This window comes from Caretta caretta, chromosome 15, assembly GCF_965140235.1.
Source record: "Caretta caretta isolate rCarCar2 chromosome 15, rCarCar1.hap1, whole genome shotgun sequence".
Taxonomy (NCBI): domain Eukaryota; kingdom Metazoa; phylum Chordata; order Testudines; family Cheloniidae; genus Caretta; species Caretta caretta.
The window spans coordinates 16,568,325-16,697,724 of NC_134220.1; the positions used below are offsets into that span (position 1 = coordinate 16,568,325).

Below are 129,400 nucleotides of genomic sequence, written 5' to 3' on the forward strand. Positions count from 1 at the left end.
CGGAGGCACCTGCGGGCGCGAGTCGGTTCCTGTTGCAGCCTGGGCCATCCCAGGAGCTGCACGTACCCGATCTTCCTCCCGCTGAAACCAAAGGGCGTTTTATCATCGATGTCCGTGGGAACAGGGATCAGGGCCTTACTCAGCGGCAAGCTTTTGTGACAGACTATCCCGACCGCCTGCTTGTGAGCTTGGCCCCTTTATGTCGACCCCCCCCCCAGCTGGGTGCGCAGGGAACTAACGCAACATTTCAGCCAGTCCGCCTTCGGCCCCGGGCCCGATCCTGACCACGTGGGCGGTGCTGCAGAGTTGCCAACGGGACTTGGGAGCAAGAGGCGTTGAGCTGAATCCTTCACAGCGCACAGAAAAGCCCCCAGTGGATGTAAGCGGCCCACAGGACTTGTCCCTGCCGGCTGGTGTAAAATGCTTGTCCCCATCACCGGCACCCTTTCGGGTTGGGAACTCGCTGATCTGTTACCAGGCTCGTTGGGGAGAGGAGCCAGGCCCTGCCAGGCTTCGGCCCTGTGTGTCCGACAGGCAGAGAGACCTGCAGGACGTTCCGCTTCTTTCGCGTTAAATCAATCGGTGTCAATGCAACGGCACAGAGACCCCACCTTCAGTCCAGCGCCCGCCAGTTTCAAGCTATTCGTTAAGAGCCTGAGCCCTCCTGCCCCGGCTCCTGGCTGCATTTTAGGTGATGTCCATTAACCAAGATACCACGAGCTCCTTCTGCCCGGGATCTTATGTTTGTGATGCCCGATCCGTCCCAGTCGCTGGGGCTTTGAACAGACGTGAAACCCTCAAGGCGCTGGAGAGGTCGAAATACCTGGGGCTGGTTTAAACACATGGGCTGAAAATGGGGGAAGAGTGTGACACAGGATCGACGGGCCAGCCTGGAAAGAGAATAGGCCCTTTTCCAGCCGCACGTGTGGCGGAGACATTGGGGTGACAGGCCGGGGCTGCTTCTCCCTGTTGCCTCACACCACTAATACCCCTTGGTCATGCCCAGGGGCAGGCGGGTGTGAAGGGGCCCCAAAGACGCAGGGGCAGCGGGGCGTGTAGCAAACGTCGCAACCTTTGGGGGGGGGGGGTTTCCAGGGGCTTTCTTTGCTAAAGATCAGGAAACTGAGATCCGAGCCAATCGACTTCCCCACAGCAAATGACCTTCCCCCCTATAGTTAATGGCTGCAGCCTGCGCTAGGAAAGTTTCAGACAAACTTTGCCAGCGTAACATCTGCTCCTACCCCAGTTTCCCTTGCAGGTCGAGGCCTTGTCCGGACGCCATTCATCTTCCCCGAGGAATGGGGGAAGGGGGGGGGTGACTCTAAGCACTTTCCACCTCCCCCGCCGACTAGCCCATTCCCACCCCCCTCCTCCTCTGATCTCCTGACAAGTGTCCCGGCCCCGGGCAGTTCACACCATGTCACACACCTTGGCCTGCGCGGGTGATAATCTCGGAGAACCCCCGAGCAGCGTTTACACGAACAAGGGGCCGTTGTGGGCAAAACGGAAAACAGCAAGTGCGGGTCCACAGGCGTTTCACGTGCCCGGCTCCGTTTTCTCCCCCGCCCCCATCAAGCCCTGGATGGAGCCCAGGGCTGGGCAGGACAAGCGCGGAGCGCAGGCGGATCGGAAACCATCAGATGCTCCCGAGCCTTTCACACCAGGCGTCAGCAGTAACTCAAGCCCCGGCGGTGAGCCGCGGCGGGCTGCTAGTGTGAAGCTGACAGCCCGGCCGCCTCACACCTGGCAGCCGGGGGTTGGAAGGCTCCAGCCAGGGGGAGCGGGGCGTTTCCGGCGCTGGCTGGGGTCGATCCCCTTTGGTCCCAGCGGGAACCAGGTGTTTTCCCAGGAGATTCCAGCACCGCCCATCACCGGGCTGCCGCACGCCTGGGTCACACACACACGCCCACACGCCTACACAGCGCCCCCAGTCACACAAGGGCGCCCGGCCCCAGCTCTTAGATTTCCAGCCCGGAGCCGAACCGGGTTAATAGCAGACGCCAGCCGGACCCCTCCAAACCAGCGGCGCCAGCCTCCCCCGCTGCCCTTCTCCGGCGGGGGCAGTGAAGAGACGCACCGAGCTCTGTCCACCAGGAGCAGGGCCCCACAGTCCACGGCCTGCGCCCATTGCAAACCTCCGTGGCGGCAGGTTTGGGCCCAGATCCACTCGGGGATACGGGAGGGGCTTATTTCCCCACCGGCCTGTCCCGTTTGTCCTGCCGCTGCTCCGCCCTGCCTGGAAAGGAGCCAGCTCGGGACATGGAACAGCTGTGGATTGCTGGGGGGGGGGGTGTCCTAATTCCTCTCTGCCCTCGGTGTCTAGGACAGAAGACATATTCAGAGAAGACGAAAATTAATCCACCCACCCACCCCGCATACCCACACACACACACACATCTCACGGCATTGTCACTAGAGCCCGCATTGCCCAGCCGGGAGTGGGGGAAGCAAGTTTGGAGGAGCGCAGGAGGGACACTCTGCAGGTCCCCAGGCTGTGGAGTTGTCCGGGCTGCGGGGGTTTCGTTTCGCATTGGAAGCGAAAGCAAACACACATCAGTGCAGATCTGCCCCCCCTAGAAGCGAAAGCAAACACACATCAGTCCAGATCTGCCCCCCCCTCCACCCCCCGCCTGGAAACCCAGGTAACAAGGGCGGCAGCGAAAGAGGGCAGCCCTTTGAAAAGCCCCTTTTCTCTGAGAAGAGCAGTGGGAAGGGGAAGGGAAGTGGCACCCCCCACGCTCTGCCGCTGCCCCAGGCCACGTCCCCTCGCCCAGCGTCTCGGTTTGCTCTTTTCCTGCCCGCTGGCGCTGTGGAAACGCGAAGCCCCCAGTGATCTGTCGGCGCAGACCACGTAGGGACGTGTAGCGAATAAACACTTTCAGGCAGCTCTGGGTGATTTGGTAACTGCGAAGTGTCTCCCTCTGGCAAAATGAAGAGCAGGACTTGTGGCACCTTAGAGACTAACCGATTTATTTGAGCGTCAGCTTTCCTGAGCGTCCGACGAAGTGAGCTGTCGCTCACGAAAGCTTCTGCTCAAATAAATTGGTTAGTCTCTAAGGTGCCACAAGTCCTCCTTTTCTTTGTGCGAATACAGACTAACACGGCGGCTACTCTGAAACCTGGCGAAATGGTCCTTTCGGCACGATTTTGCCCAGCGTTTAGGGGGAGAATTCCTGGACATCTGTAGGGGGGCAGCCGCATTGTGGGAAACTCCCCCGCGGCCGTTCAGTGGAGGGGAGAAAACGGAGTGTAACTGATAAACCAGGGACAGTGGGCTCAACCCCAGAGCACCGCCCGCATCGGGCAATTCCACATTGCACCGTTTCATTCATTAAATGTAGTTTTCATTTGCACACAAAATATGGAGGCAGCTCTGTTCTTCGGAAATGAAAGTTGTCATGGTGTTAAAGATCGCTTTCTCACACACACACACACACACACAACTGACAAATCGATACGAATGTAAATATGTTACGTGTGTCGCCTACAGCAAGCCCTAGTGACCACGTCTGACGTACACACATATTAATGCGTCCGGTTTAATGTGAAGATAGATCGACTAGACACATAAACTAGACCGTTTGACAAGGAGACTTGACGGGTCCTGCCGTTATGGCGTATGTCCATATTGGAGAGAGGAAAAAGGAAAGTTTAAATCAAGATAGCAGGATTTTCGGGTTTGATTTGATTCAGGAACTTTAGTTGCTAATTAGCACTAATTAGGGAAGGTCTTTAGTGAAAGTTGCAAAAAGAAAAGGAGGACTTGTGGCACCTTAGAGACTAACCAATTGATTTGAGCATAAGCTTTGGTGACCTACAGCTCACTGCATGGGATGCATACGGTGGCAAGTGTAGAAGATCTTTTATACACCGGTCTCTCTGTGTCCCGATAGCGATTGCTACAGAAGTGCCGCAGCTCCAGCAGCTCGATTTCAAGCCCTGGGAAGTTGTACGGCTCGTTTTTTTCCTTCTTCCGGATCTTGTTATTTCCCGGGCACTGGCTGATAGAAAAGCCACTAAAGATAAGGCTCAGGTGTGCAAACAGCGCACGCGAAGCGCCGCAAAGGCGTCCATTGTCTGCCGGCTGACAAAGCAGGTTTGCGCTTCCATTTCCTAACACGAGACCACAGCAGCCTGCGCGGATTTGTCTTTTCTTTTTCAGTTAATATTTTAATGGCTACAATCATCAAAGGAAATATATTTTCCCTTACATAATCAAAACAATCGGGCCGTAGGAGCGCACCAAACGGTGTGAGAAACGAGCGGACTTTGCTTCGTTTCTATGAATAGAGCTCTGGTTCTGGGAGCAGTTATCTTTGTTCCGCCGCTCCGAGCTAGATAATCCTAAAATCGAATTAAATCGGCCTGCCATTCCTGGCGTGGCTTTCCTGGCTGGGAATCAATCAATTCGATTGCATCCTCTTTCTTGTTATGAGATTCCTTCTGATCCTGTTCCTAATTTTCGAATATAGTTTCTAATGCAAACCCCCACCCCCACCCCCAGGTCCTTTCCAACGCGGATTGCTGCGGCTCTCTCTCTACAGAGCTCTTGATCTGTCGCGCTGGAAATCAAGCCCTTCTTTTTACTCTTCCGTGTGTCTCATTTAAATTCGGAAGAAGGCGGCGATCCTTTTGCTGGCCAGTTTCTTCCCAGCCCATTTTCCAGCCGTTTCTGAGGCGGGACCGTGATAAAACGGGACACCGCGGAAAGGAATCATAAGGCACCGGGTTTATACGGAGAGCGTTAAACAGCACCCCAGGACCGAACCGAGCCGATGGAAAGAAACCGGAGGTTCATGCCTGGCTGGATAGTTTCAGATGTATTTTTTTTTTTTTGGAGGGGTGGCGTGGAAGGAGATGCGGGTGTCGGATCTAGTTCGCAATAACTAGGGCGGTAGGGTAGGACCCTGTTTAGTGATGCAAAACGGTTTGGGCTCCAATTAGCTGCCCCGGTGACTCGTCCACTCTAAAGCCTCTTTCTCGGACCCGCTCTCACCTGTCACTTATCAAACTGGGTTTCCTGCCTCTCTACGTCTGGGCTAAAACGCCAGTATTTGCCCAGGCTCGAGTTTAATCCTGGGATCATGCCCTGTCCCCGAACACAGTGCGAGCCGGGCAGCGGGAACTCGGAATGCCGTGCGCCCCGCCGACATGATGATTTATGATGTGCGAACTGATCTCAATTCCCGGTTAATATCCGACCTGCTCTGGTTTAACAGCAACTAACGGATACGTTTGTTCGCACTTGCGGGGGTTCGGGGCTCCCCGCACTCCCATCTACCGCCACAAGCCCGACAGGACCCCATTTTGTTGTGATTATTTAGAGAGCAAGCTGGCTTTTAACACCCCCTGCGGGTTTTGACACCCGTCCCAAGGCAGCAGAATTGTCGCTGTATCAAATGGTGGATTTCTTTCCTCATCCCGCTGCTTTTGGGGACGGAAAGGTCATATCTGCAGGCGGAGGAGAAAGCAGAGGCGTTGATAAAGTCCTGTTAGTTTGATACAATCCCTGAGCTGTTCAACCTTCTATAAACTAGAAAATCAAGGACTATATCGAATTAATAGCAATATTTAAGTCTGTCTGATTTTCACTCTCCATGGAGGTATCTCCAGGTATACACACAAACACACACACTCATTTCTATCTATTTGTTAGAGGTCTGATGATGGTTGAACGTTTTGATCGGAATTGTACGTCCAATGCAGAACAAAATAAGAGCTATTTGCTAGGGAAAGCAATAAGAAAGCTGAAGCTATTAGCTCTTCTTGCTTTCCATATCCTAGTGCGAACGTACCTGGGAGTGTGCTGCGAGGAAAGCAAACGATTTAGAACCAGTTTTTCCTCTCAAAAACGACTTCACTCCAAAACACAATTAATATGAATGTGTATATATGGTCCTATATAATGTCCTAGGTATATAGGACAGTGTAAAGGGGAGTGTGTGGAGAATGGTTCTGCAGTGCTAAAGGATCCGTCTCCCAACTCCCAGGAGGATCAGTTTGCAATGTATTCTCGTTTCTCTTGTCTCCTTCTCTGTCTGGCCACTGAGACAGGCCTTGCGTGTTTCCCTATGAATTGCCTTGTGTTCCATTGGTAAAAACCAGTCAAATGTTACTCCGGCTTCCACAACCCAACCTTGGCTCAGACCAGCTGCTCTAGTCTCCCGCGTGTACGGGAAGGATGCTGCTCCACGGTGTAAACGTATATGCAGAAGCATTCTGGGAGTACAAGGCTGATTCTCTGAATGGGCAGAAGACCCTGACGGGCCAAATGACTGCAGTAGCCTTTAATATATATATATATAATTATATATTATATATAATATAATATATTATATTATATTAAGTGAGCTGTAGCTCACGAAAGCTTCTGCTCAAATAAATTGGTTAGTCTCTAAGGTGCCACAAGTCCTCCTTTTCTTTGTGCGAATACAGACTAACACGGCGGCTACTCTGAAACCTAAACTCTGAAATATATATATATTACGGAATAACACAAGAGTGATGCGACCTAACTTTAAAAAATGCCCACACAAGTGCTTTAAAAGGACAGCCTTGGGCTCCTGGCTTTTTCCTAGTGCAATTCGTATTTTGCACCTAGCCCCTTGGTATGGATTTCTTTCTATTCCCCTAAATCATTTCAAAACCCAACTTTCCAGGGCTTTGCAGAACAGACTTTGCTACCCACCTCCACATTTATTTATTTTGTTTGTTTTCCAAACAGCTTGTGCAAATCCAGCATCTTTGCTTTATCACCTCCCCGGATTCTAAGTTGTCGGCTCACCGCAGGTTTATAGTGACAAGGTAGTGACCAAAAGAAAAATAGATCCCAGCCCTTGCAAAAGCTTCGGCTGTCTCCCCCGGGGCAATAATACACTGCTGTGGGTTCAAACACTTCAGAGCCAAAAAAGAGCTAACTCCGAGCAGGTCAATCTAGCCACCATCTTTAGGTACCTCAATGGCAACTGGCCGTTTTGGAAAATCGGACCACTTACTTAACGGCGAGCTGCTGGGTGCTGTGCTGAGGTTTTGGTTGTTGGTTTTGATTGTTTTTTTTTTCTTACATCAGGGCTTAAAGGGTTAAACCTTGCGGTCCTCACTCTCCGGCAAAACTCCCCAGAAAGCCATTTAGCCATTAGAGTTACATTTCTTCGCGGCGCGTTCGGTTTGAGCCCTGTATGTATCCCACGCTTGAAGTTTCGTGTTTGAAGGGCGGGAGAAGGGATTTGTTAAAAATAAAGTCGGGTATTTACAAACACACACACACACACCCTCCTCCATTGTACAAAACGATCGCACAGAACGCCGGAGTGTCCTAAGAAATACAAACCTCCGGTCTCCTGATAAAAACACGTCAATAAATAAAACCTCCCCGGGGAATTGGATTTGGAAGGGAAAAAGCAATTTCCCTAAAAACACCCCTTCCCCCCACAAGACAGCCGAACAATGGTCATTTATTTTCCAAGGAAGATGATGAAAGACACATAGAATTGCCACAAAGAACCTTCAAGGGTGGGTTTCTCGTTCCCATACTGAACCCATTCTTGGTTTGCTTTTTAAAAGTAGCAGCAAGGATTAAAAGCCCGGACTGCACGGGAGAGGCAGAGATCCGGCCGCTGAAGGGGTGTGGGGTGTGGAAAGATGGACTTGTCCCAAAGCCCGTCTCACTTGTTTCTTTTTCGGTTGGTCTGTGCGTTTGAAGGTGACTTAAATGAGGGCAATACACTCCTGATCTTTTGGGGGAAGAGGGGGTCTGTATCTGTGAGAAGAGCGCAGCTCTCTCTGCAAACCTGGCACTAAAACCGGTCTTGTATATTTCTGAGCACAGAGCCCGATAATATTTCAACACCCAACTTTGAAATGACCGGCTTCTGGTGGAAAGACGAGCAATCGCCTTAACACACTGTGAGCACAAAAGTCGAGCTTTTACCCCACCGTGTTTTTGCTTTTGTCCTTTCGTGTAACGAGACAGAGAGAAGAAATCGGAGTAATCATATGTGCTGGGGAAAATGACAGAAGGGGGAAGCCAGGCTGATAGTTTTACGGCTCAGAATTCCTCGGTGTGTGACCGCTCTGGGTTTGTATCTGTAGAAAATAAGCCTCTTGGCGCGATAAAATAAAACAAAAATCCCCATAGCAAATCAAACAGAGCCGAAACTGACCAAGCAAGTGTCCCTGCGAGGAATAAACACGTTAGAGTTCGACGCTGCCGCAGATTATTGGAACCGCGGGAATGTGCCGGCCACCAAGCGAACAGGCTCCTTGGGACAACGCCTTTATTACAGTCAGATCTTTGCAGTTGGGTGGCAGAAGACCCCAGTCCAGAGAGAGCTGGGGCGTTATCACCTGGAAACAAGGCGCCGTGGTTCATTCTAAGTCGCTAAACCGGCGAGGAAGGGTGCCTAATGAGCTTAAAGCACAGGGCTGGAAGCCACTGGACAGGGCTTCGACGGCTCGGTCTGCCATCGACGGCTCGGTCTGCCATCAGACGTGTGAGGTTGGGCTAGTACCTTCAGCTGCGTGCCTCGGTTTCTCCCCACGTGTAAATAAGGGGGACTCTTTCCCTGCCGCGGAGCCGTGTGCTGCTCCTTTCTTTCCTGTGCTCACGGCGCGCTGTGGCCCTGCCAAGCGGATAATGATTAGTTGTGGTTATTGGTGTGTGTCGTGTCCCCCCCCCCCCCGCCCCCACCACCTCCAGGCTGAGCGCGGGTTTTCACCTCCACCCAGACCTGGGCTTCCCCAGCTCCCGCAGCGGCAGGTGATGAGCGCCGGGCCGTGATAACACGCGCACCCCGCGACTCTTTGCACCCTGGGGGGAGTGCGTGGCTTTTCCCACGAGCGGCGCTCCAGTGGGTCTGATCAGGGCGTGGCTCTTTCCAGGGTTTGTGCGACTGGCATCGAGAGGGTGGACGCAGGGCTGGGCCCCGGGGCGAGGCGCTGGTCCCGCAGCCCGAGCGAAGGAAGGAGGGGATTGCAGGGCAGCGAGCTGCGAGCCCGCTCCGTTGCGGGACGCGCTCGCCGGCCAAACACTCAGGTGTGCTCAGGGAGCTCTCAGGTGAGCGGGCCTGGGGGGTTTCCTTTGCTAGGCTATCACGCGCACCGATCTCTCTGATCCTGTCCAAACTCGGGAAGAAGGGGGCATAAAGGGCTCGCTTAGCTATTCAACGGAGCTGAACCTTCTGCTTCTCACGTTGGTTCCTTTGGAATTTAACCACTTGCTGGGAAGCCCGGCTGGTCCCACCTTCCATCTGCTCTGGCAGGCTCGGCACCGATCGCTTCTGCTCATGGTGCCAGACCCTCCCCCTCTATTCCTTGTTTGTTCTTTTCATGCTAAAGTTATTCTCAATGGCTCACTTTGTGCCAGGTACCCCGTTATCTGCTCTGACTATCAAGGAGCCGCAGGAAACCCAAGCATCAATGAATCATTCTTGAAGGTAGCCACGTGAAAGGCTGGCTGGGTAGTGTTGATTAACACTATTACTACAGCAGAAGGGATAAACAAACACTTACTAAAAAGGGCACATTAACTGTAGCAAATCGCGTGTGGCCCCACACCTGCTCGGCTAGGAAACTCAGCTGAATGAGGCTTTTGATTTGCCCGGTGCCGTTAACAAAGCGGATCAAACTAATGAGGTACATTGACTGTATAGCGAGACAGAATGTGCAGCGTACTGTCCCGAAGGGTGTCATTTAGATTAAAACACCCCTCAGTGGAAACAACCCCCCCCCCATAAAGTGGAATCTGAACGGTGAAAGGCGTGGGACGTATTTGGGGCGATTTAAGAAAATAGACGAAGGCTGATTATTCCAGTTGCAAAGCCTCACCCAGAGAAATAACATTAAAGATCTCCCCGCGCTAATCCCTTGCACTCCCTGGGTTCTTTCGAAGGGATCTGCAGCAGTTCAGGCTCTTGGGGATTTCTCAGGGCCTGTCCTAAATAGAGCTAGAGCAGGGGAAACGATCGTGAGCCGGATAACGAGTGGAAGCCAACGATTGTTTTTTAAAAAAACCCTTACATTACGAGCAAGAAGTGCCCGGGATTTTCAATAACTGGGATGGTTAGAAAGGACTCTTTTTGTTGAAATCGTATGTTTCCAACCTCTCCTGCGCTGGAAAACAACCCGACTAATTAGAGAGCAGGCTTCCCTGTGTCTGCTCCCTGTACACTGTTCAGGACAGCAAGACTGGGTTCGGCAGTCCGAGTGCACTGAGAAATGACAACGAGCACATTACACACGGCAGCTTCTGTTACTTTCCCTGACATTCTTGTGAGTGTCCATGAGAAAGATTCGGCTTCCCACGAATTGTTTCCGCTGTTGATTGTGCAGCGAGTACGCCCAGTCCTCGGCAAAAATGTCAACACGTAGGGAACCGTGATTTGGGGGAAAGTCTTTAAAGGAATCCATGTATTATATTCGATTTTAAAACGATATTCTTGAGCGTACGCTGCGCTTTCCTGGAGTCAGGCAATTTCAAATACAGCTCGGGCGTTAGAGGAAAATCTTTACCATCTTTTGCCCCACGAGCGGTCTGTCGGTGTCAAAGCGACAGGTCAGTGTCCGAAGTCACAGACCGTCCCTTCATTCACTTGTTGAAAATCCCTCCCAGATCGTTAGCAAAGTGACTCACTATCTGAGGGTCAATTGGAATCCGGTCTAGTTTTGAAACCTCTCAGATCCAAACGATGTTCTTCTAAAAAATACTTTCTGCTTGCCACGAATTTCTAAACGCGAACAATGTTTGAGCGCAGCAACACTGAGGTTTACACAAGCAGTTAGCCGGGAAGATGCGATTCCGCTCCCACGAAAATCAGTGGGGGAGTTACGCGACCGACTTAATGAAATCAGGCTAAAGGGTCCCCCCTAACAACACGAGTGGATGTTTGAGTGAGCGGGACCCGGGACTCAGCGGTACCGAAGCAGAGGCTCCAACCCACCCTCTTGAATAGACATGACAAAGAAAGTGTGTTTTATCGCGAGGGGGAATATGTCAATATCCTAAGGACCTGTCACTCAGAAGGGCTTTATGATCAGAAGCCCTGACAGAGAGGCAGCTAGATGTTTATCTACCTTTATAGGAGAGGATTATTTAGTAGACAAAACCTCTTCATTTTCATGTGTCACGGGGATCCACTAGGCATAAAGATACAAAGAAAAATTAAACAGGTCCCTGATTAAATGACTCCCGCAGAGAAAACCACAGAAATCGTCTAGTCAAAGAGCAATTCACCCCAAAGCCCCAGTGCAATTGGTCTTCTATTTGTGTATGCATTTCAAACTGCTTTGAATTGTGGTTTCTGTACTCGCGTCACAAAAGATGGCTGAGCATACAGTCATCTAATAGTATATCGACTCACAGGGCATATACACATCTTCTGCATGTGCGAGGATGGGGGGGGCATGCGCCTTCACATGATAGGAAATCCCCTCCTCGCCCCCTCTTACAATGATGGACAAATAATTCCAAGGCAGCCTTCCCTTTTAGCAGCGCCACCTTACATCTTTTATTGATAGAGAAAATCAAGTCTGGAATAACTGGGCTCACCATGTCTGGCTGATGTTCTTTGTAATAACCCAGGATCAGAACTGCTTAGCATTTCACTGAACCAAAAATACTTGTAGAGATGCGGAGCAAAATTATAGGTTTTAATCGTCTGTCTATGTCATTTAATAGAGCCTTCCAGTATTACTATGGATTTTGCACACCACTCATCTGTGTGTGAATTATTATTAAATTTTATATACTTGTGTTAGGTATAAGAATGTTACATATGGATAAGTATATATGTGCATGTGGTATCTAGAATATAATATATACATATAACACACACTCGCATGCATATATTGTACATGTATATGTAGAAGGAGATTAATATGGATTGTCCCAATTGAAGACAAACTGAGGGAGGCTGGGCGGGCCCTTGCAACGGTCCTGGACGGAAGAGGACTAAGGGGGAGGCCAAAGACTTAGGTACATGGACAGGATGTCCGCGGACCTTCGAGAGACCAGTTTGCACAATAGACAGCCGTCCAGCCATGAGTTTTGGAAGAAGGCTAGAAAAGTCATGGACCCTGAATAGGGAAGTGGCAGGAAAGAAGAAAAAGAGACTTGTGTGCAGTGCACCTATAGAGACAAAGAAACAACTATCGATCTCTAAGCCAATTTTAAAGCACTAACAGGCTCATTGTATTTAGTGAATGTGATTTGACTCTTGCTGCTGGTATGGAGAGTACGGCTAAAACGAATCCATTTCCCCTGGACGTTTTCAAATCTAGCTAAGCCCCTTTTTCTCCTGCTCTCCCAGAGCCGGGGGGTTCCCCAGTCTGACTCTCCCCACCTCTCCCCCTCGCTTCCCACACAGCCAGTACAATTCTAAACAGAAAGACAACCCTGAGCTTGCAAAAGCCTCTCACATGGGTCTGTCTAGATTTCCTGAAATGGGAAAGTGGCATTTCAGCGGGCAGGGGATTGATTTCACGCAGCAACTGTGTGTTGTGCAAATAAAGTGAGGGCCCGGGGACTAATTGTTTAAAGACACAGAGGACACCCCCTGCTCTGCCGGCGGATGGATGTTATGGGACAGTCTCGCCGGTTTTTACAGTCTCCTGCTCTGTTTTTGTTTGTTTGTTTGTTTGTTTTGTTTTGTTTTTTAAGAACGCATAAAACCTCTTGTTATTATTAATCGTTTCTCAGACCGCAGGTTTCTGTGCTTGCTGCAGACATCTGCCCCCGTGTATTTATTTATTCTTCTTTAAAATCCAGCTGCCTCGATCGAACGAGCTGGTTTCCTCTGCCAGTTCTGCACAGCGGCCAGAATATAATTGCGGCTGCAGTTCTGTGTGCCTGAGTCCACATTACAAGGCAGTAGCTCAGTAACTTGTCCTGCAATGTCCGATCGCAGTCTGCCCAGGGTATCTCCCGTCCCCCCGCACCTCAGCTCAGCTGGGTCAGCTCCACAATAGTGATAAATCTTCCTCTTCCTCTCGTCGGGGATGAACCTTTGCATGCCGCCGGCAGCCGAAGAACCTGGGTGATGTGTAGCTAGGAGCGGCCTGAACGGGAAACAAGAAAGAGTTTTAAAGGGCCGAGCACCCAGGGAAACCTGGGGTGGGTTAATGTGTGCGCAGCCCTTTCAACTAAAGGGGTTTGCCTGAAAATGGGATCGGTAGAAGCGCAGTAACACTGGCGGGTTTATGTATTTATGAGTGAGAAGCAGGAGAGGGAAAGAAGTGTGTGTGTGTGGGGGGGGGGGGGAGGTAGAGGCCGAAGGGGGCGGAAAGAGAAGATGGGTCAAAGGAGGGAAGGGAAAAGACACAACTGGATGACAGCAATCGGGAGCTGGCTAAAGAAGTGGTAAACAACAGTGGGATTTGCAAGAACTAGGCACTTTGCTCAGCAACCACCTGATCCCATCAGCAGAGAACAGGTTCGGTTCGACCCTGTCCCCTGCGCTCTCCAGGCGCACCACTGGGCTGGGGAACACCCGCCGCACTCAGCGCTACTTTGGGGATTGACTCCCCGGGAGTTTGCTCCTTCCCTTCCTCAGCCCCAGCTCCCCGTCTCCTCTGTCCGCCTGGCCCCAGGAGCGGGGTGATTCCTGTAGGCCTCGCTCCCCGCCTCCATCCATCCCTTTGCAGAAGTGTAGGGGGAGGGTCTCGGCCAGCTTGGTTCCCAGCTCCCTTCCAGGGGTGCGGGCGGCTGAGCCATCGGGGGTGCCGGGGGGGAAGCGCGCGGGGGCCGGGCTGGCGTGACACAGCTGCCGGGGCAGGCAGCGAGCACCTGGCTGCGGAGCGGAGAGGCGCCAGAGGCGCAGCCAACAGGAAGTGCAGGGGCGGGGGGGGGAGGGAGGAAAGGCCCCCTCCAAGGTTACAATGCACAGGACAGCCAGCCGGGGACCTTCACTGACAGGACTCCGGGCAGGGAAAGCCAGCCCCGTGCCACTCACTACGGCTTCGCTGTCCCTTCTGCGCCCGGGAGAGGCAGGGGGCCCATCACGTCCTAGACCCCCCTCCCCGGAGCAGGGGTAGATAGCCCCACTCCCTTGTGGGACCGTCTGCAGGGCCGGGCGTGTGGCAAGCCCCCAGCCTCAGCCGGCGGGGTTCAGCACCGGCTGCTCTCTGCGGCTTAGGACAATGGGGGCACAAAAGTCCCGCGACTCCCCAGCCCAGGGGGAACCATCCCAATAAAAAGGCCGCCCCCAGGCTCCGGGGCTCAGACCCGAAGCAGCTGCAGCGAATGCTGACCCTCTGTGAGCGGTGTCGTGAGTATCCCTTTCTTTTTACAGACGTCTCCCTCGCTAGGCGGCATTAACCCTTTCCAGGCTGGGGAAGGATCGACGCCTGTCTTTTTAAATGGCTGAGAGTTGGGGAAACATCAAAGGAGTGAGGGGGTGAGGGTGCAAATAAAAAAAATCTGGTATTGCTTTTATCTGGTCTCCCACCTCCCTTTGCAGGCATTTAAGACGTAACCCCTGGAGAGGAAATATCTGTTGCTGTGTTTTTAATCATGCATTTGTTTTTCCTGCATGGAAGTCTTGAGGTTGTACGAAATAAACGTTTCTAGCGCTTTCTGTAAAGGCCGGAGTGGAGAATATGCTTCATTGTGACCGTGTCAATTGTTAGCTGATGTCATCAGAAAGAGGAAGGAAATGGTTAACCGCGAGTGGACGTTCCATGTGCAATTACTTGGTTCAAGAGAGGCAAACAACTGGGGGGGTTATCACATGTAAACCTGTTGAGTCGATACAAACGCCTTTGCTGCTCATTAGATGCAGTGCAATCCTGGGCCAGCTACCGGTTGATATAGAAAGTAACCGGAGGTGCCGTCTGCCTTATGCATTAAGGCAACCCATGTCCCCAATGGCTTCTTTGCAAAGGGGGAAGCTAGCCAATGTATTGCTTAAGAGACTCGGGTTGCTGTTTGCTCCTTTCCTCAGCACCTCGAGCTAGGTAAGGCAGGCGCCGAGCGCTCCCTGCGATCCCCAGTTCGGACACGCCAGCCTTCACCACTTCCAGTTCTGCGGGCCACCTTTTGAAATTATATAAATGAAAATACCTTGTCAGGTACCGGACTCGAACGTGGTGGTGTGGGGATTGCAGGGCGGTCCTCTCACGGCAATAAGGACAGGGAACTGCTCCGACTCCGACCCCTCAGACATTACCTCCGGTGCCCGGCAGTCGCAGCAGAAACCAAACGAAAGTTAAACAGAGAGAAAGGGGAGCAGGTAACTCTGAGCCCCTCATTTAGGAGCCACTAATGCTAAATACGAAACAGCTGCGTTCAGAATGGTTTCTACGCCGATACTGGGAGCGCTGGTTTGCGGAGTTCTTGGCCCTGAAGATTCTCCCTGCTTCAAAAACTCTTTCTAGCCGGGAAGGGCCAAGTTTTCCCCTCGCTTGTTTACGGCATCTCCGTTTGTTGAAAGACCCTCTCCCAGTGTTACCCATCTGCCGTAGCCAGTGTTTGTACAGCGGGTAGTTACCGATGGTCCGGAGCTGGAACGCAATTACGAGAGGAAAGGGAAAACTCCGCGTTCTGGGGGGAAAGCGGAGCTCGGAAATCGCGTGGGGCGAGGGTGATTTTATGTTTCTGTCCTTCGCTCTCAACCTCTCTGCCCTCTTCTGATGGCGCAGTTTGCAGCGGGGTCCGATCCCCCGGCCGTTTCAATTTTCAGTCCCATTTTCGCAGCGCTCAAAAGGCTGATCCGCACAAATCAATAGCGCCGCGGGGAAAACTGCTCGTAACAACTGCCAAAGGGTGAAGCGCGGAAAGCTGCGCGCCTCTAAGCAAGAACCCAGGGGACTAAGCCGAAGCCGAGCCCACAGGGCCGGGAGGAAACCACCGAGCCAAACTGTTGACTTGGTCCTCTTTGGAAGAACCAGTGGCTTTTGCCTCACCCAGATGGCAAGGCCCGAAAGCAAAGTCTCTGCCGAGGAATTCATATTGTGTTCTTTGGAATAAATCTGGCGGGGATCGTTTTATCCGGGAGTGACAATTCTAACCAAAAAAAGCCAACTCTGGCTCATTGCATCTTTCCTTCCGTTTGACTCTTATTGGCAAGGTGTTTTCCCTGCCATCCTCCTCCTCATCCCCCAGGCTGGACTCTTGTCTTTTATGACCTGGATAGTTCATGATTTAGGGGCTTTGTAGCAGCAGGTAGGTGACACACATGAAGCAGGAAGGCATCCCCATGTCACTCTTATCTCAGTTAGGTCTCCAAGCCCTGGGCCTGCACCTCAATGCAGGGCTAGCTCACTCCCAGCTCGTCCAAGGGCCTGCTCGCCCTAAGCCTTACTGAGGCTGAAGAAGGCCAGGGGCCTCTCCAGTCTTTGTGGAAGAGGATTCCCTCCACCCGCCCGGAAAAGCTGGGCTACAGAGTTAAACGAGGAGCAAGGAGTATTTCCCCCTGAGATCTCACACCCTAGCCCTGCAGGCTGGGCTGGGAGGAACTGAATCCCTTTGTTTTGTTAAGGCCTGATTCTCCTCTCTTGCGAATTTACGCCCGTTTCACAGTATTCGGCCTACGGTTCCTTATGTGTCACCAGTCTCACCAGATGTCTCCGCAGGACAGAGCCTCGCTGCTTTCGGCAGCTGCTCAGAGAAGGCCGAGTGAAAAGTTTGGGGGCGCGTGACGATGCCACTGTCCCTTTGTGTCACTGATCTCTGCCCACCAGCGAGGAAAGTGTCCCAGGAGCTCTGCCCTTGGATCCGGGCTTTTCGGGTTTATTTAGGATTTGGGGACCCGGAGAGAGTCAACTCGGGTAAACCCTTGCCACCAGCCCCACGCACCGTGCCCTTGGCAAGCAGCCGGCCGAGTGAAAGTATTCCACTTGTAGCGGGGTTTATGACTTTTAACCTCCAGGGCATCGCTAAACACAGAGGCTTTCTCTTCCATTTCTTGATGGTGTTTTATGACTTCCTAGTGCAGCCCGGATTTCAGGGCAACCCAGTGCAAACGACTGGCAAGTAACGGAGGAAGCTTGCTCCTGTCTCTGGAGGAGGGCACACGGCTGTGTAGCTGCTCATTTCACGCGTGGGTGAGGTTTTCGGCTCATCCGTGTTGGGACATTTTCAGCGGCGTGAAATAGAGAAGTAGCTCTGGGGTGTCATGTCAAGAATATCCTAGACAGTGAGTGGTTACCGGAAATCTCCCCCATCCCTCCAGCCACGGGCTGATTATTTTAAAGCTAAAGGAACTGCTTTGAAACCTGCTTTGGTTCACCTCGGTGTTCAGCGCTGCCCGAGGTTTTGAAGAGGCGGCTTTGCAGACTTAATCTAACGATCGTGATGGACTGGCGGGGGGGGTCTATCCCCCCCTTATGGGCACAACTTCCATTGCCAAACTGTTCGACTAAGCAGGATTGGGCCCAGTCCGCCTAAAACAGAGCGCTCCTAAATGAGACTTCTGCTCACACCAAGTCAGAAAGGAGATTGCCAGAGAACAGGGAGGTGTCAAGACCCTTTCTTTAAAGTGTCGGGAGACGTGTATAATGGAAAAAGGCCAAATCCTAATAAGCAGCCCTTCAGTGAAGTTAGCCAAAAAAGAAAATTACAGGGGAATCGGGGGAGGGAGGTTGATAAGACTGCTCGGGCAGACAAATGAAAGTGAAAAAGAGAGAGATAAAAGGAAACACTAAGGCCCTGTGAAATGTTTCCTTTTTAAAAACAGCTTGGGGCTTTGGATTGGGTGGATTTTCTTGTGTTGTTTTGTTTTTGTTTTTTGCACCTGGGAGATATTTATTTTTTCATCGAGCGATTTTTCGACAGGGTGGTAAAATTGAATGCTTGTAAATTCGGTTTAAACGAAAGTGGGCATTTAAGGGAAATCCGAAGTAGGTTGGAATGCTGAGACGGAATTGTCTTCTAGGTAATGGTCTCCCATCCGCTCCGTGGCACTGAGAGTCTGTTAGAATAAACGGTCTAGTAAGAGATTTGAGATTTTCTTCGTTGTCACACCGACGATTTTACTGGTGCCATTTTTAATCTACTTTCCGTGTACAAAAAATCCGTGGGGCTCATCTCCAAAAGATAGGAGGATTATCAGATATAAAAGCCCCCCCTCCATGGCTCAGTTATTAGACTGGGGAACTGAAAAGCTGCTGACTGAAATAACCATATACAATAATAACGAACATAATATAATGTAATGCCTTATGCCTTTAGCTGAAAACCACAGGTCAAATATGGAACCGGATTCTGTAACTTCTCTCTGTGGACTTGTGGCACCTTAGAGACTAACCAATTTATTTGAGCATGAGCTTTCATGAGCTACAGCTCACTTCATCGGATGCATGCTCTGCAGATGGTTTAAAACGTCCAAAGATAACAATATTCCAAGATGAGAATCGACCCCTCAGGCTACCTACAGAGCGATTAATTTTCTATAAACCCAGTGCACCCCCAGAGCCTCCTTTGCATTGATGGGGTTATGCAATCAGAACTGCGTTCCCTCCTGGTTCACTGCCTCTTCCAGAGACACTGCTGGCTTGTTTTTGAGAAAGGGCTCCGCATTCCCCGAGGCTTCGTGACTTTCGGGAGTGCCCGCATGGGTCTCACGTTGGACACACACCTGGAAGCAACTTGGCAGGACTTCGGTTGCCTTCCTCAGTTTGCAGCCAGAGGTGCAGTTTTGACTCTTTCAGGTCCAATGCCTCACCCTCTCTGTTGCAGAGGAGGAGGGACGGCTAAACAAGTTGTGTTTGCCTTGGGTTATCCTATGGGCTGGTATAGTTGGAGTGAGTATCCCATTGCACATATGCTGGATCTGTTATAGCAATGAAAGGCGATACTGTTTCCCTGCTTGGCCTTACAACGTTGCATTTGATAAAGGTGAAACCCGCTCAAGGATAACTTTGCACGTGACTGCCAATTAAGCAGATTTATATATCTAGCTATCTAGATGAATAATATGAATATAATCTAAGAACAGTATATTATGGAGCACCTGTTTGTAAAGTCCTGTTTTAACGACGACTTTTTCCCCTGATAGGTGGTTTTTGTTGTTTTTTAAATCAAGTTGAATTATACCATGAGACAGGAAGCAGGTTCACACAGCCATTTTTGCAAACTTTCTAAAGAAGTCTCAGTCAAATCTTTAAATCAACAGATTGTATGTTAAAAACAAACCACAGTCACACTTTATTTTTCCGGATTCAGCAGGGAGGAAAATGGCTTTTAATTAAAAAAACAAAACAAAAACAAAAAAACAACCCACGCCAAGAAGGGCGAGGAATCTCTGCTATAATAATCATCATCTGTACCACACACATGCAGCTTGAGAGGACACACAGGGTTTTGGGAGGGGGGGTGTTGTTTGTTTGGTTGGTTTTGCAGCCCAGCCCATGACAATGCTGCTGATCAATAAGAACGGTTGCTTTTCTATTAATTAATTTATTATTAATTATTATTATTTATTATTATTTTACTATTAACGAATGCATTGTGACATGAGCAAAATGCGAACGTCCTGGCAGGAGTTCGCCCGAGGAAGCGCTGGGGGTAATGGTAATCAATACACCGTGTGCAGGATTCTCCATCCGGAGCAGAAATCCTTGAAGCCCTGGCTGGAGTTTTGCCGAAGGAAGGATTCGGAATCGTTGTTGTCTTGCTTCTTCGGAGCCTGGTGGGAGCGGCGTCCAGCAGCCAGCAGAGTGTCAAAGCTCCCCCCGACTGGAGGAGGAGGAGGGCGGCGCGGGCGCCGGGGGGCGGAGGGGGGGGAACCACTGAGTATTTAGCTCCACCGGACATCCGCAGTGACGCTCCGCTTTTCTTCTCCCCCCCCCCCTTCCCCTGCTCCCTGCAGCCTGGGCGCCGTGATTGACAGGGGGCCATTTAAATACAACCTGCCCCTACCCCACCCCCGCAGCGTGCGCGCGGCGGTGTTTCCCTGCCCGTGCCCAGCAGGCGCGGAAACGGCCCGAGCCCTTTGACAGACTCGCAGCGGCGGCGGCGGCAGCTCCCCCCCCCCCCCCCCCCCAGCCACCCGCAGCCGCTCCAGGCAAAGGCACCGGGCTTCCAATGTGACATCACCCACCCCCGGGCCGGGGCCGCGCGCCTCTCAGGGGGCCACTTTCCCCGCTGCGAGCGGGAGGGGGAGGAAGAGAGGCGAGAAACCCATCAATAAATCACCGAGGAGCCGATTTCGCCCGGGAGCCGCGCCTGGCGGGGCCCGATCCGCCTCCTCTGCAGACGCCGAAGGAGCGCAGAAACGGGCGGCTGGGGGGGGGGGGGCGCCCTGAAAACTTCCTCTCCGGCTTCCTCCTTCGAGGCGGTGCAGCGGTCTTGGCGGCGCATGGTGCCTGGCTGGATGGTGTGGTAGCGGGGGGAGCGTTTGGCGAGGCCAGGGGGTGGGGGAGGCTGCTGCATCGGTCTCCCCTATGGACGAGAACAGCCCTCTGTCTCCCAAGGCAAATGCTTTCAGTATCGCCTCTCTGATTTCAGTCGCCGCCGAGCACGCAGGGAAGGAAGCGCTGGAGGAGCCCAGCTGTGGCCTTAGCAAGCCCTTCAGCCCCGGCTCCCACCCGGAGAAGATGCATTTCAGCACCGTCACCAGAGACATGGAAGGTACGTGCAGCCCGGACCTAGGCGCAGGACCTGAGCTTCCTGCGGGCAGCTGTAAATCGGAGCCCGAGAGCTAAGAAGTCAAAGCCCCACTGGAGAGCGAGGAGAAATGCATTAAAAAAATTTAAAAAAAGCGGGGTGGAGCAAATCCTGGGGATGCAGGATTTTCGGGGAATTTTCTCTGAGCAGCTGTGCCGGGGTTTTGTTTTGAATGTAAGTGGGGAAATGTGTGTATGTGTATGTGTGTGGGAGGGGGAGGGTTGCAGCCGATTTCCCTGCCATGGCTGCGTAAAAACGTCAAAACTTTAAAAAAAAATATTCCAGCCGGTAAAGGGGAAAAAACAACTGCTTATAGCAACTCCCGGCTGCTTAAGAGACCTGCCCTCAGCTGTAGCGAGTAAGCAATAACAACAAGGTACGGGAAAAGACAGTGTTTCCGAGACAAAAAGAGGTGGAAATGGCAGAGGCCTAGGAAGGCTTGTCAAAGATCGGTGTTGTTTTTAATGAAGTTTTGACTGAGAAGAGATTTTACCAGCCAGCAAGGCTTGGAACCGAAAGAGCGGCTTGCTAACGCCCCAAACCCGCAATTGAAACGGTACCGTGTTTATGTCAAAGCTCTTTAGAAAGATCTGATCACCCTCTTCTTTTTAATTGACTCTGTTTCCTCCCGCGCTTTATTTTAAACACAAAACTCTCCGACTCTGATCATTCTGTTATCCCGATCAGCGCCCATTCTGTTCGTTTTACCCATATCCGTGGAGAGCAGCGGCTTTCAAGCTGTATCCCGGGGGGTCCGCAGACTTGGTCTAAGACGTCCAAAGGGGTCTGCATCTCCCTTCTAAATTTTGTAGGGATCAGCGAATGGAGGACAAAAAAAGGGGTAAAAATCGCCCATTTGCAGGCTACTGACGCATCCTGTAGGACATTGTCTCGCTTTTTCGAGTGCAGATGCAGAGTTGATTGGGCTTTTTAAAAAAATCCTTCCCAAAGATATGCGGGGTGGAGGGGGTGGAGGGGGAGCGGCTAGGCGAGGATAATCATCTAAGAAACAAACATCCAGAGGGAGACGAGTGTGTCGCCAGGACTGTTTCAGCCCTGCAGCTTGTGCAACGCGGAGAATAGCGTATTCCTAATTGTAGAACGCAAATTCCAGCGCTTCCCGGGGACTAGGCGGTTGTTGCGCCGTCATGGGGGCGGGCAGTTCGCTTTACTCCAGTGCCGGTTTGCCGGGGGATGGAGATCGCTGCCCGGGGCGCGTTTAGATCGTCTATCCGTGGAGGGTCCTGTGGGCGATGCCTGCTTCTTTTAACTTTTTTTTTTTTTTTTTGGCTCGGGAGTGAAAAATGGGTGTCAGGCGGGCTATTAAAAAGGCGCACTCCCCTGTCAATCAACTCGTCAGGGCTCCAGTCCCTAGGCGAGGAAAGGCCCATTACCTGCAGCGCCTTATCTAAATAGAAATAAGAACCGGTTCTGCGGCGAGGGGAGGCCCTCTGCAGAGATAAGCCGGGCTCTGCAGCGCCTGGGCTCCTGGCAGCCGCGCAGCGCGAGCTCAGGCTGCCCGGGGGAGCCGCGCGGCCGGGGCCGAGCAGCTCCCGCGGGGCCGGGGGGGGGGGGGAAGGCGGGGCTGGGGCGGGGGAGGGCACCCCGGGGAGCGCAGTAGAAGACGCGGGCGCGGCGGCGGCGGGCGCGCAGAGCAGGGGGGAGCGGGGAGCCGGAGCCGAGCCCTGACCGCCTGTTTTTGGAATGATTTCAGCCATCTCCAGCCCCTGGCTCACCCAGCTGTCCCATTTTTGCGATGTTGCAGCTTTCACGGCCAACAGCCTGAGCAGCCTGAACGCCTCCGGCGGCTACCACCTCTCCCCTTCCCCGGGGGACCCCTACGGGCAGCCCGAGCCGCCGCACTACGAGCCCTGCTCGGCCCAGCAGCACCCGCACCAACACGGCTACCCGTTCGCGGCCGGCCCGGCCCCGGGCCCCAACCCGCCGCCGCCCGGCCCGGGGCCCCCCGAGAGCGGCGGCGGCGCGGCGGCTTCGGGCTGCCCCGCCGCGCCGGCGGCCAAAGCGCCCGTCAAGAAGAACCCCAAGGTGGCCAATGTCAGCGTGCAGCTGGAGATGAAGGCGCTGTGGGACGAGTTCAACCAGCTGGGCACCGAGATGATCGTCACCAAGGCCGGCAGGTCAGTGGCGCCTCCCCGCTGGCAGGGGCTGGGGCAGGCCCGGGGAGGGGGTTTTCCGCCCGTGGGGCGCCGGGAGCGAAGCGGCTTGAAGACGCGGGTTGGTGCTGGGGGCTGGAAGCCCTTTCAGTGCCCTCCTCGCCCCGCACGCACGCAGCAGCCTGCAACCCCAGAGGGTGGCCCCCGCCAGGGTCCCTCTCCCTGTGCCCCGCGCAGCCCTGCACCCAGAGTTGTCAGCCCAACGGACCCTGCTTCCACCCTTTTCACCTACCCTAGGGCTTCCGCGGCTTTTTTTTTTTTCCTTATGGTCCCTTTTACGAGCGCAGGAAAATACATTTTTACTGCGCGCCTAAAACATCGTAAGGTTTATAGCCCCGCCAGCGGGACCTGTCCCGGTGGGACAAGGAAATTATCGACAGCGCCCCGGGTGCTGCTCCTCGCTGTGCGGGTGTCCTGCTCGGGCCCTTTCTGCCAGGGCTGCGGGGTTAGATCCGGAGCAAATGAGCCGCTGTCGTTTTTCGGAATATGACTCATGCCTCGTATACTTTGGTGCTGGGTTTAAGAGCAATGTGGGGCTCTTGTTAGAGCCTCCCCCTCCTGGGTTCTTGTGAAATGTTAGCGAGCAAAGCCCTCTCCGGGCGGCGGTTACTTATCTGCTTTCTTCAGAAGAAAACAGACTGATTTTAAAAATCCACTCTGTCGGGGTAATCTGTTTGCTAGCCCCCAATACGGTAATTTGAACCCCGCACTTCTTTAAGAGCAGAATCGGCAATTGTCTTGTGGAGCGAAGGGTTGGGCAGTTCTGTGAAAGTCCGCACAGATACCTGAGTTAAAAGCGGTGCATTCAAATGTACACAACCCCCCAGCAAAGCCATCGGATTCGAATCGGAAAGTGGGCGTGGGGGTTTATGTAACGTGTCGGAGACTGATTACTGTATTATGGCAAAGTCAGTACCATTAACACTGCCTCCGACTCTCAAACGCGAGATTTAAAACCAGCTTTATTTGCAGAGGACACTGTTCTTTAGGAGCAAGATTAGCAGGATCCCTTTAACACCCACCTCTGGTCACACGCATTGGCGGGACAGACATGGATCTCCGCTTTGCTGGTTTAGGGCCTTCTTGGAGAGATTACAGATAAGAAACCTCAGGGGCTCTTTTTACACCTCTTAGTACTTGCCACATTTCCTTCTCTGGAATCCACAAATGACCAGCATCCAGAATACTCATTATGAGGCCCCATCCAGCATCCTTTTCTCCGGTAAATCTCCCGGCCGTTTCAGTGGGTAGTTTACCAGTTTGAGGAGAGCCGGATCCAACTCACCAATGTAAACCCAAGAAGGCAGCACGCCCATAAAGCTTCTTCGTCGAAATTAACAAAGGAAGCGAACGTTGTATCGTGTTTAAAAGGGAAGGCTCTCAACTAAGCTAATTAAACGGCTACGGGGGGGGGGGGGCAGGATGATGACCCTGTCTGTTAATTAGACACCATTTAACTGCGAGCTCAAGTGAAATAGCTCAACTGACCCTGAGTTGCGTTGGTATGGAGCTGTTGTGACCTCCTTGGGTGCGTACAGCATTTGCGAGAGAATAAAGAGGGTTCACAGGTCGGCACGTTCACTGCGATGTGTTCCCTTGTAAACCTTCCTAAAACCTCGGCCCGCTGGGGCTGTGTCTGCAAACGTCACTCTTTTTGTGCGGCCTTTGGACGCTCTCTCCGCTGTCCAAGCGGTAACAAACCCCCGGCTGGCTTGACTGTGGCCATCGGAGTTTGTACTTGTGGTGTGTCTTATGTTGACTGACTTCCCCCTCCCCCAGGTCGGTGATAATGTCGCAGATCCTATCGCGCAGTAACACCTTGAGGAGCAGGTTAGCAAAGGGCACCCCTTGTAACTGCATCTTGAAAAGGCTGCGGACTCCGGCAAGTCATTCCCAGGGTCCTTCCCGCTGCTGTGACCAACACAGCGGGGAAAAGATTTCAGAATCTCTACCCCACACCGCAAGCCACGCGGTTGCTTTCAGTCCCAGAGACGGGCCAGATGCCTCTGTTGATTTGAAGGGTTATGGAGGAGAGAGGAGAAAAAACCCGTATTTTCCAAAGCTCGGTGCAGGAGCGTTGTAGAACTCAGGCTCGAGTCACGGCTTTGGTAGGGTTACAGGGCGGGGGTTGGTGGGGACCTAACCCCGGGGGCTTGTTCTCATTTAGACGAGGCATTCCTCAGCCCAGGCCCGTACCTTCAGCGCCAGGCCTCATACGGAGTATAGCGTCTCCTTCTAGTCTTCGCCACTGGGCTCTGGATTAGACTAGTCCTTCCGACAGGAGATTTCTTCGCTCCGTGTTGCAGCCTCTACCTTGTTGCCTAGGCTTGTTCCTTATTTCCCTAAATGCTTTAGTGACACCCGTACCCCCCGTCACTGAATACAAATCGCATCTGAGTCTCTCTCAATTTTTTTTTTTTAACGGAAAAGGGAATTTTAGCTAACAGCTGAGCCTTTCGGGAAAACAATGTTTTTTTTAGCTCTGAAGTGTCCTTTCCATTTTACAGACGGGGGAGGGGGGGAAGGGGGAAGAAATCCGCATTATAAATAACCCGGCAACGATTCTACAAGAGACTTTGACTTTGTGAACTAACTGTGTCAAGTGCAGAGGTGAGATTAAAATAAAGAGTAGGTTTAAATGACGAAAGGGTTAATTGAACGAGCCAGGGTGTAAAACTAGTAAAACAAATAAAACATGCAAACAACCCGGAAAGGCAGATTGCTGATTCCAGGTAGCCCTACTGCGCTCTATTAATGGTTTCATTTATTTTCACGGTTGCCTGTGTTGGCCTTAAGAGTTTTGTTTTTTTTTAAGCCGGGGTTTATCAAGCTAAATTGTTTGTTTAAAACTTCGTTTAAAAAAAAAGAAGAAAGAAACACTGGAGTTAAGGTTAATAAGGGTTTAAATATTTTAAATAGAATGCGGTTTAAATGTCCCTGTTGATTTGCTAAAACAAACCAGTAACGTGTGAAAAGATTATGCTTTCCGTAGGCGCTGGGAGAACTTTAACAACAAAACGCATCGCAATTGGCTTCTAGACTAGCTTGCTACCTCCCGGTGGTTTCTGGAGCGCCCTGTGTTTTCATGGAGGCTTGTGTCGTTTTAGGTTGTTTAGAATAAGCAACAGTAATTGTTATTCCAAAAACTCCGAGAACTTATGGGTTTGGAGCCGGGCTAAAATTTACTGGAGATAAAAAAAAAATTGTAATGGAACTAACTTGCCTTTCTAACGCGTTTCAATGCTTGTTCTATTGAAGCCCAGGGAAGTGGGCTAGGTTTCTTGGTCAGCCTCCTTGCTAAATGTAAATTGTTTTACTTTTTCCCTGGAGCTTCAGTGTGGATACATTTAAAAGCCGGTGGGTTAAAATTCGCTTGCGCGCCCTTGCTTTCTGCAATACCCACACGCTGGTTGCTCGCCTTGCAAAACAAGCAAACCTAAAACAGAAGGAAAAGCAGACCAAAGCTTTGGGGTAAACAGCCCCCAGCATTGGCTCTAAATGGAACAAAGGCAACTGATACATTTGTTACCTACGAGGGTGGGGAGTGGGTTGATCTTTCATTTCACCAGCTCATCTGAGTTCACCTTTAACTCGCAGCCTTTGGAAAATTCTGGCCTCCAAAAGCATTGCTGGGTGGTTTTGTGTGTGCGGGTCAAGGTGCGAAAGCAGAACGAGCCCCTTCCTGGTATAAGTCAAGAGAGGAAAATGCGGAAGAGAGACCCACAAAAGCCCCTCTCCACTTTTCTCGGTCGCCTGGTTGGGAGGGGAGGTGTCCCAGGCTCGCTTGCCTGGCTTGGGGACAGTGCCGCGGAGCGCACGCTTAGCCGGGGATATTTCACCATTCGTTTGCGAAAGCGTAAAGATGCCGAGACCAAATTTGGTCAATCGGCTGCACAATGAACAGAGCGCTGGTGGCCTTGAGCCCCTTCGGCGCTGGGAGGGAGCGCCTGTCCCCCAGTTTGTGCGCGCTGGGTGAGTCCGAGGAGAAAGCACCGTTGTGGGAACCAAGTGACTATCGCCTCAGGAAATGTAGGGAGCTGGGAAGGCTCTGAAACCCCCCCGGACAGACACATAGACACACACACGCTGCCCCATTGGCCTGGTGCCTGTGTTTTCGGTACCGCGGGGATGGAATGTCAGAAATGACACTGGGTAACTCACCTATCCCGCTAGCCTGGTTTAGAAAGTAAATGAGTTCAAAGGGCTTCTGGGCTTATTTCACGTGTCTTCCTTTGCCATTGTTAAGGCTACAGGGCCAGTCAAGCTCGTCCCGGAGAGGAGACAGGGATACAGACTCACTTCACTCCTGCTTTAGCTTCAGGGAGCCGAGCAAAGTGGGTGTGAAAAGGTAGAAATTCCTGGAGGGTTTCAGAGAGAAGCAGCGAAACTGGAGCCTCTCTGAGCCCTACAGTGTGTGCGCAGCTCGGACGCGTGTTCACACCCCACAAACGCAGCGGTTCTTTAGATCGGTGCTAATTTGGCTGGGAATTAATAGGAGAGATGCTCTAGGATCCGTTGGACTGTGTGTGAGAGTGGGGGGGGGGCTGCGGGTCTACTGTCTTGCTATTTACCCCCACAGATTTCATCTGCTTTATTTGGGGAGCGGTGTTGGGTTTTGGTTTGCTTGTGTTGTTCGTTGTGTTGTTTTTTGCTTTGATTTTTTTTTTGGGGGGGGGGAGCAAGCATGAGATGTGGAGCTGGGTCAGAAAGACCCCGAAAGGGAATTTAAAATAATCGCCACTCTAGCATGCTAGTAACATTCTGATTTCTAAGTGATGGTTCACAGGGTTTATAGCTGTATGTAGAATAACTCAGAAATCAAACTTTAACATTCAGCCAACGTTTTTATGTGCGAGTTCACAGACAGATTTCCCCTGGGGGCTCCTTTATAAAGTCCCCCACCCCACCTCAGCCGCGGGGAACTATCGGGCATTTGTGCACAGCCCTGCAAGAGACTCTTGAAACTAACGAGCATTCAGCATTGTGCAAACAGCTTGCGGGGTCGGGGGATGTTGCCAAATGGCAGGGAAAGTAACCCCTCGCTCACCCACTGTTGAAATGGGGCGGGGGGAGGAGGAGAGACACAGACAGCGCCACCAAGAGCTACGGTTTTCTAGAGAGACGCTAGGATTGTCCGCCAGCCTGGCGCATCTCTAAGCCCCCCCGAATAACAGCTCGTTCTTAAAACACAGGAGCCTTGTGTTAGCTTCATCTAGCCGCGCTAACCCATAGAGGTATTCTGGACTTAATCTAACTTCCCAGCTCTTTCATGTCCTTCGGTGACTTCTTATAAGCCTTTAAATAGGAAAGTTTTACCAGTTCTAGAAGGCAATTTGACATCAGTGTAAAAATACTTGGCTAACGTAACTTCATGCATGCCCTAGGGGCTGGTCTTGGTGGGTCTGTTGGGGGGAGGCGATCAGGATCGGGCCCTATGTCTCTCCCATGGCTGGGAGATGGGAGCCCCCTCCTCCAATTACCTGTTGCCTTTTCAGCGTCCCCACCATCTGATTCTAGCCCACAATATTATAAACCTTTGATCTGTAAAGTCTCCCAGCTCTCCCAGGTCCAGGGGTGAATATATTGTTTCTAAATCACCCTCGTTCCTCACCTATTCTGTGCTATGGGCCATCGAGCTACAGCCAGAAAGAAGAAAGGGGTTTGATCTGAAAGAGGGACACTGTCCCCGCGCAGATGGAAGGGGGTGCAATGTCACCAGACGCGAGTCCCCGGTTCCGGCAGGCGAGGAGCTGGTGGTTGTTCTGACACACGCCTTGTGGTTTTTCTCTCCTGCCGCAGGCGCATGTTCCCCACCTTCCAGGTGAAGATATTTGGAATGGACCCCATGGCTGATTACATGTTGTTAATGGATTTTGTACCCGTGGACGACAAAAGATATCGGCAAGTAGAATAAGCTTTTCCTTGAGTCCTTTAGCCGGGACTGCGATGGGGCGCCGAGGGAAAGAGACACATTGGAATGGCATTTCCCTGATTCAGTGCCCAAAGCAGCAGGTCGGAGGCTTTCCACTGACTTCAGTGGGCTTTGGATCAGGCTCATCCCTGCCTTTGAATGGCAAAGGGAGGGAGAACAGAAGCGCTAACACGATTCCCCCTCCTCTCCCAGCCTTATTCTTAAAGCCAGCAGCTCTCCGGTGTGAAACGCACCCCAGTGGCTGTCTACTCTGCGCAAGATGCTGAGGGAGAGAATTTTTTTAATTGCAACGTATTTGAACTGGGGGTTTAAAATTTCTCCTAATATTTCATACAGATCATAAATTAGGCTTGGTTACAGCTACAAGGGTGCTTGGAGATCATGCACAACAGCCTGGGAGTCATTCTCTCACACACACAAGGTTTAATATTTATTTAAAAAAAATAGATTGGATCTAGGTTGGAGTCTGCAATTAAATGTAGATCTCCTTGTCCAGCAATGGATTCAGGCCATTCTCCTGCCCTCCAACTCCCCTTTTGACCTGTCTTTCAAATCTCTGGGTTCTGTGACATCACCTACTAAGCCCCAGGACGAGAATGATGGAAGCGTTCTTCTCTATCGGGGGGCCGTTATTTAGTTTGAATCTGGATGTGCTTTAAATCGGGGCTGAAGTTAAGTCTAGTGGACTAGCTCTGGAATCGAAACGCTTGATTTTTTGTTTTGAATCCGTCGTGGCTTCCTCAGTGCAAGGAAGGATTTCTCCAAATGCCACACGTGGTGCGGGGTTCTGTTTTAAAATACAGTATCTGGGCTGTAATAAAAAAGGGGCCACCCCTTTTTGTAGTTAGCTTTGGGAGCAGCCAGCCTGATTCGGTGTAAATCCCATATCACCCCGGTGAGTTTAGGAGTGATTGCGAATGTACGTCGGTGTAACTGAGAGCAGAATTTGGCCCGAAGTTTTAAAGTAAAATATTCCCTTATCCGAAGAGGATATTCCACAGGTACGCGCACAGTCAAAACACAGACATTACTGGGTTTAAAAAAATCCCTTTAATCCATGATTATGAGACTTTTACTTATGTCTGGCAAAAAAACCCCACCCCAAATTCTCATATTAAAAAAACCATTAAAATTATGTTCATAAACTGCATCTGCAGGGAGAAATTTCGATCTCCTAAATCAGGCTAATTGCTGACTGTAAAATGGCTTTCTCAGCACAATAACTATAGACCCGAGTTTTTAGGAGGAAAAGTGTTTGTAGAATTCGCTATTTATAAATGTTCCTGTAGATTCCACGCGGGAGGGACCTCTTTTTAAGAATCAAATTTCATTTTTCGCCTCATATAAAAGAACCCAACAGGCTTTTGCTTTTGGGGGGTGATTGTGTACAGCAAGGGAATGGATCTTGCTCTGTGTGTGCGTTAACCTCCGAGACTAGTTTTCTTTGTGTTTCACTGAAAAGTGCTTGTATTGTCCTAGCCTGAGGCCACGTTGGAAAATCACCAACAAAGCCAACTGCATATTTCTCCAAATTCTTTCTCTGTTTTCACTGAGAACATAGGAAGGCGACCTAGGAAATCGGCGGCTCACAAATCGATGATGCGGTTTGATTGGTAACACCTTTAATTTGAAGACAGTGAAAGGCTCATTATCCATTTCTCTTCAGATCAGGACGCCTAAAAGCCAGTGTGCATATGAATCTCAGCGTCGAATATATAAATATTTAGACAGATATCAAATTCTGAGGGCGTTACAGAAACGTTTGCTTGTCAGGGGAAATGGGATATATAACATCCAATTGAGAATATCTTTTTTTTTTTTTTTTAAGTAATGTTTCTGCTCAACTCCAATGGTGTATAATTCTCCACACACCCCCCTCCCGCCCCCGTGCATACACTGGCTTTTAAAGTCAACGCGTGCATAGAAGATTCGTCTCACTGTTTTTAATGTTACTGTTGAATATGGACTTTGAAAGACTGTAGCAAGACTGCTAAACTCTGGATCCGCTCTTAAACTGCACGTAAATGTCCACTTTTACCTTAAAGCCAGAACGTTACTGTGTAAAGGGTTTCCTTTCACTTTTTAAATTGTATTTATTCGGTAGCATTCCTGGCTTCCATCCCAAATATGTGCAGGTAGCTATAAATGTCCCCAGTCGAGCAGATTTTGCCTTTTTGCGAATTCCCCCAGAGAGCCAAGGAAAACATTTTGTTTGTCAACAAGTCTGGCGTTTTCCCACTGGCTTTCTAGAAACGAGAGGCTACGTTCATTAGTGGGGAAGCGCTCTCCTTCTGCTCGGCAGGCTAGCTTTACAGCTCGATTGAACTGTGTAAAAACTGCACTTTCCGGTCCCAGAGCAGCCCAGAGGTTTTTATAGGGAACCCACCGACAAAAATAATACTTAACTCAAATACTAGAGTCTAAATTCTGCTATGGTTACTCAGGCTCCGTTGAGCTGAATGGGACTGCTCACTGGGTAAGAGTGTTAGCATCTGGCCTTAGCTAATTAGACCCGATCCTGCACCACTGAAGTCGGTGGAATTTTACCAGTGACTTGGATAAGGGCAGGATCAGCCCTCGTGTGTTCTCATCCCCATGGTGTGGATGGGGAAAGACTTGAGAGAACCCTGCAATTCTACGTAGGGACTTTGGCCCGCGATGGCCTCCTCTCTCGTCCAGAGCAGAACTCAGATTAAACTCTGGATTACCGGGCACGTGTTTAACCAACTGGATCAGGAGCAGCCACTGACTGCACTTTGCCTCTCCTTTGCAGATACGCCTTCCACAGCTCCTCCTGGCTGGTGGCCGGCAAAGCTGACCCTGCTACCCCCGGGAGAGTTCATTATCACCCCGACTCTCCTGCTAAAGGGGCCCAGTGGATGAAACAAATAGTATCCTTCGATAAACTGAAACTGACCAATAATTTATTGGATGACAATGGGCACGTAAGTGTTAGAGAGGGGAACCAACTGGGGGCACTGAAAGGGGAGGAGAATGGCACGTGAAATCTCCAGCACGTGGATTTTTCTTGACGCACACAAAAAGAAACCCCTGGGCACGATTTACCAAGTATAAGGCCTGGGGTCAAAATGCCTAGAAAGACTCTCGCAGTGGTGGATCGGGTCCTTTCAATAGCTGCTCATTGTAATTGGAAACACCCCAAATTTCATATTTGCTGTGAGCGTTGGGCCAGGCCCAATGCTGACTCCAGGGGTTGGATCGGGCCCATAGGGAGAAGGCATAGGACCCTTTACGTTATAACTTTGAACTTTTCCCTCAGGCCCGATTCCCCCATTCCTTGCATCCCCACCCCTTCCACTGGCTTGATGGGAACGGACTGCATTGGGAATAATGAGTGTTTAAGGAAAACATGCTGGAGCCCGGAGTTAACTAAACGCTGTTCTCTTTTGATAGCCATTTGACCCGCCCATTCCTGTTCCATATAATGGGTATGCCCCAAGATTTTTCCGCCTATTTCCATTCAGTTCAGTGCTCCCCGGTAGCTCCGGTACATGCCCCCACCCGCCCTCCTTTTTTTTTATTTAATAGTGGATCCGAAGGGCTTGTAGCCGCTCTCCTCCCTATTCCCTGCGGAACTGTCCGGTCCCCAGTGAGATCACCTCTTTAAAGGGCGCAGGCTCGCTGGGGAATCCTGCTCAGACTGGAGACACACACACACACACACACACACACACACACACCCGTAGTGTGTTTTAGCAGTGCTTGTGCCCAGCGCTTCAAATCGGACCTCAGTCGGCAGCGCAGAGCAACGTGCGGAGCGTTTCACTGCATAGCCTCCTACAAGACTCAATCCTTCATTAACTCTAATTAATACTATGCACCGCCGTAGCCTCAGAGGAGCTGCAATCCTGTTGTTTCTCTGAATCCCCCCCCCCCCCCCAGCCCTTTCCCCCCGAAGGAGCCCATTTCCAAGCTGCCAGCCTGACACTGTGCGGCGGGGGGACGGGGCGGGGGATGCGCGGTGCTCTCCTCTCAACGCTCTGCCTGGTGTAGAATGAATCAATTATGATCTCCTTGCTCGTTTTATCATTCAGATCATTTTGAACTCCATGCACAGATACCAGCCTCGTTTTCATGTGGTCTACGTGGACCCCAGGAAAGACAGCGAGAAGTATGCAGAGGAGAACTTTAAAACGTTTGTCTTCGAGGAGACCCGCTTCACCGCCGTGACCGCCTATCAGAATCACAGGGTGAGGATCTGGAGTTCATTACTGAGACACAAACCCTCCGATACTTCATTTATCAAAACCTTCCCCTTGACGGATGGAGATCCGGGAAGGGGCGGTGGGTGGTGCTGGGGGGGGGGGTGGATATTAATTCAGAGCAGTCAATGCTTAAAAGGTAATACCCGGCCAATGGAAACTTTGTTGGTATACAAATAAATACAATGGGTTTTTAGCTTCTTGGAACGGGGTAAATGCAATCACCTTTCAACACTCTCTTTAATTACACACAAACCGTGTGGCTTTCTAAATAAGGTTTTCAAGCAACTCAATGCAAAAAAAGAAAAAAGTTGTTAAACAAAAATGAATTATGCCAGATCTGCAAAACTCAGATTCAATTTCCAAGCAGAGAGCTGCCAGCCGCTCTCGGTTTAAGCACTTTTTTCATCACCTTGATTAAAACACGCACTTGAAGAGTCATATTGAGTTGTTTGTTTGTTTTGCTTGTTTGTTTTGCTGTCTATCTCGATTAGAATAATTACAGCTTGTTAAAAAGGAACACACACACTCTACGCCCCCCCCCGCCCCAAAAGCAGCATTTCAAATGTGCATTTCGGACTCTGTAAGAAAAAGGTATATTCATTAAGTGTGAAGCAAGAGCCCTTTGGGGTCACAGGCACTGACTGAAACAGGGATTGCTAGAGGGCTACCCCTTGTTATAGTCTCCAGAGAATTGTTGTAGATCTCATATTACCGCCTATAATAAAGCATAAGGAGAGTTTGAGGGAAAATCTTCTTCGTAAATACAATACTATGCTATAGACTTAGTTAAGGGGAAGAGGGGGAAATATGTATGTGTGATCCAGTAGAAATGACTAAGCATTCAGTGGGAAACCAAATCGAACATTAATAACAAAGATGTGATTATAACAAAGAGAACACAGACATCATTCCATTGCTTGAGGTTGATCATTGGATCCAAAACCAATTTAATATTTGAAATGTCAGGCTAAAACACAAGTTAGTCTGGAATGATAATATATAACCTTTTAAATATACAGTTTTATTATTTAAACAGTCATCTGGGTGATTTATAATTGTAGGGAAGCGAAATTGCTGTTTGCATTAGAAACACACTTTCCATCTTAAGCATTAATTTTCTCATGTGTACAACAAGCTATGGTACTAAATTATTTTATAGTCGCCCCAAAGCCTATGAACTAGAGATCTCCTCCTCCTTTCAGAGAAAATCCTAAATTACCTAAGAGAAAAAGGAGACCAAATCATAAACCAAGTCTCTGAACTGCAAACCATTTAGGGCTTGATCCAAAGCCCGCTGTAGTCAATTTCACTGGACTTTGGAACTGGCCTCGGTTAGCTTTTATGGGTAAGCGAGCCACTGTCCATCAGCTTAACAGCGTTTACTGACTCCCCCCCCCCCCCCCCAAACAATCTGCTGTCCTTTTCTGTCGAGCTGAAGATTCCTCGAGGTCTGGGGCATGGGACGGCTGAGCTGAACTGGGGTTTTTAAGTGTCAGTCTCTGAGTCTCCATTCGAGTTGTGGAAGGTGTCTAGGGAGATGTCCTCCTATCCATCTGCTAAAGCCATTCCTTGACTTTTCATGGAATCTGATAGCTCAGGGAGCCCTGCTCCAAAGCTACATTGTTGCACTCCGAGGAAGCTGCGTGAGCTCCAGATTTGCAATTTTAACTCCATAGAAAACTTCCTCAAACCCAGAGGGACATCATTACCTATGTAAACCCGAGACCCGGGCTAGTTGGGAAACTACAGTCTTCACGCTGCGAAATGTCACTCAAAATTTGTTTGGACAAATATGCTATTTTACTTATCTGCCTTTGCCACCCTGGGTCTGTGCGTTAGGAACACACAAATAATAGAACATATTTTGGGTAGCATTAAATCCAGTCGCTTTTAAAAATAACATTAATGTAGTATAAACCGAGGAACAAATCGTCTCTATAATTAGAGTTTCAAATTAAGGACCTTTTCCAATAGTGCAAGGTAAAATATTATTATCCAAGTCGGAGAGCTGAATGAATGCCAGATTCCTTGTTCCCTTTGTAGCTTTGGGGTCTTGTAGGAAGGTTAAAACGCCTATTTTGTTATCTATTATTTGATTATTTGTATATTTTTATTAGCACAGTTAATTGTGCCTATTCCCAGGAAGCAAAAGGTGTAGCTCCCACCCTTTGTAATTGTTTCAAGCTTTTAAAATAAATAAATTTACACGGATAAAAAACATGCCACAATTATTATTTGGACAACATCCAAACCCCACATATTCAAAGACGTCTGGGCTGAGAGCTAGGTGCTGCGCCTTTAAGGGGCTCCCCCATCCCTCCCAAGTTGGCATTTGCCTGATGGCTCAGGACAGCTGCTCTTTCTCTCCTGCTTTCTATCAGTTTGACCTCTAAGGCTGGAACTGTCACTGAGGGGCTTAAAGTTTGTTTTTCAACCCATTCCGGAAACTCACAATCACATACTTTATCCGTGGATTTGCTTAAATATAGAAAATGTCCTGCCTTCTCCCTGGCGAATTAAATAAATACATAAGTATGATTTATCCAGTGATTTGTCTTAGCTGCTCTGGTGGTGACCCATATAATGTGGCATTTTCTTACAAGTGCATTTACACAGCTTTAGCAGCAGTCTCGGGCTGCCTCTCCCTTCGCCTTGAACTCGTATTAGATAGCATACAATTCTGCATTTTCGAGCAGAGGGAAACCACATGTCCCTATTGCAAAGCAAAGAGAGCTCTCAAACCTGCTGGTGCCTATAATTTTCCAAGAGGAACCAGGACTGCTACTACTTGGGCCCCCTCCATCAGACTGGGTGAAACTTGGTTGATTTGTCCCAGAAGCCAGTTTAAAGGAGTAGGGCACTCTCTAATCAGAAATATCTGCAAGTGCCACTCAAAGTCCTTTCCCCCTTCCCCCCCTTTTCAGATCACACAACTCAAGATTGCCAGCAACCCCTTCGCTAAAGGGTTCAGAGACTGTGATCCAGAAGACTGGTAAGTCTGCTGTCCTTTACTAACCATATTAAGGCCCCCATTCTGCAAGGAATTTAAGCATCTGCTTAGCTACAAGCACCTGAGTAGTCCCATTGACTTCAGTGGGGTGGGATCAGGTCCTAGTTGCATACTGGAGTTATTAATAGGGCCATGTTAGTCAGAGCAATAGAATTCCCTAATGTGTCGGCAGTGGCCTTTAGACTGAAACAATTACAGTGCTATGCTACTCTTTTCTTCCTGTTCTAGGCCCAGGAATCACAGACCAGGGGCCCTTCCTCTGATGAGTGCTTTTGCCAGGTCCAGGAATCCAGTGTCTTCCCCTGCACATCAGAATGGGACTGAGAAAGGTGAGCTTCCTGCATCTTCACAGACTTACACACACTGTCAGTTGACATAAAGGACATATAAATATCCTGTATAGTGTCTTATTGGTATTATTAATAATCAAAATCAAGAGGCTGAAAAATTTCATTTACCTTTTGCCATTTATGGTGGGGGGAGGGGTTGGGGGTGTTGCTTGGTTGTTTTTTGTTGTTTTTACTTCCACCAGTAAGGGCTGTAAAACTGCACAAGTTAATTTCATTTTTTTTAAATTTACAGTCAGCTTCAATTTGGGTTTTCATGCACTGACACAAGGCAGAAAAGGGATGCTTAAATCCAAATTATTTTGACATATAAAAAACTTGAAACAGTTCTGTTGATAACTGGGATTATATTTCCCCCCAAAAAATCTTAACTTTTTTCTTTTTAAATAAATCATATATTCTGGGCCTAATCTAATCTTTTAAATTATTTCTAAAACACCCACCACTGTCGTTTCTGAGTGTGCTATCTACACTACTTGACACTGGCCTTTCCCTCCAATTTAAAATTCACCCTCCTTCCTAATATGCTTCTAATTCTGAGTTTCCTTCAGTCAGGCATTTTGACAAAATGTTTAGTTTACAGATGGAGACATACCCACAATCACATATATCCTAAAGATGCTTTGCATGCATTGCCCTTTTGAAAAAGCAAGTTGGTTATGTTTTCAATGTAGATCCCATAATATTCAGGAGCTGAATTTAACCTAGTGCATGGTTTAAGCATACACACTGGGAACTTTTCATTGATTTTTTTTTTCCATTACACAGAGTAAACAACTGCAAAGACAACCAGGGGCCTTTCTCCCAGCACACTCCAGGCCTATTAAAATAAAGAAAAGTCTGTATTTGTTTAGTGTTACACAATTGCAAAAATTTCAAGCGTGTACAAACTTGTCAGTCAATTCAGCTCTATTTATCACAGTCAGAATGTATTGTCCCAGGAGCACAGATTTCTGTTGAACACAATGTTTAAACACTTCATTTAAAAATCATTGCTTTTTATTCCCCTGGATTTTCCCCTCTTCCCCCTCCTTTAGGATTTTTTTTTTAACATAAAGTCTTTGCAGTGAAACGAATTGAAGGCTTTCCTTTTTTAAAGTGGTGGCGTTAAATGGAAAAGTTCACACGGGTAGAGGGAGGTTTTTCTAAGCTCCCCTGTTTGTGATTGTTGGGGCTGGTGCAGACTAAAAGTTCCAGGACAAAAAATACACTCATCAGACCAGATTGTGCTCTCCCCCCCCCCCCCCTCCCCACTGATTTCAATGCAACTACTCACAGACAAATATACTTTAAACATGAGTTAGGGTGACAGCATGTGACCCCTCTCTGGGAAGAAAATGCTATGGAAGTCTTACAATGCTGCACTTCAATCAGTTGTAACTGCTGAGGTCTGGACTGTTGCTGCAGAATAGTTTGGCTCTATATTTTTACGGGAACATGAAATAATAACTTCCCATCCTGTGCCCCCATCTTCAGCATAATCTGTGCATCTGTTGAACTCCCTGAAAGTCTGTGACACTCATGGATTCAGATCTGCTCTGCTTCCCACTCATTCCAAGGGAGACTCTTTTCATTCTGGGATTAATTTTAAAGCAGTTTTAAAAGTTTCTCATGCTTACAACGAGCAGTTTTTGCAATGGGTGTTTCCATGCGGTATGTGCATTCTCCCTAGGATTTGTGGGTGAGAATTTAAGAGCAGCCCTCCACCCTCCCGTTTTTAAGGGTAACTGAATCCGCAACTACCTGTGTGCTTGAAATGTATTGGGTAAAGTTGGGTCCAGTGCATGAGAACACCTCCAGGAGAAGTAGGAGCTGATTGTCTAGGGGACTCTCCCCAAGGCTCAGGGAGGGCGCTGGGGTCTGTGGCTAGGTGTTGTGGTGGTGGTGGGGGGATCAGTGTCTAGGGGACTCTCCTTAAAGCTGAGAGGGCGCTGGGGTCTGTGGCTAGGTGTCGTGACACTGACGCCAGCGGGAGGCGCAGGGAGGGTGCTGGGATCTGTAGCTAGGTAATGGGGTCAATGTCTTTGGGACTCCCTTTCCCCCACCTTCCGGAGGCACTGGCTGGGTGATGGGGGGGAGTGGTCAGTGGCTCTCAGAGAGGGCGGTGGGTGTGTCAGTGGCTGGGGGGGGGCGCATCTCAGGGAGGGCGCTGGGGGGGCTGGCTTGGTGATGGGGGCTCAGTGGCTCTCAGGGAGGGCGGCGAGTCAGTGGCTGGGGCACATCGTAGGGAGGGCGCTGGGGGAAGGGCCCTGGCTCGGAGCTGGAGAGGGCACTCGGGACCCTGGCTCGGTGCTGGGGGGGAGTCAGTGGCTGGGGGGAGCGCTCGGGACCCTGGCTCGGTGCTGGGGGGGGTCAGTGGCTGGTGGGGGGCGCTCGGGGCCCTGGCTCGGTGCTAGGGGGTCAGTGGCTGGGGGGAGCGCTCGGGGCCCTGGCTCGGTGCTGGGGGGGGCGCTCGGGGCCCTGGCTCGGTGCTGGGGGGGTCAGTGGCTGGTGGGGGGCGCTCGGGGCCCTGGCTCGGTGCTAGGGGGTCAGTGGCTGGGGGGAGCGCTCGGGGCCCTGGCTCGGTGCTGGTGGGGTCAGTGGCTGGTGGGAGGCGCTCGGGGCCCTGGCTCGGTGCTGGGGGGGGGGCGCTCGGGGCCCTGGCTCGGTGCCGGGGGGGGGCGCTCGGGGCCCTGGCTCGGTGCTGGGGGGGAGTCAGTGGCTGGGGGGAGCGCTCGGGGCCCTGGCTCGGTGCTGGGGGGGGGCGCTCGGGGCCCTGGCTCGGTGCTGGGGGGGGGGGCGCTCGGGGCCCTGGCTCGGTGCTGGGGGGGTCAGTGGCTGGTGGGAGGCGCTCGGGGCCCTGGCTCGGTGCTGGGGGGAGTCAGTGGCTGGGGGGAGCGCTCGGGACCCTGGCTCGGTGCTGGGGGGGTCAGTAGCTGGGGGGGCGCTCGGGGCCCTAGTTCGGTGCTAGGGGGTCAGTGGCTGGGGGGAGCGCTCGGGGCCCTGGCTCGGTGCTGGGGGGGTCAGTGGCTGGTGGGGGGCGCTCGGGGCCCTGGCTCGGTGCTGGGGGGGAGTCAGTGGCTGGGGGGAGCGCTCGGGGCCCTGGCTCGGTGCTGGGGGGGGCGCTCGGGACCCTGGCTCGGTGCTGGGGGGGAGTCAGTGGCTGGGGGGAGCGCTCGGGACCCTGGCTCGGTGCTGGGGGGGAGTCAGTGGCTGGGGGGAGCGCTCGGGGCCCTGGCTCGGTGCTGGGGGGGGGGGCGCTCGGGGCCCTGGCTCGATGCTGGGGGGGGGGGCGCTCGGGGCCCTGGCTCGATGCTGGCGGGGGGCGCTCGGGGCCCTGGCTCGGTGCTGGCGGGGGGGGGCGCTCGGGGCCCTGGCTCGGTGCTGGCGGGGGGGGGGGCGCTCGGGGCCCTGGCTCGGTGCTGGCGGGGGGGGGGGCGCTCGGGGCCCTGGCTCGGTGCTGGCGGGGGGGGGGGCGCTCGGGGCCCTGGCCAGGCGGTAACCGGCTGCTCTGCCCGTTCCGTGTCCCGGGCTGTGTTGCAGACGCTGCGGAGAGCCGACGGGACTACGAGCGGGAAGCGGCCAGCGGGACCCCTCTCCACGCCGACCCCGCGCACCAGCAGCTCATGTCGCGGGTGCTGAGCCCGGCCCTGCCCGTCCCCGGCGCGGGGGGCCTGGTCCAGCTCAGCAGCACGCCGGGGAGCCGGCCCAGCCCCCCGCACCACGAACTGCGGCTGGAGCCCCCCGCCTCGGAGCCCCTGCACCACCACCCCTACAAGTACCCGGCGGCGGCCTACGACCACTACCTGGGGGCGAAGAGCCGGCCCGCCCCCTACCCCTTACCCAGCCTCCGGGGCCACAGCTACCACCACCACCACCATCACCACCACATGGGCCCGCCGGCGGCCAACGTGTACTCCTCGGCGGCCGCGCCGCCCAGCTACGACTACGGGCCGCGGTAACCCCCGCGCCCCGCCGCCCCCGCATGGTGTGCGCCCCCCCCGCCCGCGCCTGGCCGCCGGAGAGCCCCGGCCGCCGAGAGGAGAACTCCCGCTTCCCGCCCTGCACCGCCCCGGCCCGGCCCGGCCCGGCCGCTGCTCCGCTCTGCCCACCCGCCCCCTGGCTCGCCGGGCAGAGCGGCCGGGCCGCAGGCCGGAGCCAGGCAGGGGCAGGGCCGGGCCCCCGCCCCGCCCGTGCAGCGGGGCAGCGGGCGACGGGCCGCGGCACTGCGCTCGGCTCCAGCCACCAAGCCATAGGGGGCGCTTCCCGCTCCGGCGCTAGCCGCCCCCGCGGCCGCCTGGCGCTGAGGACGGCTCGCGCGCCCGCCCACAGCCCGGGGAAGGGGCAGTGACTCGCCCTCGGCGAGCCTGTGGCGAAGCCAGCCGTAGACTCTCGGCCCTGGCCCTCCTGCGCCAGCCCGGGTGGGCTCGGGGGGGGGGGGCATCGTGTTAACACCGAATGAGGAGGTGTCCTGTGCTGCGCGGCTGGCCCTGGGCCCCTGCAGCCCCTGCCCCTCCTCCTCCTAGGGAGAGCCACCTAAGTGTTGTGACTTACTGAGGGGGAGGACTGGGGCTCCCTTGGCTTTAGACCTCCTCCCCTGTATTTTCCAGGGGACTAGCGGTGGAGGTAGGCCTTAAAGTTAGGACATGTTTTGGTGTTGCCAGGTGACCCCCCAGCTAGGTCCTTCCCAGTGCCCATCTCCTCATGACTGATGAGGTTGTAGGGGGCAACTTTATACACAAGCAACAGTTTGGGGCCCTGTGCTTCTCTAATGGAGCCCAAGGCCGAGAACAGTGCTACAGATTTTTATTTCCCACAACAATCGGGATTAAGCATACAGGAAAAAAAAGACAAAGTTTGGGCCGTATTTTTGTATTCTCAGAGGGGTCGTGATTGCTGGTGATGAGAACACCACCAACGCAGCCCTACAACTCTACCTTGCCTGGTGATTTCCTGGTCTCTTAATACTCTCCACTGCAGCCTTGCCTTTTAGAGGATTTTTCCCCCCAGCATGCTTTTCAGGGGCTGGCCCTTTAAATCTGGCAGAGCTGCAGTTTTACAGTGACCATTTTGCAATGGCTGCTTGCTGTATGCCCCTTCTTACATCTGGAAAGTACCTTTTATGTCTTCCCTCAGGTTGCTTTTCCTGTGGAGATGGTCCACATCCCAAAATTTAGCTTCTGGCATATGTCTCCAGCTACACATTATGAATATCCAGACTATGTTTTTGCTTGGTGTTCCACCAATTGTCAGGCCAGTCCTGTATTTCAGAGAAGGATTTAACAGCTAATTGACCATGTGGGTGCCTCCGTCCTTCTCCCCCCTGTTCCACAGAATTCTGTGGAAAGAGATGGGTTATATTTTATGTCCTCCGATTCATCCATATTTGTGCCTCTGCATTGCAAATTCCACAGTGTTCTCTTGGTATCTTTTTGAAAGGGGATTCCTTACCTTGTGAAGGTGGCAAATGTTAAGATCACATAGTAATGTCTATCCAATCTTCAGCAATAGGCTCTATCAAGAAGAGATACAGGCAGATGTGAATATTTTCTGTAACTTTTTCCATTACAAAAATCTGGATCAATTGTGAAGATCTGTGCAAGAACCATGTGTTTTTATTTGACATTTGCAGTGAATTGTGAAATTTTTAGTGTCCGACTACACAATAATTGTTCTCAAAAAGGCTGATGTGAAATAGACTTGTGCATATTATTAGCCAGCTGGAAACTGCTCTCTGACATGCCCTGTTGCTTTGTCGCTGTTATTTCAGAGTTTTCACTATGATTTGTTACCTGGACATTGATTAGTGCCAAAGCTTTTGTTTAAAATGAAGTTGTTATATTTATTTTTTCTTTCAGAGATTATACAAACGTTTTTGATTTTGTTTTCATAATAGTTGCAGTGTAGGAAAAAGGCAAGACAACCAAAGAGTCATATCTGCAAACAGTGTAGATACTTGTAGATATTTATAGATATGTGTAGATAATCTTATTACAGTTCAATTGAAAAGACATTGGACAGTGACATTTATAAATGGTTTTCCTTCTTTTTTTGTGTGTGTGGGTGTGTTTGATCAGTTTGTGTGTTCTGAAGTCAAAACATCTCTCCCCATACAAAGTGAGGTCACTTTGAAAAAAAAAAAGGCAGTGTTAGGCCTTGATTTTATAAGTTGTTCTGTATAACCAAACAGATCCTTGTGCCTTGTGAGGCTTCACATGGTTGCAGAGAAATACCTGTGTGGAACAATTTGCAGGATTAGGCTTTAATTTGCAAGTAACACTAGAACAATAACTCCTTTGCATGCAGATGGCGCCTTTCTTCCCCAGATGCGTACATACTGGGGGACCAGTGCTGTTCAACATATTCAGACATGATCTGGAAAAAGGGGTAAACAGGGAGGTGGTAAAAGTTTACAGATAATACAAAACTACTCATGATAGTTAAGTCTAAAGCAGATTGCGAAGTTACAGAGGGATCTCACAAGAAAATGGCAGATTAAATTTAATGTTGATAAGTGTAACATAATGCCTATTGGAAACATAATCCCAACTATACATCCAAAATGTTGTGGTCTAAACAAGCTGTTACCACTCAGCAGAGAGATCTTGGAGTCATTGGGGATAGTGCAGCAGCAGTCAAAAAAGATAACAATGTCAGGAACCATTAAGAAAGGGATAGATAATAAGACAGAAAATATCATAATGGCACTATATAAATCCATGGTATGCCCATACTTTGACTACTGTGTGCAGTTCTGGTTGCCCCATCTAAAAAAAATATTAAAATTGGGAAAAGTACAGAGAAGGGCAATAAAAATGATATGGGGTATGGAGTAGCTTTCCTCTGAGGAGAGATTAAAAAGACTGGGATAATTTGGCTTGGAAAAGAGATGACTAAAGGGGGATATGATAGAGGTCTATAAAATCTTGAATGGTGTGGAGAAAGTGAATAGGGAAGTGTTGTTTACCCCTTCACATAATACACAAACTGGGGTCACCCAATGAAATTAATAGGCAGCAGGTTTATAACAAACGTAAAGAAGTACTGCTTCACACAACGTACAGCCAACCTGTGGATCTCAGTGTCAGGGGATGTTGTGAAGGCCAAAAGTATAACTGGGATAAGTTCTTGGAGGTTCAGTCCATCAATGGCTATTAGCCAAGATGGTGAGGGGCACAACACTATGCTGCAGCTGTCCCTAAATCTCTGACTGCTAGAAGCTGGGACTGATGATCATTTGATAAATTGCCCCATTCTGTTCACTCCCTCTGAAGCATCTGGCACTGGCCACTGTTTTTAAGACAGGATATTTGGCTAGATGGACCATTGGTGTCACATAATATGGCCCTTCTTATGTTCTTACTGTAGCAGGGAAACCCAGCCAGTTCTGGGGTAGTGACTGGTAACAAACTTGTCCCTAATGCACGTCATAGCATAGGGGAGGGGATTGAGAGGAAACTGAATAAGGACACTAGGGTTGATCCTACAAAATGTGTTTGGTTTCTATAATGTCCATGCAGAACAAACAGTCCATTCGTTTAACTGCATGGAATTCTATTTATCTCCTCTGGAAGGATGAAGCCCTTGTTAGGGTTTGAACTTTTGACTCTGGGAAGCATATCTGAGCATGAAATTTAGATCATTAAACTACTATCCCCTCAGCGTTTTTAGAACAAGGACCACTAAGGTAATTCTGCATCTGAAAGGGTGACAGAGACAATGCAGATTTAGGAATGGCTGGAATTATAAACCTTAAAGGGTATTTCTACAGCTGTCCCACCCCTGGATTTAGGCCCAGCGTCAGCAAAATCTTTAAGGCCATGCTTTGTTTAATCCAATTTGACTTCACATGTTTAAATGTATTGTTGATAAGGGAAGCTGAGAACTTAAGCCCAGACTTCTCTACATAAAGAGCAAAACAATATTTGAATCAACATTTAATTAGGCTAAGTATGTACACGGATAACCGTGGAATAGAGCTTGCTATGTGCTGTACTGGTCTTACACCCAACCACGAGACATTTCCCAGCAGAGATCCCAACTCCTAAATTTCAAGTGACTAGACTAAGTCACAGTTATCTTTCCCACCATAAAGTAGGCAATGTTTAAACATCTTGCTGAATTAGGGCCTTTATGACTTGTAGTGCCTCATTAATGGCTAATCCCTCTGTCCATCCTATGTCACACAACTGTGCAGATGTGATAAAAGGAACTGGCCATGCCTTTCACAACAGATAAATTAAGAGGGAAAGAGATGTCTTAGGGTACTGCATCCCTAAGTCCACAGGTACTTTTAAAGGCTAGCATATCAGCTGCTGTCCCTCCCTCTACACACACATATAGTGAGCACATTGGCTTATCTGGAGCGGTCATTAGAGACCCCCTGTGCTACACACAGAGAGCATGGAAGCCTTTCTACATGGGAAATGTGGTCTCATAAAATGATTATGTGGCTGCACATCTGGTTGAAATAAACATATGCAAAGAGATAGTTATCAATGTTATCACTGTCAAAATGTGAAGCCCTATCTAATGGCACCACAGGGGTTTTTTCCTGGGTCTGGTACTATTCAATATTTTTCATTAATGATATGGGTAATGAGAGAGAGAGCATGCTTATACAATTTGCAGCTAACCCCACAGCTGGGGGAGGGGCGTTGCAAGCACTTTGAAGGACAGGTTTAGAATTCAAGATCATCTTGTTTTCTGACCAATTCTCCAATGTGTCAAGATTAAGTTTAATAAAGATAAGTACAAAGTACTGGTATTAGGAAGGAGAAATCAAATACATGAATACAAAAGTGAGAACAACTGGGTTGGTGATAGTACTGCTAAAAAGGCTCTGGGAGTTATGGTGGACCACAAACTGAATAGGAGCCAACAGTGTGATGCAGTTGCGAAAACAGCTGATACCATTTTAGTGGGTTGTTAACAGGCCTGTCTTATATAAGATGCTGAATGTAACAGTCCTGCTCTACTGGGCCCTGGTGAGGCCTCAACTGAAGCACTGTGGCCATTTCTAGACACCACACTTTAGGAAAGATGTAGACAAATTAGAGAGAGTCCAGAGGAGAGCAACAAAAATGATAAAAAAAAGTTTAGAAAACTCGACCTGGAAGGAAAAGTTAAAAAAACTGGGCATATTTAGTCTTCTGAAAAGAAGACAGAGGAAGGGCTTCAAACATGTTAAGGGCTGTTATAAAGATGTCCAAGATCAGTTGTTCTCCATGTCCGCTTAAGGTAAGACACTAAATAATCAGTTTAATCTGCAGCAAGGGAGACTGTATTAGGCAAAACTTTCTAACTCTAGGGATGGTTAAGTACTGAACTAGGCTGTCATGGGAGGTTGTGGAATCAGGTCTTTGTAGGTTTTTAAGAACAGGTTTGGCAAACGCCTGTCAGGGATGGGCTAGGTCTACTTGTTCCTCTCTCAGCACTGGGGGAGAGGCGAGACTAGCTGACCGCTCCAGATCCTTTCCAGCCCTATGATTTTATATTATGCATTGCCCTAATAAGCTTTTTAAATGTCATAGCAAAGCTTTAGTATGGAGCACCAGGGAATCATTTAAAGTCATGCTAGCCATGCGATCTTTCTAGCTGTTCACGATCTGGTTTAACCAGGATATACACTACAAAGGCACATGTTGTTTTTTCCAATTATTAAACTGTAATGCAGAGACACACCCAATTGCTGTCAAACTGGCCGTCACTCATGCAGCTGTATGTTGCTGTCAGCGAAGGCAAGGGCAAAACTCTCATGGATTTCAAAAGTCCTAAGAGAGCTCGGGGACCGTTCCAAAAGTGGATGCCTGAGGTACATCCGCATTTAAACGCTGACGGGGAAACATGCCTCTGCACACGCGGCCCAACCACTTCAATCTGCCAGCTGGGGCATGGGAGTGGCCCCCTCTGAGAGCTGACCCGTGGGGAGGTACGAATTGATTTTGGTGCCTGCTCAGCAGCTCGGACAGCCAGGATCTCTAGCTCACTGGCTAAATATGGCGTTCAGGGCTTTAGGCACCCACTTCTGAAAAGTTTTTTACTGGGGGGGGGGGGGGGAGGATGCTGCTGTTTTCCAGCGGGCGAGCCCGGGCGGCTCGCCTGCCCTCACCCTGCGATCACTGGCAGCGAAAGGTGGCTTGAGGCCCTGAGCCGACCCCAGGCGGGGCTCGCCTCCCCCCGCCCCCAGCCAAGCCTCCCTGGCCGGCGGGGCCTGAGCAAGGTGTTCGCGGCTCCGGCCGGGGCGTCCCTCGGGGAGCGGGGCGCAGGGCCGGGCGGCGAGGGGGCGCACGCCACGCCGCAGCCTGGCCCCCTCGCCACCCCGCCTGGCTGGGGGGGGCTGCCCCCAGCGCTGCTGAGCGGAGCGGGGCGGGCCTCCGGCAGGAGCCCGTCGGGGCTCCCGGTTGGGCTCTGCTGGCCACCCTGCCAGCCCCCCGACGGGAGCCCCCCGGCTGGGAGGGCGCTGCCAGAGACCTGAGCGCGGGGGAGAAGGGGCGGCCGGGGGGGGGGGGTGAGCCAGACAGGGTGACCCGGGGGGTAGGAGAGAGACAGACACTGCCTGGGGTGTGGGTGTGAGAGCGAGCGCGCCAGACGGACACACCCGCGGCCTGACAGGTGTGTGGGCCTGCGAGAGAACCAGACAGACCGAGTGTGTGGGGGAGACAGACCGCGTGACGGGGGGGGGGGGGTGAGAGAGCGACAGACTGACGGGAGTGTGTGTGTGACAGACACTCTGCCTGACAGGTGTGAGGGTCTGAGAGAGCGACTGACAGGTGTGTGTGTGTGTGAGAGAGAGAGAGACGGGGGTGGGGTGTGTCTGTGTGTGAGAGATACAGGGTGTGTGTGCGCGAGCGAGCGAGAAAAATGGTACGTGCGTGTGTGAGAGAGAGAGACTGTGTGTGTGTGAGAGGGGTGCAGGGTGTGTGGGTGTGTGTGAGAGAGGTGCAGGGTGCGGGTGTGTGTGAGAGGGGTGCAGGGTGTGTAGGTGTGTGTGAGAGGTGCAGGGTGCGGGTGTGTGTGAGAGGTGCAGGGTGTGTGGGTGTGTGTGAGAGGGGTGCAGGGGGTGCGGGTGTGTGAGAGAGGTGCAGGGTGTGTGTGTGTGTGAGAGAGGTGCAGGGGGTGCGGGTGTGTGTGAGAGGGGTGCAGGGGGTGCGGGTGTGTGTGAGAGGGGTGCAGGGGGTGCGGGTGTGTGAGAGAGGTGCAGGGTGTGTGTGTGTGAGAGAGGTGCAGGGTGTGTGTGTGTGTGAGAGGTGCAGGGGGTGCGGGTGTGTGTGAGAGGTGCAGGGTGCGTGTGTGTGTGAGAGGTGCAGGGGGTGCGGGTGTGTGTGAGAGGTGCAGGGTGCGTGTGTGTGAGAGAGGTGCAGGGGGTGCGGGTGTGTGAGAGAGGTGCAGGGGGTGCGGGTGTGTGAGAGAGAGGTGCAGGGTGCGGGTGTGTGTGAGAGGTGCAGGGTGTGTGTGTGTGTGAGAGAGGTGCAGGGTGTGTGTGCAAGCGAGAGAGAAATAGTGTGTGGGGGTGCGAGAGAGAGATACGGGGTGTGGGGGGGCAGACACAGCTGGCTCAGCGGGGGGGGGCGAGGTGATGCCAATTGCCCGATCCCCCGGTGCGTGGGGCCGCTTTGTGCCCCTCCAGCGGGCCCCGCTGCGCGTGTCTGTGCGTCTGGTGTCTGTGTGAGGGACGCCAGGCTGGGCCGGGGCGCGCGGATCCCGGGGACTGAAACCCGCCAAAGTGCAGCGACTCCTCGGCCTCCAGCGTTTCCTCGAGGGAGCGAAGCGCCACCTGCCCCGCTGCCCTGCGCAGGGGCCCGCTGGGCCGGGCGGGGCTGCGGCTAGGCCCATCGAGCCATGGCCAGACCAGCGCCTTGGCCCAGGCTCAGTGCCCCGGCGGCAGGGGAAGCCGGTGGCCAGCGAGCGCTGTGGGATGGTCCGACCCCCGGGCAGGCTGCTCCAGACGGGGCGGGTCCCTGCTGGTCCGGGAGCGCAGCAAAGACAAAGGCTCAGCTCAGCACCAGCGAGGGGGGCTTTCCCAACACCCGCAGGGGCAATGGGAAAGGTCCCTGTCCGCTTCCATAAGAGGATCAGTCACATCCTACCATGTGGCCCTTTCTCCGCTGGTGAAAGGCGCTAATAGCCTGGAGGGGGCTAGGAAGGCTAGGAAGGCTAATTAATTAATATGTGTAAAGCAGGATTCTAGCCTCTTCCACCCAAGGATCTCGGATTATTTCGTTTTATTCTTCTTCTATCCCCTCTTCAGCCTGAGAAAAGTCAACCTGTGGGTTCCTCCGCATTCTCGCTACTTTTACTTCCTCCCGCTTCGGCTTTAGAAGAAATTAAACTAGAACTTGGCTTGTTTGAGAAGCGGTTGAGGGGCTGCTGTGGCTGACATCACTGTTAGATCTGTAAGTGCTTCTGTGGCTAGATCAGTTTGGAACATCAGGTTATTTTCTACCTAGTCAAACTGCTGTCTTAAAGAAAGCTCCTTCTTTTACACGCCCACCCACACTCACCCATCCACCCTACCGTCGTGCTGTTGGCTGGCTCTGAAATGAATCCCAGCAAGTGAACCATTCTCTCCGAGCTGTGGCTGAAGAGCAAACGCCGACTACAGAGGAAGCTGCGCATTGCATATCGCATGAATTTGCAGATGTACAAACTGATTTGAAAAAAACGTACATTTTAACAAGGTACCATGTGACACACACAAAGATCGGTGGTGTTTCACAGATGCCTAAGTAAGGAAATATCTTTCTATTTGTGTAGGATTCCAGAATAACTGGCCACGCAGCAATATTCAGCTGTGTTTATACATTATTTCATGTTATTAAAAAATCAGAGGGCTGATAATGATTCAAATCAGAACCCAGCCGTTGACAAATTGCGCTATAAAGAAATAACTAGCTTTTTTCCATTTTTAATTACTCTGGTCCAGTTCATCTGTAAATTAGATACATAATTTACCACAGGGGCTGAAATGATCTGGTAAAAGCAAAAACGTCTTTAACCTTTCAATAGTGACCGTTACTATGAATTTAGTGTGTATTTAAATCCATCATTAGTCAATAAAGTGACCTTTGAGGATCTGTGGGCTAGTGTGAATTTACACTTCTAACTTCCATTGATTTCAGTGGTTAAGAGCTTAAAAACCTTGTGTGTGCCAAAAAACACATTTAAAAAACCCCCAGAAATCGTCTATTATGCATTTACTAAAGATACTATAGGTTTGTAAATTGGGCACACATATTTATGTAATATACTTATTATATCTCATTTCCTTGCTTTTCTGTTTTATGAAATTCAAATAGCCTTGTATATGTCACGTTTTGCATATATATGCAAAAGGATTAGCCAAATATGATCTGTGTAAAGTGTGATAAATGTTCTTTCCATATGGGAAATCAAATGTTTCCAGATTTAAAAAAAGAAAAGCTTATGAAAAGCAGTCTTAATAAAATAATTACAACAAACACACTCTTGTACTCATGATAAATCTATACATTTCACATACTAAAGTGACAGAGAACAAAAGCCAGGAAACTCACACTTGAGGACTAATTCTGCAAGGGTTTTGTATGCAGAATTTCCATTAAAGTCAATGAGACGTCTACCTATGAGGCTTTTGCAGGACTGGATGCTATATTATCGTAGCACTTGAACTTATATAGCAACTGCCATCTGAAGATCTCAACGTGATAATGAATTAAGCCTCCCATCACCCCTGTGAGGCTGAAGAAACATGCCATATGACCATACCTCATTTTGGGGCTACCATTCATTTTAGTTCCATGCTCCCTGTCTTCTACCTATGTTTTTGGTGTCCTTTCACTTTCATCGATGAAAATGAATAAGGGCTCAGCACATGCTCGAATATACAAAACGAGGTGGAACTTCCACTTGGCTTAAAGTAAAGCATGGACTTGAGCTCTCTGGTCCCAATGCAAAGACCAGCACTTCATACCTTTCAGGAGTGAGAAATACAGAATAATGAAACTGAGCTCAGGGAAAGTCCTTTCTTTGAATGGCTCCCACCACGTTTTACGTTTCCTGCATATCTTTCTCATTTGGGGTCTTTGTCACACAGCGCATCCCACATTTGGGCCTTGGCAGACTGAGAACTATATGCAAATGCTTCACACAGAAGGTGGCCATAATAAATGAAGGTGGTTTCCCTAAAGTTAGAACAGGTGATTTTAATGGTGGAGTCATGAAGTCCTTGTGCAGCATGCTACCTCTCTGTAAAATGGGCATTAATATTTATCCATCTTTGTAAAGTGCTCTGAGTGCCTTGGTCTATAACTGTATGCCCGTCAGTTACCAAAGTAAGCTAAATCCCTATGAGCAAGGTGTTAAACCGAATGAAGGGCATCTGCATCAGGAGTTTGCAACATCAATTTTTAGATGACTTTAGTTAAACTGGTGCACTGTGTATAGTATAGGCAAGACTTCTACCTTGGTACATGCTTTTCACCCTGCTGCTCCCCACCCAGTCACTCGCTCCTTTCAGTGGCTTTCATTCTCTATTCTGCCCCAATTCTTCAGTGCCTCCCCAAGTTCTTCTTGGGTAGACTGCAAATCTTAATAATAGTAGCTGTCAGGTCACATGCTCAAACCCCATCATGTTTTGATGGGTTCAAAATGAGGCCGAACAAGCCCACTCCTCTCTAGTCCTCGCCCCCTTTAAAGGGGAGAGGCAGCACTGGGAAAATGGAGTGGGGAAGCTCTGTTTTTCCAGCACCACTTTGCACGTTTCAGCAAACATGAAGGGAGTCTTTGAATCAATTCCCTTTCCTGCTTGCTGTTCGCTACTTCAAACCAGAATGGCACACATGCTAACCCTTTAAAGATTCACACTCTCTGGTGAGTTTGGTGCCAAGTCTGCATGCCACCAAGAACCCAAGGCAAAAAGTAAAAGACAATGGTTACAATAGGCATTAAGTTAAAAGCAGTGTAGGTGTGGATCCACTTAAGATTTAATACCAGCAATTATAGGCTTTTTAATTACAACCAAGAAGGATGCCAGTCTGCATTTTCTACCAAGTTCAAATTATCATGTAAAACCAACCATTAATCTTGCCGCCGACATGTATGCCTGGACGTCTCTCCCACAGATATTGTCACACAACTGGGGACTGTATGCATCATGAGAAAAGCCATGGCTAGGGCTGGTAACGGGGCAGAAGTCTTATTTCCTGATTTTTTTTTATTTTTTTTTGGTTGGCTGTGCATTTTGGCACAAACTGCATGTGCCCAGATCTGGCTGCAATCCCACATGTCCACAGGTTACTTCTGCTCCTGGTGGGAGCTGGGAGGGATAGGGCCATGGCTGTCCAGAATGCTGGCATGGGATTAATGCTGCTTTTTTGCAGTTCTAATGTACATACATTCGGGGGAAACTTAATTGAAGCAGAATGTGTCCCATATTCTCTAGCTTTCAGTAAGTGTTGTTAAATTACAACTTCTAAACAAAACATTCTTAATCATAAATGTGAAAGCATTATTTGCCTTTCTCATTCTATTCCATATTGGGCTTTGTAACATGATGTAACAAACTGGCTACCAAACATGTACCTCTCTCTTCTACTGGAAGGTGGCAGAACTGCTCAAGTGTGTGCCCTAAGCGCTATACTCCTAAGACGTAGTGGAGATTCTCCGGTAGTGAAAATGGCTGGGCCTGTGCTGTCTGGAGCAGGAGGTATGAATTCTATTACCAACATTATTGTAACATTTGGATTTTCCACTATTTGCAGTACAGTGGCAATCACGCAGTCCTTCAGGCAGGTCCAGTTTTGGCACAACAATTTGTCAGATGTGTGTGCATGGTTTCTAAAAGACCCTTTTCAGGTTGCAATTTGCATCATTTCCTAATACGTTGCAAACATTATAATAAAAAGAGCAAATGAGTGTGAAGATGGAGTTAGTTTACTGGTACAAAAGGACAGCTAAATTCCAGGACAAATCTCTAGCTAGGCTTCTTCCCCATCCCAATGCTCCTCGTAAGGCTTGTGATCAGAATCTGCTACCTGTGGATACTGTAGAATTAGTTTGCTTTGGGAAACTTTAAGGTTTCCCAGGATCTTTATATCACCTAAGGGACACATTTGTAGCCACAGTACTGAACTATGCATCAGATTCCTTGGGGCAAAGTCAGAATAAAGCAACACACATCATAACGCTGGTAAAACATGCACAGATATATTTCACACCATTAATCACATGGGCAAAACCTTCACAATTCAGGGATTATGTTGCTACACTCCCAGCTATGTGGTTTAATAATACATTAAAGTGCCAACGGCCGCATGATGGATGGGATTGAGAGGGAATAAACCACTAATAGCTAAAAGTTAGAATGAACCTCCTCAGGCATGTGCATTAAATATAGAGGGGTCATTTCTCTGGTAAAAACTGCTCAGTCTAAGATTTTCCTTTCAGTAGGCTGAGTAAATGCAACTGAATCTAAGAAGCACACACACCAACAAAAGGAGGAAACAGCTGCTTCAACCCAAATAATCCTCGTATCCGATAACATTATGTAAACATTTTTAGGGACCAAATGAAAACAAGCACCATAGCGGTGCTGCAGTTGACAACTCTCAAACACAGGCTGCCAGGGCTATTCTGGGATGGGTTGCTCACAATCTCTCCTGTTGAACCTTGTCCACTTTGCATGAAATGCATGAACAGGCATCATCAGCCCAGAAGGTGATATCAAGAATGACTTTATAGCCTTGTGGTGAGGGCACTCTGGGGGAGTCATAGCCTTGCGCCAATGAATATTTAATCCCTCCCCCACCATCTTTTGGGTGGGTGCGGTGTGCTCTTAAATCGGGCTCCGCAGGTCAGACAGGTAAAGAGGCACCTGGTCTGTGAATCCCACTGAGCCTTAGGTATGAGCTTGGTGCCAAGTTGCTCAGCAGTGTCAGGACTTAGGCAGCTGTGCATATGCCCTCTGGCAGAAACGGGTGCCCAGAGATTTGGTGCAGCTGAGCAGTGGTTTTGTGCATGCCAGTGGTGCCTAAATGTTGACTTAGGCACTTAACCGCTCCTTCAGGGGCCTTAGTCACACTTAATGTCTGTGCTGCAGTTTCTGTAATGCTTTCAGTACCTATAATGCTTCAAAAAAGTGCTGGAGTTATAGGCCAACTACGTCCCTGATGCCATTGCAGTGGTTTCAGTGAAGGTACACCAGCAATGCAATTGGCCTAACAGGTGTGACTAATGGAAGGAGTGAGCTGTTTGGGGAGTGTGTCCTCCTCTGTGGCTGTACACAACTATTTAATTGCTCTCAAAGGCCAAATTGATGCTGCCATGTGGCAAAGGAAAGATACATGCTCAGCTGGAAAAATGCCTCCAGCACTGGGCCATAGACGAGAATTTCCAAATTGTGTGTGAATAACAGAAATTCCCTGCATTTCGTAACAGCTCATCTCCATAATTCACGCGGTAGCACACTGCTTAAAGGCTTTGTATATATCACCTCGTCTGAAACACATATTGTCGTGTTAACATATCTTGTCCTATTAATCCAGGCAGGACACAGTGATCCACATTTTTCCACCACAGTGACAGTGCTCGATAAGGAAATACATTGATCTTTGGCTCAGTAATTCTTGCATTTTGCTGAGATAATTAGCCTGGCTGCTGCGCTAGTGAGTCACTTCACCTCTTTATCTCTACTGGGGACACTGAAGAGAAGAAAAAGTTGATGAAGTTGTAGTTTTGTCTGCTAGCATTGGACAAAATTAAGTTTTGTAAGATGCATTTAAAACATACTAGAAACCATCACACAGTATTGACTTTAAAGCTATGCGTCTTTTAAAAGAAGTTGCAATAGTCCCAATAGGGCTCCACGGTGTGTAATTTATGCCACTATTACTAATCACTAATTTCAATTTCAGAGTGCAGGAGGGAAGGTTTTACAATTTTCTCTTTTCACAGGCCCTCTCACTGACTTCTTTCTAGCTCTTTGCTATAACTATGGCCAGCTATCTTCCTCTTCCCTAGCTCATCTCCACTTCAACACCCTGCTCACCACATTCAGAGCAGAGGAAGAGCTTGGAACTAACAGATTCATTTACAGGAAACATCTGAGGGTCAGAGGTCAGCATTCATTCCACTGGTGATAAATATTCCATGTAATTGCTGTACAAATGCTAGTGTTTGGGATTTATTTCAATTAGCTTATAAATGTTGGTTGCTTCCCACCCCCTCCCCCAGAGTGACAGATACACCACTTCTGGGGAGGAAGCCTTTTTGCAACAATTTAGCTGTCATCACCTTCGCTCTTGACTCCTTTAGGCCAAGTACAGGCTAGTCCTCTTCCTCTCTGACAGGTGAGATTCAGGGGCTAACTCCATCAGTTTGTGGTGGTTCTTTACTCAAAACCTTCCTGATAGCAAATGAGTCAGCTGAAATCTTCAGTGAGATAAACATGATCATATTACATTTTAATAAGCTATTTTAATTCTTCTGGGAATATTTTACACTGGTTGCTTAGATGTGATCAGGTAGCTACATTTTATAGTCCTGTATTAACAGAGATGGGCCCAAACCAACCCTTTGATTTGAACACTTCTTTACTTTGGGGAAGTTCAGGTCTGAGACTGAAATTCATGTCTTGATCCTGAAGTAAATAACTTCATACATTTCAGGAAAGTTGTGATCCAGATTGAAATTGTGCAGTCAGTGTGTGTATCTAAGTCAGATAATGTATCAAGCAACTCTCTAGAACCAGTGACTTAGATGGAAACTAAAAAATGCATTTAACGCCCCCCACAATTTATTAGGATGAAAGTAAAATATCATTGCTAATGTAAAGTGCTGATTAACCCTTTCACCTATGAAGTACTTATTACTATGTGCAGCTTGAAGAGGCAAAATGCAAGTCCTGCACATACATGTCCTCCCTCCTCTTAAAGTCAATGACACTCCAGGCCCTGATGTGTGTATCTGTTTGTGGGATTAAAGATGTGTGTTTATCTCCTTATTTTTAATTTGTTCTTGTGCAGGATTTTTTTTAAAACTACTAGTCAAACAAATATAAACATCTTCTAAAGCAAAGGGTAATAATTTGATCATGAAGGAACATAAGAATATTTGCAAAGAACTAGTAAATAGTAAATATCAGGCTACTTTAAGAATCCCTTGAGCATCTCCGCAACTATGATAGACAGTGAACTCTGACTACAAAGGCTGCCTTCAAGGCCAGAGAAAAATAGACAGCCGGTACTACCATTTGTCAGTGAACAGAGATTCAACTACAAGCCCAGATCAAACAATACTGCCTATTAGCAAAAAGAAAAGGAGTACTTGTGGCACCTTAGAGACTAATCAATTTATTTGAGCATCAGCTTTCGTGAACTACAGCTCACTTCATCGGATGCATTCAGTGGAAAATACAGTGAGATTTATATACACACAGAACATGAAAAAATGGGTGTTACCATACAGACTGTAAGGAGAGTGATCACTTAAGATGAGCTATTACCAGCAGGAGAGTGGGGGGAGGGGAGGGGGGAAGGGAAAATGGTCACTCTCCTTACAGTGTGTATGGTAACACCCATTTTTTCATGTTGTGTGTGTATATAAATCTCCTCACTGTATTTTCCACTGAATGCATCCGATGAAGTGAGCTGTAGCTCACGAAAGCTGATGCTCAAATAAATTGGTTAGGCTCTAAGGTGCCACAAGTCCTCTTTTTCCTTTTGCGAATACAGACTAACACGGCTGCTACTCTGAAACCTCTCAATTAGCAAGTGATTTGCATATTAATCCTTGCTTGGAGAAGGCTTGAAAGAGCTGTTAATGAATAATGAATCTTCAATAAGCTTAAGGTGTCATGTCATCCTACGATTTCCATTGGAGGTACTGGATCAGCTTGTGAGATACTCAAGCATGTTTCAGTGACATCAGTGCAACTAGAATTCTTTAAAAAGCTGGAAGTATTTTTTTTTTTTAAAGAGTCCACTGCAGATGGAGTATCTTAGCACAGCTGAACAAAGACTCACTTTCTATTCGAAGCAGTACATACTGACATGCACTGAGCTCATCAACTCGAAAACCAAGTGACAGCAGCTATATAGGAAACATTAATTATAAAGAGGAGAGAAGTAAATTGGGCCTAAAAGTTGGGGTATGTCTACACTGCCCACATTACAGCATGGCCAGGGCAGCACTGTGACCTGGGCAGTATAGTCACGCCTTATCGCGAGGGGAGAGCTCTCCTGGTGATAAAAAATAACCACCCTGAATGAGGGGTGGTAGCTCTCCCGGGCTCCCACCCATAAAGCGCTGTCTATACCGGCGCTTTCCAGCGCTAAAACTTTTGTTGCTCGGGGGGGTGTTTTAGGGCTGAAAGTGACAGTGGAGGGAGAGCCTCAGTGTTCACCTTAACACTCCCAACCCCTCTTTATCTGGTTTGTAAACAACTAAATCAAGCAGCGACTATGAGGCTGGCCCTGAATCTTTAATCTGGTAAAACTCCAATCAAAACCAAGGACTTTCCTGGAGAAGGGTGATCTCTTAGGGTTTAATCGTGTAACTGCAGTCAGTAGGAGTTTTGCCATTCATCTCAATAGGTGCAGGGCCTTAATACATGTGAATTCAGCAGGAGGTGTCCTGTTGTCAAATTAGGTGAGTCTCTGAGATCAGAGGGGGTACCACTGCAATTTAATACAACAGAATTAGAAACAGTGGCTTTCTTTCCATCTCTTTTGTGGGGAGGAAAACTGTGTGCAGTTCCTTGTATCAGGCTTCTTGTGGATCTGAGGAAGATGGTGCGATGGAGATTGCTGAGCCCATGGCCCTCTCTTCTGCATGGGAAGTGGAAGATATGTAGCAATCCTGGCATGATCATTTCACATACACATATACCATCTTGATCAGGGGTGGCCAACCTGTGGCTCCAGAGCCACATGAGGCTCTTCAGAAGTTAATATGTGGTTCCTTGCACAGGCACCAACTTTCCAATGTGGCAGCAGGTTGGGGGTTACTGTTCAACCCCTGCCTCTGCCCCTACTTCCCCCAAGGCCCCCGCTCCTTCCTGCCCCCTTCCCTGAGCCTGCCATGCCCTCGCTCCTCCCCCTCCCCCACAGCCTCCCTGCATGCCACAGGAGGCATGGGGGAGGAGGGGGAGGCGCTGATCATCAGGGCTGCTGGCAGGTGGGGGGAATTGATGGGGGGCTGCTGACGTATTACTGTGGCTCTTTGGCAATACACATAGGTAAACTGTGGCTCCTTCTCAGGCGCAGGTTGGCCACCCCTGGTCTAGATGTAATGAGTATCTGCAACTCCCAATGACTGGCTCAAAGATGCTCAGGATCAGGCCTTATCTGACTCGCACGTGCAGACTAAACCTCCACAGAGCTAAGTATTGAGGGAAAAATAACCAAAGAAGCACAGGAACACATTTCAGTGTGTGACACCGCTTTAAACATTGCAGAGTTTTATTAGTAAAAGCCTTGTTGCAGTATGTTTTATGTTCTGTAATGAAAGAACACTGGGGCTTGGCACTTGAGGAACATTTCCTGTACAGAGTTAGAAAGCACTTTTTCAACAAGATCATCCCTGCATGTATGGTACAGGTGTACAGCAGGCCCTGGTTTGATGTTTAGCTTTGGCATCAGCATTACACGAGTTTGGTTTTTGAAATGTAGTTCTGACGTCTTTTGATGCTGCTGTCCAATTCATTTCTGACCAGTTCCCCTTTGATGTCCAGCCCCATAAATTGGTAGGGACAAACATTTTCAAAAAAACATCCACAGAACAGCACTGGTATCCCCAAAATCCCCCTTTGCAGAACAGACTTTTTTTCTGATGCTAAATATTTCTGATGCCAAGAACCCCCTAGCATTTCTAAATTACTCTGTATTTAAAGTCACACTGTTAATTGCTTTTACGGTGTAGATATAAGTGCACCTTACTGGCAAACCTTAATTAAGTGGTGAGATCTCCTGGCCTGCGAACAGACTGTTACTGCTCAAATATATTTGAAAAGGAGAATGCTAGCACTGTGCCTTGCCTCAAGCAAAAACAATCAACTTTTGGAATGGATTTCAGCTTCCACGACCATGGAGATGACAAACTAAAGGGTATATTTTCAGGATAGTACAGAAGGTTTTATCCATGCTATTCCCATTAATGTTAATGGGAGATGTGTAGCCAAATCCCTGCCTCACCATACTGGAAATTTACCCCCCAAATCTCCAAGGAGAAGGGCGCTAATTGGATTGCTCAGTTTAAATCCTTCTGCTAGTCAGTCTATGGAAAGGATTTAGCACTGGCTCTGAAAAAGGCTTTACATAGCTTTAAAATGCAGTGCATGGAAAGATTCCTTTTTCTTTCTATGATTAATTGCAAGGCTTGAGGTGACAGGGGACATAATGAAATTCATAAATGCCAAAGGCCATCCCTAGTCACATTCTTGGCTGTTGGCTTAAGCTAGAAACTGACAGAAGTGTGAACAAATCAAGGTTGGTCTGATAGCTTTTCAGTTATGGGGAAGAAAAAGTAACTGACATGAGAAAGTTCTATGGATGGTTTAATGGGTTCAAGTTCACATAAAACTGATTCTTTGCACTTACGTACATTAAGGATCTCAATATGATTTGGAAACCAGTGTACTCTAGACCACACCACGCCTGAGTGACAGCACCTATCTCCATTTTACAGATGAGGAAACTGGCACAAAGAATCAAAACAATTTGCCAAAAGAAGCATGTGAGAGAGGACGCAACAGACTCCCACTGTGCTAGGCCTTTGCCTTAAATGCATGATTATCCGTTCTTCCCTTCCTAGCACTGGCTTTCCCTTCTACAACAAAACATTTTCTGTCGTGAACAGGTCCTTCTGGGGACTTGCACTCAAACTGCAGATGGTTTAATACTTCCCCATCCCCAGATTTTAATCACACAACAATTTCTGATTTATCAGGCCGGCTTTCTAGTTTCCAAAGGACAGTGCAGAGCACCTGAGGTTTGATTATAGATTGACCAGATACTAATGCGGTGGTCTCTGGAGCCAGCTGCCAGCAGTCTTTCACTTGGCCTACTGTGATCTGAGAAGGATACACAGTGGACAGTAGCTGTATGGTAGTCCAGTATTGCCAAGGGCTTCAGTTTCTTCCAGCCAAAGATCCTGATACGATGATCCCACCCTGCTGTTGCCAGGATCTTCTTGTCCTGGCGGATGGCAACATCAGCAATCCCAGCATTGATGAGTTTGTGTGTTTTCTGAACCTGAGCGATAAAGTTAAAGTTATTTAAAGTGAGCGCAAGGTAACAAAATCTTTGTGAATTTAGAGGAAGCAACAAACACACAGGTATCAATTTGCCTGTTAGTGGGTATCCCAACTTCTAAACCACACGTGGGGTGATGCAATAGTTAGGATAACAGTAGATAGAGACAGAAGACCACAAGAGTCTACCTTCAGCCTGGTCTCTTAAAAAAAAAAAAAAAAAAAAGAGGTGTCCGTTGTACACTTATTGCAATTTAAATGGTTTATACTTTGCCATCACTGAAAAATTGGTTTAAATGAGAATAGTCAGACTATACAGCTTTGTGCTCTCACTCTTGTTATTCTTAGAGATGGGCCTGAGCTGCAAAGTTTAGAGCCACAGCCTTGTTTCCAGATTTCAGGGGTATTCCTATGAAAGGTTTTTGGGCTAGTATTAAACTATCTGCTACTGGTTCCTACCGATGTGGTCCCCTGAATCACCGATAGGCTGTGATGGCACTCTACATAGTGCCCTGAGAAAGGAATGATTCCAAGAATTAGGTCACAAGGTCAGTAAATCTATATTTCCAGAACTCATTCTCAGGAGATTTTTGATGCACCCCATAGTGAGAAGGGGATTATGAACTAGGCACTGATTTCAAAATTGGAAGCATTTTATTGCTGTTGTTAGAGGATTCTTTGGGCTCACACCTGTGAGGTGCACAACTTGGCTTTTGCAACAGTTGAGGGCAGTTAGCATCCCTAATGAGCTACTGAGCACTTTGCAGGATTGAGCCCTTGGGGGAAAAAAGAAGTGTTTCAGTTATGGAGGGGTTGTGCGAGTGCATAGAAAACAGACTTAAACTGAGTATCAAACTAATAACTATTGTATTATCACTTAGTGCAGATACTATCATTATTTAGGCAGTGTCAATATATAAGAAAGCTAGTACATTTCAGCACGTACACTGAAAAGAGGAAAAGACTTCGGGGGTATACTCTGACCACACAGTGTGCTCTAATTTTTATGTATATATATACACACACATACACACAAAGAACTCCCATTTATACTAGGGGAGAACACATAAATTCCTCCATAAACTGAAGGGAGAACACACTCTTCGGGAAGTAACTCTCTTGTAAAAAACAAAATAAAACACATAGAGAACATAATTCAATTTATAGTTTACATAAATTTGTGGGTGGTAGTTATTTTCCTAAGGGGAAAGTTGTACTGAAGTGCTCTTCAATGTGTATACTTTTCCTCTGCAAAAAGCATTCCATGATACATCATTGGTACATTATATACAGAATGAGGTCAATTAAAAATCATATTAGTTCCCTAACAAGTCTACTAATGTAGTTAAAATCTAGATCAATCCCTTATTTAAATTATGAAAGTATATACACAATCAAGCTGATGACACCCCAGCACCTTGCACGATCAAATCCAAAACAAGTTTCAGTATTTTTAAACTCTCATAATTATCCAAGCACTAGTTTGTTGTTTATTTTTTTAAGCAGCGCTCCAATACCTAAATTATATATATTAATGCAAATTCCTTAAGAGAATGATTAAGAGAATGGTTCAAAACCTGGCATGTACTTTCTGCATCCACCACACAAAATAAGACAGGAGATGGAGATGTCCTGAAACAGAAAAGAATAAGGGTAGTAGACCCAAATGGAAGGAATACCGGAGGCAAGAAAGCAAAATTGGAAGTGTTACTGAGGCTTGGTCTATGCTTAAGTTTTGGCAGCATATCTATGTTGAGTAGCAGTTTGAAAAAACCTCACCACTTATTAACGTGGTTTTGCCAGCAAAAGCCCTAGTGTAGATGCAGTTGTGCTGGCAAAAAGATCTTTTGCTAGCATAATGACAGGCTTCAGAGTAGCAGCTGTGTTAGTCTGTATTTGCAAAAAGAAAAGGAGGACTTGTAGCACCTTAGAGACTAACCAATTTATTTGAGCATAAGCTTTCGTGAGCTACAGCATCCGATGAAGTGAGCTGTAGCTCACGAAAGCTCATGCTCAAATAAATTGGTTAGTCTCTAAGGTGCCACAAGTCCTCCTTTTCTTTTTGCTAGCATAGTTTTTTAGTTCAGGGAATTGACATAAGCTCTTTTGCTGGTATAAGCGTCTTTCCACAGTGATCCTTTGTCAGTATATCTATACCGCTATAGCTATAGCTTCAAACCCTTTCTAGTACAGACAAGGCTTAAGGCCAGATCTACACTAGAACCTCTTTTATACTATACCAGCAAAGCACTTCTAGCATGGCTGCACTTTATACTTGCAAAGCTGCATTTCCGCTGGTATTGCTTATTTCAGCTCCCTGAGAGAAATAAACACTGCCAGGAAAAGTATCATTTTGCTGGTATAACCGTGTCTACACAAGAGGCTTTCGCTGCCACTTCTGTCAGTCAGGGATCACACCTTCTCACACGCCTGACCAACACAGCTATACCAGCAGCAGTCTGTGTTGGAGACCTGGCTTAAGTAACAGAGGTTGTGAACCTGGGCCTAACCAAAGCCTACTTCTGAGAACTGCAGTAGTACTGTCAATAGAGATGGACGAGATCTGTCCAGAGAAGATAATTGGAATTACATGTCAACAGCAAGTTACAAGCTGACAATGAAGACTGTAATGGTAATGTTCTTTGGTTAAGGAATGGTAAGGAAGTAACAGTATCTGCTAGAGACCCACCAGAACAAGAGGAGAGCCAGGATAAAACTCCTGGACAAACACTCAGGGAATTAGTAACCTGACGCTGTGGTCAGGGGATTTGAGTGAGCCGCCTTAAAAGCTCATGGATAATGAATATAACCAAAAAACACATCAGAAAAATTTCCAAAGTAGAAAACCATTTCATGATCCAGAAAGGAAAGAATCGAACCAAAGGAGATCTGGATTCTATGCTTTCAGCCAATCATGGCCAAGGCTAGTCACATATCCTAACTATGGCCAGAGTCTTTGACCTGCCACTCCCTTTTCACTCAGGAGAGACTTTTTTTTTTTTAAAATAATCCACCTGTAAACACGTATTCCCTCAAGCCGTGCCCTTGTTCTAGCCAAGAAGGCAGCAGGAACGTTGAGCTTTTAAAGCCTAAAGAGACAAGAAAAACAAATTTTCTGATGATTTACATTGTGGTTTGTTGAATCTTCCTTTTCATTATATAACTAGAACAAGGTGGACTTTATGAGCAGTAAAGAGCTTTTGCAATTATTGAATGCCACAGCTCTGCTTTGCTGATTAATCACCCGCAAGAGCTGTTTATTGCCTTCTGTATTCCTCTGCCACAAACATTATCCCTTAATTATACTATCTCCTCCAAATCAGAAGCCTCATAACCAGCCCAGCCATTCACTAATACTGATGACTTCAGCAACTTACTGGTACCAGACAATATGCCAGCTTCCCTCCTCGGGATAAGCCTCGTAGTTAGTTAGCTTCATCGTCTTTTCACTGACACACTGGAACACTGCCACATAAAACAGCAGAGCAGTGCCATCATTGCATCATCATTTCTCCAAAGGCAGATAGCTATGCACCAAGTTTAGTTATTAAAACTTTTTAGAGTAAAAATAGCGTGCCACTGAGTGGCTTTCCAAATACTACCATTACCTCAGGTACCTGGAATGTCAGGAAAAATCCCCATCTGGTTCGTGTTATTAATGCAACAGTGGAAAAAAACTTAATCTGTGTCCTTGACTATTTCTAGCAGTCGTGTGGGAGACACATTTTATTTATTTTATTAGTGGATTCACACTATGCATGAAGTGAAAAATGTTATTTATGGCTTAATACTTTGCACTTAAATAGCACTTCATCCAAGGAAAACTACTGTCAGTTAAAGCTGCAATAACCAACTGTGTATCTATTGGGAATATAAGTTTGGAGCTACAACCCATTAAAAAAACCCCAAACCTGAAATACCATCAGGTGAACAACTTCAGAGTTTATTCACCCCTCAAATCACACCTGTAGTCTCCCATTAAGGTTAATTCATAACACATAACTGAGAGGATACTGTGATGGAAACATCCCTTTCTTTCCTACTTGATTTATCACAGACTAATGTCAATAGGAAAATGCAGTGTAAGATAGCTATATTGAATAAAAACAAATTACTCCTCCGAGGATGAAATTCACTTCTCCCTCTACAGTGTGAGCACACAAAGCTGCAGGCAGGGCCAGCTCTGCAGTTTTTGCAGCCCCAAGCAGTCAAAAAAACCTGCCGCCGCGGACAGCAAAAGGGAGAAGACGCGGGTAGTGTTTCTGCGGCCGGTGGAACAGAGGGACTGCCGCCAAACTCCTGTCGCGGCCGGCGGGACTGAGGGGCTGCTGCCGAATTGCCGCCACCGCGGAAACACTGCCGCCCCAAGCCCCCACTTGGAACGCTGGTGCTTGGAGCCGGCCCTGGCTGCAGGAAACGTAGGAGCTTGTACAGCAGCTGCTCCTCCTCCTGGAGGCAGTACAAATGTAGATCCAGTGGCCCCTACACCAAAGGATCCCTGCAGACAGGTCTATTTGGAATTAGTGCAGAGCACCCCTCTGCTTCACACAGGAGTTGCAAAGGCCCCTCTCTATGACCCTTCCACTCATATGTTGTGAAGAGATACTCAGAACGCCTTGTGGGCCCATTTACACTTTCATAAATTTTATCCACAATCATCTGGCTACTTCTGTACTAGAATACCAGATCCTAGAATTTCCACCACTCAATCCCTTGGCACTGAAACAACTTTTACTCATGATGTCCAGATTAAGCCATGGTCAATGCCATTCACCATCATTAGGCTCAACTGGTTTCTTAGGCCATATCTTAGTGAAGGAGCCATCCTACGCAAGCGGAGTGTTCCAGTATCTAAACTGACATTAGTAACTTTTTTTCACATTTAGGATGGAATTTTCAAAAGTGCTTAAATCCCATTGATTTTCAATATTAGCTGGGCAAGTAAATCACTTATTCTAGCCTTAATCTTTTATTTATAACTGTCTTAAAATGTTTCTCTTTCCTAAGGTAAAGGGAAAACTCTAGGCACCCAAGCAAAATCCTTATGAAAACAATTTTCGATTTACAATAATTTCATTTATTAAGTGCTCTGAGTATTGGACAATAATGTAATGATAAAGAAATGTATAAAAATAGCGACTTGCAGAATGGGAGACCTATGTGTCGGTTGCTTAAACACAGCTTTGGTAAAACCAGAAACATGAAAGGTTTAAAAAAAAAAATCCCTACCTTTCTTCAACGATAGCCTAACAGCATGGACAGCCTTCTCCTGCATTCTAACCAGTCTGTGATTAATTAGTTAGAGATCTGCAACAACTCCTCTTCATGACTAAATATTTTTTTAGTCTATCAAACTGTTAGTGCAAAGCGGGACAAATGACACAGAGGGGCTGATGATTCTGACCTTTAAGTTCTGCTGTTCATCGAGGCTCCAGACGGTAAGCACCTCCTCAGATGAGCCCGAGACCCCCTTCGTCTTTTCAGAGTCAAAGTCAAGGCTCATCACTGGCTCCTGGTGGCAAGCAAGTCGGCTTAATATTTTCCCCCCTGATAAATTCCACAGAATCACTGATCCATCCTCGTAGCCAGCCAGAAGAAAAGGACATGAACCAAAGTCAGGCTGTTCAGAAACAACAAAAAGTTTTATATCCCCCAGACAGGCTTTAGCCCAAGCACCCAGAAAAGTAATGAAAAAAACCTCATGTTGAAGTGAACAGCATTAGAGCAGAGAGCTCCAGAAGGCTGCCACTAAAGGTAACCTCTGGTGCTCCGTACATGTTAATTCAGAACAATTACTGTTAAATCATGTCTGAAGTGTCCATCATTGTAGCACATAATTACTTCCCTCCCTGAAAATCTAAATAATTTTCCTCTTTACCACTTGATTCAAACATCATGACCCTCAAAATGTCAGAATCTCATAGTGAGATAGTTCATGGCATAAGCTTGAGTGGGGCTCTTCAGTAAATATTTACACATAGTAACCAAGTTATAACCAGGCTATGAGAACCAAATTCATTTTTTCGCAGAAAGTTATTTACGAATTTAAGATACAATGCCAAACTTACATTTTCAATATTTTACCAAGATGCATGCTCCATTTTCTCACAGAAGTGGGTTTTTATACCACTTTCCAATCTCACATAATCTCTTGGATTACTTTTGTCCATTTACCCCACTAATTAGATTCCACTTCCATTTTGCCAAGGTGAAAACACCCATGAGTCCTGCATACAGATAATTTCTCCAAATCCATTGCACTGTTTAAGACCCAACAGCTAAACCTCTATTTGAAAACCTCTTTGTTAGTTACCAAAGAGTTAACAGAGGTCTGAATCCCACTGTAACCAATTGAGAGATATTTTGATTAATGATGTCACAAGCCAAAGGGCATGGCACCCTGGGCAGACACCTAATTTATTTAAGCCTCTGAAATAACTCAAAGAAGGGAACGTTACTGGATTACATGTCACACTTAAGGAAAATATTCATCATTGCACTAGCCAAAAGGCTAATGACCCTGTAATCAGTAACTGGTCATGTGAGCTAGGATGCAAATCCCTAATGAAAAGCAACTGAAAAACAAGCATGTGTAAATGCCAACTATGTCTTTAATAGGAGAAAAGCTACCAGAATAGGCCCAAGTTTAACACCAGCATGTATAGGGATGTCTTGTCCCAGTAATGCCTATGCTAGCTTATTTTATTATTTTCAAACACCTCTCTGTTGATCCTATGTGCCTACTGTGTTTGGTGTTTGATTTTAAAATAAAATTCTAAGAAGTTTCCAGAGAATGAATTATCACCTACTGTTCTGTGTCACTATATGGGCTCTCTCTCGAATCACCAGAGACTCACTAGCAGGACACAAATCTGTACTGGCCAAATCTTCACCGTCTCTCTTAATTTTCCAGACTACTCTCACACTAGTTATTAAACCATTCATTTTAGGAGTAGCTAAACTAACAAATAATGGGTGGTCCTGCTAATAAGAGCTCTCCTTGATAAGCAAAGGGAAAGAAAGTGGCCTTTCATGAATGCTAGCAGTTAGAGCCCTGATCCTTTCTTCATAGCCCCAAGATATATGTTCTTTCAATTTAAGGAAGCGCTCAGTGTGGGAAGGAATCCTGAAGTAAATATCAGGGCTGGCAAAACCACAGAACTGGACTGAAAGTGGCCTGCAAAAACAAGAAAACAAAGCAAAATCCCCTGCACCTATCTTATGAAGGGGCAGTGCCCAGACATGTGTGTGTGATCTCCTTAGCTGACCTTGGTTCCAAATGAAGGCTGGGATCCTGTGGATGCCACATCCTTTAAATGACAGAGTCCTCTTTCTTCTGCAAAGGCCAGGCTTGGCTCGTTCTCTGGTTGGAACTGTCCTCTATGAGCAGCTCATACAATGAATGACCACCAGCACATGACTCTTCAAGAGCAATTATCTCCAAGATGTAGATAACTTTTGCTAGTCAATAAAGCAAGATATCTATGGGCCAGCTTGTCAGGTCCTTTTGTCTTTTTCATAATTTAATGGGCAAATATTTACAGGTGCTCATCACCCTGCAGTTCCCACTGAGAATACTAGGAACTGCTGGGTGCTGAGCATTTGAGGAAAATTTGGCTCCAACTTTTTGGTTTTCTGAGTGAAAATAACCACTATGAACTGACTATAGCCAAAACTGGTCTCATTTAAAAATAAATAAAGTTTTGCATGAAGAGGAGAATGTTTGTACAGGGTAATACAAATTACATGAAGTTTCATATTTGAACAAGTACACATGCTTGTATATGTGCAAAGTTATTATATAGTTATTGAAATCAGCTGGATTTCTAGGTTTGATCCCTTACTTACAAAGCAATAAATCACAATAACCTATTTGCTTCAGTAATGGGCCTCATTAAAGAAAAAATCTTCAGCTTTCATCTTCTGGTTTTAGGGGAAACTTTTTTTTAAATAAGTAAGTTATATTTCTCCTCTTAAGCAGAACATTTTGTTGTTTTTGCATTTGGATAATTGTCAAGGAAGGAAGAAAAGGTGATCCGCTGTCAACTCGGCAGGAATAATTGCTATAGTTTATATAAAGCAATAACTCTGCATTTCCAGTTTCTACATGTATTATTCTTGTTCAATTTTTTTTGTTTGTCCCATTATGCAAGATGGTGCCTTTCCCAAGGAGTGCAAAAAACAAATTTAAGGGAGGACATCCTCACTCTTGCAAATCCTACCACACCCAATTAGTAATGTCTGGAAGGTGGGAAGCGCAACAGACAATCACTGTGTATCATTTGCATTTATGAATATGCTCCTTTGTGAGGGAAAAAATACTGGTCTCAATCATGGATCAATATTTATAAATAGAGATTTAGTAAAATGATATCTTAATTTTTATTCTGCCCTCGACATGGCAAAATATGCTGATGCCTGCTCTTTAATTGCTTAGGGAGAAGCCAATGTCTCTTAAACCACAAGTCTAACCTAAGCCTCAATTTCCTCCCACTCTACAGCTCAGTGTCTAAGTAAAGCTGTTCCCAGTAGGAGTATTATTTCACTGATTCACAGAACATTTTTGAACTAGCATGCAGGAGGATAGGACACATGGAATGGTGTTCATTTAGTCTATGGTTTTACTGTAGAGGTTCACAATGAGATAACCCATCAGGATGCTTCTAATGAAAGCGCGAAACTGAAGGAGAAGTATTTTCACTATAAAAAATAATAATGATAAGAATTAGAGTACCTTCCATTCCAGGACTTCCAATAGTTCTACAAACATTAATGAATTAAACCTACACTCTCTCAAACGCTGAGCTGAGCATTTATTAGACCTTTTAAATCTTACTTGGCTTAATAAAAATGCAGTAGTACCATTTTAATTTATTTCTGATTGTACATGAATCCTTAGGGTTAGATCTACGGGCCCATATTCATTTGGCTGAAGTCCGTAGCAAAACTCCTTTTTGATTTCAAGGGAAGAAGGATGGGGCCCTAGCTCACTAAAGCCCCATTCCCACATCTGCTTCATAAGGCGTCTTCTTCCATGCAAGTCAATGGGAATTTTGAGTGTGGAGCAATGGTAGGATCTGGTTGCAAGCATTTGATAATTTGTAAATAATTTCCAGCGATGTAGCACTAACAAACACTGGGAGGGAATGTGGTCTAAGTGGTTAGAGTAGGGAACTGTGAATCAGGATTTCTATTCCCACTGCAGCCGCCACTACATTGTGAGACTTGGGGCAAATCACTTAAACTTTCTTTTCCTCAGCTGGGGTACGATACCTACCTTATAATTACAAAGACTTTTAAAAATAATTGTTTTATTTCTATTTTTCATCCAACGTAAATACAAGGCATAAACACTTTGTCCATATGCCATGTCTAGAATAAAAAATGTTCAATAACCTATTTTCTTACTGGATACGTGCAACCTATCTATTTTTTAAACACCCAAATCACTTCTCATCACCCTTTTTTATAATGAGAGACCATATCAAAAGCCTGGCATCTACTACGCTCATTTTCTTCTTGATTGAGGCAAAAATCTTGCTTCTATTCTAAGGTTGCAAAGCCTCCAGTAAGCATTTGCAAGTCACATACCTTCCATTAAGGCTTGGCTAACTCAGAAAGTTTCACTAGGGATGTTCACAAGTATCTGCCTCCCCCTCCCCGCTCCCTTTATTACTTGATTGTTTGACAATAAATCAAAACCTGAGTGAAGAATGATTTATGTGCTCCATATAAAATGAAGCACAGGGAAAACATTTCAGAATTGGCAGGCCTGGTTACCTTACCTGCCATAGCTTCAGACACATGGCCATGCCTGGTTTGGCATCCGCCTCTGGCTTCAAGGTACAGACTGACGTCTTGGATGGCAGCTCCAAAACCTGAACCTGACATTAGGGAAGCAAGTTTATTTGGTCAGGAGCCAGGTCACAATTTTGCTGTACAAACATGACCCTTATAAAGTGATTAAGGCTGGGTGTAAGCTCTTTGATTTTTTAAAATACACTCTCTAGGGGGAATTTGGGAAGGAGTCTTAAATCTAAGCAGGACCTAAGTTGCTTTTGGAAGCCTGATAGCTGTAGAATCATTATCTAGACAGACACATTGTTTTATAAGAGAATGAAACAAAGTTGTTGGGACATAACAGAACTTCCTCTTCCACTTTCTGCTATTTCCTCCCTATTTTGCAATCATCTCCAATACAACTGGATGTTAATGCAGGCTGATTTTATTTTTAAAAATCTTCCCTTTTCTCCCCTTGTTTCCTCTTCCTATATTTCTGTTGTTAAACGTGTCTGTTACATTCACTAGTGGGTGCTTGTATTATCTCATCCTCATCCCTTACATTATGGCTACATGATGGTCATGTATCGGGGTACATCATCATACTGATTTCACATAGTTTTTTCCTCTGGCTGAGTCTCCACTGGCAAAATTCAGATCCATAATTCTCCACCGGTGCAAGCCGTAGCACTGACAGGACACAGGAACTTTTATGACCGTATAGCTTGACCCTATTTTGAATAGGGTCGAACACCACTGCGTTAAATATTTGTCCTTTGTCTACACAACAGCATCCACCATTGCTCGCAATGATGGTAGTGAATTAGGGGTCTGACTTTTCCTAGTGTGGCAAGGTCATTATGGGGCAAATCTTAGCCCTTCCTGCATGGGTACAGAAGATGCTATCTGCAATGGAACTAGTGCAGTTCCGCTGCAGTGCTGTGGGAAAGGCAGTGCTGTAAAATTTGGGGAGTCTAGCTGTGCAATATGGCCTGGGATGCATGTTGGGGCAATAGGAAAAGCCAGTTACCTTTTCTGTAAGTGGTGTACTTCGAGATCTGTTGCTTACGTCCATTCCATATTAGGTGTGTGTGCTCATCACACGCACCTGTGCTGGAAGTTTTTCCCTTAGCATATTCATAGGGGACCAGCTCTGGCACCCTCTGGAGTGGCACCTGCATGGAATGGACATGAGCAACACATCTCAAAGAACCCCAGTTACAGAAAAGGTAACTGTCTTTTCTTCGAGTGCTTGCTCATGTCCATTTCATATTATGTGACTCCAAAGCAGTACCCCTGGAGGTGGGTAGGAGTTCATGGACGTGTCAATTAGAACACTACTCTGCCGAACCCAATGTCATCTCTGGCCTGCTGAGTGATGGCATAATGCGCCGTGAACGTGTGGACAGAGGACCACGTTGCGGCTCTACAGATGTCCTGGATAGGGGTGTGCACCAGGAAAGAAGCCAAAGACGCCTATGTTCTCGTCGAGTGAACTCTGACAATCGGTGGTGGCGGAACCCCTGCCAGGTCTCAACAGGTCCTTATGCATGAGGTGATCCAAATAGAAATCCTCTGCGAGGACACCGGAAGGCCCTTCATCCTATCTGCTGTAGCGATGAAGAGCTGAGATGATTTATGGAAAGGCTTGGTACGTTCTAAATAAAAATCCAGGGCCCTTTGGATGTTCAGCATGTGAAGACGCCTCTCTTCACTGGTCTTGTGTGGTTTGGGACAGAACACCAGGAGGAAGATGTCCTGGTTCATATGGAAGGTGGATACCATCTTTGGTAGGAAGGCTGGGTGGGGCTGCAGCTGAATCTTGTCTTTGTAGAAGATGGTGTACAGCAGTTCTGAGGTCAAGACTTTAATTTCAGAGACCCGTCTCGCCGACATCACCACCACCACCAGGAACACAACCTTCCATGACAGGTGGGAAAAACAGCAGGAACCCAGCGGCTCAAAGGGCGGGACAGTGAGCCTAGAGAGGACCAAGTTAAGATCCCACTGTGGGACAGGAGCCCACACCTGCAGGAAGAGTCTCTTGAGCCCTTTCAAGAATCTGACCATCATGTCATGGGAAAACACCATCTGTCCTTGGATTGACATGTGAAAAATGGAGATGGCCACGAGATGCACTCTAATAGAAGAGTGTGCCAGGCCCTGTTCCTCAAATGGAGCAGGTAGTCCAGGACAGCCTGTATGGAAGAATGCGAGGGAGAGATGCCACACTCGGATGCCCAGCAGGAAAGCCTTATCCACTTGGCCACATAAGTCAGTCTGGTTGAGGGCTTCCTATTCTCTAGGAAGACCTGCTGGACTCCTTCCAAACAGGTCCGTTCCTCCGGGTTCAGCCATACAACATCCAGGTCGAGAGGTGGAGGTTGAGGTGTGGGAGCCAACCGTGGTCCTGTGACAGCAGGTTCTGGCAGTTGGGCAGGGGCCAGGGTGGGCTGCTGACAAGATCATGAGCATGCCAAACCAGTGTTGGCGAGGCCATGCCGGGTCAACCGTGACACCCTGCGCTTTGTCTTGCTTGATCTTTGCCAGGACGCTGCCAATGAGTGGAATCGGCGGCAATGCATACATCAGGTTTCCTGACCATGACAGGAGGAAGGCATTGGAGAGGGAGCCCTTGCACAGACCTTGCCGAGAGCAGAACCGGTGCCATTTCCTGTTGTCTAGTAGTGAACAGGTCCACAGGGAGTTCCCCACCTTTGGAAGATCATGCAGACTACCTTTGGATAGAGCAACCACTCATGGTGAGAGGAGAAGTCCCTGATGAGCTGGTCTGTCAGCATATTCCTGACACCAGGTGGATTTCGTGGCTGATACAGAAGTCCCATAGACAGAGCACCTCCTGACAGAGACCGACGAGCGCGCTCCCCCTTGCCTGCTGATGTAGAACATCGAGGCTGTGTTGTCAGTCAGGACTCATGCCTGATAGGTGGGGCAGGAAGACTCCGCATGCCAGCCAGACTGCTCGGAGCTCTTTGACGTTTATTTGTAACCGCGCCTCCTCCAGGGATCACATCCCCTGTGTCTGTAGGTTGCCGAGATGTGCCCCACAGCCGAGGTCAGAAGTGTACAACACCAACTCGATGGAGTGAGGGGCGTTGTCGAACACAACCCCCTCCAGGACTGTCCTGCGGTCGGTCCACCGTTGCAGCGAACCTGGGGAATCATAATGATCTTTTCCAGGGGGTCCCAGGACTGGGAATAGACCGTTCCCAGCCATTGTTGCAGGGGCCGCATCTGGAGCCTGGCATGATGGACCAGCTAAGTGCACGCTGCCATGTGACCCAGCAGGCGCAGACAGACCCTGGCTGAGGTCAAAGGGAATGCGGAGACTTCTGTGATGAGGTTCGTCAACGCGTGGAACCTTTCTAGTGGCAGGAACGCTCTGGCGCAGGTAGAGTCGAGGACCGCACCGATGAATTCTATCCTCTGCACCGGCACGCACGTCGACTTTTTGTTGTTCACCAGTAGGCCCAGAGAGCGGCACTTGGCTTGAAGCACCACAACATCCCTTCGGACTTGAGACTTGGAGCTGCCCTTGATGAGCCAGTCGTTGAGGTACAGGTAGATCTGGATACGTCGGTGCACGAGGTAAGCTGCTACCACTGACATGTACTTGGTAAACACTCTCGGTGCTGTTGCCAGGCCTAACGGGAGGACTGCAAACTGGTAGTGGTGGGGCCCTGTTGTAAACTGGAGGAAGAGTCTGTGCCCTTGAAAGATCGCTATGTGGAAGTATGTGTCCTCCAAGTCAAGGGTGGAATACCCGCCTCCCGGATCCAGGGAGGGGATAATAGAAGCCAGGGAAACATGCAGAACTTTAACTTTAGGTACTTGTTGAGGTCTCGCAGGTCCAGGATGGGCCATAGACCGCCCTTGACCTTTGGGATTAAAAAGTACTGGGAATAAAACCCCTTGTGCCTGTACTCAGAGGAACTTCCTCCACCGCACCCACCTGTAGCAACCCCTTTACCTCCTGCATGAGGAGACTCTCATGAGAGGGGTCCCTGAAGAGGGATGGGAAAGGTGAGTGGGAAGGGGGGTAGAAACAAACAGTAGGGTACAACCCTGCTCCACCATGCTGAGGACCCACTGGTCCAAGGTTATAGCGGTCCAAGCAGGGAGGAAAGGGGAAAGGTGGTTGGCAAACACTGGGACAGATGGATCCGAGGAATAGTCTGGTAGGTCGCTCTTGGACGCACCCTCTAAATGACTGTTTAGCCCCTTGGTTGGCACAGGTCGAGCCCGACGGGGCAGAGGATGGAGGTGGGTGGCCCGGATTGCACTTGTAGCACTTGGCACATTTGTGGGGCTGGTCCTGCCGAGGCTGGCTCCCCTGGCCTTGAGGCTATTGCAATTTGAACCTCATACACGCTGGGGCTGGGACGTAGAGACCCAGGGCTTTAGAGTGGTGTGGGAGTCCTTGAGGCCAGGAAACTTGCTGTCCATTTGCTCCTCAAATAGGGCCCGGCTGTCAAAGGGCAGATCCTCCATTGACTGCTGAGTCTCAGAGAACAACCCAGAGAGGAGCAGCCAGGAGGCTCATCGCATGGAGACAGTGGAAGCCATGCTGCCTGGAGGGCCGCCCTGGCCACAGTCGTGCCCTCATTGAGGATTGCTCGGAACTCCTTCTTGGAAGCCTCAGGGAGTGACCCTTTGAACTTGACCATGGCTTGCCAAATATTAATGTCATATCAGCCAAGGAGGGCTTGGTGGTTTGCCACCCTCAGCCGAAGGGTGGAAGATGAATAAATCTTACGCTCAAAGAGATCCAGCCTCCTCGAATCTTTATTTTTGGGGGTGGTCCCGGGTTGTCCCTGCCTCTCCTTGTGGTTAACAGCTTCTACCACGAGGGAATTGGGGGCAGGGTGGGAATATAAGTGCCCCTTGGTTGGCACAAAGTACTTGTGTTTGGCCCTTTTAGAGACGGGGCCAGGGAAGAGGGGGTCTGCCACAGGGTATTAGTGATTTTGGAAACCCCTTCATGAAGGGGTAGAGCCACCCTGGCAGGAGCAGAGAGATCAAACAAGAAGTCAGAGGGCTCTTCCAGTTCCCCTGCCAGAAGCCCCAGATTGAACGTGACCCTTTTCAAAAGTTCCTCGTGCACTTTGGTGTTATCTTGAGGAACTGGGTGAGGGGGCCCTGTGATTGCCGGTGCCGCAGGTACCTCTACTTCCATTGATGGTCCAGCAGATTGCTCCCCTGGGTCCTCCTAGACCTGTGGGATCTTATCCACTGAAGCCTCGAGCACCAGAGGGGGATGGGATACTGAGGCCGCTGGCCTCTCTGAGGCTCCCGACACCAACCGGGAGGCCTGGGTGAACCCCTAAGGGTTCCACAGGTACCATGGGACAGGTTTTGGTGCTGATGATGTAGGCAGCACCTCAGGTACCTGGGCTTGTCCCGCAGTCAGGGAGCCTTGCTCCATGCCAGAGGTATAAACGGAGCAGTCAGTACTGGGCGACCAGGATCGAGTGGAGCGGTGGCTCTTGTCCAACTGGTGCTGGTCTCTGCATCCCAAAGCTGACCTGTCCGAGCGATACGGGTGTCTTGGTCGGGATCTCGGGACCGGTGGCGCTCAGCGGATCTGCGTCTGAGACATGGCATTCCACACGTCACGCTACTCGACCGGTACCGGGACGTCCAACAGGACTGGGAGCTAATATGGGCCGGTTGTCAGGAGGATCTTCCCAAATAGGGCGACCTACTGCTAGGAGACAGGCAATGATGGCCCAGCGATCTGTGATCTCTAATCCTCAGTTGGTCCTGTGATCAGTACCAGGCCCTTGGAGAGAGTCAGGGCCGGCCTGGACATTCTTGCTGGGTTACTCATGCCTCAGAGGGTCTGCGCCAATCTACCAGAGAGGTACACCTCGAGTCCCTCGATTGGTGTCCCCAGTGCGGTGACCGAAGAGAGCTCCACTGAGCTTGCCTCTCTAGTCCTGAGGCATGACAGTTTCGGGTGGGCGAGTGATGGCAGGACACCTCTCCTGATGGGGAACGGTGCCACTGAGGCTGGGGCACACGGAGAGGTTCAAGCGCAGGTTTTCTCCGAGACTGGGGTATTGCTGGAGCCGGCGTGGGTGGCACTGGGAGCATCAGGATCTCCTGAGCTGCTTGAAGGGCTTCGGACGTTGACGGCACCTGAAGCTGGCTGGGGCCTGCACTGCTACCTGGAGTCACAGGTGAAGTGAGGGATGGGTTGCACTGCTCGACTTGAGCTGGGGCCCAACTTCCTGAGGGGGATATTGAGGTGTTCGACACAGGTTGTGGCTCGCCCCCAGCCCTCTCCTTTCCCTTACGGGAGGTAGGAGATCTTCCCCTCAGTCTTCTTCAGCTTCTTGACTGGCGCCATGGAGGAGGACAGGTGCTGGCTTGTGGATGGTGCTGGCGGAGCATCGTACATGGAGGCTGCCGTGCTCGGTGTGGAGTTGGACCATTGCTCCAGTGCTGGAGAGAGTGCCAACTCCCTTAGGCATGCTTTCAGACAGATATCGCGCTCCTCCTTCATCCTCTGGAGGCGACTGAAGCCCTGAGGCTGGAAGGGAAGACAATAGTGGCAGAGGATACTGCTGCTCTGAGTCTTGGGACAAGAGGAGGATTTCTTCCTTCAACACAGCTGCTCAGTCTGGAGACAGGATTTGGGGCTATTTGATTCTAACACACTATTGTTATTTGTATTGTTTGGGTAAATAACACAGAGGATTTAAAATTTGAATACAACTTTAATTATTAAAAAAAGGTTTAAATCTGCATTTAAAGGGCTATTTCAAGAAAGCCTTATCCAAGCACTCTTTTCAATCTGTTTTACAATCAATATTTTTAAGTTTATAAACACACACAGCAAAGCCTTAAACAGCTGTGAATTTAAGCAGAAGAAAATTAACAACCCTATTTCAGTATATTTGATAATCGACAGAAGTACTGTTCTCCTTCTGTGATATCACAAAAGTTGAAAGCAGCCAAATCACTTTTCTGGATAAAACTAAATTAATAAAAATACAATCACCCAGGAAACGCATAGAACATTAAAAGCAAGACTCCAATTTCTTGTTACCTTTGGGGACATTTATGTTAAATGCTTGTGCCATAATATTTATACTCCTGGGGGAATTCTGCACCAGTGCACGTGCGCAGAATTCATGCCCCCTGCAGATTTTTTTGCTTCCCCACAGAAAAATGACTTTCTGACAGGAAAGCAAAGGGAAGCTGCAAAAGCAGTCACACAGCACTCCCTAGCAGCGCAGCTACATCGTTTCAGGCACTCACAGCAGCCAGCAGAAAGGTAAATCACCATGGGACTGGGGACACCCCAGCCAGTGGCTCCTACCCTGAGCTGGGATTAGCTGCTAGTCCCAGCTGGGCTGTGCTGGAGGCAGGAGAGGATGGGACTTCCTTTTCCCCTGCAAGGAGTGGCTGGGGTTGTGTCAGACTGACCCCAGAAACCTCCCCCAGCTGCAGGAAGCTCAGCATCTTCCCCTGCTTCCTGCCCCCATCGTGCCTCAGCTGTGGGGGGAGGGGTCACTGTACGGGGAGCTGCTCCCCCATCTGCACAACCCCCATGCACCTGGACCTCCCTTACCCAGACACCCCTGCCAAGCCTCACCCGGTACATCCAGAACCCCCCCAAGCCCTCCATACCTCAACCCCATGCACTGAACCTCACCCCTGCATCTGGAGCCCCCCTGCACCCAGCCCCCTGCCTCCGAACCCCCACCCCTGCCCGCAGACCACCCCCCACTGAGCTCCCTGCACTAAAACCCCCACCCTGATGCCCCACCCTCTGCACCACCCTGAGCCCCCACATCACTGACCACCAACTAGCTGCACCCAGACCCCCACCTCTCCAAGCCCCACTCCCGCAGCACCCACACTCAGCTGCTGAGACCCTCATATCCGGACCCCTCCACTGAGCCCCACCACCTTCACCTAGAAGCCCCTGCAGAGTCCCATTGCCCTTCCACCTAAAACCGCCCCCCAGTGAGCCTCTGTGCATCCAGATCCCCCCACACCTAGACCCCCACACTGAGCTGCCTGCACCCGGATTGTCCCACACAGAATCCTCTCACCCCACAGCTGGATCCCTCCACACTGAGCCCCTCCCCACTTGAATCCTGTCTTGTTGAGCCTGCCTGCCCCACACCTGGTGCGCCTGGTGCAGAGGGGCAGGGCCACAGGGTGTTTCTGGGGCAGGCCCAGGCCTTGTGCTGTGTCAGGGTTGAGTGCAGCCTCACCACTGAGTCCGTGCCCCAGGGGGGTGTAGGGTGATCTTCCACCTTTGTGCAGCCAGTGGCCTGTGCTCCCCACTGCCATGCTGAAGCCTCTGCATTTATTTATTGACAAAGAAAACTTGCAGAATTTTAAAATATTGTGTGCTGAATTTTTAATCTTTTGGTGCAGAATGCCCTCAGGAGTAATAATATTTACCACAGAAAGCTAACTCAATAAGGCTGTGCAAGTGATTGGATTTTAATGGCACAGAATTAATCAACTCTTTATAAGAACTGTTCTAGACCTCAAACTATTTAGATCCTACTGCATAATTCCAGTCAGCCCAAGAGCTTTCACACTTAGGGGTATATCCTCAGCAGATCTATGCTCATAACTGGCACAGTGGAGAGGATGGTGGTTTTAAAGTAATCTTTCTAGTGCCCCTGATCCTGGGTCCAGGAGGCTCTGAAATAAACCCCAGTAACTCTGCAGAACCCTTTAGACTGCTCAAAATTATGCTGGCTGTGGCTGTCATAGGGTTTGTTGTACTGGCCAAGGGATATGTGCTCTGGCCCTCCTCATAGCTTGCCTCTGTCCACACCCCTTATACGGAAAAAGCGAGGAGAGGAAATGGATGGTGTAAAGCCAACATAGCCAGCTCTATATTGTCTGAGGATTCTCCTACAGCGGGGAGAATCCTTGACTGTCCCTTTAGTGCAGCTTTCCAGCCCCTTTGTGCTACATGCAAAACAGCTGGATTAGGGGCTGAGGATCAAGCTCTTAGAATTTTAATTTCTGTGCATGTCCCATGGCATAATAAATGGGCAAAACTGTCCATGTCAAATTTGCACTGAGGTAGTCGAATTCCTACATAACAAATATTTATTGTCAGAAACATTATTCATATTTCCCCTCAGCACAAACGTACGTTTAATTACTGAGGTTACATTTAATTTTATTTAAACAAACACTTGTCTGGAATCTCTACTTCTGAATGAAAAAGGAATGTAAATGTTTGCTATCTCCAAGGGTTACCAGCCTGGGTCATTCTGGTATATTTTAGGGCCACATTTTGCTTTCAGATACAAGCATACAACTTCAACTCTAGTCAATGTGAGTTGTGCAAATCCATCTGAGATACTGGCCATATGAGAGTTTCTCTCTCCTTGGGGAGCCATCAATCAAGCCAGAGGCAGCTGTGGTCTCCTTTGATTTCCATATCTTTACTTCAAAGCCTGCCAGGACATCTTCCTCAATTCCACAGGCTGTCAGCTGGTTTGCCAAAAGCCAGCTGCTCTCCAGTATTGGGGAAGCCAGAATGTACTAAAAAGAACATAGGGAAGCTTTCTAAGCCCAATCAACAATGGAAGAGGAGACTATTTCCAGATTGTAGTGATGAGGAGCCATCTCCAAGAACAGGACAACTGCAGAGAGCACACTCAATTTTGGCCAGCTGGGAGCTTTTGTTAACTGGAGTCGGACTATAACTAAAAATGCTCTTTTCTGGAGACTCCGTTGCCACCACTGGTAACCAATGAGTTAGATGTAACAATAGCTGGAAAAGAAATAGCAGAAAGAATTGCACTTATCTTTTGCCCCTGAATCTGAAAGTGCTTTAACTCATAGAGCAAAGGAAGCAGGAGACTGAAATTGCAGCGTTCAGAGAAAGAGATGTCATTGTGCTAAGTGCATTGCTGCATCTTTTTAAGATTTCCTTTACTCCCACCATAGCATGCTTCAGAAGAGAATTAAACTTCTTGCCAAGGACAAAGGGTAGCAAGAAGACTAAAAGAGCTGTCTGGAGAAGACAATCAGGCACAATCTGCCTTTGCTGGGTTGACTGTTCCAGAGAAGGAGACTGCATTAATGGCTATGAAGCTTCAGAAATAAATACCGTTTCATATATTTTGACAACTGTAACTTAAAACTTGAAGTTCTGTGTTTATATTGGTTTTCCTTAATAGAAGAAAGATTTGCCTTTGCCTGAGGTTAATACTGTTCCTGGGTGGCTAAAGACGGCCACAAGGAAACACACCCTTTTTCTTTTTCACATTAATAAAGCTTTTAACATGTTTCTGGCAAATTGGCAAGAGAAGTGCATGTAACTCATAATTTGTGATTTAAATGTAATCATGAACAAATAAATGCCTGTTCAGATCTTATTATTTATGGACTGAACCTGCTTTTAGACAAAATTACTCTTTTTTGGGCACCAGCCAAGCATAAACACTTATTAAGTCTCATTTTAATCATAAGCCACAAAAGTTCTCACTCTGTCTCACATAGTCCTGCCTATTTGGAGGTACTATACATTATAGGAACTTATGTGAATTTAACAGGTCTAATGTAAAGGTTCATACACAGAGTGGAACTTTTTTACCTTGGGAGATAGCAAATCATCATCAGTTTTCAGGGCCCATGCACACAAATGCAAAAAAGACAAAGATGAGTTGTAAGAAAGGGGGTAAAAAACTTTCCTCTTGTTGGATTAGGTGTTTTTTTCATTCTTCATTGAGAGAGAAAATATATGTATATAAGGACCGATGCCCCCATCCCCATTCCCAGCAGCAGAATATGTTCCTTTCAGATTTAAGATGAAGTTTTTGCTCTGTAGTACTTTGTTCTTATTGAACTAATATGGGACAACCTTACATTAGCCTTGCTCACAGGCTTAGGGCTTGCTCCTGCAAGGTGCTGAGCATTCTGGCCTTAATCCAGCAAAGCACTAAAGTATGTGCATGACTTTAAAAGAATAAAAAAAAAAATCCATATTTTCTTGCTATCTGGGCACCATTTATTATTTTTACCTCACATATATGTGCCTTGAAACCCAGAAAATCAATTGTCCTTGATGCCTATTTGTGATGTTTAGCAACACGTTTTGTTATTATCTATATAGGAAGTTATATGCCATTTCCCCTGTTTTTCATTTTTTTTTTTTGTATTCTAATGTCATATGTCTGGATGAGGATGTATTTTAATATTTATCTGTTTACCACCCTCAAAAAGAGATATAGATATCTGACTTTTGCATGCCAAACAAAATGAAAATGAATAAAAAAGATTTCTACAATATAACATTGATAAAATAGACACTATACAGCACACAAGTTGTATCACCCAACTTAATGTTCCTTTTAAAAAAGATTTTGGCTAATTTAGTGCTCACTAGAGATCAGACAGAGTACAAAAGTCCAGAACAAGTACACCGGGGCAGTGGCAGTGCAAACTACTGCACAATGTCTCCTCAACCCTGTTTTGAAGGGATCACCTCTATAGAGGAGGGATTCAACTTCCACATCCATTCCGACTTTGGCCTCCCTACTGACACGACTAAGAAGCCTGTCAAATAATGGCAGTTGTGGTAATTGGTTTGATATATGGATGTGCGTCCAGTAGGAACTGGATTGAGACCGTCAAATCAGGGCACACAGACTTCACTAAACATCCATCAGCTAGTGATAACTTTCAACTATTTCCAACTTGGTCTTAGTAAAACCATTAACAGAGGGGTGAAACACTATTTATCGCATTACCAATCCCTCAGCCATCCAAATGTCCCGCTATAATGCTACTTTACATTTCAGATGAAAGAACAGTACCTCAATATGATGAACTATTTGAACATTAAAGTTAGCCAGCGATCACTAGTTCCCCCTTACTCAGATAGCTGTATTAACAGATTTTCAAAACTCCTGCATATATAGGATCATCAGCTGCAAATATTTAAATGTCAGATAAAACCAGGATAGAAGCTCTGTTATTAGAGCATGATTTATGGTTCAGCCATAACCCTGGAAGGTCCAATTAGTAGCCACAAAGAGCTCCTTGTGTCTCTTCTTTAACAGATTAGTCTGAAAAGGGGCAACTTCATCCATGTCAGATAATTTAAGGAACAAAGCACGCTAAATGTTTCCCCCCTCCACGCAACAGAAGGGAACAGATTTCCTACCTCATCTAGGTCTTTTCCTGGCATGGCCATTAGCCAGCGTCCCTGTGCCACCTTCAGCAGTGAACATTTGCAGAATCCCACGTTCTCAGTCAAAACAGAATCGGTCACCGTGTTCCTTCCTTCTGCCAAATCCCAGAGGCAGATCTTTTGGTTACGACCCTGGCTTTTACAATAAAAAATAAATACACTGTTTGTGATCATTTACAAATGAGTGTTTTTGCAATAACAACAATAAGTAAGTTATAATAATTCAAATATAATTATGAAGGTCAGAATCACAAACATAAAAAAAAGCCCATATAACACAGTTTCTCCCAGAAATGAAATAAAAACTTCTGACATGTGTCATCAAACGCACTAGGCAAATAGTAATGACTATACGGACTATGTAAAACAGGGGCAAAACAAAACAAAACTAAAACCCACCATTTACTAGATAAGGCAAACTAGACAAAGATAATACATGCAAAGAGGTAAAAACTATGTCAAAAGATTCTAGGAATATTGTATATCCATGGAGAGTTAATGGGAGAGAAACAAACCAGTAAAATGATGAGTAACAAGGGTTAACAAACTAGAGCCATAAGGTTGAAATTTTCCACAGTGTGGTGGGCCAAAACCAAAATCGTGGATCTGCTGATGGAAAGGATGCACAGAAGTCACACCTCCTAGTTGCCACAGACAGGGGCTTTGTGCTGGTCTCACATACTCAGACACAGAAAGTCACAATGTAGGGGAGGGAATTAATAGTTCCATAGTTATGTGAAGCCAGTTGCCCTATTGTGCTTCTGGTGCACAGAAGGTGTGGTTGTTATTCCAGTTCATAAGCTAAAACAGCACAGTATCTTGGCCCTGGATAGAGGGGATGCATTCCACCTCCCCTACCTTCTGCATTCCACAGGTATAGACCATGAATATTCAAAACTTTACACAGATATAATGGATTTAACCCTAGGAAGTGGACTGAGACCAGTCTCATCCAACACAGGTCACTGAACCACTATCAGATAGTAATAACTATCAGTCTCTACTGATGTGGAGTAGTCTGAAAATGAAGCTCCATATTCCAATATCAATATCCTGAACACCTCAGTTTCCCACAAATCAAATCTTCACATCGTTTTTAAAGATGGAACATACATAGTCAATAAGTAAGAGCAACAACTTAGTTTATTTCAGGGTCAAGTTACAAGCAATTGCAGGTATTGACAACAAATATTGGGTATGCAAGCCTGAAACAATGAATTCATTAAATATATTCTATAAGTATCCAAGTAGTTACAGTATCTGCCATCAAGTCATCATCTGGGATAAGAGCCTCCCCCAAGCCTTTCTTCCATACATTAAATTATACAAATTCAAGTATTTTTAATTTACTAACAATTTTCTCACTTGACAGAAGCATTAAGCAAAACAGTGTCATGTACAATAACACCCCGATTTTATGAACATCACTCATATGAACCATTTTTCTGCTGCTGATGTCATCTTCCTGCCGTAAAATGTGACTTGAATCCTTCAGCCAATGTTTAAGTGACTGTACAGGTTTGAAAAGACAGATTTGGCAGCAAAGAAGAGATGTTATTCTCTCAGTAAAAGGAAAACCAGGCACACTATATACAATTGATAATGTACATTATCACTGAACAATTAATAAATTAAATTATGCACTGCACCTATTGTAATTTTGAAATATTCAATTTTATAAACTTTGATTTCATGAACTCCTCAATCCCAGTTAGTTCATAAAACAGAAATTGTACTGAATAGTTCTGTAGCTCATGAGACTTTACATTTTAAGAATTTATCAGGAGATGGGAAAAATGGTTTGTTCTGGTTAAATTTTAGATGAAGATAAGAAGGAAAAATACAGGTAACAGCAGCCCTGGAATTATATTAGATACTTAAAGCATCATAATGTTATAAATACACAGCAGGGAATAGATGAGGGGGAAAACTGGATAATTAGATGAATAATTTTAGTTCAATACCAAATTTCTTCAGGGTGTTAACAGAATTTAAGCAGACAACAAATATAAATGCTAATGAGCTCTACAGTACTTTACAAGAGATGTCTTTTCCTGATAAACATGTCAGAACACCTCAAAAATCACACAGATGCTCTGGCATCTGCTGCAAAGAAGGTGGATCACCTGTGTATTCCAAGGAACACAGTAACCTTGCAAACATCCCTCCTTGCAGGAGAACGTAATATATTTTGCAACAGAGTATGAATATGTAACCCAGCATTCTTGTTCAATTTTGGTAGATACTAATCCGCCAATCCGGCTCTTCCCACACATCCTTCAATCCTTTACTTTTCCTATCTCTTGAACTCACTTATCGCCTTTGTCTTTATGGTTTTCTACCTTGTAACTTAGCTATCTCTACACTAGCACTTTGTTGGTATAATTTATGTCACTGGGGAGTGTGGAAAAAGACACCCCTCTGAGTGACATAAGTTTCACGGACAGAAGCGCTGGGGTGGACAGCGCTATGTCGGCAGCAGATGCTCTCCCGCTGACGTAGCTACTGCTGCTTGTTGGAGGTGGTTTAATTATGTTGACAGGAGAGCTCTCTCCCAGAAGCATAGAGTGGCTACACGAGCAATCTTACAGCAGCACAGCTCACTAGTGTAGACATGATCTTATTCTGTATTTTTCTTTTTTGAAAACTATTGTGAAACATTTGTCAGTTTATACTCAAATTTCCCTTCTTCACATAAAGACTTCAGGTTACCTCACTTCCACTGATGTACTAAAGGACACCAGAAATACTGAATTGTGATGCTGTAGTTACAGGAAGCAGTATTTACTCTGAATAAATTGAACACATTATTTTAGGCATTCTCAATTTTTATTTTGTGACTTTTAAATTTGGTCCTTTATTGTAAATTATGTAACACTTTGTCTTGTACGTTCAGAGACAAGACTTACAGTGACTTCAGAAATAAGTGACGCCTTCTTATCAAGTATGTTACAGCAACAAGATTAATACAAGCACCACAATTTCTTGTCCCTTTTGACTACTCCACTGACCTGAGGAGCCTGTCTCTGCCATAGATTGCTTCCACCCAGTGCACAGATTTTCCTCCATGGCCATCTAGAATTGTATCCACCCTGCGTGTCTTCAGGTTCCAGACATGGATCAGCCCATTGGAAGACCTGATAGAGGGAATGGATGGCATGTTCTGTGACAATCATGTAAAATTTAATAAGAAATTTTGCTGTTCTTCCACCTTCTCGGACTCTGAAGTGTTATGTATGTACACAGGCTTCATTCAATGCACCAATCACTTACTGGGAATACATTTTGTTGTTTTTCCCAGCTATAATTTACTTAAAGTATATGTTCTCTTTAAAAAAAAAAAAGGGGGGGGGGGAGTTTGAAGGATGATCATCTCTGCAACAGCTTCTGGTGGGAAATTTACTTAAAGGCTTCTACTCACCCAGAGAAGAGAATGGGGTAATCGGGTTCTTGGCCTCCACAATAAAAATGTAGAGTATGGACTTCAGCACTAGTACCCCGTAGAACAAACTGTGGATCTGGAGGTGGAAGAGCCATATCAGCAATAATCTAGAGACACCTTTCCAAGAAGAGAAATCAAAGAAAAGCACAAGATTTTCTTAATCACATAGTGTTAAGAAGCATATATTATGAACAACAGTACTGCAACTGTGCTCTGCTTCAGACAGTTGCTTTGCTTAAGCGTCTATACTTTCCCCTTATAGCTAGCATTATGTTGAGGTTATTCGCCATATAATCCAAACTAAAATGTTCCCTCTTACACTTCGGGATCAAGCAATCTATCAAATCTGCTTCTCATTGCTATCCATCCATGCTAAACTATGAGAAATGCTGAGCTTGCTACATGAATATGCACTCATCATATATTTGAATATACAAATGTGTTCAGTTATTCTCCATGCTGCAAACTGGACTGACAAGTGACAACTACAAAATGCAAGGAATTGGACACACAAATTTAGTGGAGCAAGCACATTTATCATTCCAGTTAGGCCCTTGGCAAATTCTTTCCCCTTCCTCCCAAAATAATCCTTTCACTGTGCTCTCTTGCCATGGAATATATATCCACTGAAAAGGATTTCAGGTAAGATTAGAGCGATACTCATTTTTACCCCAGAGTTTCATTACTCCCCAGTGTTCCAACTTTTGGTTTCAGGTATGGTTATATTTAAAAAAAAATCAAAACAGCATTTCTTTTTAACTTTATGACCACACTATGTTAAATATTGCATTCAGAGGAGTTTGCACTGTTCCCAGGATCAGGAAATGGATATAGATCTTTTCACCTCTAGGCACTGGTTCAAATATGGCCCAGCATCAGTAGTAATCAAAAATTATTATTTGATGACTGGGCTGGGGGACTATGTAAAGCAAGTGGTTGATCACAGGCTGCAATTCAACAGAGCTCTTACGCATGTGCATAAAACTTTAAGCACTTGAGTAATCCTGCTGAATTCAAAAGACCTACTCATATGACCCAGTTAGGCACATTCTTGAATGCTTGGATCGATCCAGGCCTTACCAAAACATGCTCACAGCACAAAAATGTCCATCAAAATGAACACCTATGTAGACAATTTTTGCAAAGACAACAAAGACTGGATGGCAATGAAGACTGAACTATACTTCAGCTTGCTAGAGAGGATCCTCCAGAACAATGCTGAGGCATAGCTATTAATTTAGCAGCCTTTATGAGCTTTAAATTAATTTGGAAAATGACACAGTAGTGAGCATTATAAGCAGGTTTTTACTGACACAGTCTTTCCTGTGTGAAATTAGTGACCATGCCCTATATATCCTACACTTCTATCTCTTACTTTATTGCCTGTGTTCACATTAAGAAATGAGTAGATTGAAAAGTAAGGGGGGGGGGCGGCTGTCATGGTGGATGTCTATAATCATGACTCTTTCAAAAAGCTGTTTACTGGATGGGTTCCACCAGCCCAAAGAATCATTTTCTAAGTTAAATAAGTGAATGTCAACAGGACTCTTTCTCCCAGATGGGTCACAGAAGAGGATGGTAACACAGAAGTAAAACTAAGCATTACATGGACAAGTAAAACGTTTCAGTTTTTAAGTAGACACTCATGATGCATCAGTGTCAGACTTTGACTCTTCCTTTATTAAATGGATGCACTGACTACTGCAACTCAGTTGAGATGAGAGAGATTTAATTCTATCTTTGTTATTTATATAACAGTGATCACTACGGTATCTGTAATTCCTAATTAAACAAATATTTTAGGTCTGGTCATGAAACAGGCGTTTACAATCTAACATCTCTCTCTTCCTCAATAGTACTGTACAGTAAGCTACAAAAATAATGAGCTCAGTGCATAACTTCCATGTTTTAATGCACTGATTCATCTGTTTTATGATGCTATCTGAGGATCCAGACTCATGACAAGCCAGGAATAAATTTTCAGATGATTACACGCTTGTACAAGGTTGTTCCCCATGGTGAGATTCAACCCTTCAGTGCCTATCTGTAACGTACTTCATCCTTATTATGAGGCTGTCAGTTACAATAAGCGCTTTGTCATTGAAGGTCACTTGATCAGAGCTCCATAACTGTATCCAAAACCATTCTAATCACCCTCAAAGTGACAATTTGTCTTTGTAACCCTCTGAACATTTAATGTAGCTAACACAGAGCATGTTATAGGGAGGTGTCCCTTTTTATGAAGGAATGATTCCAAAGTATAGTTCTAAGAGAGGGAGGGAGACAAAATGGAATTGAGTCAGCCCAGAGGCTATTGGGATTATGAGGCAGGATTTAATAGCATTTTTCTAATTAGCAACACAAAAGTTTTGCTGACAGACTGTGTGTGCCTGGATGTGAGGAAGGCATTAGCTGGCATGAAACAGACACTCCTAATGCATGTTTTTACAAGGACAATACTGTAGAAGACTCCTCAGACTGGGATATAGGGAAAAAATAATAGTAAACATACTTTATTCACTCATGGATTCAAAGTAAATTGTCAATCTTTGGAAGTGGGATTTTGCAATTATATACATCAATCTGGAAATCTGTATTTAATAGTATATGGCTTTTATCAATAGCCCCACGTTGTGTTTTGCTAGGGAATGAGGTATTTTCTATTATTAATTGCTACTGCTAAATCATCAGAGGCTGCACAGCAAAAAAGACAGCGGTGATGAGAAGTTACAGCATAACAATTTTAAGTTTTAAGTTTTCTACTGCTCTCTGCACTAGTTGTGACACAGCAGTTTGAGCAACAGTCCGGGAACAGTGAACTCCTAAATTCTAATCCCACCTCTGTTGCTAATTCCCTCTGTGAACTTCGGCAACATCACTTAAGAAGATTTTCAAAAAGGTACTGTATTTAAGTGCCTGAAGATGCAGATAGCCTCCTAGTGAGATTTTTCAAAAGCACCTAAGTGCCTATCTTCAAAATTTTCAAAAGTCCCTAAATGATTTAGGAGTCTAAGTCCCATTGTCAAAACACCAGTGTGAGACCAGAATCAGGCCCTAGGGCTCTAAGCAGCAAAGTGAGACCCACAGAAGGAAATTTATAATAAATGCTTTCAAAAAAGTTCTCTGTCCTAGCCTATGTGCTTGACACACAGGCACCTAGATGTTGTGAGCACTGGCTTCCAAGACAGGACATTGGAGGACATGAATTAAATTTTGCTTATGACATTATTTGTTTGTAAGAGGACACCAGCCTTGAGAGATGCAACACCTCCTTGCCGTACTTTGGTCTTGTTATTTTAAATAGACATCAATCCTATTCTTTTTTTCCCCTAGCCTTTCCTGTGCTGGTAACACTCTCCTCCTTCAGTGACCAAACTGTGCTCCAGAAGTTATTTTGACAGGGTACAATACAAACTCCAGATATATTATGTTGATTACTCTTGATCCACCACCAACTGCATGCTGATTGGAAAATCCAGGTGTCCAGATCGATATTCCAGTTAGGAAATGACTGTGCACATCACACATTGTATTGTAAAGGGCTTTCCCATGCAGAACATGTTTCTACTAAAATTGGGAATTGTTTAGTCTTCTTCAAAAAATGTAAAGTTATATAACTTTAGAGAACAAATTACCAATAATACCATCTATATAACCCCACTTTGTTTCGTGTGTAATTTAGGGAACTTTCCTTAAGTTATTTGAGTTTCTATGCAGTGAGAAATGCACTACTTTAGCATTTGATAAAAAAAAAAATAGAAAAAGCTGATTTTTCAATTAATAATAGTCATTAAAAAATGTAAATGTCAGAAAGATTACCTTAGAAAAATCTCACAGAGAATTAAAAACATTAATAGATTCCCACAGGAAAAATTCCAGTTGAATTCAACAACTCTCCTGTTCCCACTCCTGTCATTTGTATTTTCATCACACATCGAAGCAAAAACAAATTGCTAGTAAACTATCATCCAAGCACCCCCTTCCCCCACAACCCCACAATTTAATCTGAGATACAGACAGCTTCAGCAAAGACTAAAAAAGGCTTCCGATTCTGTAGTTGTTTACAAAGTAGCAAAAAGTTGGTGCTAAAGAGAGATTTTTCAGGTATGCCAGAGATAAATCTCTCTCGGCACGTCTGGCAAACTGACTCGGGACTCTAACTAGCAGGTGTGCAGATATAATTATGACTGCAAAATATTCAACACATCCAGGTGTGCTCATCATCAAATATATGAAATCCCTTTTATTTCTGGAAATTCCAAGCCTACCAGGTGCCAGCCTCCCAAAGAAGAGTAAGATTAAAGAATTAGTCAGTAAAAATATGAACAACCTTTTTTCTTCCCTGTTCTCATGTATGAAAGCTCCTCTCCAGAGCTCTCCTCTCTCTTCTGTCTTTTCCACTTGGGTCAAAGGGTAACTTTGCTCCTTTCGTGATGATTTTTAAGACACGTTTCCCACATCTTATAGCTAACTAACTAGATTGACTACATAGCACCTGCATTCAGTAAGAATATACAGTATGTAATTTCAAAGAAAACTGCTGGAAAGGGCAGTTTTATTAAGTTAATAGTACAAAGCACATAATCCAACTCCATTTTCAATTTTAAAATATGGTAGGTAGCCCTTACAGTATGAGCTTTCTAAAGGGCCCATAAGGCCAGTCTTGTCCAGGCTTTCTGCCTATAAACCATAACAGAGAGTTGAGCTCTCATGGTGGGGAAATCTCCCCTTCTGCCCTCAGCAGTACCCATAGTGCATGGCTGCATTTAAAAATTGTGGACCTCCCCCATCTCAGCTGGCTACCACCATGCTGGTTGGCTGCATGATCCATTTGAGCAGCCAGGCTGGATCAACAGAGACCCTTGGTTGATTGGCCTTCCTTTAAATCTACTCTACTTGAAATGCCAAAACACAGTGGAACTTGCACATACCTCAGACAACAGTAGTTGGGGCAAATGCTGTATGGACATGTGGCATTTCTAGCAGGCAAAGGATCAAAGTCCAGGATTACAAGTAACCATTTTATCCAAACATAACTAAAATACAGATGATCTGGCAGCTTCCAGATACATCTGCAGAAAGCAACTGAACTGCTTATTTCAGAGTATTTGAACTCAAAGATGAGTATTTGAAGTTTACTACATACTAAGAAAATGTGCTCTAAAAGCAGGTTAAATATTTGGTAAAACACATATGCCCACCAGCCTTCTGTAGTAATTTTTCAGCCCACTGCCTTTGAGTTTGACACTAAAAATCCTATAAGCTTTACATAAAAAACACAGAAGTAGGGAAGAACATTGAAATGGGAAAAGTATCTGAGCAAAAGTATGTTTAGTTTGTACTCTATAATAAGCTAAAAATATAACAAGACTTTTTTTTTTCTTTCCCCCACCAAATGAAGCAACTTGGAATTCAAATCCAGATTTAGGCTACAAGGAACAGGAGCTTACATTCTCATCCTGGACCTCATTTGTACACATCACAACTTCACCACATAATTTGATATAATTGTCAATCTTTCCTCAAGTAAAACACAGGAGAGAGAAACTGCACAGTATCCTGAGGTCAGAACTGAGGCACACTGGTAGAACTGGGGGTAGGAGGGAAGCTTGCCTGTATGTGACACGTGACTTGCTTTTAGACATGTGAACACTACGTTAACTTTTGAAAAATATGCCAAGAAAACAGGACTGTGACATTAAGTTTTTTACTTTATAGATCTGTTTGATATCTTTCTTGCTGTACTGCTAATATTATAATAATACTAATTCCATATATCGTGCTTTAGTGTTTATGTTTAAAAAGCTAATTAAGTAAATAGAATGGTTTCAAATAGAATGATTTGACACATAAAACGTACAAATGAAAGAGTCATTCCTTTTAGCAATGTGTATATCCAGTGCTTTACATTAGCATTAGCTAATTGCTTTGTACATTTATTCTTTATCTACGTTCATCCTCAAACATCAGTGTCAAAGTAGGAATTAAGCAACAACGCTGTACCTTAAAAGATCCATGTTAAAAACAAAGCAAAAATAAAATCATGGCAATGGACTGGAAGCATGCACTAGTGTGAATGGAAATATGAACAAAAAATAACATAACCAAGAGATTTCCATTCTGACATAACATTGTTGGTTTTGAAAATTTAAATTTAGAGAGATAACAGCATCAAACAGGACTTGCTGATTTATATGACCAAGCTCCACAATACTGTATTAGTGGATACCATTAACCTGTTGCCACACATCCTATGTTACAACTGACTAGAGGCCTGGATTTTTACAGGTTGGGAAGTCAGTGCTGCCAGAGTTTTCATTCTAACTGGTCACAAAATAGTTGTTAATGACCACTAATGACTGACTGCTCAGAAGAAGACTTCAAAACTATAAGCCTAATCCTGAGAGAAGCAAAGTAGCTCCCTCTGCCATTGAAGTAAACAGGAGGCTAGGAGCTCAACCTCCTTCAGGATCTGCGCCAAAGTTAGCTTCTTTCCTGACCCCATCTAGGGAACAACGGAGGTTTCCACATTTCACTGTATAAACCAATAAATGGTTAGGGAGCAAACTGATTTGTTTATCAGCCACTGGTAAAAATATATGCCAAGAAATCCAGTCAAAGCGGGGGGGGAAGGGGGGAGGGAAATGGCTACTAATAGCAATACAATGTGATTTTTTCAATCATTTTCAGTCAGAGAATGACTAGTTACATTTTTAACACCTTTTCTCCTCTAACTAGTCATCATCTAACTGACAAGAGAACAAAACACAATACACTTATGTCTTTAAATAATTAAGTTTGTAAAGAAAATGCATGTAAATTTCAACATACGATTTTCAGAAATATTTGGGATTTGAGCTGGTATCTTGAGGATAACGTCCAAATACTTCCATCTGCAATTTAAAAAATTCACTATAATTATTTTCCATATGAAAACACAGATTCAGCATGGGAACAAAACTAAGAATACTGAGTTAGCATATGGATCTCATTGCCCCTATACATTTTAGTCACTGAAACAAAAAGCTATTAATCAACATGTAAAAGCCATAAATTAACATAAACATTAATCATTCTAATACTCCTGGTGTGTCAGAATGATAATTTTTTTTCAGTCTTTCATTTTGACATACTCGCCTTTAGCTATCAGCTGGCTGACCTTTCTTAACACAGTTAAACATTTTAGGCATTGCAAATCTCACTGAAATAAACATTTTTGAGAAAGCCGAATATCATGGCTACAGTTATGCCATTGCACTTGTTTTTAATATGTCAAGCTAAAACACAGCATGAAAACACAGCTGAAATTGATGAAATTTTAGTGTTTCATAAACAGGTTCATTGTCCAGATTAAAGAAAAAGAAACCCATCTGTTTTGCTTTATGAAGCCATTAATTGCCCAGTAAAGTGCAATGATAAAACTATAGAAAGCCTTGTTTTAGGAGAAAGAAATCTGACACAAAGTACACAGTAGTTCAACTCCAAAACAGACTCCCCATATGGCTAATGCAAAAAGATATAGGACCTCTAATGCCAAATCTCCTTGAAAAATTAAAGAATGTGAAAATGCACAAAATAAATGAAAAAAAGGCTTCACACAATTATCTCTGTACAACACAACATTCAGGCTTAAAGTTGAATTCAAGTTTGCACACTTGATAAATCATTGCAATCTAGCAGAAAATTGATAAGCCAAGGACCATCAAAAGGCTGTTTTGAGTAGCCTTTCAGTTCAGCCATGCATAGCAATCTGTCAGCAACAGAGATCTGTCTACCCAGCCTCCGAAATTAGGGGTGCTGCCTACTTCAGCATCGGGCATGAATCTCTTGCTTCCAAAAGCAATAACTAGTTAATATTGTCCTCAGACTGCAAAGATTTAATTAAACACCTTCGAGACATTTTAGCAGACATTTCCTGAAGTACTCTTGTTTAGTAGCAAACTATAAAAAAAAACCAGCAAACTGACAGAGAAGAAATATATCAAGTTCTTACAGCAACTGAAATTAATCGGGCCAAACTTACATGTCTGCAATTAAGGATTCCGTAATTCTGAGCAATTAAAATACATACTTTATTAGAAAACTAATTAATTCTAGACACATATTTTTCCCATGATAAACTTTTATGATTACTTGATTTATTCCCTTATAATTACTATTTAATTAATCTAGCCTTGTATAATATTATACTATTTTTCTGGCAGTCGACCAATAAAGACAGTAAATTGATTGCGGTTCTATTGTGCAACAGCAGACTCTGTAATGCCAGTTTCAACACCACGTTTATTTATTTGTCTGTTCTATTACTTTTCTTTTCCTCCCACAGGGCATATGAACATGAAACACAATACGCACAGGATAACTTTATGTGTTCTGTAGATTTTCTCCTTCTAAATGTGAAATAGAACATAAAACTTGCTTTAATTCAATATCAATGCATATGCAATATGATACTATATAATAAAAATACAACTCTTAAGAAATGATGTTATAGGTCTAACATATATATCACAAAATGGCTAGTCAATTGACTATTGATGTACAGGGCCGGGCCCTCAGCTGGAGTAAACTGGGTTAACTCTATTGACCCCCAGTTCCAGCACAGGAGATCGTCCCGTGATAACTGACAATAGGGGAGGAAGGGTCAAATAAAATCTTTCATACTAATTTACAAAGTTCGTACATAATACGACATTTATTTTAATGTCTCCATCAGTTTTACCCAAATTAAACTTTTACTGAGTAATTTTAGCCTCCATTTAAAAAAATGGACTTACACAAGTTTCAACCAAAATAAGCCTTCTCACACCTCACTTTAGAAATAATTATTTCTGGAGGAATGGTATCTGTTTGTACTAAACAATGTTAGAGCAAAAATGTACTTAAATATTACCAATAGAAGTAACAGTGGTATTTTTGTTCCCATCTTTACCATTTTAGAGGTAAAAACTATCCATTAAAAAAATCCCACAAGCCACTGCTGACCCTTTACTGTTAGGAGGCCTTAAACTTTCTTCAGCGTATCCTTTCCTAAAATCCTAGCACTGGCTGTCACCTCAAAGTTGGCACCCCATCTCGGTGTGTATTTTTTTCAGGAGGAGGAATTGAGAAGGGATTTGTTTTAAAAACATATGTGGAACCAACATGCTACTTCATATTCTTTAAATCTTTTGAATCAGTTACTAGATTTTATGCTATTTTTTCTGCTACAAAATATACAACATTGACCACAGATACCACTTATCCAAAATGATCCTAGTTCTAGAGGGAGCAAGGTTATTTCATTGTGTACTGTAAGAAACTGTATCCAAACTATCTCCTGGCTGAGCTATCCGAAAAAGCTCCCAAAATATTTTATTTTATCCTTGTTCCCCCATTTTCTAAAACGCCTAGACAGCACTGACAAAATACAAAATCATTGGAAAAGGCGGAGAGGAAGGAAAGTATTTTTATGGTTAAATTGAGCAAGAAATTCTTTAGGCATTGGCACATTTCAGGATACACATACAACAGAATACTGTATTTATTTTTTTCACATGGTTTCTGTTTTTAAGATTTATTTTATAGATATGTTTCAGACAACTTTTTTAAAAAATCCACCTAAGTCACAAATAGTTAAAGTAATCAAAGAGTAAATCAACTGCTGCAGTTCCTGCTTGTTTTCATAGTCCACATTTTTGACCCTGTCCTGCAAATCCTTACTCACTTGAGCAATCCCTTTGAAGTGAGTGAGGTTTGCAGAATTAGGCCCTTAAATCAAAATATTAAATTATTTAATCTCTATGGGTGCAGTAATAATATCTATAAATTCATTCCTTCTTTAGAATCTTTATGTTTGTTAACTAAGCCACAGTACTGCTGCGAGGCAAGTATTATTATAAATCATTTTACAGACAGAGAAACGGAGGCAGAGAGGCTAAGTGATTTGCCCATGGTAATAGAGAGTCACTGAAAGAGCCAGGATCAGCATAGGATTTATGGTCTCCCAGATCTGTGCTCAAACCCTTCCGTAAGCACAATGAAAGTGAACTCACTAAAAGTTTTCTAAGAAAAGAGAACTCTTCAAATTGTATAATAAGGTTGTGTGAGGTTCCTCTACTCTGTATTAATTCATTAGATCAAAACTTGTAGGCTTTATTAGGCAGAAGTCCCACTGGTGTCAGTGGGAGTTTTGCCTCAATAAGGACTGTAGAATTTGGTCCATAATCTTTACTATTTCAAGAATCAATTTTTATTTTTTGTTTAAAAAGGCCCCATGTCATGTATATCAACCATTTCAAATTTAGGATTCAGAGAAGCAGATGAAAAAGCATTCTTCTGCTGTGTCTCTCATTAAAATTCAACATGAATTGGTATCAGCACCTCCTTTTTGTCCACTGTGATTCCCATCAGATACAATATATGTAGATGTTATTTGGATAAGCCACGTTATCAGATAGCAAAGTAGTCCAAGAAATGTGACAAGAATGCACTGTAATTCTGGTGCAAACAAGAATGACATTTACAGGGTAAATGTTACCTGATCATCAAATACAACAAATGTTTATTTTAACTGCTTAGTCTAATCTTAGATTTTAGATACAAAACCACAATTGTTCTTCCATGTGAATTTGATCACATAATTCTAGATCCATTTTCCATGACCATGTAGGACGGAGTTGTTAAATATACTTATTTTGAGAGAGACAAGTGGGGTGAGGTGATATCTTTAAATATTTAATATCTTTGGTCATATCTGAAGAAGAGCTCTGTGCAGCTCAAAAGCTTGTCTCTTCCACCAACAAAAGTTGATCCATTAAAAGATATTAACTCACCCACCTGGTCTCTCTCATATTCTGGTACCGACATAGCTACAACACTGCAATATTTATTTTCCCCATTCCTGAGACAACAATATCAAACAGGTAAATAGTCAAAATGTGAAGGATATTAATAAAAAGTGAGTGAACAACTACAACACCAGTTCAATAATTCTTCAATGACCTTCATACTAGAATTTCTAGTATTAAATGTTACAGATGCCTGGCACATTCTGATCAGCTAGCTCTTCCATATTTTTAAGGGGCCATGTCTTAACATTAGCTGTTTATTTCTCTCTGCTTGCTAAACCAAAAGTTCCTGAAGACAGTTAACATGTTTAAAGTGTTATTACTTATTTAAAGCTTCAGTCTCCTTGTCCAGTATGAACCACAATCGATCAGAAAAACAAAACAAAAAACAAAACCCAACAGTGAAATCTAAAACTGTTTCACCATCTTAATTCTGAATCTTGAAACAGCCTGCAGTACCTGAACTTGAACTTCCAGCCTTTGAATGGGCTCTGAACAGCCCCCTTTTGTACTGCTCTTTTATGTTGGCAGGAACTGAAGTGTCAGTCTTTCATCAGATAATCAGATTATGTCAAATTCTGACCAAATTCATTAAGAAAACCTTTACGAGCATCATTATCTCAAAGCAGAAAATCTAGATCAAAGTATAACAGATTTTACAGCACAATAAAACTGATTATAAATATTTAAACACTAATTAAAGTGCCTCCATTGTTAAAAAGCAAATAAATAATTGAAAGCTACCTCTCTTTATAAAACTATCCAAGTCCACCATATTTATCCACTGCTTCACAGAAAATCAGGGTCAAGATTGGGTGGATGGTGGGAAGAAGTGAATATAAAAGGGAGTCATTTGAGAACATGGAGGATAGCTAGAGTTTTAAATCATTTGTCTGAAGTAAGCCACTCCAAATGTTCATTCCAGTGAAAGATTATTAACTCTTTAATGTCTTTACTAAACCCATTCCCACCAGACAAAGATCTGACGGACAATGTCAGCTGCTTAGGCAAGAGGCTCCAGATTGAGGGGATGGAAGTCAGATCAGAAAGAATATGGGAGGGAAGAACTTTTTTTAAAAAATATTCAATGGTAAAAAAAAAATTCCCAGACTAACAAAACTAACCAAAATCTGCCAATTTTTGCTAAAATTTCCAACTTCTTGTCTGTTTGTATAAAGAGCTAGATAACTGAAATTTGGTAAACATGCTTTTCATACAGAGATATTGTGTCTATGTGCTAAAAACCCTTATGTTTCATGTACTAAGAAGAAGAGAAAGTCCTAAGCAATTGCCTTTTCCTCCCTATTCCAATTGGATATCAGCCATAGAGATCATTCTTTAAAGAGGAAACCGAGCATTCAGGAGAGGAAGGAATCAGGTATTAACTAATCAATGAACAGCAGCAAAAAAAAAAAGGTCACCAATAATGGTTTGACTCACTTTGAAGTATAATCAGATTCTTCATCTGTAACTCAAATTTAAAAACTATAATAATTTACGGAAAAGGGATTAATTTAGCCATTTTGAGTCAAAGATTTATTTCATAACTTCATCCCAAATCCTGTATATTGTTAGGATCCCTTTCCCCTTTGAAGACTTAGTGAATGATTGAAGCTTCTACTTTCTGAGAAACAGATAACACAAGACCAGTAATCTGACTCTAAACCACTGGATAAAGGCAGTTTGTTTCCTCTTAGCCCATCTGTCAACACCTCTTCAGTAATTAGTCCTAATTATTACAAAGGACTAGCCTCCCATTCGCATTATTAAATCAGAAATAGTATCATAGCCAGGTATCTTTCAACACCTACCAGACCAGCGACCTTCGATTTCATTGAATCTTCTATCAGTATCCGCCTTTGCAAGAGCCTAGGCAGTAATTTTAGCATCAGCTTCAAAGATGCAGATCCCACAGTGGAATTCCAGGGATGCATTCATATACACATGCACATCATGTGACAGGAGAGCAAGCAACATAATTGACCTTTGCATTGTTCCCAAAACTACTGTGATATCAAACACACATTCAGTTTTATACAACAGAACTTTTTTTGTACTTATAAGTCTTCCTTTGAACTAAATACTAATAGGGAAGCTAATGGCATCCTGGTTGCAAATATAACAATTTAACATTTTTAAGGAATAATAATGAGGCATTGCTATAATTTGGAACAACCAGAGGTATTTTTTTTCTTTTAAGGAGGACTTGCACAAATAAAACAAAACCACCCCTCTTACCCCCAACATGGGCTTGTGCCTGTATAAAGAAGGCTTGATGGGTTTTTATTTATTTATATTTCCCCTATATTTGAAATTCTTCTCTGGATGTTTTAGATGTCTGGAATACATGGTTGCAACATCACAGATACCAAGGAAGTGAAACTTAATTAATTGAAAGGAGGACTTGTGGCACCTTAGAGACTAACAAATTTATTTGAGCATAAGCTTTCGTGAGCTACAGCTCACTTCATCGGATGCATTAGTTGAGAAAATTTGTTTTTGTTAACATATATTTAAGCAAAACTCTTGAAATAAAAAGGTGTCTGTGTTAAGGATTCAGCACCCTTTCTCTTATAGGCAGAGAGTGTAGTCACAATACACAGCTGAGACCACTAGTGAGGTCTTGTTTACACTGGGATTTTCAGACACTAGTGCAAACCCCTAGCTTAGACATGGTGCATTGGTATAAAGGCACTGGTGCATGCTATGATTTGCACCAATGCAACACTACGGGTTTGTCCTGATACAGATACAGCAGTGCAGCTATGTAAAAAATTTCAGTGTAAACAAAGCGAGTCCTCCAACAAAAACAGGGGATACAAGACATGATGTCCCTAATGTTTTGTCTGCTCATATTTTACCTTAGAAACGTTTTACGAAGGCACAAGCTCATTTCCTCATCCAGCATCCCCTTTGCAGATCACTTTTAAAACCAACAAAAAGTTTAATAATGATCAGAAGTTAATTATTTTACAGGAAACAACCATTCAATTTATTTAGGGTGAAATACTACCCAACTAGCAAATAGCCTGAATGATCAGGATTTGTGGCAGGGCACTAAGTGAGAATGGAAATGGGTGGGAATCACACACACACACACATCTTCAGGGACCTCATAGCCCCACTATGGCGCTATTGAAGCCCATGGACTGGTATCGTGGCTGCAACTCCTATGTGAGGGTTTGGGGACATGGAAGCATTAAACCCCGGCCTCTTCTCCAATCCACCTGTTGCAGTTCCCTCTAAGCTGGTCTATTTGGAATTTTCATGAAGACATCTCTGCAGCACGCAGGGAGTGTGGAGGTACTCCGTGGAATTACTCCACTCCAATTTTCCATGTACGTCCCTCTACAGGACTTACATGGTGCACAGGGCATCACGCGGCACATCCGCACCTGGATCAGTTTCCCCTTCATAAGTAACTTAACCTCACTGCCAGGAACAACAAAAAGCTACTAAAGCTAACATCCCAAGTCTCATATTTTTCCAATCAAAGGTCTATAATTAGCAATAGATAGGTACTGAAATACCAATGGCTCCAACTTTGAAATGAGTATAAATATTTCAAGGAGCATATTAATAAGGCATCCATTAAAATCAATATTAACACAGTACAAAATACTCTTATTACATTTCCCTTTATAAAGCTCTAATGGTCATACTAACAGCTCCAGCATAAGGTGAAGTTTTCCCCCTTACAATGTCACTTGTATCACTAAAAAAAAGTTATAAAAATCAAAATCAGATGTGCCTTTTAAAGGAAAAAGGTGTTTCTCTATTGAATAAATATTATTCCAGTTAGTCTACCCAACATAAGTCTCTCCTGAGCTCTAAGAATTTTAAGATTTCTGTAGCAGGGCTAAGCAAGTGAGAAAAGGGTAAATAGTAAAGGTGAGTACTTGGGCAAGCAGATGGTGATTGTACTGTTCAAATGCTGGAGAAATGGCATAGTAGTTTAAATACACAGACTTCCTGGAACTACCAGTTAAAATCCCAGCAGAATGACTCAGTCCTTCATCCTTCTACATTAAACAGCCCGCTTCCATCTACCACGTGCTTATCTTTCAGTGGAGACCTTTAAAGAGTCTATCTGTTCTGCATCAACACTATAGAACACTTGGCACTTTTTGTAAGAGTTTGCGTTGGCCAAAATCTCTGTTCTCCACAGTACAGTGCAGCATACCAGTTGGCTACCACTCTCCACTCCAGAGTTGGCTGCATTTCAATGGAGTATTTTACATATGGACATATCCTGCCCTACTTTGGTGTCATATGTAAAGCTGGGGATGGAATGGGTATTTCTTATATGCACCTCTCATCATCTTAATTTCCATAAAAACGTGCAACTAAATGTCTGATCAAAAAATAAGGAGTAATAATGATGTGAACAGGCACATACAGTGTAGCTTTGAAAAGAAAAATAGGCACAGCCAGGAAGGATCACAGAGAAAATTCATCCAAACTCCAGCTCCAGGGACTAAGGAGAGGGTGTCCATATCTCCGTGACTCTGCGGGTGTGGAGGCAGTTCAGCCTGTGGCACAGGCTAGGGCAGCCCTAACTCACATTCCCAGCTTTCATAGTATGTATGGGTCTTGCAGGAACAGGAAACAGCCAGGGTGCAGTAAGGCCATTCCTCTTCCTCCTATGGACTGTCTCAGAAACATCCCAGCCCTCAAATGATTATGGGAGTGATCCTGCAGTCTTTATTCAGGTTAAATTCCCACCAAATTTTTTCACTCAATTTAATAAAATCACTAGAAGTGACATATTATAGGTGTTGTAATGATGCTGACTCTGTTATATGAACACCATGTTAAAAAGAAAAATCTAATGACAATATTCTTGGATAACGGTTCTTTGAACAAAAACTAACTGGTGTAGATTTGTTTCTGATACTTATATGGCAAGGATTTGTAAACTAGTTAAAATTTCCTAAATAAAATAAACAAACAAATAGAAAAAAACCTGGAGTTTAACCTGAATAAAGACTGCAGGATAAGGCCCCATATTTCCAACACAGTTTTTACAAGGAGAAATGAAGCCCAGTTTTGTTAAATTGCTGGCAACCCACCTCTGCACAAGTTGCAAAACTGTGTATTTATTTACATATGAGAATATTCTAAGGCAACGCCCTTTTGCGGTTTCCTCAGTGGTAAAATGGCCCTATCCTCCAAATGCTGACAATACAAAAGTAACTTGACAGATTATTCACGTGAATAATGTTTGTGCAGGTTTACATCACAGCACCATGAAATGTTCATTGGGTGACTATTTTTAAAGGACCTCAAAACATAAATGTTTTCAAAATCATATATTTTGTATAAAACAGTATTATAATTTACCCTGCAAGATCTTCAGTCTCTTGCTCTTGCAAAAACTGCAAGTACTGGGTTCACGGAAGAATGTATGTGCCAAGAGTATTATATCCACTATTGCAATAAATTCTTCATGGTTGAGGCTAGGACCTTTTTACTACATAAATGACCTTTGTTTATGTTTGCAGAATGTTATTCTAAAGTTTTATTGGATGCTATGAAATGTGTGTTCATTAATTTCTTGTGGATAAAAGAGGAGATAGATTTCAAAACCACATGTAAAAGATAACAGAATAGAGGGTTGTATTCTAAACAAGGGCTCAAAATAGCTAAACCCTAGTTGGTATTGTGATAATGGGGACAAGTCATACATCATGTGACGCATATACCCCACTATAAACATATATACAAATGTGAATTCAGTATAACCAGGATTAAATATGAATCACATGCTTAAGCAGAGAGGTTTTTTTAAAATCTGAAAGTCAAAGCTTTTTTTTATGGCACTGTAAATTTAGATTTCCTAAACTGTTATTCCTTGCTTTAGTTTTTGGTACATTTATGGTTTGGCAAAATAACTCCTTTAAGTAAACTGAATACTTTATACATTTTAAATGCACTGATTATATTTAATAAAAGCCACTACTATAATTTTTATAAAACTTGGCTGGATTTCACTGGCTGGACTTCGGGTATTTTTAAATCCCTGGAGAGCTTGGTATGGAATGTATCTGTTCACTATTATTACCAGTCTCTAATAAATAGTGTTGATGACCCTCTGGAACCTAAATTGTAGCTATTCCTCATATACCAATTCAGCACTGGGCATTTTGGATTAGTTTATATTCAGCACTTGGCTCTGAAAGAAAGTCCCAGGCATCCACAAGAGCTGTAATTTCAGGCAATCAAGAGGAATGTTAATGGCCTTACACCATCAAGAGCCTGATTCTGAGAGCTGCTGTGCACCCACAACTCCCGATGAAGTCAGTGGTTTCAAAGTTTCAGCACCTCTCAGAAACAGGTCCAATGTCAGATTTTTTCTTCAAGGACCCATTCACAGTCCATTGTGTTCAACAGCAGCTTTCTCACTGCCTGCTACAGGTGCACCCTCCACAGTTGCTGGAAGAACTAAGAAGGGAACAAAGCAGATAAAGCATAAAAATCATCATAAAGGAAATCAGACAGAAGAAACATTACATTGCATTAAAGTAATTACCAGAAATTAGGACTTCTCTAAAATATTCGCAACAGGCTAGATTGAGACTCAGCCCTGTGTCAAAGCAGCAGGTAGCTACACCGCTGAAGGAGGAGGACCAGGAAGAAACTGACTTGGAGAGCCACACAATTCCTTCCCTGCTCCCTTCTTGTTTGGGAGGAGAGTAAGTTTGGGTGAAGCTTACTCACTCCTTACTCCTAGCCAGCACCTCAGGCCAGCACACAGAGGGGAGCCCATTTCCTGTCCCTCCCCCTTTCTCAGGGTGGTGGTGGTGGAAATATTAAGCATGCAGGCATTATGGTCTGTCCTTTCCCACATACCTCCAAAGCATTCAAAAGCAGCCATGGCATGGGGTCAAGAGGGGAGATGGTGGAAGGGGGCATAGGAGAGCACATTTACTTCCCACTACTCCCCTACATGGCTCTACTTGTCCAATGCTGGCATTAGCATGGCACAGAAGAAGAATGCTATTTAAGAAGATATACTTCAAGTACCTAAGTACAATAACTCACATTTCATGGAAAAAGAAAAGGAGTATTTGTGGCACCTTAGAGACTAACAAATTTATTTGAGCATAAGCTTTCGTGAGCTACAGCTCACTTCATCGGATGCATTCATGGGTATGATAGAGATTTTCCTTACCTTTTTTAAATATAGGGTACATTTTAAATATTTAATTACATTTTGGAGCCATCTGGTTACACAGCATTTATGGTGTAAAAGATAACACAATTAAGTGTGTTTGTTTGTTATATAAATAGGGAGCAGTAAAATAGAGGTAGGTTTTACTCCCATTATATTGATGGAGAAACAGACCAAGAGAGATGAAATGTCTTGTTAAGGGCTCAAAAGTAGCTATTTTAGAATACGATTAGAACTCAGGAGTTCCTAAAACCCACTCCTGTGATTAGACGACTATACTGTGCCTGTCTCTCACAGAAATGTGTTCTTTTTTTAATTGTGGGAAGGCAGTATTGTCTAGTGGTTAGAGGGGGAAATGGCAGTCAGGAGGAGATGAGTTTCTTTCCTGACTTGGCCACAGAGTTACTGTGTCCCCTCACTTATGACTAGTCACTCAGGGAAACTGAGGTATAGTGAGGCATGAAAATATCAAAGATCTTGAAGACTGAAGAACTTATTTAATAGTTATGAAGCATTTCAGTTCACCTTTAAATGAAATTTCATCTAACAAATGGGCTCCACATGGACACAGGTGTCTGCCTGCATGCATCTTATTGGAAGGTCAGGGCTCAGTTCATTAATGTTGTAAATCACCTTGACGATTATATTAAAAATCTTGCATTTCTATATTGGAAAAATGAGTTACAATACTTAACTCTTATTCATGAAAACCATCCAAAATGTAGGAAATTATATACAACCCTTCCTTTGGCAAACAATTTAAATAACTGATCTGTCATAGAAAAAAAGACAGATGATAAAACAGTTTAATTCTAATGGCTCAACTGTGGTGCTAAATCACAGTTCAGGATAGAAGGTAGCAAGGATGCACAATGGGCAGCAGCACACCATGGCCTACCTAAAGTAAGGGGGAACCAGATATTGCACCATCCAAGGACAGGGTGCAGTGTGCACCCTCCTAGAACAGGGTAGTTGTGCAAGTCAGTAAAGTGGAGCATGGCCCTGTCATCTCCTTCCCTATATGATGCAGCTAGTGTTGCTGCGGGAACTAGCTCTGAGCACAGCTTGCAATCTGTAAAGCTCAAATGCTGCCACTGAACCAGGCTTCTGTGTGAGTGCACAAGGGTGGGTGAGGAAGTTCCTTATATCCTCTCACCCAAACTTGTGCACCCCAGCAGGGATGGGCTGAACTATAACTCATTCTGAAAAATTTCTTACATTTGACAATAAACTAAAATATTTTGTAACCCACATCCCTCCCGGGTGTGCTGGTCTGTCCCCTCTAGGGGCACCGAGACCACTTAGCCATTAATGAGTCTGCTCTACAGCCTTAGCTAAGGGGCAGTTGGCTTTTAGTTCATGCAGTAGAGGATCATGCACTAAGCTCCAGAGGTCCCCGGTTCGATGCCGCCTGCCAACGACCGGGGTCCGTTGGTGTTACAATTTCACGCAACAAAAAGAAAAAAAATCCATTTTTATCCACCCCCACTGCTTTGATAAACCATTTGGTCTCTCATTTCATCTAAACAAGCCAGGGTGTGTGACAGTTTACGGAGCTGTTTGAGCACCCAGTGAAGTGTACATGGTTTCTCAACCACTGGGAACTAAAAAGCAAAAACAAGTATGTCAAGCAGCACACTTCCAAGCTGGAATGGTGGCCACTTCTATGGTTAACACCAACAATCACAAATAATTTAAAAAAGGACTTTCATTAGCTTCACTTGTAGGGAGGGAGTGGGAGAAATGATGTGTCAAACTGCAGTCAAGGAAGTACATATGCCAACTGGAAAAACTGACTATAAACAGCTTTCTTACATAAACACAGAAGGAAGTAACCAACACCCTCAATTGTTCAGTAAGGAGTGGGGGGGGGGTCCGTAAATGCAACTAGAAAAAACAAACAAAACTGAAACAATTCCCGAATGTTCCTTCTGCTCATAATTATCCCCACAGTCATCGTTCTAATTCAACAAGGTGAAACTGCCAACAGGTGTTAGAATTTGAGGCACAAACGATAAAATTTAAAGACAAACGAAGTGCAAGAAGTCAAAATGGGCTAATCATAAAAATGAACAAATTTATGAGCATGATGGACTAAATTCTAGTGGGCTAGGCACATAAATGAGTGTCAGGAATATTGAGAAGGAAGCAGTGGGAGAACATTATGGAAGCTGGCTGAACTGGAGAGACTGCTATGTGGGCCCGTTGCAGTTTCCATTGTGGATTATCTAAACGGGGAATAGTCATGGTTTACAGTGGTTACATGCACACGCAGCCACCCAGACCAAATAACAGTCCCTGCTCACAGGTCTCTTAGCAGAAATAAAATCTTCAATGGAGCTACATCCAAAGGAGTGGTCAAAAAAGAATTAGAAAAGTTCATGGAAGATAGGGCCATCAATGGCTATTAGCCAAGATGGTCAGGGATGAATCTCGTGCTCTGGGTGTCTGTAAACGTCTGACTGCCAGAAGCTGGGACTGGATGACAGGACATGGATCACTTGATAATTGTCCTGTTCTGTTCATTCCCTCTGAAGTATCTGGCACCAGTGGGAAGACAGGATACTGGGCTAGATGGATCATTGGTCTGACCCAGTATGGCCATTCTTAAATTCTTATGGACTCAAGCAGAGCTAATGTGATGCTACAAAACTATCCATACCATTTAGCCCACATCAGGCATATTTGTGACTTTTAAAAAACATAATGAGCCAAATCTTCTAGTTATGGGTCTGGAACTTATTAGCTGTTAATCAAAAAACAGTAGGGCAATATATCAGTATAAGCATATTCTGCCAACCCCTGATAATTAAAGAATCATTCCCTGCCCATCCACCCACTTATGTAACAGATCGTAAAACTGACAGATAGTCCTGTAGGAGTCAGGATTTCTAATGTATTGGTAGCAGCAAGGTTATGTTACTCTTATGGTTTCTTATCAGGGTTTTAATTTCATTTGCTTTCTGCATCTACCTTCTAAATCCCTGACCAATCTGAAACGGAGAAGATGTCAGTCATCATAAAGAAACGGTAGACACAAAAATGTGTCAAACTGGTTTTGAATTTTTTAAAATAATAATTAAAAGCACACAGTGCTAAGTGCTCACACCACACAGGCTTCCTATTTGGGACAAAGCTGCATCACTCTTCATCCTACTTCTCAGTCATGCCAAAAAGTTACCTTTGCTTTCCCAAAGACAACATTCAGAGGAACAGCCGTGTTAGTCTGTATTCGCAAAAAGAAAAGGAGTACTTGTGGCACCTTAGAGACTAACCAATTTATTTGAGCATGAGCTTTCGTGAGCTACAGCTCACTTCATCAGATGAAGTGATGAAGTCTGATGAAGTGAGCTGTAGCTCACGAAAGCTCATGCTCAAATAAATTGGTTAGTCTCTAAGGTGCCACAAGTCCTCCTTTTCTTTTTCCAAAGACAACAGTGACTCATTGTAACACAACTTGTCAGTTTGTGCACCCGGATGGCTGTGGTGGCAGTTAAGAGCAGAGACACAGGTATGTCCCTTGACCCTATACGTGTACTATTGGATAGAAAAAGTTAGGAGTTTCTTTGGTATATATTCTAAAATATAGAAAATAAAATGTTTAAGAGCTATGTGCAGAGGCAACTTTATGATACATCTGCCTGTCTTCCATTTTAAATTCAAGCTCATCTCTGTCTAGAAGGCTCTACATAGTTCTGTCCCAGCTAAAGTCACACTTCTAGCTATCACCTATTCTCCCACTTATACCCACGCTCAGCCAATTCAGCTCACCTTGTTGCTCCCCTGCTCTCCCAAGTCCATGCCTTTTTTCATGCTGCACACTGCACCCGACACACCCTCACTCACTCTGTAAAGCACACAGCCACACTCTCCCACTTCAAGTCCTCCCTCACAATGTAGTTCTTTTGGTCAACCTACGATCACTGGCCTTCACCCTGCTTTCACTCTGGACACTACCCCACATGTTAATAAGTTAAAATGCATATATAACAACAAGCATACCTCACAATCTTTCCCTGATCTAATTCATGCATTCCCTTACCCCCTTCCTTTCTTTGTCATCCATCCTTGCTATGTTGTCTAGTCCAGCACTCTATAGTACTTTATTCCACAAATAATCCCATTGATTTCAGATCCCATTGATCTATGATGCAGAATAAAAAATAGTGTTCACAGAACTGATGTGTTTGCATAATTCCTCTTTCCCCACCTCTCACATGATCAAATCTTCTGCTATTCAAATTCCATTTTTGATGATGGAAACTCGCATATAAAGGAGAGGCGGTTTTTGACTAACTGGACCAGTTGAGCTATGTTTCTGTGCATGTGCTACAGTATCTTTTCTGCAGCACACCTACTAACCAGACAGGACACTGAGCAAGTGATGGTTTTGACAGCCAGAAGCTAATCAAGTGACAAATGATCAGGTTTCAACAAATAATAAAGCAGAATCCAGCTGTGAATTTGTTGGATGAAAATCCCAGCATCTCCCATACTATCTCATGCACATTTCAATTTATGGGAAGAAAACAGAGTAAAGGGATTTTCTCCACCCTTTCTCATGCGGGCCATAAAATAGATTTATTACCTATGTTATATTCTGTGTTTTCTCCTGAGGAAAAAGTATGGGAAGTGGTGGAACAAGTTTTTGTTGTGGTTGTTGTTATTTTTAATACCAGGATCTGCTTTATGATGAACACAAAGCCAAATTTTGAACCCTGTTCATATCATAAGGCCCTCCTATTACTTTAGTCCAGGTTTCTCAACCTTTTTGATACCAGGGACTGGCTTGCTGCCTTCCTAAACTGTATCAAGGAGATCTCAGGGACCGGCGCTGGTCCATGGCCCAGTTGTTATGAAACACTGAACTAGTCACACTTTCTACCTTCTTAAATCTTGTAGCACTGCCTTTACATCTCAGTGGGGAAATCTACAACTGTTCCAGCTGCCTGAATGTGCAAAGTCTTTCCTGAGATTCCTATCTGGTACATTTTTAGAGGAGAATTCAGCCCCCGCTCATAATATCAAAGGTCTTTGGTTCCTATTGAAAAATTGTGGACTAACTCTCATACTGAGAGCATTGGTCTACATTCCTCCTCAGCTAATTCCGGTTCAGCTTCACCTCCCTACCACACTAAGTGACATGCTCACAGCACAGGTTGTCTCGCAACCGAGCGATAACAGATTTCATTCCTGCAGCGTAGACGAGACTGAATCATGTTTTAACTATGTTTCTGAACCCTGCTACAGCCTGGACTTTTGCTCAGTTTGGGAACACAGTTAATATGTCCCGTCTACACTGCAATACACGTTTTTAATCATGCCAAGAACTACCTTTTTGTTACTGGGTCCCCTTACTCAGTAGGATTTGCAGTGTACATAGAACCTAAATGTCCAATTTTTACAACGTGGTTCATCTAGCAACTGCAGTTTAATGGGTTATATTTTCTCCAGAAGGCAGACCTGTACTAGCTTCACAACTGTCAAAGACCCATCTCTTTGGAAGAATTCCTTTATACACTAATGCTTTACAGCAAGTCATATATGACTACCACCCAGCTAAGTTAAGCAGTACTGAATAAAGTTACCATAAGAAGCACATAATCAAAATGCATCATAACAGGACTTCTCAACAGGGCTTTTTGTGAAGAAAATAGTGGGGTTTTTTTCAGGAGGAAAAAAGGGGGATTTTATTCACGTTTTGAACTGTTATGTCTGAAGTACTTACATGAATATAACATATTTGGAAGTTTTTTGATACTAGAAATATTAGATTTTGAGATCATTTGGGATGACCTCATTCATGGCTTTCACACATGTAAGTAATACAGCTATGAGAAACTCAAATTAGTAAATCTTTTCTACGATACCATCACTTGCATGCTACTTCAAAGTATGTGTGTATATAAAAATTAAATATACATACTCATTCACACCACCACCATTTGAAAATAGGTTTGTTTGTTTAGCATTGTAATAACACAATTGATTCTGATTTCAGAAGTGGAACAAAGCATTAAATGACCTATATCACAGTGGCAATCTAGAGCGGTTTCATGGTATACAACAAAAGCATCAAGAGTCCACTTTTTGTCACATTCCAGTGTGCAAATACTACACTCAAAGGAAATTTTTCTTCAGCTCTCATCTGTGGCAAAAATTGAACCGTTTTTTCATGGATTTATTTTATTCTGATTGTTTTGTGATCACTTTTACTGCTCCATAGAGACCAACAATTTTGAAATTGCTCAGCAATTACAGTGGTTTTTGAGCAACTGCAATTTTAAACTCTTCGTTTGTAGTACCAAATGCATTTTAATGGGTCAAACTTTAATATTTAAAAAATGATCCATAAATCCACCTACATACATTTTTTGACCCAGAATGCTATTACTGCCATTTAACTTAAACTACTTTTTCTCTTTTAACATACACATGTTTTACTTAGGTTCAAAGTTGTGCAAATTGCAACATGACAGCATTAATAACTCAAAAGCAAAAAGTTCAAGCTTTGATTCGTCAGCATTAAAGTTTCCTTTAACACTGGAAAAATACATGCATCTTGGAAAAAGGGAATTGTGAGTATTGTTTTCATTGGCTTTTGTGAAGAAACTAGTTACAACTGACTGGTTCACAGTTCTTACTATTCCAGGGGAACTGTGTGTTGTCATGGCTGGGCTTATGGAGAATTAGTATTCAAGTTGAAATATAAAAGGCCTGCGAACACAAGACATGTTCTAGCCAGATATACTGCATGGTACAAAACAGGAAAATTGTTGGCTAGGAATGTAAGAACCCATAAAGGACATTGGTGAAGGGTTGGGCCGCAAAAGGTAATCTGTAATACTTTAAAATGCAATTACGGTCAGGGAAGTCATAATGAGTCAAAAATGACATCATCTTCTTCAGCGTGTTAGCTTCCAATGCATATTAAGACTTCAGTCTGCTGATTTTAATGACAAAAACCAGTTTTTACTCCTATTAGCACTGCAGAGCCATGAAAGATTGGGAGCTAGTTTCTATTCTGTTGCATGCATCAACACCATTAACAGTTCTGACTGCAGAATCTTTATCACTGACGTTGACAAACAAGCCAGAAGGAGCCCAGATTTTGTTTCCAAAATTATTTTGGTTATGAAAAAACATTTCCTTGTAAACTGAGCTAATTTCATTAGGATTCATTAATAGACAATACAAGTACTACGAGACATCATTTTCAATAATTACAATTAAAAATTCTTGCAAAGAGTGTCCTTTTCAGTCTAAATAACTTAGGCCCATATACTTCCCCTGGTGTGCAGTACAGGTGAGAAAAAACCAGGGTAGACCCATTCAGAGAGGGCAAGCAACTAAGTAAGATGTGTGGGATCCACGAAAGTATTCAGACACCTAAACCCCAGACTCAGGCACCCAAGCCCCTGTGTTAGGCACCTAAGTCCCAGTTGTAGCTTTGCTGCAAGCCACAAAACTCTCACCAAACCTCTAGACACCTCCCAGGTCAGTGCCCTAACGACAGGTCTATAGAGTCATTCTCTCTGGACCAATGACTATTCAACTGTGGATACAAACTTAAATAGCGCATCCACCTGGAAGGGAGGAAACCCCTCGTCTAGACCCCCTGCTCCATCAACTATCATTATTTATCCACAGCGGACCAGCTTCAACAGGAGAGATTCTGGAAATTATAAGATATGCCCCTCCACCTGCGGCTGTCTTGTGTGGAGTGAGATAGGTGCCTAACTCATTTCTGCAATAAACACCTTAGGCGCCTAAACTGCCTGATGCCAGGCAGTAGGTGGCCGTTTGTGCATCACTAAGCAGAGCTAAGCTTCTATCTTCAAGAGAGGGGAGGGGCTTAGCCAATAAGAGGTGCTAAGGAGAGGGGGGTGTGCTATCTTAGGTGGCTCCTCACCTAGTGGGCTTGCTTCTGAGGATCCCATTCTTGCTCCTCTCCCCATTCATTGCATTGGGAGCCTAGGTGCCTAACTCGGCCTTGCAGATCACAGTGTTGTTCCTGAATTTTCTAGGGGCCTAAAAGATAGGATGCCATGATGCTCACCATTGCAACACCTAAGTCCCTTTGTGAATCCTTCTTAGTTACACTGCTCCCGCTGACTGAATTCATGGAAGAAGTTAGTAGCGTTGGGATTGGGGGAGAGGAAAGGAGTAGAGGTGAGACAGGAACAAGCTGGGGTAGAAAGCCTGTTCCTCCAATACTGCAGGCCGCTCTTCAAGAAATCTTGCAAAGAGGGAATTCTGTCTGAGAATATAGGGTAACAGAGGCTGGGAGCATGGGAAGGAGAATACGCAGATTCAGCGGTCCCTGTGTAAATTTTTGTACACAAGGGGATAATACAGGCTATTTTTAATGAAATAAAAATATCACCTATTCTCATTGTAACAAGTAAAGATACAAAAAAAAGAACGCAAATTTTAGATATGGGCAACTAAATATCAAATCTAAATTCTGCATCTGTGTGCTCAAATAGATAGGCAGGCCCATGAAATGACATTTACATTTCTACGTGATAATCTAAATGCTCATGCATCGTGTAGCCATTTGTAGACTGGGCTTCACCTACTTTATGCATGATCTCGTAGCATATTGCTCAGTTGCTGTAAAATCAGGCAGCCAGTAGAGGGAGCAAAAGTAAATAAAAGCATATTGTCAAAACTGTGACAATATCAATGAGGCTCCTAATGAGAAAGTACAGCAAAGCCATTACAGAAAAGCAGATGAGGAGAAACATTCTTTACCAAATGGAAGATGACAAATCTAGCAAGAAAAGAGTATTTTCCAGCTTCTGAGAGGGATTAGTAACAGGTAGTAAAAGTTTCTGGGTTAAATTCAATCCTGGTGTAACTAGGGGCAATTCCACTGACCTCAGTGGAGTTCTGCCTGGGCTAAATTTGATACTAAAAAGCTATAATGTACCAAATATAATAATACTTTTTATGTTTGTAAATGCTTTTCATTTGAAGAGCTCTAAATACTTTATAAATTAGTACTGTATTACTATTACAATTTTCCAGGTGGGAAAATTGAGGCTTATAGAAGTTAAATTACATGCCCAAGGTCACAAAGTAAATTAGTAGCAGAGTTGGGTACAAACCCAAGAGATTACATTCCCTGTCCCACCTTGCTACAGCCAGTAGACCACACTCTTCCTCAAGCTGCAATGTCCCTTAATGGCTAGGAAAATCCTCCTAGGTCATCAACCTTACTCTTTAAAAAACCTGACAAAATACTCATTCTTGTTCATCATAAAATAAATGCACAGAGATTACATTTCTGTTTGGTATTTGTGGCTCACGGATATTAAAAAGCTGAGGTGATATATTCTAAACTCAAGGCAAAAGGCATTAGCATCACCAATGCCAGCTGCTAGAAGAAAGAAATCATTACACAGAGGCTCTCCAAAGATGCTCTTTCCTCCAAATACCTGCAACAACATTTTGCAGGAATATTTCAGAGCAACAGTTTAACTGTAATTACAAAGACCTGAATGGTAATCAAAATATTATTATTTCACTCAAGTATTATCATTATGTAGGACAAAGATACTAGGCCCCTCACAAACATTTGTCCTGTGAAGTATTTCCCCATCTCCAGTTACTCTTCCTCTAGTTCAAAACTCCATGCATTTCTGTCAATATTATTAACTAAAATGAGAATATGAAACAAATTAAATGTGACCATCTGTAGGGATACATTAAGGCAGGATCTAAACCACACAGTCAGAGAGAGGGATCCTAGAGGGAACACAGTCAAAGATGGAGTAGCAGACAACAGCCCAGTGTCCATCTCACTGCTGCCAGCTTGTTGTCTCTTATGGAAGGAAGCTCAGAGGCTCCAGATTAGGAAAAAACCTAGAATCCATCCACAGGGAGATAGGAGTGGGAGGGAAAATCCATATTATCTGAGAAGGTGATGGGAGGCATGGTTCTTAAATATTGATAAGTCCTGATTTCATTTAGCTTTGAATTAATCTCTGACGGTATAATTGTGCAACAAGTTAATGTTATTTAATATTTGTATTGCAGTAGTGTCCAAAGGCCCCACTGTGCATCAAGACCCCTTTGTGCAAAGCATTAGGTGCCATGCAAAGACCCTGACCCTGCTCCAAAGGACTTATATATTGAACATATGTACAGTCAATGTGTTGCCTTGAAGCAGGGCTGCTAAACAGGAAGTCCCATAGGTTTCATTCCTGGCTCTTCCATTGACTAGCTGTGTGACTTTCCACAAGTTGCTTCACCTCTCAGTGCCTCAGTCTTCCCATTTGTAAACTGGAGATAACAATTTCACAGAAATGTTCTGACAATTAAATTAGGTCATGCCTGAAAAGCAACCACCGTATATTGATTCACCAGTAATAGTGACACAGGGCCCTTCAACCCCTCTCCCAGCACAGAGGTTGCCCAAGTGGCGGCATCGCACAGTCCCTCTTCCCCTCAGAAGAGATAGCAACCCAGCACCCCCATATATCGCATAGGAGTCCCCCCACCAGCAACATGGATCCCCTCAACACTACCCCTGACAGCAACGGAGACCCCTCACCCCCCACAGAGCCCCACCCCACAGCGACACGGACCCCTCACCCCCACGGAACCCCACCCCACAGCGACACGGACCCCTCGCCGACACGGAACCCCCACCCCACAGCGACACGGACCCCTCACCCCCACGGAACCCCATCCCACAGCGACACGGACCCCTCACCCCCACGGAACCCCACCCCACAGCGACACGGACCCCTCACCGACACGGAACCCCCACCCCACAGCGACACGGACCCCTCACCCCCACGGAACCCCATCCCACAGCGACACGGACCCCTCACCGACACGGAACCCCCACCCCACAGCGACACGGACCCCTCACCCCCCACAGCAACACAGATCCTTCGCCCCCCCACCCCACAGCGACACGGATCCCTCGCTCCCACAGAACCCCCACCCCACAGCAACACGGACCCCTCACTCCCCACAGAGCCCCCACCATAGCGACACGGACCCCTCGCCCCTACCCCACAGCGACACGGACCCCTCGCCCCCACGGAGCCTCCACCCCACAGCGACACGGACCCCTCACTCCCCACAGAACCCCCCCCACAACGACACGGACCCCTCGTCCCCACGGAGCCTCCACCCCAGAGCGACACGGACCCCTCACTCCCCACAGAGCCCCCACCCCACAGCAACACGGACCCCTCACTCCCCACAGAGCCCCCACCATAGCGACACGGACTCCTCGCCCGCCCCCCCCCCACAGCGACACGGACCCCTCGCCCCCACAGAACCCCCACCCCAGAGCGACACGGACCCCTCGCCCCCACGGAGCCCCCCCAGCCAGAGCGACACGGACCCCTCGCCCCCAGAGCCACACGGTGGTAACGTGGATCCCTCCCGCCCCGTGGTAGCACTGACCGGCTCCCCAGGTGCTCCCCGAGCCCAGAGGTAACGGACACACAGAGGCTCTTCACCAGGCTGCCCGCGGGAGGGGGACGCGGCATCCCTCCGCTGCCTGGGGGGACTAGGGAAAGGGAACGAAATGGATCGGTCACGCGGCGCTCTACTACCTACACCTAAAGATTCATTGGGGGACCAGACAGAGGCAGCAGAGCGTCGAGCCCCATGATAAGAAATCACGTGACGCGCTAGGCCCCCCCCCCTCCTCGCCAAGTCTGAGATCGCCTCTCTCGTGGGGAGAGCGGCGGGCATGCGCCGTGTGGCCTGTGTGAGGGGCCAGGTGGCGCGAGCGGGGTGGTGGGGCCCTCCTGTGAGGGAGCCCGGATGATTACGCCGAGCAGCCCGAGCGTCTCCTAGGCTCGCTGCCGGCTCAGGGCTGCACAGACGGGGCCCGGCCCTGGTGCTTCCGGGGGGTGCCGGGCAGGCTCCGCCCCCTGCAGCAGTATGGGGCGGGGGATGTGGTACTTTCTGCAGCAGCAGCCGCCTTGGGTTATGGCACTTTGGGGCGCCCTTGGCCCATTAGTTTTTGTCAAGGGCCAAATTTCTTGGTCAAGGTCCGGACTCCTGAGAAAATAATAATAAAAAAATGAAAATAAAATAAAAATAATTAAAGTAAATGAAGATCTGGCAGTCTGGGTTGGACCCGGGGTCTCCCTCTTGACTACCCCTGCTTTGGGGTATACATAAGTTATGTCCGTGTCATTTACAACAATCAGAAGGGGGCCCTGGGGGGGAGGAAGAGATTCCTTGTTTCTCCAGCAACCTGACACCCTAATTTTACCTCTTACAGTTTACAGCCTGATGTATGGACCATCATCTCATACCCCCGGTAATGCTATTTTAAAATCCACTTTCTAACACATGGTTGTGAGGACTGAAGGTAAATAAAACTGCTTAAAATCCAGTGGGGAAGTTAGTTACCCATTATCACGTTGCAAGAGGAAAGCTTGATTTTTTTCCCCTTTCCGTAGAAATAAAGACATGAGCTCCTGCCAAAGATACCAGAGTAAAACAAACAGTCACAGGGATGAATCCATTATTAGTTGGCAGTATCATTCGCGGATGGTGTAGTTGGGTGGGAAAAGCTTTGTTTTGTGATCCTCTGTGTTGTTTCCTTTTACAAACCAAATTCACTCCAACATCTAAAGTAAATAAATTAACAGTTTGAGAACAATAAGGTTATCCGAGGCCAAAGTGAGGAAATAAGGGCTGTGTGCAGCTGCTTGGTGCTTCTGCACAAAGCAGGCTGTCCAAGGTTTCTCAAAATTGTCTAGTGATTTTGGGATGACCCATTTGAAAGACCTAAAACAGATCCAGTGTTTCAGAAAGAGCTGAGCACCTGCCTTCTGAAAATTAGGCTTCTTTAAGGTGTCTCACCCCTAACCCTAAATCACTTTTAAAAATCTTGGCTACAGTCTTTCCAGGTCTGATTTTTCAAGCCAGCTTCCCAATTTGGAGTTTGCACATAATTTTGTGAGCAGTCAGCTTTCAAAATCTGTCACTCTGTGTATTTACCTTTTAATCAGTCACTGATGGCTCAAAATACACAAGCAACCACTATACTCAGGGTAGTTTTCTAGAGCTATATCTCTTATGGCCAAGAATTATAAAATAATACTTAGCACTCATATAGTGTTTTGCTGACAGTCATCCCTTTAAATACATCATCCCTGTAAATAGTAGAATCACAATTTTACAAAGAGAAGAATTGAGGCAAAAGAAGTGAAGTGGCTTGCCCTAAACTGAAGGAATCACTATCAAAGAGAGAATTAGAACTCTGGATTAGCTGGCTCCTTTTCATGGACTCAGGATAATAAGACCACACAGGAGGTCAAGGTCTCAGAAAGCTTGATTGAGAGGTCATTTTGAAAGTACTTCTATCACAGTGATGGGCACAACAGAAAGCCCTGAAGGAGATAGAATTCAGAGTACTGTACACTCTATTAAAGGCACATTGCCAAAGTTATTAGACCAAGAATTAACCTACCAGACAGACATCTTCGTAAATGTTTTCATAAATCTGCAACTATTCTCTTCTAAAGGTCTGTCTAGTAGAAGCATTGTTAAAGGTTCTGTGTGTTCCGTTAATTCTGAAGTGTCCACATGCAGATATTTTATTCTTTAAGTCCTTGCTGATGCCTGGCCACAACACTGACTGGTTGGCCAGTTCACAGCATTTAGTTAATCCTTGATATCCTTCATGGATGAGGTTTAGGATTTCTCCTCTCATTTCATTTGGAATTATGATGCAATTGCCGGTAATCATGAGTCCATTTGACTCAATTGTCTACACACCGCAGAGTAGTCTCTTGTCTCTTCCTTAGTGTCCTTTAGATACATTGGCCAGCAGCCTTCCTGAAGTTGCATGTTTGTCAAGGTTTTTTTTGTTGCTGGTGTAATCTCTCATATTTAGCAATTGGGTTAAATGACATTAACCTTAGCAATAGACTTTGGCATCCCAGTGCTGCTTGATCCAGGTCTCTTCTGTTGATGCGGGTTACAAACGATTTCTGGTCTGTTATCAGCGTAAATGAAGCCAGTTCACGCAAAGATCTGAAAAAGTTCTCACATGCCCATAAGCTTGCTTGGCACTCCTTTTTAATCTGTGAATATCATTTTTCTGCTTCTATGGGTGCGCGAGAGCAAAATGCAACTGGCTTCCACTCAGAGCCATGTTGTTGCAACAATACACAACCTAGGCCATAGCTGCTTTACCCTGTACTGACCATTGTGGGTTTATTCTTAATTTGGCCTTCAGAGCCAAGATGTGCTGGGCTTTAACAGTTCATTCAGTGTACAAAGGACTTATAGAAGTCAACCAAGGTAATTTACCATCCCCAATATATATCTTGGTTCTGGTACATTAGTTGGTGCATTCAGTTCTCTAATTGCTTTGACTTTCTTCAGTTAAAGATGGAATCAGTCCTATTTGTTGTCTGTCCCAAAAATTCAATTTGGGGTAGACAGAAAATGGATTTTTCCTTGTTTACCTTCAGTCCAGACTGACTGACTAGATTTAGGAATACTGTCCATGAAAACTACAACTTCATTTATGTTCATCAACAGTTCTGCCATCTTTCTTTGGAAAATTTCAGGTGCTTTGGTAATCCCAGAAAGTAATATTCAAAAGCAAAATGTCCCAAAGGATGTGATAAATGTAGTCAGTTTAGCACATTCTTTGGATAAAGGAATTTGGCAGAATTTACACAAGGCATCCAACTTGGAGAATAATATAGCTCCTTTCACTTTGGGGAGGAAGTCATCCAGTGTTGGGAGGTTATATTTTTCTCTCACAACTGCTTCATTAAGTCTTTTAAGATCCACACAGATTTTTATTTTTCCAATTTTCTTTATAACTGGTATCATTGGCACATATCATACTGTTGGCTCAGAGATTTTCTTGATTATGCCAATCCACTCCATTCTTTTTAACTTAGTTTCCACTTTATGACATAACGGGCTAGGAATTCTGTGAGTTGTATCTACAGTAAATGATTCAGCATTGTCTCTTAAGGTTATTTGTACTGGATCTCCTTTCAAAAATCCAGTATCACCTTCTGTTTGCAACTGTTGTTGCTTTTTTCCTTCTGTTTCTGTTCTTAGTTTACTCCTGACACCATGTCATGTACTTCTGTACCAGATATGGACTGGTCACAGAGCTTGCTTATACACTCCAGCTGTGTTCATCATAACATAAGCCCTGGTCTACACTAGGACTTTAGGTCGAATTTAGCAGCGTTAAATCGATTTAAACCTGCACCCGTCCACACAATGAAGCCCTTTATTTCGACTTAAAGGGCTCTTAAAATCGATTTCCTTACTCCACCCCGACAAGTGGATTAGCGCTTAAATCGACGTTGCCGGCTCGAATTTGGGGTACTGTGGACACAATTCGATGGTATTGGCCTCCGGGAGCTATCCCAGAGTGCTCCATTCTGACCGCTCTGGACAGCGCTCTCAACTCAGATGCACTGGCCAGGTAGACAGGAAAAGAACCGCGAACTTCTGAATCTCATTTCCTGTTTGGCCAGCGTGGCAAGCTGCAGGTGACCATGCAGAGCTCATCAGCAGAGGTGACCATGATGGAGTCCCAGAATCGCAAAAGAGCTCCAGCATGGACTGAACGGGAGGTACGGGATCTGATCGCTGTTTGGGGAGAGGAATCCGTGCTATCAGAACTCCGTTCCAGTTTTCGAAATGCCAAAACCTTTCTGAAAATCTCCCAGGGCATGAAGGACAGAGGCCATAACAGGGACCCGAAGCAGTGCCGCGTGAAACTGAAGGAGCTGAGGCAAGCCTACCAGAAAACCAGAGAGGCGAACAGCCGCTCTGGGTCAGAGCCCCAAACATGCCGCTTCTATGATGAGCTGCATGCCATTTTAGGGGGTTCAGCCACCACTACCCCAGCCGTGTTGTTTGACTCCTTCAATGGAGATGGAGGCAATACAGAAGTAGGTTTTGGGGACGAAGAAGATGATGAGGAGGAGGTTGTAGATAGCTCACAGCAAGCAAGCGGAGAAACCGGTTTTCCCGACAGCCAGGAACTGTTTCTCACCCTAGACCTGGAGCCAGTACCCCCCGAACCCACCCAAGGCTGCCTCCTGGACTCAGCAGGCGGAGAAGGGACCTCTGGTGAGTGTACCTTTTAAAATGCTATACATGGTTTAAAAGCAAGCATGTGAAAGGATTACTTTGCCCTGGCATTTGCGGTTCTGCCTTTGCAAAAGGTTTCTGGGGAGGGCAGCCTTATTTCGTCCTTCATGGTAGGACACTTTACCACTCCAGGCCAGCAACACGTACTGGGGAATCACTGTAGAACAAAGCATTGCAGTGTATGTTTGCTGGCATTCAACCAAAATCCGTTCACGCGGTGGGAGGAGGCAAAATGCGACCTTGTAACGAAAGCACATGTGCTATGTATGTAATGTTAACAGCAAGGTTTACCCTGAAAGAGTGTAGCGACTGTTTTATAAAATGTGTCTTTTTAAATACCGCTGTCCCTTTTTTTTTCTCCACCAGCTGCATGTGTTTCAATGATCACAGGATCTTCTCCTTCCCAGAGGCTAGTGAAGCTTAGAAAGAAAAAAAAACGCACTCGCGATGAAATGTTCTCCGAGCTCATGCTGTCCTCCCACACTGACAGAGCACAGACGAATGCGTGGAGGCAAATAATGTCAGAGTGCAGGAAAGCACAAAATGACCGGGAGGAGAGGTGGAGGGCTGAAGAGAGTAAGTGGCGGGCTGAAGAGAGTAAGTGGCGGGCTGAAGACAGGGCTGAAGCTCAAATGTGGCGGCAGCGTGATGAGAGGAGGCAGGATTCAATGCTGAGGCTGCTGCAGGACCAAACCAGTATGCTCCAGTGTATGGTTGAGCTGCAGCAAAGGCAGCTGGAGCACAGACTGCCACTGCAGCCCCTCTGTAACCAACCGCCCTCCTCCCCAAGTTCCATAGCCTCCACACCCAGACGCCCAAGAACGCGGTGGGGGGGCCTCCGGCCAACCAGCCACTCCCCCACAGAGGATTGCCCAAAAAAAAGAAGGCTGTCATTCAATAAATTTTAAAGTTGTAAACTTTTAAAGTGCTGTGCTTAAAGTGCTGTGTGGCATTTTCCTTCCCTCCTCCACCACCCCTCCTGGGATACCTTGGTAGTCATCCCCCTATTTGTGTGATGAATGAATAACGAATGCATGACTGTGAAGCAGCAATGACTTTATTGGCTCTGCAAGCAATGATTAAAGGGAGGAGGGGAGGTTGGTTAGCTTACAGGGAAATAGAGTGAACCAAGGGGTGGGGGGGTTCATCAAGGAGAAACAAACAGAACTTTCACACCGTAGCCTGGCCAGTCATGAAACTGTTTTTCAAAGCTTCTCTGATGCGTACCGCGCCCTCCTGTGCTCTTCTAACCGCCCTGGTGTCTGGCTGCGCGTAACCAGCAGCCAGGCGATTTGCCTCAACCTCCCACCCCGCCATAAACGTCTCCCCCTTACTCTCACAGATATTGTGGAGCACACAGCAAGCAGTAATAACAGTGGGAATATTGGTTTCGCTGAGGTCTAAGCGAGTCAATAAACTGCGCCAGCGCGCCTTTAAACGTCCAAATGCACATTCTACCACCATTCTGCACTTGCTCAGCTTGTAGTTGAACAGCTCCTGACCACTGTCCAGGCTGCCTGTGTACGGCTTCATGAGCCAGGGCATTAAGGGGTAGGCTGGGTCCCCAAGGATACATATAGGCATTTCAACATCCCCAACAGTTATTTTCTGGTCTGGGAATAAAGTCCCTTCCTGCAGCTTTTGAAACAGACCAGAGTTCCTGAAGATGCGAGCATCATGCACCTTTCCCGGCCATCCCACGTTGATGTTGGTGAAACGTCCCTTGTGATCCACCAGAGCTTGCAGCACTATTGAAAAGTACCCCTTGCGGTTTATGTACTCGGCGGCTTGGTGCTCCGGTGCCAAGATAGGGATATGGGTTCCATCTATAGCCCCACCACAGTTAGGGAATCCCATTGCAGCAAAGCCATCCACTATGACCTGCACATTTCCCAGGGTCACTACCCTTGATATCAGCAGATCTTTGATTGCGTGGGCTACTTGCATCACAGCAGCCCCCACAGTAGATTTGCCCACTCCAAATTGATTCCCAACTGACCGGTAGCTGTCTGGCGTTGCAAGCTTCCACAGGGCTATCGCCACTCGCTTCTCAACTGTGAGGGCTGCTCTCATCTTGGTATTCATGCGCTTCAGGACAGGGGAAAGCAAGTCACAAAGTTCCATGAAAGTGCCCTTACGCATGCGAAAGTTTCGTAGCCACTGGGAATCGTCCCAGACCTGCAACACTATGCGGTCCCACCAGTCTGTGCTTGTTTCCCGAGCCCAGAATCGGCGTTCCACAGCATGAACCTGCCCCATTAGCACCATGATGCATGCATTGTCAGGGCCCATGCTTTCAGAGAAATCTGTGTCCATGTCCTGATCACTCACGGGACCGCGCTGACGTCGCCTCCTCGCCCGGTATCGCGTTGCCATGTTCTGGTGCTGCATATACTGCTGAATAATGCGTGTGGTGGTTAATGTGCTCCTAATTGCCAAAGTGAGCTGAGCGGGCTCCATGCTTGCCGTGGTATGGCGTCCGCACAGAAAAAAGGCGCGGAACGATTGTCTGCCGTTGCTCTGACGGAGGGAGGGGCGACTGACGACACGGCTTACAGGGTTGGCTTCAGGGAGCTAAAATCAACAAAGGGGGTGCCTGTACATCAAGGAGTATTTCAGGCAGGACTGCACGGAGGGTTCCAATAAGAAATGGTGCACCTAAGTTATCGTTGTTATTGGAACAAGGAGGTTAGCCTGGCCTCTGATTGATACATGGCTAGATTTACCTCGCTGCACCTTCTCTGTAAGTGACTGCAGTGTGATCTAGAAGAATGAGTCCCCTAGACAGGGGAGGGGGGGAAGCAAATGAGTACAAAACAAATCTGGTCTATTTCTTGTTTTGACCCACTCCATCTATCTTTTACATCTTTGGCTGGCAGCAGACGGTGCAGAAGGACTGCATGCCATCCACATCTCATGACTGCTCGGCAGAAGATGGTACAGTACGACTGCTAGCAGTCCGTATCGCCTGCCCGCTCACCATAAGACGGTTCAATAGGACTGACTGCAGGACTAAAGAGAATGACCTGGTCAAGTCACTCCAAATTTAGTCCCTGTGCCCATGTCTGCCCAGGCGCTCCTGATCGACCTCACAGAGGCGACCAGGAGCACCTCGGACACGATGAGGACGACTACCAATCGTATTGCACCGTCTGCTGCCAGAAGGCAAGGGGTTGCTGCTACTGTGCAGCAAAGCCGTACCGCGTCTGCCAGCACCCAGGAGACATAGGGTGACGGTTACCTGAGCGGGCTCCATGCTTGCCATGGTATGGCGTCTGCACAGGTAACTCAGGAAAAAAGGCGCGAAATGATTGTCTGCCCTTGCTTTCACGGGGGGAGGGAGGGAACGGGAGGCTGACGATATGTACCCAGAACCACCCGTGACAATGTTTTAGCCCCATCAGGCATTGGGATCTCAACCCAGAATTCCAATGGGCAGCGGAGACTGCGGGAACTGTGGGATAGCTACCCACAGTGCAACGCTCCGGAAGTCGACACTTGCCTCGGTACTGTGGAAGCGCTCCGCCGAGTTAATGCACTTAATGCACTTAGAGCATTTTCTGTGGGGACACACACACTCGAATTTATAAAACCGATTTCTAAAAAAACGACTTCTATAAATTCGACCTTATTCCGTAGTGTAGACATACCCTAAGATTCTTTAATTCTCTGCCAGGTATGGTGGAGATTCCTTTAAATAAGGAATTTTACAGTGTCACCTAGTGGTCAAACAGTGTAATACAGTTTAGCATTCCTTGATGAAGTGAGCTGTAACTCACGAAAGCTTAAGCTCAAATAAATTTGTTAGTCTCTAAGGTGCCACAAGTACTCCTTTTCTTTTTGCGAATACAGACTAACACAGCTGCTACTCTGAAACCTGTAATTTACCAGGAACTCTGTCAGCTGATTGATTCACTCAGGGTTTCTTTGTAATTTTTGTCACTTCTAAATAAAAGAGGTAATTTGCCTCCTATGTGAGGCTGCGACCCATCCTAATTTTTGTGAGATAATTTCATGTAGTCCTTTAATGGCAGGACCATTAAGCTAACTGTCACAAAACATTTCAGTCCAGCACAACTGCTATTAGACATTAATTTACCATTGTTGTCTTGCAGAACAAACTACTTAAAGTGACAAGTTGACTGGTGAGGCAGAGAGCAATTAGCACCAGTTTTGTTAAAACAGTAATTAATGAGCCGGTAGAAGAGCTCAACATATTGGGCAATAATTAAATGACCAGACTAGTAAATTGAAATTCTGCTGTTATAGCAGAAATACTGTATGTGGGACTGTAATTGAACTCTGGGTTTCTGGTGACATTCTGAGCTATACTCCCAAAACAGCTGTACTGGCAGTCTGAAGACAGTTCAGAACCCAAGCTAAGTCCATTGCTCTGTAGTTGACAGCTGTGGAGAAAGGCATACTACTCCCACCCTGGAAAGTGGGAGTGTCTCATATCACTCTCCAAATGCATTTAGGCTAACTTGAGGATGGACATACTTCCAGCCTTCTTAGCCAGAGGGATGGTTGCTATGATGCAAGGCTCAGTGATGGGCAAAATGCGACAGATCCTCAGAGCTGCAGCAAGGAATAAAAAGGGAAGAAACCGTGATTCATTTGTTTATGACACCAGATCACAGAGGTGAAAACACCACCCTTGTTTTATGTAGCATTTCAGGGGTAGATTCTCAGCTAGTGTGAATTGCTATAGTTCTACTGAGGTTCAGCTGAGGATCTGCCCCATAATCTGTATTCTTATAATTATGCTTTGTATTTCAATGCAGTTTATCTAAGGATCTCACCTTTGAAAGCTAGCATGACTGTCCTGACAGATAAGCAATACTCTATCCTGGTTATAGAGGGGCAAACAAAGGCATACAGGGTGGGATCCACAGAGATAGTTAGTCACCTAACTCTCAGGTTTTAGGCATCTAAGTCCCAGTTATGGCTTCACTGAAATCCACAAAACTCTCACTGAACCCTGTAGGCATCTACATTCACTTGGCCCCTAAGCTTCTGCCTGTGCCTATGCACACTGCTGCTTCACTCTAGCCATCTAGGTGCTTGCCTCCCACCTAAACCCCAGAGCAATACACAAAGCAGGGAAAGACAGGTGTTTGGCCACCCAAGTCACATACAGAGCCCAATTTGATAGTATCTGAGTATGCCTACTGGATAGGGTCCCATTTCTGCCAGAGAACAAGGTGCCCACCTTATAACTTTTATCCCAGTGATTAGAGCACTACTTTGGGATTTGGGAGGCCCAAGTTCGATTGCCCCACCTCTGTGCCAGAGCGGGGAAGAAGGGAGAGCCCTGTTCAAACCCTATCTCTCAGGAACATGTCCTAACAACTGAGCTATGGATATTCTGATGTGGCCTCCCACAATCTCTCCTGTTGAAACTGTTGCACTCTGGATAAATAATGACAAAGTGGCTAGAGCAAGTGGACTGGACCCAAGGTCTCCCACACGAGTGCCCTAACCACTGATCTACAGAGTCATTCTCTCCCTCCAGCCCAATGACTATTCCACTGTGGATAAATACTTAAATAGTCATTGGGCCAGAGGAGTAGGCTGGTAATTTTTTCTATTCTAGTTGGGTGTGATAAGACCCTATCACTGTGGTATTCTGGTCCAGGAATCTTGAATCCTCAGTCCAACTACTACAGCACCCTCTAAACATATTTACATGATTAAGCAACCTCATGGACACTAGTGACCTTCTGTATTTCTCATTATGAACAATTTGTTAAATAGAGACAATATCCTCAGCATTGTACAATGCACAAATAGGATTCATGTATTATTGTCTTAATTCATATCACTTTAGAAAAAAGAGACTTAAAACTGCAATTTGTTGCTGTAAAATTTATGTATTATAAAACCAAATGGTCACTGTATCCTGAGGTTTTCCATTTGTTAAAAAAATAGTGCATTAGAATATGATGCAGTTAGTATTCCTTACAGTCTCCTTGAAAATTAAGCATCCCCTTTCACAGCACAAAGTTAATGAGTTGTGTGGCAAGACAAAGTGATTAGTGGGCCTCTTGAATGGAAGAATTCAATTAATTAAGCATGAAATAACATAAGCAAGAATTTATTGCTGTTGGATGCAATTTGTAAGTTAAAGTTCCATTACATTACAAGTGTTTACATGTTATTGATCATCAATAAGACACCCCAAAACTAGCTGGATTCAAAATTTTGAAAAACAATGTATACATCATGGACAAAATTGTACCTGTAATATTAATATTAAATGTTTACTGTGAGCAAGCTTCAGTGTCTGAGGCGCCAGTCCTGCATTGGGTCCCATTCTATGTGTTCCTGATACCAGGCTTTAATTTAGATTATCCATAAACAGAAACCTGGATATACTTTGCACAGAAATATCTCCTCTAGTTTTTTAGTGATAAGACTTTAGTCAAATAAACCCTCCAATCTATTATCTTCAGAATAAACACTCTATTGTGGGTAGTCCCCAGCTTCTTAGGTAAAGCTTTAGGTTTCAAATCCAAAAGACACACTGTGTCCTTTTAATAATTTAATAGTGGAAAACCTTTATTTGCCCATGCCTGTGGTGTTATGGAGGTTTTCAAGGATTCTAGGTTTAGGTTTCGGGATTAGGTGAAACTAGAGTTCCTTAAACCTCTTTAGAGGTTTGGGATTAGGCCTACATCAGGCCTAATACAGCCTTTCTGTGCAAAGCTAAATTAAACAGTAAGAATAGTTGTTGCACCCTGAGTCACAGGTGTTTGGCAGAATACCAGAAAACATAAAGGAACCACTGGAAGAATCATGAAGGCAAAGCCATAGAAACATGAGCATTAGATAAGTACTGGAGTATCACTTGCAAATGTGGGGTCTTTCAGAATGTGCTTCTAAGTGATTTTAAGGCTGGATATCATTTTTATGGGTGTCTCTAGCATGAATGTGAGTAAATTGAAGATCTATTGTGCAAATGAATCAAGGGTTTTTATCTGGGTATCACATTTTGTTAATTGCTGCCTGTTTTATAGCAAACGTATATTAAAATTTGTCAAGCAGCTGATATCACATAAATTGTACTCTTTCTCTGAAGCATGCACAGCCCTGACAGCATGTGCTAGTTCATAAGCAGAGGGACACAACAGATTTATGCTTATGAGTACATCACCAGATCTGATTCGGGAGTCAGAGACACTTGATTTATCAATGATAATGGATTAATTCGAGGAAAAAGTTTAGTAGTATAAGCGTGAGGGTTAATAAACCTAGACTCCCTGGCCTTGTCGATACTGAGGATTATCAGCAATTTGTGACTAACCACTAACCTTGTCTGCACTAGAAATATTTCTCACCATTGCCACCACCAGTTCAGCTCCACCACTGGCAATGTTAGTGCAGACAGGGCAGTCAGTCAGAGACTGAGATGAGTAGATTTCACTGAGCTGAATAAGAGCAGCTCACTCGTCTCCTAGCTATAGTTTCAGGCTGTCTCCAGACTCAGGCTGAAAGTACTACAGCAGTTTATACTCTCTTCAGATTTCAGAGCTGAGGTTCAGCTGAGATTCAGGAGCATGATTCTGTGGATGTCCTATACCAGAACTGGTTCATTATAGGCAGTGAACTGAGACTACAGTGTCATTTCATAAAGGACATCTGTCCTTATAAGGTAACCACTTTTAATCACTAACCAACTCAAATCAAAGGTGATAGATTGGTAAAACGATACAGAGCCCATGAGTCAGTCAGCTCCCCCCCCCCCATCATTTTGAATGTATTTTTTTCCCCCAAATAAATTGGTGGTGAAAAATAGTGATTCTCTGTCAACACAATTAGAAGTATGATCTAAAGTAGTGCTGCATTTCATAGCAATCAGTAGTGAAAGAGAGAGGCAAGTGATACGTGACAGTTTTGTTTTGTCATTCTATGATTGTACAGGTTCTCAGGAAAGGAGTTAAGGTAGTAAAAAAAGAGTTCCAAGAGGATACATGTGCTGTCTTATTTTGACTACACTGGGCTGCAATTCAGCAAAGCATTTAAGCACATGGAATCAATGGTAAGTAAATAAGAGTGAAAAGATAAGCACTTGCTAAGTGCTGAATAGAGACAGGCTGTTGAATTTGGGGCTTAAATTGTTATACCCATTTAAATAATTTTTGCCAAGTTAAAAAAAGAAAACATGATGAGTGGGATGTACACATTTATCTAATTTTCATTGTAAAAATGTCTATTATTCAGAAAAATCACCTATCCCTCAAAATAATGCTTGCACATTTCCTAACTATTATTTGCAACTTTTTGACAAATAATTCACTCAGATGCATCCCATATTTTATGTTTGGCCTCCAAACAAATGAATAAAGAGAAACAAAAGAGCAAGACTATTTTCCAAATAATACATCCTCTCAAATCAGAGGAAGATAAGAGGGAGGCAAATTGAAAAGATTTAACATAACGATATAAAATATTATTTATGGCATGGGAGCTGCCCCGGGCTTGACTTTTAGATGTAAGTTCTTCAAATAAGAGAATTTCCCCCCTCCTTCATGGGTGTGTAAGGAAGGACAGAGGAAAATATTATCAACTATCCAGTCAAGGCCATAATCTTAAAATAAATGAATAATGAAAATGAAAGTATTAGGAACCAAGGGAGGCTGAGTGGGAGTCCTGTTTCATACATGACTGCTCTACTCCTGAAAAGAAAAAAAAATAGTATATAAAATCACCTCAACCTTAAATTAGATGGTTATTTGAGCTTGAATAACAATCCTGTGTCAAATATGCAGCTGGTTCCACTGGAGTCTATGTTACAAAACCACAACATTCTGAGTCCTAATCTCAGTCAGATAAAACAATACTGGCTCGTTACTCTGAGTCAGCACTTTGAAAGCAACCTTTGAAAACAGCAACACAGTTAGGTCTCAGAGCTGCTGTTTATACAGCTTTGGAAAATGGGGCCCCACCTTTCTTTGTTGGAAACATGCTGTAACATTTAGAATTGGGTTTTCTGCGTGGTGGAAGGTCTCCCTGTCTAGTGTTAGCCAAGTCGATTGAAGTTGGTAGGGACTTGGGCTTTCCTCCCTCTCTCCCAACCGTGATTCAAAACAACAACAAAAAGTCTAGTCAGAAAATTTGAAGTGTCCCCAGCATAAAAATTACATTAGCCCCTGGAGCTTGGTGAGATTCAAAATAAAGGGCAGGGGAAAAGGGAAAAAAACCCAGAAAATCCAAAGCAGAAATGAAGAATCCTTCAGCTCAAATTAAAGTGATAAGCAGGGGCGTCATTTGTGATGAGGTAAGGGGGACATTTGGTCCCCCACCCCAACTTTTCATACATTTATATACTCCATGTCTTCCACTCTTCCCTCTCTCCCACCCCCGGACTTTGCATGATATAATCACATGTAACGTTCTATATACTAACAACTCTAACCCCCTCCCATCCCTGAATTTTTCAGAAATGTTACCCCCAATGATAAGTAACTCCCCTGTGGATTAATTCAAAAGTATTAAAGCCAACACAGTGACATTGCCTCGCCTTTGGGGTCTGAATCAGCTCCCTCTGACATGAGTGTAAACAGTTTAAAAACCCCACTGAAATCAATAGCATCGCACCGTTTTAATCGGTCCTTTGTTTCTGAATGACCTTGCGTTGGTGGTGATCATGCACCTGTTTGCTTTTTGTGGCAGTGGGTGAAGACGGCAAGATAAACATTACGTTATGGTAAAAATGTTTTTGTTTTAATGTACTTTTAGGGGCTTCTCCATATTATTGGCAGCTCCCTGATGATCCCCTCACAGCCTTAGTCAAGTCCTGAAGTCATGGCTGCCATCTTTCAGATAGAGAAAGAGAAAGAGATGATGTTAGGGCCTTCACCGTCATGGTCCTCCAAGAGCTCCCCACAGTACCTCTGCAGCATTCCCCATCACCGAAGCACAATCAAATTGGGTTCTCCCTCACAGCAGCGACCACAGATGTGATTATGTTTATTCATAAACCTTAGAGATGGATCCAGGCTACAACTCCAGATCCGAACCCCTTGTACCGGGTGAAGAAGACAATTGGAATCCAAACCCCTATCTGGATCCACATTTTGCAAATGGTACCTCTTTTTATAAAAGGTGGAGCCAAAACACGATCAAAAAATCCTCAGACTTTTTAGGTGTTCAAGATCAGAGTCCAAGTATGGAGGCTTTGTTCCATATTTAAAATATAGCTATACAACCTTTGATTTTGTCATAGTTATATTTATTTCTCACCCCTGGAACAGGGGTAGGTGAGTGGCAATGGATACTCTATTTCTGATTCAAACGCAACAGTCTAAAGGCTTAGTGGACACATACTCTGTACCCAGCAGCAGCA

The 129,400-nt window shown here is 45.6% G+C and overlaps 2 protein-coding genes across 11 annotated transcripts; one reads left to right on the forward strand and one right to left on the reverse strand.

Annotated features, from left to right (window-relative positions):
* The first annotated feature begins 14,067 nt into the window (after nucleotides 1-14,067).
* Nucleotides 14,068-40,273, forward strand: TBX1 (T-box transcription factor 1). Of its 5 annotated transcripts, none has more exons than XM_075119970.1 (9): nucleotides 14,068-14,261; nucleotides 20,441-20,563; nucleotides 22,314-22,737; nucleotides 28,573-28,674; nucleotides 31,479-31,650; nucleotides 32,761-32,916; nucleotides 35,856-35,923; nucleotides 36,170-36,270; nucleotides 39,811-40,273. In XM_075119970.1, exons 1-9 carry the CDS (start codon nucleotides 14,237-14,239, stop codon nucleotides 40,227-40,229), a joined length of 1,590 nt encoding a protein of 529 aa, XP_074976071.1. In that variant the 5' UTR covers nucleotides 14,068-14,236; the 3' UTR covers nucleotides 40,230-40,273. The 5 variants fall into 5 exon arrangements, with proteins under 5 accessions (XP_074976071.1, XP_074976072.1, XP_048678027.1 ...); XM_075119971.1 differs by lacking the exon at nucleotides 14,068-14,261 and adding an exon at nucleotides 19,790-20,309; XM_048822070.2 differs by lacking the exon at nucleotides 14,068-14,261 and having other exon boundaries at nucleotides 20,316-20,563.
* A 17,394-nt stretch (nucleotides 40,274-57,667) lies between these two features.
* Nucleotides 57,668-114,477, reverse strand: GNB1L (G protein subunit beta 1 like). Of its 6 annotated transcripts, XR_012665069.1 has the most exons (10): nucleotides 114,358-114,476; nucleotides 91,756-91,817; nucleotides 84,904-85,000; nucleotides 84,494-84,619; nucleotides 81,456-81,618; nucleotides 69,280-69,378; nucleotides 64,899-65,114; nucleotides 62,509-62,583; nucleotides 61,072-61,126; nucleotides 59,401-59,495 (listed from the first exon to the last, which is right to left on the reverse strand). XR_012665069.1 is itself a non-coding variant. In XM_048822092.2 (9 exons), exons 1-9 carry the CDS (start codon nucleotides 114,441-114,443, stop codon nucleotides 59,455-59,457), a joined length of 945 nt encoding a protein of 314 aa, XP_048678049.2. In that variant the 5' UTR covers nucleotides 114,444-114,476; the 3' UTR covers nucleotides 59,401-59,454. The 6 variants fall into 6 exon arrangements, 5 of the variants coding, with proteins under 5 accessions (XP_048678045.1, XP_048678043.2, XP_048678047.2 ...); XM_048822092.2 differs by lacking the exon at nucleotides 62,509-62,583; XM_048822088.2 differs by lacking the exons at nucleotides 61,072-61,126; nucleotides 62,509-62,583 and having other exon boundaries at nucleotides 57,668-59,495; nucleotides 64,899-65,006.
* Between the last annotated feature and the right edge of the window lie 14,923 nt (nucleotides 114,478-129,400).

Bases quoted from the DNA above. Each gene is read 5' to 3' on its own strand.
- TBX1 (XM_048822070.2), top strand. From the start codon at position 20,377: ATGGACGAGAACAGCCCTCTGTCTCCCAAGGCAAATGCTTTCAGTATC. The intron at 31,651-32,760 runs GTAAGTGTTAGA...TTTATCATTCAG, and splicing joins TATTGGATGACAATGGGCAC to ATCATTTTGAACTCCATGCA. The intron at 36,271-39,810 runs GTGAGCTTCCTG...GCTGTGTTGCAG, and splicing joins TCAGAATGGGACTGAGAAAG to ACGCTGCGGAGAGCCGACGG.
- GNB1L (XM_048822086.2), bottom strand. From the start codon at position 114,443: ATGCCGCGTCCCCCTCCCGCGGGCAGCCTGGTGAAGAGCCTCTGTGTG. The intron at 84,620-84,903 runs GTGAGTAGAAGC...TCCCTCTATCAG, and splicing joins TACCCCATTCTCTTCTCTGG to GTCTTCCAATGGGCTGATCC. The intron at 65,115-69,279 runs GTAAGGTAACCA...GTTTCTGAACAG, and splicing joins TGTGTCTGAAGCTATGGCAG to CCTGACTTTGGTTCATGTCC.